The sequence below is a fragment of the Hippoglossus stenolepis genome, chromosome 6 (assembly GCF_022539355.2).
Source record: "Hippoglossus stenolepis isolate QCI-W04-F060 chromosome 6, HSTE1.2, whole genome shotgun sequence".
In the NCBI taxonomy this organism is placed as follows: Eukaryota; Metazoa; Chordata; class Actinopteri; order Pleuronectiformes; family Pleuronectidae; genus Hippoglossus; species Hippoglossus stenolepis.
In genome coordinates, this window is record NC_061488.1 from 15190979 (window position 1) to 15334183 (window position 143205).

The window sequence follows — 143205 nt, forward strand, 5'->3', positions numbered from 1 at the left end:
AAAAAGTAACTAAAAGTACAAAAGTAACTTAAAAGTACAAAAGTAACTAAAAAGTTACTAAAAGTACAAAAGTAACTAAAAGTACGAAAGTAGCTAAAAAGTAACTAAAAGTACAAAAGTAACTAAAAAGTAACTAAAAGTACAAAAGTAACTAAAAAGTAACTAAAAGTACAAAAGTAACTAACAAGGAACAAAAAGTACAAAGTAACTAAAAGTACAAAAGTAACTAAAAGTACAATAACTAAAAATAACTAAAAGTAAATAAAAGTAACTAAAAGTACGAAAGTAACTACAAAGTAACTAAAAAGTAACTAAAAGTACGAAAGTAACTAAAAGTACGAAAGTAACTAAAAGTACAAAAGTAACTTAAAAGTACGAAAGTAACTAAAAAGTAACTAAAAAGTAACTAAAAGTCAAAGTAACTGAAAAGTAACTAAAAGTACGAAAGTAACTAAAAGTAACTAAAAGTACAAAAGTAACTAAAAGTACAAAAGTAACTAAAAGTACAAAGTAACTAAAACTACAAAAGTAACTAAAAGTTACTAAAAGTACAAAAGTAACTAAAAGTACAAAGTAACTAAAAAGTAACTAAAAGTACAAAAGTAACTAAAAGTAACTAAAAGTACAAAGTAACTAAAAGTAACTAAAAGTACGAAAGTAACTAAAAGTAACTAAAAGTACAAAAGTAACTAAAAGTACAAAAGTAACTTAAAAGTACAAAAGTAACTAAAAGTTACTAAAAGTACAAAAGTAACTAAAAGTAAAGTAACTAAAAGTAACTAAAAGTACAAAAGTAAAAAGTAACTAAAAGTACAAAAGTAACTAACAAGTAACAAAAGTACAAAGTAACTTAAAAGTACAAAAGTAACTAAAAGTACAAAAGTAACTAAAAGTACAAAGTAACTTAAAAGTAACTAAAAGTACGAAAGTAACTAAAAGCAACTAAAAAGTAGAAAAGTAACAAAATGTAACGAAAAGTAACGAAGTCAAAAGAAACTAAAATAGTAACTAAAAGTACGAAAGTAACTAAAAGTAACTAAAAGTAAAGTAACTAAAAGTACAAAAGTAACTAAAAGTACAAAAGCTTAAAAGTACAAAAGTAACTAAAAGTAAAGTAACTAAAAAGTAACTAAAAGTACCAAAGTAACTAAAAGTAACTAAAAGTACAAAAGTAACTAAAAGTAACAAAAGTACAAAGTAACTTAAAAGTACAAAAGTAACTAAAAGTACAAAAGTAACTAAAAGTACAAAAGTAACTAAAAGTACAAAAGTAACTAAAAGTAACTAAAAGTATAAAGTAACTAAAAGTATCAAAAGTAACTAAAAAACTGAAAGTAACTAAAAGCAGTAACTAAAAAAGTAAGTAACTAAAAGTAACGAAAGTAACAAAAGTAACGAAAAGTTACTAAAAGAAACGGAAAGTAATAAAGGTAACTAAAAATATAAAGTAATAAAAGTAAAAAGTAACGAGTAACTAAGTAATGTAAAGAACGACGAACAAAGTAACTAAAAAAAGTAACTAACAGTAGCGGAAAGTAACTAAGTAAGTAAATAACGGAGAGTAACTAAAAGTAACTAAAAGTACAAAGTAACTAAAAAGTAACTAAAAGTACAAAAGTAACTAAAAGTTAACTACAAGTACAAAAGTAACTAAAAGTACAAAAGTAACTAAAAGTACAAAAGTAACTTAAAAGTAACTAAAAGTACGAAAGTAACTAAAAGCAACTAAGTAACGTAACGAAAAGTAACAAAAAGTAACGAAAAGTAACGAAAGTCACTAAAAAGTAACTAAAAGTACGAAAGTAACTAAAAGTACGAAAGTAACTAAAAAGTAACTAAAAGTAACTAAAAAGTAACTAAAAGTACAAAAGTAACTAAAAGCAACTAAAAGTACAAAAGTAACTTAAAGTACGAAAGTAACTAAAAGTAACTAAAAGTACAAAAGTAACTAAAAGTACAAAAGTAACTTAAAAGTACAAAAGTAACTAAAAAGTTACTAAAAGTACAAAAGTAACTAAAAGTACGAAAGTAACTAAAAAGTAACTAAAAGTACAAAAGTAACTAAAAAGTAACTAAAAGTACAAAAGTAACTAACAAGTAACAAAAAGTACAAAGTAACTTAAAAGTACAAAAGTAACTAAAAGTACAAAAGTAACTAAAAAGTAACTAAAAGTACAAAAGTAACTAAAAGTAACTAAAAGTACGAAAGTAACTACAAGTAACCAAAACGTAACTAAAAGTACGAAGTAACTAAAAGTACGAAGTAACTAAAAGTACAAAAGTAACTTAAAAGTAACTAAAAGTACGAAAGTAACTAAAAGCAACTAATAATAACAAAAGTAAAAATAACGAAAAGTAACGAAAGTCACTAAAAGTAACTAAAAGTAAGTAGTAACTAAAAGTACGAAAGTAACTAAAAGTAACTAAAAGTAAAAAGTAACTAAAAGTACAAAAGTAACTAAAAGTACAAAAGTAACTAAAAGTACAAAAGTAACTAAAAGTACGAAAGTAACTAAAAAGTAACTAAAAGTACAAAAGTAACTAAAAAGTAACTAAAAGTACAAAAGTAACTAACAAGTAACAAAAAGTACAAAGTAACTTAAAAGTACAAAAGTAACTAAAAGTACAAAAGTAACTAAAAGTACAAAAGTAACTAAAAGTACAAAAGTAACTAAAAAGTAACTAAAAGTACGAAAGTAACTACAAAGTAACTAAAAAGTAACTAAAAGTACGAAAGTAACTAAAAGTACGAAAGTAACTAAAAGTACGAAAGTAACTAAAAGTAACGAAAAGTAACGAAAGTAACGAAAAGTTACTAAAAGAAACGGAAAGTAACTAAAGGTAACTAAAAGTAACGTAATCACGTAACGAAAAGTAACTAAAAGTAACTAAAAGTAACGGAAAGTAACTAAGTAATGTAATGTAACGTCACGTAACGTCACGTCACGTAACTGAAAGTAACTAAAAGTAACGGAAAGTAACTAACAGTAACGGAAAGTAATTCAAGTAACGAACGGAAAGTAACGGAGAGTAACTAAAAGTAACTAAAAGTACAAAGTAACTAAAAAGTAACTAAAAGTACAAAAGTAACTAAAAGTTAACTACAAGTACAAAAGTAACTAAAAGTACAAAAGTAACTAAAAGTACAAAAGTAACTTAAAAGTAACTAAAAGTACGAAAGTAACTAAAAGCAACTAAGTAACGTAACGAAAAGTAACAAAAAGTAACGAAAAGTAACGAAAGTCACTAAAAAGTAACTAAAAGTACTTAACTAAAGTAACTAAAAGTAACTAAAAGTAACTAAAAGTAACTAAAAGTAAAAAGTAACTAAAAGCAACTAAAAGTACAAAAGTAACTTAAAAGTACTAAAGTAACTAAAAGTAACTAAAAGTACAAAAGTAACTAAAAGTACAAAAGTAACTTAAAAGTAAATAACTAAAAGTTACTAAAAGTACAAAAGTAACTAAAAGTACGAAAGTAACTAAAAGTAACTAAAAGTACAAAAGTAACTAAAAAGTAACTAAAAGTACAAAAGTAACTAACAAGTAACAAAAGTACAAAGTAACTAAAAGTACAAAAGTAACTAAAAGTACAAAAGTAACTAAAAAGTAACTAAAAGTAAAAAAGTAACTAAAAAGTAACTAAAAGTACTAAAGTAACTACAAAGTAACTAAAAAGTAACTAAAAGTACCAAAGTAACTAAAAGTACGAAGTAACTAAAAGTACAAAGTAACTAAAAGTAACGAAAAGTAACGAAGTAACTAAAAGTTACTAAAAGAACGAAAGTAACTAAAGGTAACTAAAACACGTAAAGTAACTAAAAGTAACGAAGTAATAAGTAATGTAATGTAACGTCATTAACTGAAAGTAACGGAAAGTAACTAAAAGTAACGGAAAGTAACTAACAGTAACGGAAAGTAACTAAGTAACGTAACTAACGTCATGTAACGTAACGAAAAGTAACACGAACGTAACGGAAAGTAACGGAGAGTAACTAAAAAGTAACTAAAAGTACAAAGTAACTAAAAAGTAACTAAAAGTACAAAAGTAACTAAAAGTTAACTACAAGTACAAAAGTAACTAAAAGTACAAAAGTAACTAAAAGTACAAAAGTAACTTAAAAGTAACTAAAAGTACGAAAGTAACTAAAAGCAACTAAGTAACGTAACGAAAAGTAACAAAAAGTAACGAAAAGTAACGAAAGTCACTAAAAGTAACTAAAAGTACAAAAGTAACTTAAAAGTACGAAAGTAACTAAAAAGTAACTAAAAGTACAAAAGTAACTAAAAGTACGAAAGTAACTAAAAGTACAAAAGTAACTAAAAAGTAACTAAAAGTACAAAAGTAACTAAAAGTACAAAAGTAACTAAAAAGTAACTAAAAGTACAAAAATAACTAACAAGTAACAAAAAGTACAAAGTAACTTAAAAGTACAAAAGTAACTAAAAGTACAAAAGTAACTAAAAGTAACTAAAAGTACGAAAGTAACTACAAAGTAACTAAAAGTACAAAAGTAACTAAAAGTACAAAAGTAACTAAAAGTACAAAAGTAACTAAAAGTAACTGAAAGTACAAAAGTAACTAAAAGTACGAAAGTAACTAAAAGTACTAAAGTAACTAAAAGTACGAAAGTAACTAAAAGTAACTAAAAGTACGAAAGTAACTAAAGTATGAAAGTAACTAAAAGTACAAAGTAACTAAAAGTACAAAAGTAACTAAAAGTACAAAAGTAACTAAAAGTACGAAAGTAACTAAAAGTACAAAGTAACTAAAAGTACAAAGTAACTAAAAAGTAACTAAAAGTACGAAAGTAACTAAAAGTATGAAAGTAACTAAAAGTACGAAAGTAACTAAAAGTAACGAAAAGTAACGAAAGTAACGAAAAGTTACTAAAAGAAACGGAAAGTAACTAAAGGTAACTAAAAGTAACGTAACGTCACGTAACGAAAAGTAACTAAAAGTAACTAAAAGTAACGGAAAGTAACTAAGTAATGTAATGTAACGTCATGACACGTAACTGAAAGTAACGGAAAGTAACTAAAAGTAACGGAAAGTAACTAACAGTAACGGAAAGTAACTAAGTAACGTAACTAACGTCATGTAACGTTAGTAACGGAAAGTAACGGAGAGTAACTAAAAAGTAACTAAAAGTACAAAGTAACTAAAAAGTAACTAAAAGTACAAAAGTAACTAAAAGTACTCAAAAGTAACTAAAAGTACAAAAGTAACTAAAAGTACAAAAGTAACTAAAAGTTAACTACAAGTACAAAAGTAACTAAAGTACAAAAGTAACTAAAAAGTAACTAAAAGTAACTAAAAGTACGAAAGTAACGAAAAGTAATGTAATGGCAGATTTTGCATTTGTGTAATGTTTAATAGAAGAACAGATATGTATTTAGAAGAAGTAGATAACAAATGTGTTTCTGTGACTTACAAAAGTTGCAGAGGGGACTATAAGTGTTTATGGCCCCCACATGTGTGTCTTAGCAAATGCTTCACTGCAGGGGTGTTACTTAGTGTGTCTGATAGAGATGGGTGAGGGGAACTCTGCATTGTATACAGGACTGGGGTCTTTTGATGTTGTAAATCTAGATAGGGGATCTCGGAGACAGATTGTCTCATACCAGAAGGCACACCAGGGGTCTGGGACGGAGATCTGAGACAGGAACTCTGCCCAACCTGGTCAGACATCAAGAGACTGAAGAATACCTTTTGGCTCCTCGCAGGGAGGGGCTTCTGATTGTATAAGTGAAGTGATTCTCCTGTGCTCTGTGCTCATTCTATACACGTCACACTAGGTGGCTGTGTGGGGTGAGCCCACCTGCAGGTGTTTTAGTTGAACTTTCCGAGAGACAATGTTATGTGTGTATTATTATACAATAGAGTATCATTATTAAACAGAAACTGCCACCACAGTAACGAAAGTAACAAAAAGTAACAAAGTAACGAAAAGTAACCAAAAGTAACGAAAAGTAACTAAAAGTAACGGAAAGTAACTAAAAGTAACGGAAAGTAACTAAAAGCAACTAAGTAACGTAATGTAACGTCACGTAACGTCACGTAACGTAACGAAAAGTAACAAAAGTCACTAAAAAGTAACTAAAAGTACGAAAGTAACTAAAAGTACGAAAGTAACTAAAAGTACGAAAGTAACTAAAAAGTAACTAAAAAGTAACTAAAAGTACAAAAGTAACTAAAAAGTAACTAAAAGTACAAAAGTAACTTAAAAGTACAAAGTAACTAAAAGTAACTAAAGTAGTAACTAAAAGTAACAGTAACTAAAGAACATTAACGAAAAAGTAACGAAAAGTACGAGAGTAACTAAAAAGTAACTAAAAGTACAAAGTAACTAAAAGTAACTAAAAGTACAAAAGTAACTCAAAAGTAACTAAAAGTACAAAAGTAACAAGTAACTAAAGTAACTAAAGTACAAAGTAACTAACTAAGTAACTAAAAAGTAACTAAAAGTACGAAAGTAACTAAAAGTACGAAAGTAACTAAAAGTAACGAAAAGTAACGAAAGTTACGTAAGTACGAAAGTAACGTAACGTAGGTGGCGCTATGACCCTGAACTAATATTAATATATGGATGTGTTCAGGTCACGATTGTGATCATAGTAAGGAACTTACTGTAGAACTCGCTTTGTTTCGTAAGGCATGACTAAGGTGCACCTCCTCCACGGAGGCTTAAATATGTCCGAGCCAAATGTTGAAAACCAGGGACGCAGAATTTCAAAAAGGGAACTAGGCAAATTAACTAGATTTACAAAGAGTAGATTTACAAAGTACTTCCTGTTTCATGGCGAATCAGTAGGTGGCGCTATGACACTGAGGAAATATTGACACATAGAGCTGTTCAGGCTTGGTCTCTGATCATGAGACATCAGTTTGGCGGTGATAGGACAATGCACACTGGACTTATGACAACATCGTCTCCTTTGGCGAAGGATGAACCTTCGCCGCACCTCAATGTTTACACGGTTTGAGGAAATGTCACAATTCGGACCATGATCCAATGACTTGTAAAGCAGCCAGGAGCAGTTCATCAAAGTAAAAACATGTCACTTCCTGTAGCCAGCAGGTGGCGCTGTGATTTTAAGTCAAGATTTCTGTGTAGATGTCACCAGGCCGGGACTCTTGTCTTACATTTTCTAGTTTGGAACTCGATTGGTACAAATATGTCAGAGATACAGAACCTCATGTTTTGATGGCGTGTAATCAGACTTTGATGCCACGCCACGGTCACACCGTGTGACGAAAAATCGATCTTTGAGTTAGTTTTTATCTCCATCTTGTTTAAATGACACTCATCTCAATATGAAGTTGATCTGATGAAAGCCCTACGACAAGTTCGTCAAAGTAAAAATGTGAAAAATGGCCAAAATGGCCACTAAAGTCAAAATGGCGGGCTTCCTATTTGGTCTAGCATATCTATCCAAGAGACTTATTTGTTTGTTATGAGAAGACACATGTCCCTAATGGTTTTTTGTACATGTCCGCAACTTGTGGTGCCGGGGCTGCCCTTTAGGGGGCGCTAGTCAGTTATTTTGCCACGCCCATTCCTTAAAACCATATGAATGTCTGCAGGGGGGGGCTGTTGCTACACAAATGTAGTTTGAGGGAGATAGACCCATGAACACGGAAGTTACAGCAATTTCGTGTGTCACAGTGAGTCGATGAACTTTAACGCCACGCCATTAATATGGCGTTTGACGAAAAGTCACAGTAATCTTATGCCTACATTATCAATGTCTTGAGACCCTTTTGGCATAGGTTTGACATGGCTGCGGTCAGTAGATGAGGAGGAATACTTCCTAAGACATGCAAAAGACATTTCCTGTTGCCACCAGGGGGCGCTGTGTTTTTAAGTCATGATTTCTGTGTAGATGTCATCAGGCCGGGACTTTTGTCTTACATGTCTAGTTTGGACTCGATTCGACCAAATATGTCCGAGATACAGAACCTCGTGTTTTGATGGCGTGTAATCAAACTTTGACGCCACGCCACGGTCACGCCGTGTGACGAAAAATCGATCTTTGAGGTAGTTTTCATCTCCATTTTGTTGTGATGACACGCATCTCCATATGAAGTTGATCTGATGAAAGCCCTGGGACAAGTACATCAAAGTAAAAATGTGGAAAATGGTCAGTATGGCCACTAAAGTCAAAATGGCGGGCTTCCTGTTGCTTTTTTCCCATTGCACCTCTGACCTTTTTTGTTTGTCTTGTCATGATACACCTGGGCTACGATTTTTGTGAAGATCGGTGAAAGCTAACTGAGGGGCTTTTCCTTAGATGGCGCTGTTGAGCCATTTTTCCACGCTCATTTCCAATTACTCCAGAATACAATTACTTTTTGGGGCTTTGAATTCCCTGCAAACTTTGGTAACAATTTGAGCATGTCTAGGCCCTGAAAAAGCCCCAAAAGGGAAATACAAATCCTTCAAAATACAATAGGGCCTCCCACCGTTCGGTGCTCGGGCCCTAATGACAAAACAAAAACTTGATGCATGTGAACAGCGTTGGGAAGCCAGGCTGTCCCCATACACTTTCAGTATCAAGCATATCACAAGCATAACACAACAGGTGATGACATGTTTAGCCGCATGTTGTCTTTTATCCGCTGGCTGTCGAGGTGGTGTCCTGTAAACGGTGTGGGCTTTGTAGATAATTGGCAAACTTTTTGGAGGAAACCTGGTCATGTTTGGAGAGACGGCGTTCATCCCACTTGGGATGGAGCATCTCTCTTATCTAGGAATATTACCCAGTCTATTAAATGACAACCCAGAGTTGGGACCAGGACGCAGAGCTGCAGTGCTACACACTTCTCTGCGCTCCCTCTGGATCAGTCACACAACCACAAACCCATAGAGATTGTGTCTGTCCACCGTCCCATTACATTATTTAAATCAAACAATAACAGAGGGAGAATTCCACACAAAAATCTAATACAAATTAACACAACCTCTGCAACAACTCAGGAAACAAAGACTTTTAAATGTGGTCTGTTAAACATAAGATCATTATCATCAAAGGCTATTTTAGTTAATGAACTAGTCTCAGATCATAAAATAGATTTATTGTCCCTCACTGAGACGTGGCTGCATCCTGATGAATATGTCAGTCTAAATGAATCTACTCCCCCCAGTCATGTAAATACACACGTTCCCAGAGAATTTGGGGGAGGAGGTGGAGTTGCTGCTATTTTTAACTCCAGTCTATTAATTAATCCTAAACCTAAACTAAGCTACAACTCATTTGAATGTCTTGTTCTTAGTCTTCCACGCCAATCCAAGAAACACCAACAGCCCAAAAAATATTTGCTGTAGTTTACCGTGCTCCTGGGGCTTATACTGAATTTTTAACAGAATTCCCTGAGTTTTTATCAAACCTAGTCCTAAAGACCGATAAAATTATTATTGTTGGTGACTTTAATATTCATGTTGACAATAATAAAGATAGCCTTAGCATAGCATTTATTTCGATATTAGACTCAATTGGTTTCAGTCAGTGTGTACACCAACCTACTCATTGTTGTAACCACACACTTGACCTTATATTATCAAACGGTGTCAAAATTGAACATCTAACGGTACTTCCGCGCAATCCAATTCTATCAGACCATAATTTAATAACCTTCGATTTTTCACTATCAGAATATATGCCACTAATAATAAACTCATTTTCTAGATGTTTAGTGCTGATAGTGCTGTAGCTACATTTAAGGAAATAATTCCAATTACATTTAAACCCGTACTATCCGTCGATATAAACAACAAATTCATTAAAAACCCTAGCTCCACTGAGATTGACCATCTCGTCGATAGCTCTGTAGACTCATTACGATTAACATTAGACTCAATAGCGCCTCTAAAAAAGAAACATATAAAACATAGTAAATTAGCTCCGTGGTATAATTCCAAGACACAGGAGTTAAAACAAGTATCAAGAAAACTAGAAAGGAAGTGGCGCTCCAGCAACCGTGTTGAAAATCTCCTAGACTGGAAGAATAGTGTTAAAGCATATAAGAAGGCCCTCCACAAAGCAAGAGCCGCCTACTATTCGAAACTAATAGAAGAGAATAAAAACAACCCCAGGTTTCTCTTCAGCACTGTAGCCAGGCTGACAGAGAGTCACATCTCCACCGAACCCAGTATTCCTCGATCCCTAAATAGCAATATCTTTATGAATTTCTTTAATGATAAAATTCTAACTATTACAAATCAAATCAAACATCTCCTGCCCTCAATTGGCACTAATACCCCATCAAGAACAGAAAACTCAGAAACGGCTAAGAATCCTACCAATTATTTAGACAGCTTCTCTCTGATCACCCTTGATCAGCTGACCAAATTAATCTCATGTTCTAAACCAACAACTTGTATCTCAGACCCCATTCCTACAAAATTACTTAAAGAAATTCTGCCCCTAATTGACAGTTCATTACTGAACACAATACATCTGTCATTATCATCAGGATATGTACCACAGTCTTTTAAAATAGCTGTAATCAAACCCCTTCTCAAAAAACCCACCCTAGACCCAGAGGTTTTAGCCTTAAACTCATTAAACTCAGATAAGAATCTACAATAGAATTTAAAATTCTCCTCCTCACCTTCAAGGCCCTTAATAATATGGCACCATTATATCTTAAAGAGCTGTTAGTACCTTATCAACCCACTAGAGCACTGCGCTCCCAGAATTCAGGCTTACTTGTCGTCCCTAAAGTCTCTAAAAGTAGAGTAGGAGCCAGAGCTTTCAGCTATCAAGCTCCTCTCCTGTGGAATCATCTCCCACTTTCAGTTCGGGAGGCAGACACCATCTGTATGTTTAAGAGTAGGCTTAAAACCTTCCTTTTTGATAAAGCTTATAGTTAGAGCTGGTCCAGGCTTGTCTTAGACCCGCTCTTAGTTATGCTGCTATAGGTCTAGAAGGTCGGGGGACACATGACACACGGAGCTTCTCTTTCCAGCTTCTCCTTCCTCTTCTCAATCGTTATCACATCAAAGTAATTCATATCCCATCAATACATGTTACTGACTTGACTTCCTCCCCGGAGTCCCTTTGCCTTATCGTCCGCAGATCCAGGGCCGCGGCTGTGGCCACATCATGGATTAGGATCTGTGGATCACGTATCAGAGGTTGTAATGGTGGATCCAGTATGGCGGATTCTGCATCGTGCTGGCTGATCGTGATAATAAAGGCAGATCCTTTATCGTGTTGGCATCAGATAATGGTGGTGGACCACGACCGAGGTGGCAGCTGATGATGGATCCTAATGGCGGCAGTGGACAATGACTGTGGACTATAGTGGCATCCGATCTTGATGGTGGATCATGATCTTGCTGGCTGCTGACCATAGACTATGATTGCAGCAGGACTGCTCGATACATAGTATTTCTCCTCAGACACTTGACCATTAATGACATTAATCCACCAATTCACTGACCTTCAGTTATACTTCAAAATGTTTACCCTTATAAATGCTGCTAAAACCTTTATCTTGATGTTCTCCTTTACACTTGACATCCATTGCACTTCTGTCCGTCCTGGGAGAGGGATCCCTCACATGTGGCTCTCTCTGAGGTTTCTACGTTCTTTTTATCCTGTTAAAAGGGTTTTTTAGTAGTTTTTCCTTACTCTTGTTGAGGGTTAAGGGCAGAGGATGTCACACCATGTTAAAGCCCTATGAGACAAATTGTGATTTGTGAATATGGGCTATACAAATAAAATTTGATTGATTGATTGATGATTAAGTTGCCTTAAGTAAAGACCCTTTTTATAGGTCAGTGAGCCATATGATGATCTTTTGGCAGATGCTGAGGGAACGAGGGAGGTTGGATGTTTTCCGCTGCAAGGTTCAATGCCTCCAGTTAGAGGACTCAGGCTGTGACCACAGGGGCTCCACGGGACAAGCAGCTGCCTCCGAACAGTGTGGCAACAAAGGCAGCTGCCTCCAAAAAGTGTGGCATCAAAGGCAGCTGCCTCCAAACAGTAATTCACTCAGAGAAGCAGAGCAGCTTTGTAATTATGTGGTTTGTGACAGTTTGTTGACTCCACAGTCTCGGTTGTCTTCGTCGTGTCTGTTGCTCCAGAATAAAGTATGGAGTCTCCCAGTGTAACCTCAGTGGTCCTGCTGGCCTGCGGCTCCTTCAACCCCATCACCAACATGCACCTGAGGATGTTTGAACTGGCTCGAGATCATCTGGAAGACACAGGTACATTCAAATAACGATAAGATCTTCTGAAGGAAATATTAGTGTTACTTTCTCTTTCACTTCTAAAAAGATCAAGTCCTGCAGATAGCGTGAGTTTTAACTGCTATTTACTACATCCTGTGGAAGTACATTACATACTCTCAATCAAGTTTGCACTATTTCTCAGAAATCAGTTCGGTTCACACACACACCCTCCCTTGTGTCTCAGGTCAGTACAAGGTGGTGAGTGGCCTCATCTCTCCTGTGGGCGATGGCTATAAGAAGAAGGGTTTGATTGAGGCCTCCCACCGTCTGGAAATGGCCAGATTGGCCACAGAGAACTCAGACTGGATCACTGTAGATTCCTGGGAGAGCTTGCAGCCTGAGTGGGTGGAGACGGTTGAAGTGATTCGGTAAGTTGACGATTCTTATCTCTTGTTAGTGGCAGTGGCTGTGCTAGCTGCAGGCAGCACTATTTGTGTTTTTCTCTTGTGTTGTTATTATAACTAGACTACAATAAGGTAATCTGCCAATGAGTGTAAGGAACTATCTGTCAGATCTTTCTGTGTCCTTGATCAGAGTTTGTTTGCTTGGGGTTTTCTATTTTTGCCTCTAATTCCTCTTTGTCAGTGATGACACAACAAATTAAATTTTAATGTGGAATGATAATAAGCTGGTCCAGTGCCATTTAAGAACTGAGTGAAATGTTTACATATATATATATATACAGAAATGAGAATCTCATATGTATGGGTTGTATAATTAATTTGTTAGCACAGGGACGTGCACAGAAATTTTGGGGGCAGGGGCTCAAGTGAGAAAAAGGGCACTTCTCATAATTATTTATTTAAAAAAACTTACTAAACAATTTATGTTTTTACCCTCACACTCACGCAATTGTTATGTACTCAACGGTTCACACAGAGACAATGGTCTTCTTTGGTATACACTACGTTTATCACAAGAGCAGACAACAACAAAAGAAACAAAGATGCATATTGTTGTATTTCAATGTATCACATCCACAGTGGACCCGCTGATAAAAGGACAGGGTCTCTAGCCCCCTATGATGTCTATGTATGCATGTTTATGTTAATGCATAATAATGTATGTATGGATATTGGATATGATTTGGGGTGAAGAAAAGGTGACACTTGGTTGTGTTCTTTTGCCGTTTCCACTTCTTGAAAACGTCACTGCATAAAAAAGTTCGACCTGTAAGACACCTTCTATAATTTGTGCTTTTCAGTTGCCTTTAGTCTCACAGGTTGTGACTTCCTGCTGTAAAGAATGAACTTCATGAGGGAAATAAATGGACATGGACTTGTGGACATAATAATCATTACCATGAATCATTTGATACTGTACCTTGCAGTCCAAACAAGAAATCAGTGTTTAATCTTAGTCGTAATTTCATATTAATTATGTCAGGTGTTCATTTTAAATGGTCACTTGTCTAAAATATGTATTTTTATAAATAAAACTTATTGAAAGTTGTAATCAAAGGAAAATGATAAGCTAAACTTAAACAATGTAGCTTAAAGGTTCAGTGTGTAAAATTTAGTGGTGAAGTTTCATGTTGCAGCTGAATCCCTCACCTCACCCTCCCATGTCAAACATGAAAGAGAACCTGTGGAAGCTTTCAGTTGTCATAGAACTCAAGGTGTTTAGTTTTTATAGTCTGGGCTACTGTAAAAAACATGGCGGCCTCCGCAGAGAGGACCCTCTCCTGGTGTAAATACAAAGTATTTAAATATAAAGGGTTTAGATGAAACACACTAGTGAAAACATCACTAGGATTATTTTATTATCAATTTCTGCCAATAGATCCCTTTCACCTAAATCTTACTCACTGAACCTTTAAATATATAATAAAACAATATTTACGTGATAAATCTTGAAAATCTTTTGTTTCTTGCTGTATTCACTCAGGCATTACTATGAGAAACTGCTCGAGACACAGCAGAAATGCGACGAGACGGACACCTATGAAGCTTCATCCCCTCAGAACAGGAGCGGTAGGTCACGTGTGGCTATGTAAAGAATGGTATAATGTAAATGTTGTTCTTTTTTTCACTCCTACCTTTTTTAATTCGTGATTTCAGACAGGTAACAAGTCACGTTCTGAATGGTTCACTGTATTCAGTTTAACTTAATAACAGGAGACAATGGTTTGAGTGTATGGATACTTCTTTTTCCCCCTTTGTTAAGAAAAGCTACATTCATATATAGTTTTCTGATAAGCTGTTTTCTCTGCTCTCAGACGGCCCTCAGCTGATGTTGCTGTGTGGGGCTGACTTCCTGGAGTCCTTTGGGGTCCCCAATCTGTGGAAGCAGGAGGACATCGATGAGATCGTGGGTGGCTATGGTTTGGTCTGCATCACTCGCACTGGCTACGACCCGCACAAGTTCGTCCACAAGTCGGACGTGCTGTGGAAGCATCGCAGAAACATCCACTTGGTCCACGAGTGGGTGACCAACGACATCTCCGCCACTCACATGCGTCGGGCTCTTCGTCGAGGTCAGAGCAGCGGGAACCTGCTGCCAGACACCGTGGTGAGCTACATTCAACAGATCGACCTCTACAGTGCAGAGAGCGAGCAGAAAAACGCTGATGTGGTTCTTGCACCGCTTCAGAGAAACTCGGGGCATCCTCAAGCTGAGGCATTTACTGCTGCAGCTGCAAAAACAGAAGTGTGAGCTGTTCACACTGACGGCTGTAGGTTTACTGTCAACTGAAACCATATCAGTTTATTTATGCTTCCACCAGGGCCTACTCTACACAGTAGTCTATTCTTATGTTGCACTGAACTCTGCATCTCCTCCGTACTTTCTCCAGAGGAGATGGATTTGTGAACAAAAATGTCAGAGTGAGATGTCCGCAGTACTTTCTCTGCCTGACCTCCTAGTATTAATTAAGTCCGTAGAAATCCAGGAGAAGTCGATGTGTGAACACAGCAGGGGATCCTCTGCTGGATGTGAAAGGCAAACTGCGTCTCTACCATGTTTCAGTTTACTTCTCAACACATCAAACAAATTATTACTTGGTGCTGAAGATCTAAAAATGAAGGTGGGATTTCTAGTCACTGTAAATAAAATAAACCTCTTTCTTTTCCACCTCGCAAGCTTTTCATTGCTGTTAAGATACTTTTTTCACTCCCAACATCCTCAGTGAAGGAATTGCCAAATCGACACCTTTTGGTTTTTGATTAAGATGATTCTCATCACGACAGTTAACTCAACTTTCAGGGTAATCATCAATAGCTGAATTTGCAAATTGCAACTGACTGTAAAAGACTGACTGTGAGAGCTGTGTTTAAATGAAACAATACCTGATTACATCACATTAGTATCAGAATTGGTGCCTAATTAATTTGCCTTTTATTGTTGCAATAACGGTATTAGATAAGATCAAAAACCTGAATATTAAAAGGTCCAATGCAAAGTAATCGGGGTTAAGACTGTGGCTGAATCTCAGTCCAACACGAGTCATGTTTTGATGTCTCTGTCAGGTGCTGATGACAGAACCTTTGCACATGCGGCGTCTTGGCTGGAAACAACCCGGACTAGTTTTTGTGAGTAACATCCCCGAACAGGAGTACCTGCTTTGGGGCAGGTTGCCGCATAATGTCCCTATGTCACCTGGGAGCACAGTAGTGGTGGAGCCTACTTCTTCTAAGTGTATCCCTCGAGGCATCATGGTTAGCAGAGTGGTCACACCTTTGTTGCTGTATTCACTCAGGCATCACTATGAGAAATTGCTCGAACTGCAGAACTGCGATGAGACGGACACAGTCAAATACACCAAAAAGAGACTTGTTATGAATATGATATCTCCGCCACTCAAGACGTGCACCTGGCGCTTCGTCGAGGTCAGAGCATCAGGTACCTGCTGCCAGACGGCATGGTGAGCTACATTCAACAGAACGGCCTCTACAGTACAGAGAGCGAGCAGAAAAACGCTGATGTGGTTCTTGTGTTACAGCAAAAGAAACATAAGGAAATGATAGGCATTTGCTATCTCGACGACCTCCTGGTCTTTGCCCTATCAGAGCAAAAAGTCCTCAATAGGTTGGAGGTTGTTTTTCAGAGCCTGACACAACCTGAAGTTGAGCCCAAAGAAATGCACCTGTTACGGAGGTCTGTGAAATTCATCGGGCACGTTATTGACAGTGATGGGCTAGCTGTTGACCCAGAAAAAGTGGAAGTCCTCGCCAGAATGTCAAAGAGGGACTTATTGGGGGATGATGGCTGCACACCTTCACTTCAGAGAGTAAAGTCATTCCTTGGGATGACCGATACCGAGCTGCTCCTCAATTCTGCTGATAGTGGAAGCAAAGGACAAAGAGAGGAAGCATTACCCCTGATAGACTCACCTGGTTCCAGTGGGATTTTCGAGTCATGCATGAATGATACTCACCTTGACCCTTTAGCAAGCGTTCCTGACCAAGATGAAACAGGGCCCTGTAACATCATTTTACCCATAACAGTGACTAGTCAGATATCAACACAAGTTCCAGAGCTTGAGAGACATATGGTCAGAACACGCACAGGCAAGGTTGTTAGGGCAGTTATTCGACTAAAAGAAAACCTCTCCCAAGGAGTATTGTAAAAGGGTTTATTAGAAAGTCTCAGTCTTTACTGAATTTGTTCTAAACGGAGCCAAAGAAATATAGTCCAAAGAACTGTGTTATGCTTTTATTCAGTACATGTATTTCTTTGAATTGGCTCAGGCAATGTTCACATTTGCGGGATTGAGTGGCAAGATTTTATGTGGTGTAAAATATATCATACCAACTAGGAGAAGCAGAAGCCTGATCAACTTCTGTTTTCTCTGAACTTATTTCGTAAATAGCTTTATATGCCGTGTTAGGGAATTAGATTCCAGAGGATATCGTGGAATGAGTGAATGTGAACATTTTGCTCCTCGTTATTGCTTTATTTGTACAGCAAAACCTTCAGTACATTCAGGATTTTGGGGAAATTAAGGAGTGGTGAATGTAACAGATAGAAGAAGTGATAGGAAATAACTTCTGTAATTTGTATTTCTTTTGGTTAGTGTTCTTTTATAATATGTATTAATTTCACCAAAATCCCTCACCAGCTTTACTGTTTCCATATTTATTTTTCTTGGTATTGGGATTATTGTAATAGTTTGCATTTTTGTGCTCTTATTACTTAATGAAATTTCGAGCTCTTATTTTGAAGATTAGCGGATGGTCCGCGTTATTTACTGTCCCCCCTCAGACTGCGCTGTATTTGACTTCGACAGGTATGTGTTCAAGACAGAGATATTGTAAAGTGACATTGTTAAGTTTGATTATTGATTTGATAGCAAAAATCACCATAATATTGTTTGGTGAGGTGACTGTGTAGTTTTCTTTGGCCACCGGAAGTGCCTCTACGAGCTGCCGCTGCTACGATTTGAGCTTGAACTTACTGAGCTAATGTTCCCTGGCTACACGTGAAGCTAATGTGCCTTTAGGTTTACAGCTCATATTTAAATGACAGTTTTTATCGTTTTAAGTTTTTGTGATTCACTCAGAGAAGCAGAGCTGTTTTGCACATGTGTGGCTTGTGACAGTTTGTTGACTCCACTGTTGTCTTCGTCGTGTCTGTTGCTCCAGAATAAAGTATGGAGTCTCCCAGTGTAACCTCAGTGGTCCTGCTGGCCTGCGGCTCCTTCAACCCCATCACCAACATGCACCTGAGGTTGTTTGAGCTGGCTCGAGATCATCTGGAAGACACAGGTACATTCAAATGACAGTTAGATCTTCTAAAGGAAATATTATATAAGTGTTACTTTCTCTTTCACTTCTAAAAAGACCAAGTCCTGCAGATAGCGTGAGTTTTAACTGCTATTTACTACATCCTGTGAAAGTACATGACATACTCTCCATCCAGTTTGCACTTTTCCTCAGAAATCAGTTGTGTAGGTTTTGCGTAATCCTGCTGACAAATAAACCAACGAACAAACCAACGAACAGACAAGGGTGAACTCATAACCTCCTTGACGGAGTTGATTAATTGAAGTTAATTGAAAGATCACTTTGAAGAAATTCAACAGCACGACTCTGTTAATCTGGACAAACCACAGACCCTTTAAAATGGTTCCTGTTAATTAATCAAATATGTTTAGAGACATGTTTCTATGAGTTAACCGCATCTACTGTGCTGTTGCTTTTAATCGAGTGTTCACACACACTCCCTCCCTTGTGTCTCAGGTCAGTACAAGGTGGTGAGTGGCCTCATCTCTCCTGTGGGCGATGGCTATAAGAAGAAGGGTTTGATTGAGGCCTCCCACCGTCGGGAAATGGCCAGATTGGCCACAGAGAACTCAGACTGGATCACCGTAGATTCCTGGGAGAGCTTGCAGCCTGAGTGGGTGGAGACGGTTGCGGTGATTCGGTAAGTTGACCATTCTTTTTCTCTTGTTAGTGGCAGTGGCTGTGCTTGCTGCAGGCAGCACTACTAGTGTTTTTCTCTTGTGTTGTTATTACAACTAGACTACACCAAGGTAATCTGCCAATAAGTGTAAGGAACTATCTGTCAGATCTTTCTGTGTCCTTGATCAGAGTTTGTTTGCGGTTTTCTATTTCTGCCTCACATGTATGGGTTATATAATTCATTTATCAACGTGTAATAATGTATGTATGGCTTTTTGATATGCCTGGGGTGAAGAAAAGGTGACACTTGTGGTTGTGTTCTTTTGTCGTTTCCAATTCTTCAAAACTTCACTGCATAGAAAAGTTACAGTAATGAAGACGACACCTTCTATAATTTGTGCTTTTCAGTTGCCTTTAGTCTCATAGGGTGTGGCTTCCTGCTGTAAATAATTAGCTTCATCAGGGAAATAAAAGACATGGACTGGTGGACATAATCATGAACATGAATCATCTGATACTGTGCCTTGCAGTCCAAACAAGAAATGTGGGTTTGGTCTTAGTCATAATTTTATATTAATCATGTCAGAAATTCGTCACTTGTCATAAAAACTCAAAAGGTGTTTAGTTTGGGCTACTGTAAAAAAAACATGTCGGCCTCCGCAGAGAGGACCCGCTCCTCAAGGGTAAAGAAGACAACAATTTGTACAATTTAGATGAAACACACTAGTGAAAACATCACTAGGATTATTTTAAAATCAATAGATCCCTTTCACCCAAATTACACACTGAACCTTAAACAAATAATGAAACCATTTTTAGGTGATAAATCTAGAAAAATCTGATGTTTTGTTTGATGCTGTATTTACTCAGGCATCACAATGAGAAACTGCTCGAGACACAGCAGAACTGCGATGAGATGGACACAGTCAAATACACCAAAAAGAGACGAATAGAGAATCGTTATGAAGCTTCATCTCATCAGAAAAGGAGAGGTAAGTCACGTGAGGCTATGTAAAGCATGGTTTAATGTTAATGTTGTTCTTTCTGTCCTATTTTACGCTTCTGCCTTTTTCAATTGTACACGGATAAGAAGTCAAATTCTTAATGTCTCTCTTTATCTCCTCATGATCTCACTATCTGTGTTTATTTGTATTTGCTTCTATTATTTAATGCCCTCTTTCCCCTTTAATCTCTACTTTCTTCTTTTTTCCCCTTTGTTAAGAAAAGCTACATACAGATATTTTCTGATAAGCTTTTTTCTCTGCTCTCAGACGGCCCTAAGGTGATGTTGCTGTGTGGGGCTGACGTCCTGGAGTCCTTTGGGGTCCCCAATCTGTGGAAGCAGGAGGACATCGATGAGATCGTGGGTGGCTACGGTTTGGTCTGCATCACTCGCACTGGCAACGACCCGCACAAGTTCATCAACAAGTCGGACGTGCTGTGGAAGCATCGCAGAAACATCCACTTGGTCCACGAGTGGGTGACCAACGACATCTCCGCCACTCACATGCGTCGGGCGCTTCGTCGACGTCAGAGCGTCAGGTACCTGCTGCCAGACGCTGTGGTGAGCTACATTCAACAGAACGACCTCTACAGTGCAGAGAGCGAGCAGAAAAACGCTGATGTGGTTCTTGCACCGCTTCAGAGATACTTGGAGGCGTCCTCGAGCTGAGGCATTTACTGCTGCAGCTGCTAAAACAGAAGTGTGAGCTGTTTACACCGACGGCTGTAGGTTTACTGTCAACTGAAAACCAGTACCTACCACCAGTGCCTACTCTACACAGTAGTCTATTCTTATGCTACACGTGTGTTTTTTAGAGGATTTTTCACTGATTTCTCTGAAGTAGGGCTGCACGATATATCGCGATATCAACGTGTGCGATAGACATATTGCAAAAGACGGCAAAAACTGCGATAAATCATGATCCATGCGCCACGCAGTCACGCTCTGCTTATTTATTGCAAGTCATATCGTCATCGCGATATTAAACAACGTTATCGCATGTTTTCCTAATATTGTGCAGCCCTACTCTGAAGCTGCTTTAAGACATGCACTGAACTCCCCATCTCCTCCGTACTTTCTCCAGAGGAGATGCATGTGTGAACACAAAATGTCCGAGTGAGACGCTCCGCAGTGCTTTCTCTGCTTGACCTGCTAGTATAAAGTCCGTCGAAATCCAGGAGAAGTCGATGTATGAATGATGTGTGAATGATATGTGAACCCTAACCCCACAGCAGGGGGTCCTGTACTGGATGTAAAAGGCAAACAACAGGTAAAGTCCGTAGCCAATTCTCTGGATTTTACCTGGAGGTCATGTCTGAAAAAGGCTTGAGTGAAGTGATTTGGACTTTGAGATCATGTTAATGTCATATAAATCTGCTGTGTCGTTAGTGACATTTGGATTCACAATTTTGAGTTTTTTAAAATATGGCAAAGATCTAAACAAATGTGAGCCTTTTTACTTTCCCTTCCATGTTTCAGTTTACTCTTCTCAACACATTAATCAAATTTTGTACTTGGTGCTGAAGATCTAAAAATGAAGGTGTGATTTGTATTCACTGCAAATGAAATAAACCTCTTTCTTTTCCACCTCGCAAGCTTTTCATTGCTGTTAAGATACTTTTTTCACTCCCAACATCCTCAGTGAAGGAATTGCCAAATCGACACCTTTTGGTTTTTGATTAAGATGCTTCTCATCACGACAGTTAACTCAACTTTCAGGGTAATCATCAAGAGCTGAATTAGCAAATTGCAACTGACTATGAAAGACTCACTGTGAGAGCTGTGTTTAAATGAAACGATACCTGATTACATCACATTAGTATCAGAATTGGTGCCTAATTAATATACCTTTTAATGTTGCAATAATGGTATTAGATAAGATCAAAAACCTGAATATTAAAAGGTCCAATGCAAAGTAACCGGGGTTAAAGTCATGTTTTGATGTCTTTGTCAGGTGCTGATGACAGAATCCGTGCACATGTGGCGTCTTGTCTGGAAAACAACCCAGACTAGTTTTTGCAAATAACATTGTGAGCAGTCGACCTGTTTGCTGCTCGGTGCAAGATAAAATATCTTGTGTGTTTGACAATGTGTTTGATTTCCTGTCAAAATGGAGACGTATCAAAACATTCCCCACACGAGGAAGTAACTTCAGTAATTTCATTCCATTTCATTTCTTTGTACCTTGTATGCGGATGTTTGTCATGTTCTGTCAGGTCATCTTCATAAAAACTGCAGGTGTTTGACCATGATTTGCATTGAAGCCACAAGACAAGAAAGTTAAATAGATTTTTTTTTTTATGAATAAACTGATAATATAATAAGAAATAAAAGTAAGGATAAAAAAACCTGTGTGGTGTAAGAAAATAGTAAATATTAGATTTAATAAAATGCTGTGGCAAACAGGAAAGTCCTCAGCATTGATTTCGAAGAACTGCGAGTTGCACCGGCAGTTCTCCTGACTCTGGGTACAGGAAGCAGACCTGTCCCACATGAACTGAGGGTTCTGGATGGTTCATAACAGTAGATCAGTATAGACCAGAAATGTATTTAGGCCCTAAACTAAACCGTTCAGTGCTTTTTTAGGTCAACTAAGTTTGTGGGCATGTGTGTTCAATCAATCTGTAACCTTATGTATTATTTCAGGGAGCTGCCCAGTGGAACCAGTCGGACACGTCTGTCTTCAGCACTCCCTGGCACTGGTGTGAGTCCCGCCCTCATCCTCACATGAGCGAATGAGATTTTAGGACACTCCTGACTTTATTCCTGCAGGTCTCTCACAAAAGAGAATTGTCTCAGCCTGTTTTCAGAAGAAGTTTGATCATCACATTGTATTCACACGCACATCTCAGGAGGAATAAAAGAGATCAACAAAATGCCTACCAGCCTCTGTGGCACATGGGACACTATCAGCAATGTCAACTTTGAGGGTTACATGATTGCACTGGGTAAGACCTGAAATAATCTTATTTTATTTAAACCTTATTCTCTGTATTGAAAGACTTGAGATATTTGCATTTCAATCTGTAAAAGTCTAATTGTGCTGTGAAATGCATGCAGGTACAACATTACACAAGATTAAATACAGCCCTGGGTGTGAGAGGCATTGCTACTCTGGGAAAAACATGTTTGGCTGTGTTGTTGTATCAGTGCTATTTATGAGGGAGAAAAAATTGTGTTGTTGCCTTTGGGTGAGTTTGTTAAGGAAGATTTGTTAATTTAGTCAAAACACCACTTTACTATTTCAGGCATCAGCCCTTGCTTAAGAAAGATAGCTCTGAAGCTGAAGCTGAGGAAGGTGATTGAGCAGCAGGGAGACCAGTTCATCATCAAAACGCTCTCCCCCCTCAAATCCTACACCCTCTCCTTCCGAGTGGGCCAGGAGTTAGAGGAGTTCACCCAAGGACTGGACAACAGACACATCAAGGTGAGGATGGATGGGCAAAATGATTGCAAATGTTTTGCAGATCATGCAGTGTGTTTTAACTTTCATTTCTGGGCTGCTGAACCTGCTCTGTGTTGTGGTTTAATCTCTGTCTCGCTCTGTGCAGTCACTGGTGACATGGGAGGGGAATAAACTGGTGTGTGAACAATCCGGAGAGAAGAAGAACCGCGGCTGGACTCACTGGATTGAAGACAACAAGCTACATCTGGTAAGAATATGAACACAGGCAATTCTATATATTACACAAATCTAAATACTGAATAACTTACTCACATTTATATTTCTTGTACATTATGGCATTGCATTAATTCTATATTTCTGTGACCCTTTGCCCACAGGAGTTGTACTGTGAAGGAGAAGTTTGCAAGCAGGTTTTTAAGAAGAATGTGTCGGAGTGAAGAAGACAGAGAGTTGTATTAGGTGATGAATGACATTGTGTGTCAGATCCACTGACCTACAACAAAAGAAATGTTTTAAAAGTTCAGGTTGTGGTATTTTCTCTGTAACGAGACATCAGCGCTTAGTTCAGGCAGAATATAACCTGTCAGGGTGTGGATGTACACCAGTAGATGGCATCCATGCATTACTTTAGTCAGACTACATAGGTCTGTAGCTTGCTGGTGCTGGCCTCAGGTAATATATATAAAGAATGAAGAGCAGCAAGCATGTTTATTGTGCCTTTCAGCTGGCTGAAAAAGAAGCCTTTATAACCAGCCTCTGAAACTTATTGTTCCTCAGAAATCTCGTTTGTACAAATTATAATAGATACATTTTCTTTGCAGTGGCTTTTTGCTCTTATTCTGGCATTTGGTTGAGCTATATGTAAAATCTAAATCTCGGGTTCATGCAAATACTCAATGTACAGCAAAAGTGAGGTGCACTATGTGTGGAATGAAGTTTTGCTTTGGAATTCTGTGAAATAAAAATGGTTTTGAAAATAATCTGAAGTTTATTTTTTTCATTTTCTTATCTCATTACTATTATTATTATCATTGATCCCAGACAGGAAGTGAGTGGCCTCCCATGGAGTCCAATAAAACCAATTGATGGTTCATTCACACTATCAGTTTAATGAATAACAACAGGATGTGTTGTTGCTTTCTTAGAAAAACATGTTTATATATAACACTAAGTGTATCTGTGCCACACAATGAATCCTCACACACCTCCCCCTGTGTGCTCTTAAGTCACGTGACGCACTGTAGAACCAAAATGGCTGCTGTTGTATTTTGACGTATAATAGACAGCTACTTTTCTTTTTGTTACACTCTGCCTAGAAAACCAGCAAACGAGAGACTTTCTGGAGGAGCCGCGTCTCGCCGACCACCGCTAACTTCAGTCCTCGTTTCTATCTTGAAGACAATCAAGACTGACACGTATTCGTTGAACGACTTCGACTATGCATATTTAGTCCCAACACAGGCTAGCTAGCTGGCTCTGGCTGGCACACAGTGAGGCAGTTGAAAGTGAAATAGCTAGCTAACTTAGCTGCGATGGAGGAACTGAGCGCAGATGAGGTAAGGTGACAATGAGAGGAAAAAAATAACAATCAACAATTCAAAGCACATGCCTCGTTTACAACCGTAATAATTTACACTAAGATTTACAAAGTCCTTTCTTCTGACTTCCAGACGAATTGTGCTGCTACTAGCCGATATGCTATTAAGAGCTAGCTCAGTCTAAATTGGGAAAAAAAAAATAGCATCCGCGATAAATAAAATGGCACATTTATTTCAACAGCAGCTTTAACCAGTGTGTGTGAGCTGACCGAACGTGTACCGTGTTTATTTACCAGACACCGATCATTGTAGAGAGTGAACAGACTTGGACGTGAACGTTTGTGTCACGGTTGCTAGTAGGCTAATTTCAATTTAGCCGGAGAAGCACAATGCTAACTAGCTAACGTGATACTAGAGGATTTTCAGAAGCTGACCCGTGAGTAACACCGGCTTTATGTAACTCAATTCACCTCTAACCACACACGCATTAGATTGTTTAATCCATCGTGTTTCTTTTTCTCGTTGTATTTTAACAGGTTATGTTATATTTGTGTTTGGCTGCTCGGTTGCTTTCGGTTGATCCTCTTGCGGTAAGCTAGCTGACAGCTGCTAACGTTGTTTTGCTAACAGTCAAAAATTAGCCCGTGAGACGACTCAGCATAAAAAAAACACCGGGCCACCATTGTGCAATGAACTGTGGGCCGACTTCTGCGGTCCCCGAGCGGCTCATCTTGAACCACCTACGTTTCTGTTAAAACTCTTTTCTCTGGGAAACCGTTAACACGTATTTAACCTCCTGGTCAGATTTGTGAAGCTCCTCAGCTGAGTTGTGACGAACACTGGTCACATTTGACATTGTTCGTAATGTAGGTTATGTTGAATCTGTTTCATAAGTACTGTCTTTGATTTTAACACTGTCTAACTCTGAAATGTTTTATTAAAACCGACCAGCTCTTTATGATGCCTTTTGTCTGGGGATAATATAATCAAATCAAATATAACAATCAAATAAAATGAAATCATCACCCATTTCTTATTTTGCCACGGTTAACCGTGCCAATCATTTATCCCTGATATAAATAAATATTGACTAATAATTCAATATTCCATTTTTTTTTATTATAAAACTTTGACTGAATACATAAATTCCTTTGGTGTATTTGTTTCAGATTCGCAGAAGGCGGCTGGTGCGACTGGCAGGCGGACAGACGTCACAGCCCGGCACCCCTCTCAGCACACCCCTGACATCCCCACAGAGAGAGACTCCACCTGGACCCCTCCATGGACCCTCAGGTGTCGCACCCCAGCCCCTGCCACCAGCTGCCTCCCAATCATTGGGGCTGAATGTCCACAGTGGTACCCCTGCCACATCCCCTATGGGCACCTCTGGTGAGAACTGAATAATATCTACATGTTTTTCGGGGATGTATTTGTCCTTAATTGCTGTTATCGCAGGCTATACTTTAATTTCACAAATTTAGGTTTGAAGTTGACATCAGATCAGGATTCAGGCAGCTTAGCCTGGTTGTCACCACAGAGTTTTAAACGTTAGCTTCTTGTGTGATCTGTGGTCTAACCTTATCATTCTACACTAATTGTCTTGAAAGACATTGTCTCTGAGGCTTTACAGATAAACATCTCTGTTTGATCCAGACTGTACACAATACTGAAAAGGACCTTTTATATTTATGACACTAATATTTTACCAGAAAGAACCAGATGCACATCTTGACTCTGATGAAAACAGAAGCAGGTTGTTGTGATCACAGTGTCCCTGTCTGGTACCAGGTGTAGGCCCTGCTGTACAGAGTGAGAATTGTTGCCTCTGCCTGTGGGATGCTCTAGAAAATGCACTTGCCATGTATGGATGCAGTGCCAGTTTCATGTCATTGTATTCATAATGGGCTGGTGTTGTTATACAAAAGTACATTTTTAAGGCCACTGCTACTTTTCAGAATTTATTCAAATTTGTGATCTCCTTCATTGCAGTTATTCGAGCCTTCGGCACAAATCAATGTGTTTGTTATGAATACTCTATTTGACACAACACAAGGGTACACAGTGTTTATCTGAGTTAACAGTTGGTAATGATATGATTGTCGTGCAACCAGGAGAGAGTTGTTAATTCCATCCCTTCGTCCACAGTAAGATCCTGGGTGTTAATCAGCTTTCTCTCTACGTGTTTGCAGTAATGAGGGCTTATAATGGTATGACACACCACGTTGATCTTAAAAACACCAATCTGAGCCAGTGAGACTAAATTAGGCTTTTTCCATAAACACCAACCCTTGCATCAAATATATAGCTTTAAATTGTTGCTTAATCTGGTCTGAGGTTTATATAGTGTTATAGTAAATGGTCTGCTTTCTTTAATAACAAACCAATAATTACAATTACAGTTAAGATTTATATAAAACACACGGTACAAAAACTAATTAAAAGTCATCATAGAAGGATGAATATAATAAGCCATGATGGAGTAAAACCCAATGCAGAATGAGAAAAAAACTAAATGTGATTCTATTTTTAGGGGAGACCTAAACTAAGATACTACCTGCATGAACCTTTTTTCTCTTTTTGAAATAACAGAAAAGCAAACAAACTACAAATTTTAAACCAGGCACACAATATAACTCGATAAGAAAATCACCTATGTAATCAAGACTTATGTCAAAAATATTATGATGCATTTTTTATCCTTTTTTGTGCTTCAGAGGTGCTCAGTTGTGGTGTGTTGCTTTTGCAGGGGTGGCGTATGGTAGTCAGAGCAGCGAGGGCGTCAGCTCCCTCTCCAGCTCCCCTTCCAACAGCCTTGAGACTCAGTCCCAGAGTTTGTCCCGATCGCAGAGCATGGACATCGACACTGCCTCCTGTGAAAAGAGGTAAGCTATGTGAACTGTAAAAACAAAAGAAAGGTTGCTTCCATAATGTAGAACAGAGGTTTTGTTCAACTTTAATTATATCAGATTCTAATAGTGACAGATTTTCATCCTTCAACCCAAAAAAGAATTAATTATGATGAATAAATTATATAATTAGCAGAAGTTTGTTATGATATAAAATTATAACTGTCTTTCGTTTTTGAAGTTTCAGTTTCATTATTCTTTTTTTTAAATTTTTTTTTATCAATTATTAAAAGGAATATCGATTTTCATATCAAGGCCACAAGATTTACAAGATCTGGTGAATCTGATTTTTGTAAAGAAGATGATAAGTGGATCATTGAGGTTTGAGTGTTAGTATGGTCTGATTAGGGTTGAAGAGACTTGATGAGCAATGCATCCCTCTTTTCTTTCTTCCAGCATGTCCCAGGTGGATGTGGACTCAGGGATAGAGAACATGGAGGTGGAGGACAGCGATCGCAGGGAGAAGAGGAACTTGACAGATAAGGTAAACAGCAGCGTACTCAAACAGGAGTGTTTTATCTTGAATTAATTGGCTGACTTGACTTTGATCAAGCCCATCTTCAGATCAAGTCAGTTTTTAAATGAGTAAACACTACAGCAGTCTTTCAGTATATACAGGAACGTGATAGGCGACTTTCCACCGATGCTATTTATTTCCACTCCCTCTACCATACCTGTGACTTGTTAGACCAGGGAGATCAAGAGATAATGACTATAATGACAATCAAAGTTATGCAAATTCTGACATTTAGGCTGCAAATGGCTCTGGGGTGTGATCAAACCATTACTGTTGTCTCTATTCCATCTTGCTAGGAAACCTCTGCAAACTCTGATGTCTCCGAAGAACAGGCTCTGCAGCTCATTTGTAAGATCCTCCGCGTATCGTGGAAGGAACAGGATAGAGATGTCATCTTTCTCCCTTCACTGGCTACAGAGTTCCACCAGAACCCTAAAGATGGTATGTTACTGAGCAGCATCTTTATCTCTTAAACCGTAACAAGCTGAATGACGGTGTAAAAATTGGAAATTTTATTTAACTGCATTTGGTAACTTGACTGTTTTATGATTTTTTTTTTTCTTCTTCTTTCTGTAGCATACTCTGACTTCAAAGACCTCATCGGCCAGATCCTGATGGAAGTCTTAATGATGTCCACCCAGTCACGTATCCACAACCCCTTTGCGAGCTTGACCGCCACCTCTCAGCCAATTGCAGCAGCCAAATCTCCTGACCACCGACTGACGCTGGTGCAGCCCTCCAGCCTCGGTGGCAGTCCCATGGGCCCCAGTGCAGGATCCTTTGGTGCCAGCTCTCTGTCCAGGCAAGTACCTTGACTCAGTACTATGAGCCGTGAAGACTCCCAGAGACAAATCAAGACTGTGGATTGGTTGTCATCTGCACTCGTTGGTTTACAGTTTGATGCCGCCATATGTGTGCTTTCCTGATTTTCCTGATTTTGCCTGGGTCATTTCTGTTTTTCAAGACATTGGTGTCTGATTATTTTTTGCTAATGATCATCTTATCAATGTTGTCCACAGTCTGTATGGGTGTGGTAGTCCTCACCCAATGGCTTTGGATGTAGCCAAGAGGACTTCTCCGTCTCTTCCCACCCCTACTACACCCTCTACACCTTCTACACCCTCTACCCCCTCTACCCCACAATTCATTGTTCCCCACATTCCACCTGTTACTGCTACTCCGAGACACTCCCTCAACCCTCCATCTGCCCCCCTGCCTATCTCCCAACGCTATCGGCCCTACTCTGTCACCTCTTCCGGGGGGGCTCCTTCCCCATCCAGCTGGGGACACAGAGGAGTTGGTTTCTTTGAACCCTCTCCGAGCCCCGCTGGGCCCTCTGTTCCTCCCAACACCCCAGTTCCTGTGCCACCACTCAGCCCCCAGTCCCTCTCCCTGAGCTCCCCTGGGGCTCACAACCTGCCCTCCTCCACACCCCCTACCACGGTGCCCCCTTCTCCCAGATCGAACGCTCGCCAAACTGCCTTTGGTTCCAGGATCCCACCATCTAGGTATCTCATCTGCCATCTGTGTGTGAGTTTGTAGTGCACAAGCAAGCAAACTAAAACCTTAACTTCTTGTGAAACGCTATGAGGCTTTCAACTAAATATTTTTTGTTGCAAATAATGCTGCTTATAATACGTTTCATGTAGGCAGTTTTCATCAACTCAAGCTCATAATAATCCTTTCGCAGAAACATTTAAATAACTTGTTTTAAAAGCCAAAGAACAACTTGATATTTTTGCATTTTTGTTTTTAGTCACAAGTTAAGAGAAATAGAGAATTCTAGTAGCAATAATTAAAAAAAAAAAATCAACAGTATGTTGTTTATTACAAATTGTGATTTAATGTCTGGGTAATTCAAAATACACACACATAATCAATCTTATCAAACTCAATTACATTAGCTGATTAAAAAATGCTAATATATGGGGTGTTCAGGCAATTATCAGGCATTCCAGTTAATTTTTAAGATACAATGGAGTCCAAAAGACTGACCACTTTACCTTTCACGTGAATGGGGAAAGTGATCCTCAATGTATATAATTTAAAAAGTTCTAACCCTAATATTAGATATAATTAAACATGTTTAAAAGCTCCTGCTTTACGCTTCTTGGCATCGGCTTACTCAAGAGAAGTTGTGTGAGAGGTAGTGACACTCAGCTCAGTTATTAGTTGAAAGAATGGTCTGACAGTACATAAAAGTTGCAGGCAAAATGGCATTAATGAATATTTAAAAAAACAGCACAAGTAATGTTTTTTAAGCAAGCATGCAGCCTTCCAGCGTCCTTTTCGTAGTGATCCCTTCTTCCCTGTCCTCTCTTTCTAGCCACTGTGTTACCATAACACATTTCTCCATGTTTTTTTACGTCCCTTCTGTCTCCTCATACTTGCACAACAATCCTCTTCTCTTCCATTCTTTCCCCTCACTCCTCCTGTCCTCGTCACATCAGCCCCTTGTCGTTCCTGTTCTTTGCCCTGTCTGACATGTCTCAGGACAGCAGTGATGAAGAGTCTGAGGAGGAGGAGGATTTTGCGCGGGTTCAGTTTGGGTCCAGGTACACCGCTGCACGGTGTGTTCATGTGTGAATGCTTGCTCAGTGGTGGGCCCCCGGAGGCTTTACGACTAACGGTGCACAAACAAACCAGGGAAGAGTGGTGAGCGTTAAACTGATGGAGGCCTAGCTATCTTTGAGATTGCTTCACTTGTTTTGTCTTCAGAGGTTTAGTCATAAGATCCAGTCACTATATAACTTTTAAAGTATGATATGATCATAAGTAATAAACTTAGTCTCAGCCGATATAGATCCAAGTAGTAAATATGCTGCTACAGAACCGAGATAATGTTTGAGATATTATACTATATTTAATTATACCATTTTTGGCCTATTTATTTTATATTTATCGGTATAGCCTTATGAAATACATTTTTATCTGTATGAAAATCCTCAGTACACTTCCATGTACAAGACAAGATAAATGACTCTTAACCCAGAAAACTTTTAGGGGGAAATTTCAATATCATTTACCCCATACACAATGTGACTGTTATGTATGTGACAAGGAGACTAGAATTATGTGTATATGAGTTTTATGCACGATTAAATTAGAAATGGTACTTATTTTCTGCTCCATGGCATTTCTACTTCCGCTTAGTCAAATTGTCGAGCAAACTCCAAGCTTTAGTTCAACTTGCATCTCATCTTTCTTCAGGAAAAAAGGACACGAAAAAAAGAGCATTGCTATTTCAGGTTTTTAACAATAATCTGTTGTGCTTATTTTATATTTGAGCATCAGGAACTGTTGTAACCCAGAGAGAAATGTATTGCTGCCCTCAAGTCAGTGCTTTGAAGCAGCTCACATGCAGGTTTTGCAGTTACAGCTGACCACTAACAGCAATTTAAACTCACATCACCACTGTTGTTAAATGTGCTGAATCATAATATTGGCTTCAAAGACTTGAATATTATTGTTATTTTATTTAAATTCTTTTCCCAAGTTCCCAGTACTGAGATTGTGAAATGCTGTCACTAATGCCTTCATAGTTTGTTTCTTTCAGGAGCCTTGAGAATGGGTTTGTGCTTGTTAACCATACAGCCATGATAATGTTTGATGCTAAAGGTACATCTCTCTGTGCTGTGCTGTTTTCTTGTACTGAAAGAGCCCCTCTCTGTCCTTGTTTCTGTGTTTGCCGTCCTGTTTATAGTCTTGGTGCATGTGGAGGGGGGATGTCCTGCGACTCAGCCAGCGACCGCTTCACCATTGAAGCATGCAAAGAGACGGAGATGCTGAACTACCTCATTGAGCGTTTTGACAGTGTTGGCATGGAGGAGAGGAAAGCTCCCAAGGTAGCTCACTGTCTGCAAGACAAATAAATGTCTCAACCAGGTTGTGTTTAGAAAATTGATGCCAAAAAAAGATAAAGAAGAGAGTTTTGTAGAGATTCTATTCAAGAATTAAGATGTGTATTCATTTTTAGCACAATAACCCTTGTGATAGTAAAAACTGATATTTGAGGTTCTTTTACGCTTATTCACTATGTCTGAGAACAGGGGAACATTTTGTACTTCGGAGACTAGCTGCAGGCCAGTTGGTCTGGAAATGAGCGGAGGTTTTGCTCATCAAAGAGTGCTGTGATTCAACAGAGTCTGCGAGAGTTTCTTTGACATTGTCAGCATACATTTTTATCACACCTCTAACAGTTTCTCTCCTCTCTTCCCCGCTTTTCCCTCAGATCTGCAGCCAACCAAATGTCAGCCAGCTTCTCAGTAACATTCGCTCTCAGTGTATTTCTCACGTTGCCCTGGTCCTGCAAGGCACCTTGACCCAGCCTCGGTGAGCAAAGCCGGCAGCATAGTGTGAATGTTTTGGCTGTTTTCTTATCCGTCTTTATATTTTTGTACATTATGTCCCTTTTTTCTTTTCTGAGTCTCCATAGCAACTACTCTTTCACCTTGCCTCCAGACAGATTATTTATTTATTTATTTATTTATTTATTTATTGTCACCACTCTGCTTCTGTTTGTTTTCTGCATGCAGAAGCCCTCTCCAGCCGTCTCTGCTGGTACCTTATATGCTGTGTCGGAACCTTCCTTACGGTTTTATTCAGGAGCTGGCACGCATTACCCACCCGGAGGAAGGAGTGTTCAGACAGGTGGGGAGCACGTCAATCCATTTTTTTTGTACATGTGTTAATACTAATTCGCCACCAGCAGTGTATAATGATGTGCTGCACATATAAGCACTGTATGAATGTGTGTGAATGGGTGGATGGCAAAACTGTACTGAAAATTGCTTTGAGTGGTCTTCAAGACTAAAAAAGGGCTGATAAATACAGACATTTACCTTTTTTAGGTCATTGACTCAAACAGCTTCACGGTGATGAAGAAATTGCTATAATTCAGGCAAATGTGCAGTCATCCTCAAGCTGATAGATAGCTGGAAATGCAGTTTCCAAAGTTGACACAGCACTAATAAAACATGACATGTTTACTATCGTTCTGTATCTTTATTTTTCAGATCTTCATTCCTATCCTCCATGGGCTGGCTCTTGCAGTTAAAGAATGTTCTTTTGACAGTGACAACTTTAAATTCCCGCTCATGGTAAGGAGATGTTTTGTCCTCGTCTGATCTACACTGAAGTACCAGACAGGAGATGAGAGTTAATGTAGAGATACAGGGGATGTACAGTACAGCTTGGTTTATTGAGGCTCTGGCACCCTGTCAAATAACCTCCCTACTCAGTAGATGGACAGCTCCAGATGTAGGGTACATGTACACGTGTGCGCTCATCCTTAAATACACATTTAATGGTGTTCCCATTATGCTGCTTCTCCTCTTGGATGGGTATTCCCAGGGTTTTCTTTACAATCTTATCTAGAAATTCCGAGCAAAGATTTAGCTTTTTCTTAACATCTATGTAAGCATACCAAATAATTGGATACCAAAATCTCATTTGGGACATCTGTGATTTTGGTGGACTTAAGTTTATTAAATTATTGTAATTTGAGCATTGTATACTATGTTTTGTTAGTCAGAGAAATGTCTTTTATGACAAAGTAACTAAAACAGAAAATCATTAACTGATCCCAAACTTACTGTTGTAAATGCTGTGATTGTGTCTTGCAAAAAACCTCATGCATTGTTTTATGGTCATACAAATAAACCATGTTACCGGATTGATCTGTACACAAAACATGACTATGAAGAAAATTGTAAATGTAGATTTGCATTGTGTTTTGTTTTTACAGGCATTAGCTGAACTTTGTGAAATTAAGTTTGGAAAGACTCACCCAGTGTGCAGTTTGGTAAGATACTCAAGTATTACTAAAGTTTAATTATGACATATAAGGAGAGAAGTTCCTCCTGTGGATTATGAAGCAACATGGTGTTTTAACTTCATTGTTGCGGAACAAGCGATGCCCCACTTATCCACGAACACATACATATGAATTCAGCAGGTTATTATAAAGATCAGTTCTACGTGTGAGTGATTAGGAGCAGAGTTGCTTGTTGACCAGTGTCCAGTGACAGTGTCCAGTGACTCCTGTGGAGGCGGAATAAAATAATTGTACATTAATTGTAATCGAGGTAAAAGTTTGAAATAATCGTGATTTAAAGTCATATTGCCAGACCTACGTTTAATTGTTCATCACTGTGTCCCCCATAGATTATTTAGGCTTTTTCTAGTTCTCTAATTCTAGTTCTCTAATTCTCTAATTCCAGTCTCTTTTCATGAGACTGGAATTTTATTTTGAGTCTGGCTGTTGTCTTTGTTGTCTGTACCTTCCTCATACCAACATACCCAGCTTTCATCAGCACATAAAAATATGTTGTGCTTATTTTTGTCATGATGGACTTCTTTCTGCTCCACAGATGCATGGCAAAACAAAAAAATGAAAAGGACTGGGACATTTAGCTTCTAGGGACTTAAGCTGAGTGAGCACAAAGGAATAGATTGTTCAGTTCATTGTATTCCATGGTTGTCAGCTTAAGCTTCTGGTGATGGGTCGTTACTCGCTCCACTAGACAATTAAATGTGGTAAATGTTTGTGACTTGACAACACAAAAACCCTGTGGACCCATATGTAATATGGGTCCATCCTGGCTCGTCTGTGCAGGTAACGTCGCTGCCTCTATGGTGTCCCAAACCTCTGAGCCCTGGTTCTGGCCGAGAGATCCAGAGACTGTCTTACCTGGGAGCCTCCTTCAGCCTCTCTGTGTTCGCTGAGGATGATGTGAGTTGCAAAATGAACAGTATGCTCATTCCTTAAGCTCCTGCCGAAAGCTGTTTCTGAGAATGGACACTGGCGAGACATCAAAATTTTAAAGTAAAATTGAGTTTTGATGATTTGTAATGTCCATGTTTTCCTTTAGACCAAAGTAGGAGACAAATATTTCTCGGGCCCAGCCATCACCATAGAGAACACACGAGTTGTCAGCCAGTCATTGCAGCACTACCTGGAGTCAGCAAGGGTGAGTCTCCACTTAAATGTTTTAAATAAACATTGTACCCATTGTATCAGTAAAGAATAATGTGTTAAAGTTGTGTGTCCTCATTTTTTTTTTTTTTAGGGTGACCTGTTCAAAGTTCTTCATAACATCCTACTAAATGGAGAGACGCGCGAGTTAGCTCTTAATTACATGGCAGCTTTAGTCAATTACAATGTGAAGAAAGCTCAGATGCAGGTGAGTAATTAATATACATTTTGTGTATCCTCATCACACGTAACACATTAAGAAATACAGTAGTATGAAAACAGATTCACTTTTATACCATGGCATATTTTTTTCACATAACTTGTTTAATTGTAAAAACACATAAAACTAGATGGTCAAAAATCTAATTCAAGTTTTTAGAGAGTGTGTTTTAGTATTTAGCAAAAGCTCTGGTATTGTTTTGGCTAAATATCAGCCACCTGATTTTCCTAAAACTAGCAAAAGAGTCAAGATAGCAGACCAACTGTAATGTAAATGTTAAATCTACAGAACCTAATGGATCACTTTGTTGACAAAAAAAGTAAAACATTTTGTCATTTGTCTTTCAATCAGGTTGTATCAACATCTTTTGAACATTCCATTCTTTTTCCTCTCAGACCGATGACAAGCTGGTGTCTACAGACGGCTTCATGCTGAACTTCTTATGGGTGCTGCAACAGCTGAGCATGAAGATCAAGCTGGAGACGGTGGACCCTTATTACATTTTCCACCCACGCTGTCGCCTTGTTGTCAGCTCAGAGGAAACGCGTCTAAAGGCCACTATGGAGGAGCTGAAAAGCTGGCTGACTGAATTGCGTAAGCTTGACATGAAAAAACATAGATATGTGTTTGTGAAAGGTCTAGGTAACATAATGTTTTTTTTTTAAATGTTATTTTCTTAAAGTATGAAGCGAGTGAGTAATTATTATGCTTTGCTGTTTCAGTAATACAAGTTGAATAAATGGTATTTGCCATTTTGCAAAATCTGTTAATTGCACACGTAGGAGCCATTTTGCATATTTATCAGTTCTCTGTGATTCATTCACATGCCAGATTTTTGACATGATTTTTTTTCATAAGCAAGCCAAATAATCTCAGATGAATCATGCTTGTGTTAGTGTTGCTGCATTCCCTCATCTTCAAAATAACAGCAGCAACACATTCCGTACTGTAAGCAGTTCATGTGACACGCTACGATTGAAACTATTAAATAAAATCCTTGGAAACATTATCTAATGTGACCTAGATTACACTAACTTGTGTTTGTAATGGTAGTAAAGCTGATAAAGATCTGGCAGGCTGCCTCTGACTGATGCTGTTATGTGCTTCTTTATTGGAAATAATGAATAATATTTGTTCACACAAACAGACGACGACCCCAACAAGTTCTCAGAACCCAAGTTCCCCACAGAGTGTTTCTTCTTGACACTGCACGCCCACCATTTGTCTATCCTGCCTGGCTGCAGGCGCTACATCCGCAGGTTGCGAGCTATCCGTGAACTAAACAGGTACACACGCACATATGAACACACACACATTCATATTTTAAGCATTCTTATCGTCGTTAATATTGCTGTCTTTACCCTTTTAGGACTGTAGAGGAGCTGAAGAACAGTGAAAACCAATGGAAAGATTCTCCCCTGGCCAGTCGACACAGAGAGATGCTCAAGCGCTGTAAAACCCAGCTCAAAGTAAGTTTCCCATTCTTGTGGATGCACCCACTTCCCTTCATTTATTGATCAGACCTTGTAGAGTGATTTAAAGGGAGAGACAAATTCTCATCTCTCAGTTCACTGTACCTTGCACTATCCTAAAATGCTGAAACTTGCAGGATTCTATAGCAGAGCATATTTACAGAGACTTGATCCTCATCATGTGTGACTCTCTCCTGTCAGAAACTGGTGCGAGCCAAAGCTTGTGCTGACGTGGGCCTTCTGGATGAGAACCTGCTCCGCAGATGTCTGCAGTTCTACAGCACAGTTATTCAGCTCATTCTCCGCATGGTGGACCCTGCCTATCCAAAGTGAGCCACCAGACCACTGACTATGTTTCTCATTGGTGTGATATTGATTCAAATGGAACTGATGTGGCCCCATACAGAGGGATTTGTTCTTCTACAGTCTTTGCTGTCTGTCATGCTGTGTTTCAGTTCACGGTAATTTTTAAATTGGTATTCATATTTATTTCTTCATCCCTTGCAGCATTAACCTGCCACTGAACCCTGAGATTCCCAAAAGCTTTGCTGCTCTCCCCGAGTTCTACATTGAAGATGTGGCTGAGTTTCTGCTTTTTGTTGTGCAGTAAGTTCTGATCGTCGCTCACAGTAATTGTCATCAGCAGTGAACTGATACTTGCAAAAATCTGCATCCACACAGAAGACACCAGGATTGATTTGATAGACATTTTTGGCTTGTTTAATCCCTTATTCCACTTTACCCTCCTCCTTTGTTCCAGGTATTCTCCCCAGGTTTTATATGAGCCATGTGTCCAGGACATTGTCACCTTCTTGGTGGTGTTCATCTGCAGCCAGAACTACATCAGGAACCCCTACCTTATCGCCAAGTTGGTGGAGGTGCTGTTCGTCACCAACCCTGCTGTACAGCCCCGTACTCAGCGATTTTCCGAAATGATGGAGAACCACCCATTGTCCATCAAACAGCTGGTCCCTGCCCTCATGAAGTTCTACACAGGTGAGTGCTATGTATACTGTAGTCCGTAAGAATGATAAAGTTTTTAGTTGTTATCCAGCTGAGCCATACATATTTTTATTGTCATTTTCACCACAACCCTGTCTCCTCTGGTCAGATGTTGAGCATACCGGCGCCACCAGCGAGTTCTATGATAAGTTCACTATACGGTACCATATCAGCACGATCTTCAAGAGTCTCTGGCAGAACATTGCCCACCATGGCACTTTCATGGAGGAGTTCAAGTGAGTGTGCTTTTCGTAAAATGTTCTGATCCAGGAAAAACTATTTATTTCAGGTCAAATTGTTTTCTAATTTGAATTTCATCTTCTCTTGTTCCTACTCCCCTCTAGCTCTGGAAAGCAGTTTGTGCGCTACATCAACATGCTGATAAACGACACCACCTTCTTGTTAGACGAGAGCCTTGAGTCCCTGAAGCGTATCCACGAAGTTCAAGAAGAGATGAAAAATAAGGAGCAGTGGGAGCAGCTACCGAGGGTCAGTTCTGAAGTGGTTATGACCTGAATATTAACATGGTCACTATTTATAAGTTTGTATGAGATTATATTACTTGATCATAATAATTACCCTTGATATGACCTGAATGCTGCATTAACCTGTAATAGAAGGTGACAAAAACTAAACCAGCTAAGAAAAAATTGTTACAAAGGTTACTGGGATATTTTGAGCTGGAACATATTTTCACCTTAACTCGCCACATTTGTATTTGTGCTGAGATGTGAATCTAGTGGACAGCCGTGGAAGAAATAGTTTTCAAAGTGTTTTCCTGCCAACCTTCAGGAGCAGCAGCAGAGCCGCCAGTCCCAGCTGACTCAGGATGAGCGGGTGTCTCGCTCCTATCTGGCCTTGGCCACAGAGACGGTTGAAATGTTCCACATCCTCACCAAGCAGGTCCAGAAGCCTTTCCTCAGGCCTGTGAGTGTCGCTGCCCCCACTGGACATTTTGTAAAATGGTCACAATTGCAATTAATGTATTCTAGGCTATAAGATGAGAAATGCGTTGTCAACTATATAATAACGGCAAATGCTACATTATCTGCCTGGATCCTGACACAGATGAACTATTCTAAACAGTGGCTTCTTATGCATATAGGAGCTTGGGCCTCGTTTAGCTGCCATGCTGAACTTTAACCTCCAGCAACTCTGTGGGCCAAAGTGTCGGGACCTGAAGGTGGAGAACCCTGAGAAATACGGCTTTGAGCCCAAGAAGCTCTTAGACCAGCTGACCGATATCTACCTGCAGCTGGACTGTGCCCGTTTTGCTAAAGCAATTGCAGACGACCAGGTTGGTACTGATGAAGTTTATGTATACAGTTTATCACATAAATACAGTGTTTCAAAGAGTGATAAAGTATGTGAATGCCATTGTGTTATTTTAATGAAAATCTGCAAGATTGGCACTTTAATGTGTTTATGTAAGAAGTTCAAATCATTCACTGTAACTTACTAAGTGGTACTGTGTCCATTTGATAGAACCAAGTTCCTTTGTTGTTTGTTTCTGTGCAGCGGTCGTACAGCCGTGAGCTCTTTGAAGAGGTGATCTCAAAGATGAGGAAGGCTGGAATCAAGTCATCCATCGCCATTGAAAAATTCAAGCTGCTGTCTGATAAGGTGGAGGAAATAGTCGCCAGGAACTCCCAGTCTGAGATGGACTACAGTGATGCACCTGACGAGTTCAAAGGTGTGTATATGTGTGTGTTTGTCCAAAGTTTTTTAAAAGCATTATACTATACCTTCAACATTTAAATCCATTTATCCAGAAAAGGTAAATTGGCTGAGGAAATGCTCTTCTTTGTTAATTTCCCACTTTTCTATATACTTTACTATCAATCCTATGTAATTAGGAAATCCATAGGCCTGCTTAATAAATATATATATATATTAGTAATAAGTACAGAAGGAATGGCTATAATACACCACATAAACCATCAGATAAGCTATTTTTTTATCACAGCATCATCTTTAAAATTAAATTTGTAATGTTAGAATTAAATAATAAAGGTTTTGTGTTGACTTTAGCCTCATCTAGCAAGTCACTGACTGTTTGACCCCAAGCAGATAAAGTCAGTTGCTGAGAAATCCTGTGACCTCAGGTCAGTCGGTGCAGACGGACATTGAAATGTGTGAAAATGCCAGACATTTGCGGGGGATTTTATAGCTCATAGAGGTCATATAGACGGCTTAGAGCGGGGGCTATCGTATAACCACAGACTTAATATAATCTAGTCCGAGAACGTGGCCCACATACCTCCTTTGATTCCTAGATACGCCAGCCAACCCACCACAGTTGATAGGAGTGTGCCGTACAGGAGGCTTGTGTATCGACTTTCTATGTGGTTAAAAACTCCCACGGCAGGTTTTATTTTTGTAACGCACAAGTCCTACTGTAACAACCCTGTGACATTTCAATAAAGGGCACACCGTGTTGAATACTCTCAATGGATATTTATTGGATGTTTTGTTAACTGGTGTTTTGCTAGGTCCACTGTCATATAAAACTGAATTTTTGTGGTTGTGCATGTCACTGGCTCACATTCATGTCTTTGATGATGAAGACATGCCTCACATGCTTGTCATTGAATTTGTTTGTTTTTTCCTTTCAAAATAGGTGATCAAACCCAGAAAGTAGATCAGCGAACAGAAAACCCCTCTATTTAGATCAATGCACATCATTTGAATACTAAGCTCAAAAAACGAGGCACAATCTGTCAATTAGGTTCTCAACTTTATAATGCCTTTTTAACAAGAAAAAGCTAAATGAGATATAAATCACTCTGATAGATGCCACTTGTGTTGCAAGTAAAACAATTTCTGTGCAGCACAGATTGATTAAACCAGGACAGTTGATGATTGTTTTAGGACTGTTTTTGTCTTTTATTCTCTGTAACATGATCATGTGACTGTGTATTAACAGACCCCCTGATGGACACACTGATGACTGACCCTGTGATTCTACCTTCGGGGAACATCATGGATCGATCCATCATCCTACGCCACCTGCTCAACTCCCCAACCGATCCCTTCAACAGGCAGCCGCTCACAGAGAGCATGTTGGAGTCAGGTAAACCTACAATCCACAATGCCGTTTCCTCACTAATTACATATAAAAATGTTCTATTCTGTTGATTGTGAACATTAGTTGTTAGCTGCTCCTCACAGTCTGTTGTTAACTCCACAGTCCCAGAGCTGAAGGAGAGGATCCACACCTGGATGAGAGAGAAACAAGGTGGACGGCCCTTTTGAGGACCGCACGCCACCAACGGCTGAAACGTTCTAACCATCATCAAGGGATCGTCCAAAACGCCTGAATTCAGTCTCACTACTACCAATGACAACTAAAAAACATTATGAATGGAAAAAAGGAGACCTGATTTAAGTTTTTTTTATTTGCATTTACCCTTTTTGTCTCAAAACCATTATTATGGTTCTAAAAATAAAACATAATAAAGTTAAGACTTTTACGTTTTTTTTCTCATGAGTTTGTGTATATATATATCAAAATATATACATATATTTAACAAGAGTTAGTTAATGCATTTTAATGCTGCGAGAATTAAGTTTCCACCAACAGGTTTACTAGGGAGGTGCATACATCCACTTCACTGATCATTTTCCTTTAATGTTCTCATTTTGTTTTGTAATACTGTGTACATCGGCTTCATTAAAGACTTAGAATTATTTGGGGCAGGTGGGAGGGCGATACATTTGGGAGAGTGAGGGGAGGGGGGGGGGTTCTGATGAAATTGCTAGCTCCCTTTGAGTTTTATCTATGAAGACTGTGACAATTAATGAATTTGAGTCCACAAAATGTATGCTGGTGTCCCAGAGCTAACACGCACAGTTTGTGCTTTTAGATGAAGTTCAGAACTGGGATATCCAATAAGGATTTAGCTAAACATAAACTAATCCTAAATGTTAGCTTCCTTTTGAGTACAGTAAGAAGATGAGCAGTGGTTTACCAAGATACAGTATGTTCAGTTGTTCCTTTTAGTCACAATTCCTCCCTGCTGACTTTACTTGAGTGAATTTACTTTGTGTGTGTGCATGGCCTCACGTCCAGATCCTCAGAAGCGCCTCGTGGACAAATGACCCTCTCTTAAGTGAAGTGAATGGATCATGAGCGAATGTAGCATGAACACCACAACCACCATCGTAGGAGCACACCATCAAATGTCTGGTCTTCAGAGCCACTGACATCTCACCTCAACATGGTCTCTTCAAAATGGCACTGTACCTAACTTGACCTTGCTGACCTTAACTGTACAGGAAATGATTTCCTTTAACCACAAACCTGTTTTGGAAGCTAGGATTTTGAACTGAAATAAATGATGATGCACATTATGTCTCAACTCGTCACTGTTTTTTTCCCCTCAGAATGAACTGTTGAACTGTTACAGTTCTGTTACATATCAATAAGTTGACTGGATAAAGAGTTGTTTGTCTCTACTCTCAGCCTCCCTCCAGATACCGGTCTAATTTATAAGTAAAACACAGTTGCACTGTTTTACAAGTTAGAAGAATTAAAAGGGAAACAATTGGAAGATCACACAGCATTAGAGCACAACACACAAAAATAAACTAATTTATCAGATAAAAGAATAAAAACAAGGTTAAATAAAACATTACAATATGATCAAAATAGTCGGTAAGATCTGAACAAGGAGAAAATACATGTATAAAAACGTCTTTAAGAGAGATTTAAAAGAGGCTAAGTAGTTTGCCAGACAGATCTCCTTGGTCACCTCTGGTCCTTTGCCAGAACATAATCATACATTTTACATTATTAAACATTAACATTCACTAAGAAAGTGAATTATATCGAGAGAAAAAAAGTACAAGGAAATATATTTTCTGATGTGGTTTTTAATGTATGTGTTTCAAAATAAATCATCTTGCACATCTGCAGGTCAAATAGGCCTTATGGCACTTCACATTAATGCAGAACAGGAATGTATAAATTGTGATGGTAATGAAACGCAGGCCGGTATCAGCAGCTATTTATTTATTTTATTTATTTATTTTGCTGAGAGGAGACATGGTCGCTAGGCGGCGCTCTTCGCGGTGACCCTGCGTGTTGCGGTGACAGCCGTGCTGGGTGGGTAGAAATCCTGCAGTGTGACGTCACGTTCGTAAAAAAAAAAGCAGAAGACAAGAAGAGGCCCCGCCCCCCCTCTTCTCCCTGCCCAATCTGAGGATTACTATTGGCTCTACGTCGCGTTAGTCACCGACGTCTCTCCGCTCATTGGCTCGCCGGCCTGTCGGTCAGAGGTCGGCGAGAGCAAGTTGACGTAATCTCTTTAAATCAAGTCGATCTATCAGTTCTCTTCTTCTCCTCCTGTGCAGAGAGACGCCCGCCGGGTTTTTTATTTATACACATTATCTGAACGGGGAAAGAAACTCGTCGAGGTCGCAATCTCAGCTCCATCCGGCGGAAGACACCGCTAGAATGGGTGTTTTTCATCCAAGTGGACTTTCTATCAGTTTTGGCAGATTTTGATATAAAAACACTCGCACACTCTCATCACCATCGACGCCCCGCTAGCTACCGTTACTTCTCACTGCTCAGCTGCTGCTGGTGTCGCGGCGATCAACCTCAGACGTGAGTAAAGTTCTATTCCTGAATCTGTTGTCTCGGTTGTTGTGGACCAGCTCGTCTCTGCAGATGAATTCCAGGCGTTTGTTATTAGCAGGTGAGGCAGTGTGTGTTAGCTAATGGTCACCGAGACGTGCGCTTGGACCGCTGCATACTCCCGGTTGTGCTCACAGTTAAATATTCCTATTTAATTGACAAAGTGTTAAATGCTAGTTGTTTACAGTATTTTGTAAATGGCTGGACAGGGAAACACAGGAGCTTCCGTCTCGTAACGTTAGATCGAAACTGAAGCCATCCATTCAACATGGCTAAACGCTAGCTTACAGTAAAAAAAACTGCATAGTAGCGGTTGAAATGTATGAAATACTGCATCCATTAGGATTCAAAGCAAACTATTGCCCCCTCTCACGTACCGGGAACAATGTGTCGAAGTGTGTGCTGCTCAAACAATCATGACAACTCCTCCCTGCACTGTTCCACAACATCATCATGCAGCGGCGGAGGATTAGCCTACTTCCCCCCGAACATGGGCGAATTTAATGTTTTCTTTAAACATGAAGGTTTAAAGCTCTTTGTGTGCGCAGGATGGATGGACACTGCTGGATGCAGCGCACAGGCCCAGCTCAGGAACCCGCTGTAGCCCACACCAAACAGGAGGAGATAGAATTTCATGGGCGTATGCTTCAGCCAGTATGGCTGACTGCAAGGACGTGGAAAACAGCAGATATTTGCCCTGTGTATTCGCTTAAATTGACTGTCGACATATTGCAAACTTATTTCAATAGAAAATATCAATTATGCTCCCTCTGCATGCAAATCGATTAATGCTGTATTCACATTTTAATTGGCAAAAGCGTATTTCGCACCTACCGTGGAGTTGAATGCATCAAACGCCGCCTTTAGGTAACTGTTGAATGTTTGATCAGCTGCTGTTTACAAAATATGAAAGCTCTTCACTGGCTTTGGTCGGCCATATTTGTTGTGGACTGTTACTGGAAATGAAGAGGCGGTGGACTCTGATGGTGTTTGATTTACATCCTCTGTTCCATTCCTTTTTATTTTTTTTAATATTTTCTATAAAAATCAATGCAAACATCTCTTTTTCTGTGTTTCCTATAGGAGGGATATATAAGGATTCTTATTGGGAGCCGGTCCTAAGCTGCAATCATGTCTGGGGCGTCTGTAAAAGTCGCCGTTCGAGTTCGGCCCTTCAACTCCAGGGAGATGGGCAAGGATTCAAAATGTATAATTCAGATGCAAGGCAACACCACAAGTAAGTAGTCCACTGGCATCCACACAATGATACTGTTTCTTAAATTTAAATTTATGGGGCGGCCTCTCTGCAAAGGGAGGCTTGGTATACCGCACATGCACCCACGTGGTCTTCCTTCAGGGGTCTTAGCAGTGAACAGTAGAATGAGCAAACTGAATAGTGGACGGTTGGGGACAAACAGCTTGAAAGAGAAGAAAAGGCTTACAGGGTGGAATTCCTCCTCCTTTGAATGGGCCTGCATACCCAAGGAGTCTCTGTCTGTGTGTGAGAAACGCTGAGTTGGTTCATACTGGGAGACCTGGGGGTTTGTCACACACACACTCTGGTCTGCAAACCCCCAATTTATCAAGGCTTGGTCACACAGTTGATACGCATGTTGCTTTGTAGTTTTGTTATCTCTTAGTGAACACAAACAGTTTGTGAAGAGATTGTAGAAACATTTGCAGTATTACGACCTGTAGTGAATCATTTACACAGTGCGCTGCTTTTTTTATTTTATTGTCACTTCCAGAGGAAATGTGTGTTAGATAAAAATGATGTAAATATTGCATTTCCCTCAGATTTGTTTCATTATTGACAATATAGTGGTCGGAGTGATAAGATGATGTCGTGTAGATATCCTTAAAATATAAAATTGATCATAGAAAGATGAATGTACTGAAGTAAACTAGAGACTGAGATCAGATTTTTGTTATATAGGTTTGGGGTTATAATATATGTACATGCAAAGTACGTTTCGAGTTTGATGGTGTAAATCTGTGATGATCCCCTGCTGTTCTGTTGGTATTGTGGAATCTGTGAAGGGGCATAAAAAGCTGAATGTGGTGTCTATTATTGTCGTTCCGCCTGCTCACATGTGACTGAGTCATCAGGTACTGGGAAGTGCTAGCTGCCTTCGTACTCTTTCCTGTGCAGTATGTCCCATTTCCCCTCACGGCTATATTGGCATTGGAAGTATTTAATGACTTTAACAAGACAGCATGTGACAGAAGAAACCAGTTCTTCCAGCAGGCTCTCTTATTTGGCCTGACTTTTGACTGTCTGTCTTATTGGGCTTGTTAGACTAAGCCTTTATGAATCTTCCATAAGATCAAGTGTCCCAACCAGTTATGGCTCACTTGTCCTTTATCTCTCGTACTCTACCAAAGAGAAGCTTTGTGTCAAATCCCCCAGTACGCTTCCTCCATATCCCTGGGTTTTCATTATGTCAATGTCATTCAGAGGTGCTGGAGGGTGACTCGTGGTTTGTAGCAGAACTGCAGTGGAATATGCAGTGTTTTGGGGAGGTTAGTGAGTGTGTGAGCAAGGGGAGAGGAGAAGGCTGCAGTACTGCTTACTCTACATCCTATCACATGGGCAGATTGCAGAGCAGAAAGGGGGGCTGGCAGACGGCCATACTCCTTCCCTTCATCAGTACTTCATTGCAGATGGTATGCTGGGAATGCTGTCTTATTAGGACGCTGAGAGCTTCAATGGAGCCAGTGCGTACAGTAGTTGAGGTTATCTGACATGCAATGTGAAAATGTACTTAGTAGCCATGCTATTCCAGATACCCTCACACTTAGCGTGTATCACTATTTACAAAAGTCACATGTAACTTACATTTGTTGTCTAAACAAGGGAACAGTGGTACGTTTGAGAGGCCTTATTTAATGGATGGCCACACTTAATTATGATTTTTATGATTACAGCAAGTAATGATATAATTATTTAATATTTACATTTTATATCATTTCTCAAGTAATGTGCACATAACCTTTTATTTTACGTTGTTTAGCTTCTGTTGCACAGTGATTGTTAAGGTTTTTTTTCATGACTAATGTTGGTTTTCCTTATTCTGTTAGGAGTAATATCAAACCACATTGTCCAAAACAGATGAATTTGGTTATGTTAGCCCCTGTCTAATACATTTTTATGACTATCACAACTTTGTGTGATAATTTGTTTAGTATGTCATACTTTGCCACAACACAGTTTCAACATGTTGCTGCAATCACAATAAATTCAAACCCTTTACAGTGTCTGCAATACATGTGTATGTCTGTTATATTAGGGAGTATGTAGTGATGACTAGCAAATAAACTGGACAAAGCTGCCTGACAGAAAAGAGATGTTTAGTGGAATTGCTTGGTCAGCTTGGAGATGTTTGGCAGATGTGCGGATAAAGCCGTGGCACTCCCCTTATTGTGGTGACTCGCTCAAGGGTATATGTGTCTGTCTGTGTGTCAACAGCACAGAGAAAGAGAGAGCTTGGGGGCAAGGGCAGGGTATGTTGTCTCTCTCTCTCTCTCTCCCTCGCTCTCTCCCCTTTTCACTATGCATGGAAGGTTGTCAAGGATAGGGCGCAGGCACAGGGGTAGCAAATTGATTATCCAGTGTGCAGGAAATGTGTCTAAGGCCTCTACGGGCAGGCTGGAAACAAGTAAAGGCCTCTTTCACTGGAAGCTCTTAAACATACCAGAGCTAATGAAATAATAAAGGGGGTGACGCGATAGACTGTTGCATCAGTTAGCGTTGGGGCTCCAAATGTTGAAAAGCTCCAGGACGCCCGGAGCCTGACTTCATCAGAGCCCCTGATGTGTTCTCCACATCGATCTCTCGTTGTGTAACCCATGTGTTATGTTCCCCGTCAGCCAGTGAGCAGCCACTCACGTATGGCCGAAGATGGTTGATAGATCTCACACAGTGCGTAAGGAGACTCTGTTATATTTGAGCAATACCACACCCAAAAAGGCCAACCTGCCTACAGCTCGAGTATTTCCTACATGATCTATGCGCTATCCAAGTGCTGGATGTTACACAACCCTAAGCTAGGAGTAAATGTATTGATAAATTGTTAGAACAAACAGAAGGTCGCCATGTTAATGAAACCTTCACCCTTCAGATACAATTCTGCTGAGTCTCGTCTCAGTTCAGGCTGAGTGGATGTGACCTTACAAACATCCTACAGGGGGAATTAGCTGAGCTCCAGTGTCAGTTACACATGAGAGAAAGGCCATCACCACAGCATAAACGACAATGAGCCCATCTCGTATGAATGAATTGTGGTCAATGCGGGGAGAGCTGGCAGCACAAGTGGGGAGCGAGATGGGGTTGGATGAAGGATGGTCATACCACCGCTGAACCCTGCAGACAGGACCGATTGACCTGATTAGTACCAGTAATCCGCTGGTTTGCCTCAGGTTGCCACGCCCTGCTGCCATAATCCCTGTGACCCTTGTAGGTGTACACACATACCTATATGCAACCGCTCAGGGTGTTGCATTTCTCGTTGCCTCATGCTGAGATTGTTATGGAATGACACATATTTTCCGACTAGCAATACGTACACAGAGTCACACATTCCTGACTGACCTCTGAATGAGGAGGGAGGACAGGCAGATGCATGTGTCTGTTCTCAGCTCGTGCTGCGTCACAGGACTTCTGGGCCAGAGGCGCAAATCCATGTTGTGTAGCACAGACCGTTTTCAGAACAACTAACAAGCAGTATAACAGAAAGTGACTTGCATTGTCTTACAAAATTATATTGACAGCTGGGAGCTCTGCATGTATTTTTCACAATAATAACCAGGATGTATAATTATGGGTGTGGGAAAGAATACCAAAGATCGGTCTCTTGTCATATCTCTCTAATTTAATTTTTGTCGCCGTCTTCTTTTGTGGGTAGTCATGGCAACAGCATTGGTTTTCTTATGCTCCAAAAACATTTTGAATGAATAATAAAAGTGACTCATAACTTCTGTATACTTTTCCTTTTCATATCACAAGCTCTAGTTACACTAGCTGCACTCATGATGCTCTTTCTTAAATTTCTGCCCTAATAAAGATTTGGCTCTCAGTGATTTAAGTTTTGACGTGATCTAGATGTTGTTATTGAAACTGAATAATAGAATATTACAAGGGTAGGATGCTCTTGTAGACCAAATCAAGTTGTATGTGTGGATAGATACTGACCTGTTTCCCACAATATTTAGGTTTTTAAGGATTACTAGATGCTCTTATCAGAGCATCATAATTATTGAATTGTTCTTTGAATGAGACAGGCATAATGTCTACATTAAGATGAAATTCTGCTCATGCAATTCGTTTTATATTTGACAGTTAAAACCAAACGTCATCACCACAGTTTGTATCGCCAAAGTGGCCTTTCTTAGCTTGGCATCACCAGACTAATTCCCATTAGCAAAGGGCTGTCAAGCCTCTCAGTTAATTTTAAATTTCTATCGTCAGCTATGGACCAAAGTGCATCTGAAAAAAAGTTGGATAGACCCTTAACAAATCAGAGCAAGGAAAGGTGTGACGTAGTGCAGAGCATCATGAAAATATAAACAGAGTAGAGAAGAATTTGTGTGCAGAGAAGAAACAGTCCCCTCCACAATATTTGAACGCCATCTTGGTATTTAATGAATTTGCTTCAGCTGCACTTTTCTGTCAGTCATTGTATCAAACCCACATTTATGATAAATGGTAGTGAGAGTGTTTTGAAATGATTAATTAACCACAACATGGCAGCATGGCCGTGCACGTCAGGGATGGGCTGAATGCTGGAATGTTCTAAACTGAGGTTTCAGCTTTGTTGCTGATCAAGCTTCTTGCGGTTGTTTTGCTCCATAACTTCATCACCACATACTCAGTTTTTCCCATTTTAGTTTGAGCCCATATTTAAACAGTAGAGTCTTGATGCCTCTTTGATTTAGCATGTTGTTGAAGTCTATAGAAACCTACTTTTTACACATTTCAAACATCAGACATGGAGGAGGACTTCATAGTTGGCGGAGTGATGTTACCCTCAGGCTGTAACACTAGTGACATTATTGGCCCCTGCCAACTTCAGAGGGCCTGAGGATCAGCTCCAGATGTCCTAAAATGAAAGTTGTCGTTATTAATGAAAAGCAGTACATATAGAATTACAAGCAGTTTTCTTTGATTGGGTTTGATGCATTTTTATGCTCCTATAAAATAGTGTCCTGTTAGATCTGTGGCCCATGTAGTGCCTTTGCAAAGGGTCTTTACATAACATACTTGCTAAAGTGATGATTATGCAGTTGCCTTTCAGTGCTCATTTCATTAAATGTCTTCCCATAGATGAGCTTTGCAAAATTTCACCCATTGTTTTTGGCCCCTTCTGCGATCCAACCTGTGATGGGTCTAAGTGGAAACTGTTTGAGTCATCTGCAGAAAGGGATATTGGAGGAGAGGAGACGATCTGAGCTGAGTCGTGAGGGGGAGGGGGCATGTGAACGCTGCCACAGCAGCAGAGACAGTGAAAGTCGTGCATGAGAAACATTCACATGCAAGACAGCGTGAGGTGGCAACCACATACACTCTCAGATTTTAGTCATAATGATTGTGGCTGAGAAATGCATGCTTTTAAGATAAAAAAAAGAAAAGCTATAATTCCTGTGTCTGTCAATTCAACGTCATTATCTTGCATTTTGTGTCTCCACAAAAGCCATATCCTTTCATATTAAAATAATGCACACCAATGGTATGATATAATTTTGTTATTTTAAACACTGTCTCAATTGTTTCAGGATTTTTTTTGAGGTTTAAATGTCGATATTGTTAAATAAAGAGATTATTTCAAGGGAATCTTAAATGGCAACAATCCAAATATCATGCCCAAATTAAATATCTTGTTCTGCAGCATGGACCCTTCTGAAAAACGGCCTGATATTGATGCTGTTAGGGAGCCGTTCCTATAGAGGGCTCCGCTCGATTGGATGCTGGGCTGCAGACCAAACAAATCCATTAATGTTTGTAACTGCCAGAGATAAGAGGCAAACCAGCCTCCCTCCCTCACGTAACAAGGTGGAACAATACAATTAATCTGGTGAAATGCAGTTTAGACAAATACTGAAATCCTGGTTGGTCAGAGGCATCCAAACAGCTGAAAGGGTTAAAGAGATTGTCTATAGAACAAAATGAGCACTACCTGATTTTTGAGAATAGAGGACAGGGAATTGAGTACGTGTGTGTGTCTGTGTATTCCTCAAGTATGCTTGATGTTGACAAATACTATCAAAATAACAACATAAATAAATAATATTGAGCTGATGGTTTGTATATAAAGATGGATGACACATCTCTCCAAAAATGAAGCCAAATATCCTGTGCACTTGAACATAAATCAGTGTGTTATGAACAACTTACAATTACAGAAACCATCTTCGATAAATTGACGTCCACATGGACTATTCCGTTTGGAACATAGAGGAGGCATGGTTTGTAACCTATACTGTAGCCAGCCACCAGGGGGGCAATCGAGACGCTTTGGCTTCACTTTTAGAAAACGGCTGAAAAGCAGATAATGGTGTATTTGTTTTAAAGTTGTGGCAGTCCTGGCTCGCTCCTCGTACCTACTCTTTGGTTTGTTGCCTGAGTCGGGTGAAATGGCTGGACCTTCCCACATTCTGGAGAGTGAATGTGTTTCCTTAGTGTTTGTGCCCTCACCGACACAGCTCTCTTTCTAGACGCCATTGTTTGGTTTCCTCCCACAGTCTGAGCGCTGAATTCAGAGACGAACTGGAATGCTTTTGCAGTCTAGGCACGGGGAGCTTGGTGGTGGGCATGATTTCACTTGCAGTGTATTCTTTTTGAGAGTTAAACTGATAAGGCAAGAGGCTTCTGGATTCATCTGCCTCTCAAAAATGGAATTGTCTCGTGCCACTGTTTGAATACTGTGCAGAAAACTAAAATCAGTAGTACACACACATACACATTGATACATACAGACAACCGCACACATGGGTACTCAGAATTTCATGCGTCATGTTTGTTCTCCACAGAGAAAACACTGGATAAAAGGTGTTAGTCATCTGACATTTGCTAGAGGCATCAGTCAGTGCTCATCCTTAATGTTTTCTGGCTTCACAGAACATGTCAAATGAGTGATGCAGCATGTTTTGATCCTTTTTTGTTATTTTAAAGACACGGGTGAAACAAAAAGATGTACGATTTTCACAGATCCATGTGCCAGAGTTGATGTCATGGTGCTTACATAAAGCCACAAAGCATTTAAAGCGAGACCTCAGTCTCTGAGCAGAGGCTAGTTGAGGAAATCCAGGTCACTGCTCTGTAAAATGGGCGCCTTTTGTGAGCAGTGAATGTAAGGGGCTCTGTATTTCCCTTGTACAGCTCGGTCTGCACTGTTGTCAACACTCAGGCCATTCAGCCTAGATCATATGATGCTGTTTTGAGAGAAATATCAGACAGTGTTTAATCAGGATTCAAGGTTTTAAACTAATTTGGAACAGTTTCGAAAAGAACAGATGAATAATTTAATGCAAATAGCTAGTTTCCTTATCATTGCTTTCACATAAATAAATGAATTAAATATTAAGTAAATGTAAACATGGGAAGCAATGGCTAATATTTGGAAAACTTTTTAGAACTAGGCATGAATTATAAAGTCATAGATTGTTTAAATCAGCATCTCTCTTGTGGCAGAGAAGTTGTACTACTATGGCATATTATTTGTGTGAATATATTAATTTATTTAAATAATTTATTATAATAATTTATTATTACTATTACCCATAATGTTGATAACCAAATTGGACCTGAGAATAAAAATGTATTCCACATTGTAATATAAAATATTTAGACATAAGAAATGCATTGTCATTGTTTCTTGAATCACATGCAGAGCCAGGTTGCTAAAGTTCATTGTTAAAAGTTTAACTTGAGAAAGTTTGAAATATAAATTTTGTTCGTATATACGCTAGTGCTATTTTTAACTGGAAAATGGCAGACTCATCTAAAATTGTGGACGTATTGCTTTAGCTTTCCATGACACAGGATGTGTTGGGAAAGACCTTTGACCTTGGACGCAGCACCTGCAAAGAGGAGAATATCCTCCTTAGACCTGACTCATGAGAAGCATTTCACCTCTATGAGCTGTGACAACAGCTGAAAACTCGACCCTGTATCATCTTTTTTATTATTTTAGCATTGAGGTGCAAACAACAAATATGTTCATTTGACAAGTTGGTAGACACGTCCAGAATTTGGTTCGACACATGGGACATTACACTTGCATGCATGGCATGTAATTTGTATATTTATCTCACCTCTGATTTTATGCCAGTTCTATGTGCCTTGTGGGTTTAACCATCCATGTCATGCCCCTGAGAGACTGCCTGACATCTCTCTCTTTGTTGTAGTTCTGTGTTTGTTCAGCTTCTGAATGGAGCCCTGCTGGCTTAGCATGTTTCCTCTGTCTGGTGGCTTCTAGAAACGTCTTTGTTATTATGGACTCAGTGAGTCTGCGTGAGCTGCTAATATCAAAGGCACTCGCTGACTTGCTAGCTATCAGTGTCTGTGGGCTTGGAGCAATGTATGGTTTGGCTTTGAGTTTGGCGGAAAGGTTTGGGCGGCTGAAATCTGTCCATTCCTTCCTGTCACTGACAGTCTGTCGGCATGTGAAGCACTAGCCGCCATCTGCTGCTGTATAAATAGACAGTAGGCAGAGCTGGAACAGCTGGCACATAGGCCAGGACTGCACCCTGGCCCACTGCTTTTTCGCTAGACGGGAACCAAAACACATCATTTTAATGTATCACTTTCTTTCTTTAATTTTGCGTGTAAAAGTTCAAGGGTTTTCGGAATTCTGAACAAACCATTGATTTTCCGGGTAGAAGACAAATTAAGAGTACGAAATGTATTGTGGATGCATGCATGTGGTGGTTCTGATTTAAATCTGATTACTGCAAGTAAATATGGGCGTTGTTTTGCAGTGCATGTATCATATATTCTGATTTACTGCTCAAACTGGATTTCTTTCAATAAGCTGATTTCTTGGTTTTCAATCTGCTATTTGTTTTTAATGCACAGTTTACATTGAGCTTACTGGAGTCACTTTCTAACAAAAAGTTTAAAGTTCTTTTGTGTTTAAATAAAGCTATTGTACACTGTTTCTAAAGTGTGTGTCGGGGGGGGACGCAGTGTGAAAAGCGGCATTGTGATAGAGGGGACTGGGCACATGAAGCCTTGTCATAACAGATTACCTAATGTGTTTTGCAGGGTCTGTTGTCAACTGCAATACCCTGCATTCAGTGCATTGTACTGGTGTCTTCCTGCTTTTTTCCCCCTCTGCTCTTGCAGTAGAAAGAGAAAAATTACGTGTTCAGCCTTCTGAGTAGAAACTGAGAATTCATTAGGACAAACTTAGTGCCTTCCCCTACAGTTTCCGTAATTGCTCTGACTTAGGAGACCATCTGATGATATTAAAACACAGGCTGTTAACATTAACAGAAAGTTAGTTGTAATTTGTCTTAGTCTGTGACGATGAAATGGATTCTGGTGTGAAAGGTCGCGTCTCCTGGCTAGACAAACCCATCTACCCGCCCTGAAGGTTTCAATATTTTTTGGGCAGCAGGAGGAGTATTGAATTGCTGTGTGGATTTTTATTTTAAATTATAGGCCCAGAGGCATCTCCCTGACCAGACGTGAAAGTGCACTCTATCCAAGGGTCTAATCAAGATACCACATGGTGGTTTCTGTTTTGGATATGTTGTATGTCCTGTGTTGTGGCTGCGACGAGCTCAGCTGTTTGTCAAATGTGCACAGCAGTGCTCAGACACTACTTTTAGCCTGCAGCTTTGAGCTTCATCCAATGACAACTCTGTCACCTGTGCTGCAGCCCTGGCAACCAAGCCATCACACTCTCTCTGCTGAAGACACTGGATACAGCATGCAGAGCGTTTCTCTGGCCACCCCAGCATGTGCCCCATCCACTCGTTTCTGCTCCCTATCTGAGACTGAACAACCATGTTAGCGTTGATGTGGCATTAATGCGGAAACCATCGGATAATTTCAGCAACTGCTTTGCCTCACCATGCATGCACAAACTGTGACACAGGTGTGCAGTTGTATGGAGATACTCAGCAGTAGAGCTGCAATGGTGTCAGTTTCTCCCTTGACAATGTGATAGCATAAAGCTAAACAACGGTTAGGCAACATTTAAATACTGTATGTATTTAACCTATTATACCTGTATAATACAACACATTTGATAATTATTCTTTCTTTGATAATAAGGTAAATTATAACCTCTTTAAATGTATCGTGACTAATGTAAGACAGCATGTGGCTACTGCCTTTAGAAAGGAATCTGATATCGTATAGTCCCATAATTTCATATGAAATGAGAAAGATGCACATCGTTGGAGCTGTTTGTTACTGTTTGTGCACGTTGAGTAGAAGATGGCAGCCCTGTGAGGGAATAAATGCAATAGTAATCTTCAGAAATCAGCTGTTACATCACACTGCTGCCAATATACATACAGACCCTGGGGAAAGCCATTAAAATTCCTCAGTCTGGCTGAAAGAAGCAAACATGGGTAATTATGATTCTATAGTTTCTCTGAGTGCCTCGGTAGTTCATCCACTTGTTCCCCTTTGCATTTCATGCATGTATATATTTAGGCTCTTCACGGCCTTCCGGCAATCACGGACAGGCATCGATCAGTGTTGATCAGGTTCTTAGCGATTTACTGGAAGGGAGAGGATGCTCAGCCATTTTACACTCTGCTTCCCAGCTTGTCTCAGGTGAACGGGGGCTAGTTTGTAGGCCCCATCTGGTGCTCCGAGACCTCCTAACATCCTAATTACTGAGAGTTCTCTTTGCTTTCCTGACCGGATTATAGGCCCCATGTTGAACGCTGGAGTACAAAATGTCTGCCGGTTATAACCAGCTGAGTGATGTTATTTAGATAGAAGGATGTGGTTAGATAACCAGTTAGTTAAAACTGGAGAGCTCCTGTGGAGTGTCACTATAGTCCTATATTCTGAAGAACAGGAAGTGAAAAGACAAAGCTGGATCATGTTGTAAAAACAAACATTTGCATTTTTGTGTGTGCTGGTGATGATACTATAATAACACAGTACAGTATGTTGCTCTATTGCTGATAATGTTTTTTTTAAAGATAATATTTGGTGCTTTTGCATTTATTAGATTAATGAAGGTGAAAACACAGCCAGCAAAGGGAGAAAAACATCCTCAGCTTTGTAATATGCAGGGAATAAATGCATATCTTCTGTCACACCTTGATTGTTTTTTAAATGACAAAGTGTTTGTCTTTTGTGCTTCATGACAATATTCAATTTACAACGTATTGAAAAGGTTTTTTGTCGAGTAAAAGTCGTTTCTGTTATTGCCTGTGGAGTCTGACATGATAAGTAGCTTAATGTCTTAGTTACAAATCCTAAAGCTTTTCACACTGTGCCTTAATGTGTATTAAAGCATTTTTAAAGGATTTGAATCCTGAAATTACTCGTTGATAAATAGTTTATATATCCACAGTAATGGGGGATGCTTGAGGCAGGAGAGAACAGAACGCAGTGTGCCGCATCTTCCCCTCCTGTGCCAAGTTGAGGTTGTTATGGCAACCACAATCTGTCCCTATACCTGTTACCATGGTTGAGAAAGACGGAGTGATGACGTTGTTTATTAGGCAGCAGAATGCGTCTGCCATTTTACGTGCAGGATGTGACTCTGGTCTGGTGGGAATAATTACTATAAATGGAAAACAGAGGAATTCCTCATTGACACCTGTGTGGGTGAGACTAATAATACCTGTGCTTCAGTGTTCAAATGAAGTGCTTCTTTATTTACATATTTTCATATCAGGGTTCTTCTCTATGGCAATATAGCAGGATTTATTTATAAAAGGTGCTGGTTCTTAAGTTGAAAGGAAATTTTGTGTGTTAGTTTATGCATCGTTGCCTTTACACCTTTTATAGACTCTTACGATCCGCTGAAAGGATGACATGGGTGAAGCAGCTGTCTGTTATGAGAGCAATCGAGTGGGCATGTGAATGAGACGATCGTGCCACGTCGTGAGCATGATTCACCTTTAGTAGTTTAGCAGTCTCCCACTTGCTGCCACCATGTAGTCGATGTTTCTAGATACACCATCACATCCCACCCCCGTCTCTGACGACAGCCCTCGACCAAACAGGGGAAATGGACAGACTCTGAGATTAGAAAGCTTACATCCTGTCTTGCCTGCACACAGCTGTGATTCCCAGTAAAGCCAGTTTGTCACGGTCAGTCCGCTGACCCGTCTGAATCCCTCACATGTGGCACTGTCTCATCATCTTTCTGTTTTTATTGCTAAGTTGCCTGATTGACAGTGAATCAGAGCTTAGGCTGCCCCTTCATTAATAGCCACAGTAGATTATTCCTGGAAAGGAGAATAGAGGGTCAGTGGTAACGTAAATCCCCCTTCATTTCTTCATGCCCTGGCTCCAATTTCCCTTTGGAGGCAGGTCAAAGGTGAAATTGGGCTTTATATAGCCACCTGTCTTGCTGTATCTTCTTCCAGTGCCCATTATGGAAGCTGCTGCTCCGCATGTGCACCTCAACCTGTTATAGGTCTGTTTGTATGAAGGGATCCAAAAAATGCATTGTTTTAACCTGTTCTAGGTTGTCGCTAACCGTGTTTCATTACAATGAGAGTTGGTATAATCATCACATATTTAGCATGAAGCAGCTCGTGCTCTGCTGTCTGAGGACACGCTGTGCTTTTCTTTCAGCATGTGACCCATGGAGGGCGATATGCAATCCCTGTCTCTCCACATCTCCTGCATTATTGATAAGTGTGCTGAAATCCTCTGAACGCACAAGGCACTCAGCCTGGGACATCTTGATGCAAAAGCCACTCAAGCACCCTCATGTGGAGCAGGCAGACCTGGCTTTAATTTGCCCATTAGCAGAGCACAGAATTAGCATGAAACAAAGCTAATGGCCGCTTTGTGTCTGACCCTTGAGATTTGCTAGAAGTGAAAATGCTCTATATACAGATTGTATTGTTCTTGCTTAAAATGCAGATGCACAGTTTTACTTTGGCCCTGCCTTTCCTTTCTGTTGTTACACTGTTTGGATTGTCGCTATGCCCTTGAGCGTGCCCCCATTACTTTTAGTCTCTCAAACCAATTTTTTTTAGCTAACTCTTGATCTAACTCTCCCCATTTGCCCTGGAACAAAGCAGCTTTGGTCAATAATAGCTTGGTTAAGGATGGATTATACTAGAAATATCTACAAATATCCTAGAGAGAATTATCATTCTCATCCTCCTCTCTCATACATCACATATCCAGTGCATGGTGTGGAAAACTTCAACACTAGTCCCAGGCTACCAGCAAGTATTGTTGACAGGCATGACATGCCAGACATGGCTGCAGATTCTTGCTCATTAAGAAATGTCTGTGTGGCCTTAGGGAATGGTGAAGAAATATTGTGTCATCATCCCTATTGCAGATAAACGGGGGAAGGTGATGTATTAGTATGAGGCTACTGTGTTACTCCTCAAACTCCCCTTTCTTTGTCATTTGTGTGTTGTCAGCGCTCATGATGAATTAGACACTGGATAAAGATGCTGTGTTTGGTAAAACTTGACACAGCAGTTGCAGTTCCCCCCCCAAAAAAGCAAATGGCTCATAGTCCACCACTGGTTCATGTGACCCTTAGTTCCAAACATATAACTGTTGTTGCTCTGATTGAGGAACTAAAATGTGTTATTTAGGACTAGAAGAAATACATGAATGGGAGTTTTGTTGGCTGTTATTGACCTTTCATCAAGTAACTAGGCTATGAGTAATAAAAGCAAATTGTCAAGAAAGAGAAAGGGAATTTGCAAAAAATAAAAGGATAACAATGTCAGCTGCTGTGAGCTTTATAAAGCAATCACAAGCCAGGAGACAAACTTCAGTTTCAGTGACTCGTTTGTTTAAAGATGCTATAATCCAGACTGACAGCACTGATGCTACTTTTGGTAGATAGTTAATTGTGGTGGAAGGAAAACTTGTAGATGACTTACAATAAATAAATTAAAACTGAGGATGATTTTAATATGAAACTACAAGAACAACTACAAGAGTAATTGTTAGATGTTATCAACCTCATTACTAATTTTGTTCCGCCTCCACAGCTATTCTCAACCCCAAAGCCCCAAAGGAACCAGCAAAGACGTTCAGTTTCGATTACTCCTACTGGTCACACACTACGGTGAGTTTGAACATCTTCTCTTTTCCACTGCCCAGTATAACAACAAATGAGAGTGTGTCAGTTTGAAATACCATGAATTTATTCTGTAAGTAACCTCTCTGTCTTTCATACAGCCCGAAGACCCCAGCTTTGCGTCACAGAACCTTGTGTTCAACGATATTGGCAAAGAAATGCTGCAGCACGCTTTTGAGGGCTACAATGTTTGCATCTTTGCTTATGGCCAGACAGGATCTGGCAAATCCTACACAATGATGGGCAAGCAGGAGGAGGGCCAGGAAGGAATCATTCCCATGGTTTGTTCTACAACACATCTTTTTGATTTACTGAATCGCATCAAAGAGATTAAGACACTCACTTTGCACACAGTATTTTAGGTACTATTTAAAGTAGCCTTCTCTCTTGTAGTCTGTAGTGTTTATTAGTCTTGTTCACTTAGATGATTGAACGTTTAACACAACCCCTGAGTCAAAGTCTCAGTCACTTTTTATAAAGCACACATAACAGTCTACCAGTTAACCAAACAAAATGTTAAAACTGAACCTCCACTTATATGTATACTTTATACTTATCGATTAATTAATTAGAATTAATTACAAAATCTGATCTGTACAGATCTTGTTTTTGTTTATATGGTCCGCAGATCTCCTCCCTAATGTTCCTGCCTCTCACCTCTCCACTTGCTCTTAATTTGCACTAACCTGTCTTCTTTTGTGCCTCCCAGCTCTGTGAAGATCTATTTGATAAAATCAATGACGGCAGCAACAAAGAAGAGCTCTCTTACTCAGTGGAGGTGAGTCTCAGACTGTTTTACCACCTGTAATCTCCTTTAGTCGAGCCACTGCATCGGATTAAACCACTGGTAGAGCTCAGACATCAATCAAATTTTGGCTGAAGGGTCAAAGGTGCTGAGTTTCCTCAACACGTTTTTTTCAGACTATCTTGTTTATTCATGTGCATGGGATTCTATTGTAGATATGCTGTTAGAATAAGAACAAGTGAGAAATGTCCTGCTATTGTATTATTTTATGGTATTCGGCCTTGTGTCACTGCTTTGTATCGTTGCCATGGTGCACCTGAATAGATATTTTTGAAACTTTTTTAAAAACCTTTTCTAGGTCAGTTACATGGAGATCTACTGTGAACGGGTACGAGACTTGCTCAATCCCAAAAACAAAGGGAACCTACGAGTGCGAGAACACCCTCTACTTGGCCCCTACGTGGAGGACCTGTCCAAGCTGGCCGTCACCTCCTACACAGACATCGCTGACCTGATGGATGCAGGCAACAAGGCCAGGTGATTTTTTGGGAATAATAATAATAAAGTCAGTTATCATTTTGATTTAGTTCCGTTGATCGTCCCTGTTGATAAAGATATTCGTAGTTTTATAGAGGACTCCCAGAATCTTCCCTATATTGTTCAAATTTAAATAAAACAGCATGTCAAGCTCGACCTGGATGACTGAGATTTGAATTTTAGGTAGTGAGCATTTCTCAGTGAAATATGTGTAAAAGCTTGAGTGCATGTAATTTATACATGCGTCTGTCTGTGCGTAAGTCACGAGAGCTCCTGTGGGGAGGAGTCAACCCTGCCTTAATCTTCCTGTGCTGAGTCAGAAGGCTTATTTCTAGAACATGGCATGTAAAGCCCGTATCTCCCCTGTGACTATTCTGCAGAGCGAGCTTTGTGCATTTGAGTTTGGTGTCCTCACAGTATTATCCACCTCCGCCACACAAAGTAATCCCATAGACTCAATTCACCCTAATAGGCGTCAAATCCAGGGATGATAACTCCAGTAATAGCCAAGACTACGAATTTAGCGTTAATAATTCTGAATAATTATAAAAGGGGAAAATAGCTCAGTTTGTTACATCCTCATGCATTTTTTATTTCCCTAACTAACTGTGGTCATATGTTCTAATCTGCAGAACTGTGGCCGCCACCAACATGAATGAAACCAGCAGCAGGTCCCACGCTGTTTTCACCATCGTCTTCACACAGAAGAAACACGACAGTGTGACAGACCTCTCCACAGAAAAGGTCAGAGGAAACTAGAGAGACAGACACCTTCTGATTCTTAAATTTATATTGTGAACTCTTCACAAGCAACCATGTTTATAACTTAAGACTCTGATCCCACACTGTTGGCAGGTTATTTTTCTCACAGCTTATTTTTCAGTTTGCTTCTTTGATGTTGGCTAAGATTTCTCCTGTGGTTCACTAAGTCGTGGTGATTGGAGAAGGAAAGAAGAGAGCTATTTTAGATTGGACTTTTGGCATTTCCTTTGACTGCAGAGAGACAAAGACCACTGTGTTATTGTACACACAATGCCCATTGTATTTAGCCACACTATCCGATTTTTACTGCCTGGCTGCATCTCACTTGACAGTAACATTTAGAATGGTTTTCACTTCCTTTCAGATATTTTTGTTTGGTATTTCGTGCAGTCATCGTATCAGTAATATTCTCTGAGGTCCCCTCTCAGTTTGTTATAATTCAAATGTGCATTATTTATAAGCATCTAAAATACATTCACTCCCTCCAGGTCAGTAAAATTAGTCTGGTAGACTTGGCGGGTAGCGAACGAGCAGATTCCACTGGAGCTACAGGCACCAGGCTAAAGGTAAGACTGCCGTCATCACCCAGCGGTTGCATTAACAAACCGTTCACTATATTATCACCTTAAGGGCTCTTGAATAATATTTTTTCGTCTATGTTTGCAGGAGGGAGCAAACATCAACAAATCTCTCACCACGTTAGGGAAGGTAATCTCTGCCTTGGCTGAAGTGGTGAGTATTTTATTTCTATTTCTATTTGTTTCTTTCACCTCATCCTCCTCTTCCTCCTATCTCTACCCTCTACAACCTGACCCTGTCCTCTCATGGAGTTTGTTTATCAGCCTGGCATGCTGTAATGTCTGCTCCTCTGTTTTCTCTTCTCTTGCCCTTGTAAATGCTTGCTTACGCAGGATAACTCTACCAGCAAGGTAAACCGTTTGACAGCTCAACCACTAACCTCGTCTACCTCCCATGAGGCGGATTTGACAGCCTTTTGCTATGAACAATGTTGAAGTTACCACGCATTTTCTTGCATTACCATTATATCACCTTAAGTGCTGTGCGTTTTGGCACCATGCACAGTAAAACCCTTGCACAATAGCAAAAGCGCGTCAAACGGGCCTGTATTCATTTTACCAGTTCACTTGTCTGTTACATGAGGGATTTGTCATATAGTTCAGTCTTTATTACCATCCCTAATATTCAATTTCTAGATAGAAAGCCTTACATCCATTGTCAGTATTTTTTTTCTATCAGCCAAATGAATGTTTTGTTTACTGCAGAGCAAGAAGAAGAAGAAGAGTGACTTCATCCCTTACAGAGACTCTGTTCTGACATGGCTGCTGAGGGAGAATCTGGGTATGATGACTAATATCAGCTGATAAACATAATTTACTTGTGACAAATTATATAATTTTTGTTAGTACGTTCCCTGGACAACAAGAATTTTTTTTTTACCATCTGTATCCCATGATAGGCAATAAGGGCAAGAAAGGATTACTGGAGCTAGTGTACGTTACTCCTAGCCTATTTAAGAAGAACACTGTCAGCAGACTGTATTTTAATCAAACTAGAAGAGCACACTCTTCTCTTTAGCTCTGACATGTGGAGAAGAGGTGTCCAGGGTATCTTCAATCTTAGCTGGCACATGTGGTTCATAGCAGTGAAGTCTAATGAGAGTGAAGTCTTACATTAGTGGAATTAGTTCTCAGCATTCACTTTGCTTACGTAGTGTTTTATTTCATGCTTAGCATTTTAAATTTACAGTGCAATGGAAAACATGTTGTGTTTGCAACAAACGGATCTATTAGAGAAAAATGGCTTTACACACATTGTCATATAGTTGACCTATCTGCTGAATCTTTGTTATTAGGTGGAAACTCCAGAACAGCTATGGTAGCCGCCCTCAGTCCTGCAGATATCAACTATGACGAAACTCTCAGCACACTCCGGTAAAGCTCCCGATTCAGGACATGCTGTAGATACAGTTAAAGAATTCGAAGTAATAATTTGCATTCCCGTTTACTTAGATTTTTCAAGCTAAACAAGTTTATTTTGAATTTTAGCTATGCCGACCGAGCCAAGAACATCAAGTGCAATGCCATCATCAATGAGGATCCCAACAATAAGCTGGTGCGCGATCTGAAGGATGAAGTGACTCGACTGAAGGAGCTGCTCCGCGCCCAGGGCCTGGGAGACATCCTGGACAGTGAGTTTTATTCTGCCACATCTAGACATTACCTGCAGCCACGCGCCACCTACCCTTTCTCTCAGGCCCACCACGAGTCGGTGACATTTTCTGTCTTCATCACTGTCTAATAGCTTTCAGCCATGCAGCTTTGTCTCGATTGCTATGCAAATCTAAAAACACTGACATTTTGTACTATGTGTCATAAGTAATAAAAACATTTAAGGTCGTTTACTACACATAAGCACTTGTAAATAATTTAATTAAAATGTATACAGTCATATTTGGCTGATTTTGACTGATGACACATGGTAATTTAAAGCTACATTAAAATAGCACACTTCATTTGCCGTACACAAGAGTAATGGCTCATAGTGTAGTCCATTAGAGACATAATATACCCATTAATAATGTCTAATATCTGGGATTGATTAATAACTTGCCCATAAGCGACTGCCTGTTAGATCACGCCAAATGATGTGGCACTAAACAAGTCGTTCCATGGCATTTTCTTCCCATCCTTGTTATCATTCTCATCAAGCCTTCTCTAAGAAATGTCTGTAACCGTTTCCTCTCATTCTACTGGTGCTGACTTCTGACCCTTCTCATCTTTTCCTGCTTCCCCTCAGTTGATCCTATGGGGGATGATTGCCCGGGAAGTGGAATCAAATGTGTGTATATGTGTGCTAGTCATGCATTGTCTATCACTAATTGCTCTATTAAACAATAGCTAACATTGCCTATGCCCCCCCATAACCTGTATATTAGATCTGCTACAAGCTTTGCATGTAAGTGCTTACAACGCAAAAGCTTTATAGAAGGAATCTCAGAAATGCAAGGCTCCTCCTGTAGGTGTGCTGAGCTGGCAGTGGTTAGCATGCAACTAGGCTAGCATGCTTTGCGCTTGTGTTTCTGTTCCTTACAGAATGATGGGGGTGAGGCAGCTATTTGCAGCCTCAAGTCCATGTTACTCTTGATCTAGACCCTTTAAAAAATATTACCTCTAGACTTGCTTGTCTGTCTTTCCCACCCCCAACACATCCGCATAATTTTCTCACTATGTCAGCCCTTTGACGCACTATCTCAAGCTTCGTCTCATGTTATCGATCTTTCTGCTTTTTTTGTTTTCTCTTCTGCTACTAATCGTCCACTACAGGTGACATTGCTCAAAGCTTAAGAATGGCACTTCTCAGTTCTCATACTGAGGCTCTGAGCTACCGATGGAAAGGTGTATGATTTTTGAATTTCTAAGTAGCTACACAGGAGGTGTAGTTATTCAGAATAGACTAGCTTGATGTGTTGCAATAGTAAGCATTGAATAGTTAGTTTGCAACCTCTGCTCTGTATTCTCAAATATCCCTAACACATCTTCCCTCTCACCCTTTACTGCTAATGTTCTGTACTCAATGTGCAGAGTGAGAGCATACATTTTGCTCCTCGTGTCCCTTTTATATGGTAGTTAAGTTGATTAACTCAATACTTGGGTATCGTTACGTTCCTTAATTTTCTGGAATATTAAAAAAGCTCATATTTCCATTGTCAGCTTTCTACATTCTAACATCCAAAATGTCAGCACCTCCCAAATCATTTAAACTCTGTGTTTATTGGCCATTTGCTTTATTTTTGCTTCTTGGAGTGCACAGTCTGAGTTACCTCAAAGGTCCTTGAAGCCATTATATTGACATGAGCTGCCTGACCTTTAGTGAGACTGCTGTGGGTGTGTGAGTGCATGCATGTGTGTGCGTGCGGTGAATCAAACTACTCGAATGCGGGCTGAACTTTGGCAGTGTGTGTCAACGATTCTCATCCGTCCTCCCTCTGGACCCTATTGTTGTCTCTATGTCTCTCCCATCATGTAATTGATGCACTGATAGCAGCTCTCACTCTGAGTTTTCATTCAGATTACAAGACAAATAAAAACAAAGTGACATTTTACGCCTTCATATAATCATACACAATAGAAATGTTGTGCTCTGAGTTAATTCCTCTGCACTTTAATTCTAACCCTCATCAAATAGCCTCATGAAACCTCTCTAATGGAGTACAAGCTGATATGTAATGCATTGTCTCTGGAAGCTGGAAGAGTTGGAGAAAGCTGTTGAAAACAACCCGGAGTGAGAACTGCTGCTGTCTGTAGCTGACCATTGTGCTGGGTGTTTGTCTTAACTGTTTGACCTATAAAATGTGTGTCTTACATTGGTCTCTCCCCCCCTCTGTCCTTTCTTTTTTCCCAACTCTTCTCTCTCTCTTCCTATTTGGTATTTGGTTTCCTTCATTTTATGTGGTTTATTCCCCCCTATCATTTCCACCTCTTTCTTTGTTCTTCTCCTTCTCTCTCTCTCTCTCTCTTGCTGTTGGCTCAGACCTGAAAGACATTCAGAACAATAAGAATAGATACTTGGTAGCTTCAGAGAATCAACGACCTGGCCATTTCTCCACAGCCCCTATTGGTTCCCTGACAGCCTCTCCATCCTCTGGCTCACTGTGCAGCCAGGGGGGCCTGCAGTCGGTCACCAGCATCCAGGAGCGCATCATGTCCACACCTGGAGGAGAGGAAGCCATTGAAAGACTGAAGGTAAACTAGGCCTGTGTATATCTTCAGCAATCTTCAAGTTACACGTATATGTGTCTAGTTAGGAGAGAAGAGTCGTCCCACAGTTATCTGCCCACTCTGCAAAAACTTAAGTTTCCTACCAGTGAATAAAAAACAGTAGAGTTCTCCGTTTTTTTTCTTTTTCCTATGTCCTCTGTAGATTGGGACTGTAACAGTAAAAGGAGAATATTTCCAAAATTGTGAAATATTTGAATAGATTGACGCTGCTGTAGCCATGGTAACAGTGGCGTTGGTTCTGCATTATCAATTCAAACCAAACCAGCCAGTAGATACTTTACCTGAAATACAAATGAGGTGTTTCAGGCTCTTCAGTCTTCCTTTGCAGCAGAGTTTGGCATTTAAAACAATCAGATCTTTTATATACATAAAAAGGCTATATGACACAGGAATAGAATTAACCCCAAAGTGACATTAAAATGCTCATATATTTTAATGTCAAAAAGGTTTTTTTAGTCCACACAAAGCATTTAAGGACAACACATTTTGCCTTTAAGTCCTCATGTGGCCTCAGAGCTTAATGCCTCTCACACATGCAGTACAGCTCTCACTCTGCTGATAAGAAAGCACATAGGATTGTACCAACCGGCCATGAGGAGCTGCAGTTTCCATGGCAACCATGGTGCCCAGTCTGTCTGTCATCCAGTGACGTCAAGCACCAACGCAGATACGGAGGAAATTTGACCAAAATAGATCCAGTCACGTTGGCTTTATAAAGTGAGGCACATAATATTCACAGTCCAAAGGTGTTTCAGCCGTGTCCAGAAGGTTACCTTTATAGGTATAAAAACAGTGCTGTCAGTAATACACAACATAACAATTCACTGTTATGCTAAGCAATGAACATAACTATACACTGCATTATTAAAAAATATTACAGAATGTCAATATCTGGATAATATCCAATACCTCACTGCTTTTCAAAGATGAAGAACTGGTGTAGGGAGTGTACAATGGCTATATTGAAAAAATGACAATTTAAATTCTATTGTTTTTACCCAGTCTCAGTTTACATGTGTCCAATGAAACTGTTTGTGAGTGCATGTGTGTTTGTGTCAGTGCGAGAGAGAAAGAACAGCTGTGTGTGTGTGTGTGTGTGTGTGTGTGTGTGTGTGTGTGTGTGTGTGTGTGTGTGTGTGTGTGTGTGTGTGTGTGTGTGTGTGTGTGTGTGTGTGTGTGTGTGTGTGTGTGTGTGTGTGTGTGTGTGTGTGTGTGTGTGTGTGTGTGTGTGTGTGTGCACAAGTGCGCAATGTTACCTTTCCCTAAAGTTACGGGACTATCATACAGAAGCTACACAATTTGTTTATAGTAATCAACCGCTTATAGTGATCATTTATCATTTTGGCCCAGGACAAATGTGTCACCATGGGATGGTTTCACCCTGATCTAAAGGTTTCTAAATCTGAAGAACCAAGACCGGGTGGCTTCTAATACACTGCTCATAACTATAAGTATCATTTTATTCTGCCTGTGTTTACTCACACTCTGCCTCTTGTGCTTAGGAATCGGAGAAGATCATTGCCGAGCTCAATGAAACCTGGGAAGAGAAACTGAGAAAGACTGAGGCGATCCGCATGGAGAGGTCAGTATTGGCTGGCAATGTCTGTTTATTACCATCTCCATCTCTTGAGGAGGGAGATGTGCGTACTACATGTGCCTCCACCCCTCCTTAAAACTAATCTGTCAGTGTTGGACAACCCCGCAATAGCCCTGTCCGTCTTTTCACACCTCAGTGCCGTCCGTCTAATTTTCTTCACCTATATGTCTCGTTTCCTCCAGTCATTCTGTCCATTTCCTTTTCACTTCCCTGCTGTCACACTCCGCTGCACAATCACCCTTCTAACATCCTGTCTGCCCCTTTATCCACTCATCTGTAGTTGAAGACATCAACCATGTTACTGTCTGTCCACCAAGTCTCTATGGTGCCATTCTCTGTACCACCAATCCCTTTCTTTTATGTTAAACAACATGACTTCTCCACCTCTTTCTCTTATCAACACAAATGTCTTTGCTGGAAACAAATCTACAGAGTCAGAATAAATGCAACATGCTGTGTAAAGACGTTTAATTTGAATGATTATTCCTGAGTTAACAGATGTTTTGTCCTCACTACAGGGAGGCCTTGCTTGCAGAGATGGGTGTGGCAATCCGCGAAGATGGAGGCACTCTGGGCGTATTCTCTCCTAAAAAGGTAGAACAGGCACAAGACGCAAGCACAGACATTGACGTCAAATTTCCCATGGGTTGTGGTGATGCACACCCTTCCACCATCACCTCCTGACTTTTTTTCCCATGTTATCTTTTTTTTCCATGAGAGCCCTCCCTGTTCAGTCACAGTTTTTTTTCTCATCTGTTCTCTTTATCATTCTGTCTGTATTTCCACTCTTTGTCATTTGCTTCCTTCACATACTCAGCTTAGCCATGAAACGCCATTTGAAGAGCAGTTTGATTGTTTTCCCACTAAGAAGGTTTGTTTAATCAGCAGATAAAGCACCTTTCCTGCATTAGATGTAGCCCCATACATGACAGTTAATATTTAGTAGTGATTTAAAAAGTTAATTTATGTCCATGGTCTGGATCTGCTGTTTTTAAAATGTTGGTCACTGTTCCTACTCTCCAGTATCTTCCAGTAGAGGCAGCAGCCTAAATACCAGTAGACTTAGCATGTACTTGTCTGTGAAGCGATAATTGTGCCAGAGACAGAGAGACAGAGAGATCTGTTATCTTTTAATCACCAGCTGTCACTAGATCAGCTTTGGTTTCAGAAGATTCCTCTCTTTGAAATTAATCCTTCTTTTGGCATGCTTTCACCCCCCACCTTTAATTGTTGCGTGTTCTTTCTTTTTGTCCACACTCATTTGTCATCCTTTTTTCTTCTCTTGTTTCACTCACTGCCGCTCCATGGGTTAGCAATTTGTTGAGAAACCTTGTGATCTCTATGCAGACTTTAGCGGGGTGTTTTCCCCTAAAAAGGTTGGTGTTCGGAGGAGTAGCTGCTAGCATTGTTTGTTAGCTCTGTGATGTATCATAGTCTAGAGGTGTCAGTGTGATAATCTTTGTCTATGCTCATGTAGGAGATCATGTATCACAGATCCTGGTTATCAGCAATGTTAAATATGAAACTATTCCCTTCTTAACACTTCTAATGCTGTACTGCTGAATATTGATGAAAGAAGAGAAATCCTACAGATGTGTTTGTGCTGAACTGTCGACCTCTCGTGTGTAGACTCCACATCTGGTTAACCTGAACGAGGATCCTCTGATGTCAGAGTGTCTGCTCTACTACATCAAAGATGGAATTACAAGGTAACTAAAACTTGATTTATGACACTGAGATGTTGCAAAGGATTTGGAAAGGTTTGAAATTCCTCCCAGGCAGGACTCTCTGAAAAACCACACTCTATTTACATTTTTTTCTCTTTTGATGTTTAGCAAGAACAACTTTTAGACCCTTACAAGACTTAGTCTGTCACTTATCACATTTTTTTTTCACTTTCTAAAGTTACTTTCCTTCCCTCTTTGTCCTTTTGGCCTCCTCTACAGACTATTCCCCTTGAGTATTGTGTTACAATTGCACCCCAGGGGGACGACAGTGGATGACAGAATCACAGATGAAGTGTCTGTAGTATAGTGTAGTGCTTTAGAAGTGCTGCCCTCTCATAAGTAATGGTTTTAAGATTCCATTTATGCTTTGGCACCAAGTTTTTTTGTCAAATGGCTGCCAATAGAATGAGAGAACAGTGTTTACTCTCTCAAAATGGCCTCTTTGGTTGTTTCAGGGTGGGTAAGGCCGACACTGAGAGACGACAGGACATTGTTTTGAGTGGTGCTCATATCAAGGAAGAGCACTGCATCTTCCGCAGCGAGAGGAATGCCAATGGAAATGGTGAGGCACTATATTATGACTTTGCATGCTTGGGTTTTCTTCAGCATTTATATAGATTGAACATCTGGATTCTTGTGAATAAAGTTGAGCTGATAACAAACAGGAGATCATTGAAATTATAATTAAAAGAGAGGTATTTATACCCATAAAAACCTGCAAAAACAAATCTATGCTTTCTTAGCAGATGAAATGTATGCATATTCTGTTGCTAATGAAAACGTATTCCCTAACTGCTAGTAGTCACAACATTCAAAGTATTAGATGTTTGTCTTTCACCATATAAAAAGATGATTTCAGAATGAGTCACTAATGATTTGTTGATATGTTTTTGTTGAAGTTATCGTCATGCTGGTACCCTGTGAGGGATCGGAAACCTACGTCAACGGCAAGCGTGTTGTAGATGCAATCCAGCTTCGTTCAGGTACAGATCCTATTTTAGAAACACAGATGTAATGAATCTATAGATTTTATATTTGTATTATGTCTGTGGACTGAGGTAAAGGAGATTATTGCTTTCCAAATAACCCTAGAAGACAATTCATAGTGTTTTTCCTTTGGGCTTGGACACGCCTTTGGATGTTCTACTTTAAATAAAAAATATGGTAAAAACAAAGATCCGAGCTGTTTGCTGTTGCTTGTAATATCTTGGTTAACTTCATTCTCTCCACGTTTGCCCCGTCTTCTTCCAGGTAACCGTATCATTATGGGAAAGAACCATGTGTTCCGGTTCAACCACCCAGAACAGGCCAGAGCTGAGAGGGAGAAGACACCATCTGCTGAAACCCCAGTGGAGCCTGTGGATTGGACCTTTGCTCAGAGAGAACTTCTCGAAAAGCAGGGCATCGACATGAAGCAGGAAATGGAGAAAAGGTATGAAATCCATTGGTTTAATCTCAATGAATTTCTAATGGTGTCGTGATTTAGAGTGTACAGTGTATCATTAATTGTGCAATCATGTCAATATATTTCACCCATTTGTGTAGGCTCACTGAGATGGAGATCTTGTACAAGAAGGAGAAGGAAGAGGCAGACCAACTTCTGGAGCAACAGCGACTGGTGAGTTCAAATAAGCTGGTATTTAATCAAACGCACTTTGTGAGTAGTATTCAGATTTCTGTAATCTTCAATGTTAGAGGTTGCTGACAAGTTAGTAGTTACTACAGTGTGTCTAATAGATGTTAAGCCATAGTCTTGATGATTTTTCATGTCAGCTATAAAGTAACATAAAGCAGCTTCACAAGTGGAATTCAAAGTTAAAGCATGGCTTGTTGTGTCTTTTACAATTGGAAAGCTAATTTTTGGTTTTTGTATGATAGTTTCACTTGGTCCATTTAAATCTGACTAGTACTAATTCTCACTCTGACACTTGACACATGAGATGTGTGTATGTGTGAGAATCACACCTTTACTCCTCACGCATGTCTGTTCTCCTTGCATGGAAGTTTTTCTGGTTTGAGACAGATGAGCTTTTACCTGCCTTCTTAAGTTGAAATCCTTTGTCTGTAGCAATTTTATCGAGCAAGAATTAGCTTGTAAATCTTTCCCCTCTCCAAATCCCAGTTTCCCCTTTTCCTGTGTTTTCTATAGAGGATCTGAATCTTGCAAAACAGCAACTTGCAGCTTCAAAAGTTTATTTGATACTATGATTAAGAATTCATTGAGAACTGACTGAATATTGGTCAGTATTGAAACACACACCCATGTCTTTTATAAATTGATGCTGCTTTTGCACGGTTCATGTTAATAGCATGTGTTCTTAACTCTCTAAGTACTGGTTCTGGACTAAGTTGCAGTGTTTGCCGTTGAGCTGAAGTGGCTGTTGATTTGCTTGGATTAGATTTCTACTCTAGTTTTCTTGCTCTGTTTATGAGTTCCGTCTCTTCAATGCAGTTGCTGACATGTACAATGCATTGTGATAACAATTCCTGCTGTAGTTTTTTGACAGATAGTGACAATGTGGTTTCTCATTGACTTCTTTGGCTACCACTCTTTGCCAGCCTTACCTGGCACCTTGTAGCACACTGAGGTTACAGCTCAACAACAGAGTTATGACAGCTCATAGTTGAAAAAGCGAATCTTAGACCTTTTATACTCTGGTGGTATTATGTGCAGAACTACAGGTTCAGTCTCCCCAGCAACGTAACGTTCAATTCTAGCCCCAGATACACTATCATTCCCAAGACCTGAATCATCTGTACATACTGGTTGTGATCTGTAATGTGCTCTGTCTACAAAAACAAAATGAGAAACTGCATTTTTTTCCAACTAACATCTTTCTTGTAGTGGATTAACACTTACCCTCACTTCTGCCTCTGCTCTCTCTACTGGCTTTCTGATCAACTGCAAGAACACTGTCTTCTAACTCACCGCTAATACTAAAGCCACTCAAACCGTCTGGACTAAAGGGGGAAAGCTCAAAAAACCCATCTACTTGCATGCCACTGTAGCATGTTTTGGGATCCAGCTTTCAAACCAAAAAATAAAAGAAGAGGAATATCAAAAAACAATACAGAAGTGCTCCAATCAGCTACTGTCCTCTATTGATATTTTCTTTCTAATCATGATAGAAATGCTTAATCTTTACTTTTAATATAAATATGCGACATTGGGAACAAACATTTTAAAGGTTACATGCCTATTGTTTTAACGTTTAATACATCACTTCATATCCATATTACCACTTTACTGGAGAAAATAAGAGAAAGGCAAACTGGCAAGAAAGTCAATGGAAGCCACTGTTTGTTGTATTTGTTTGTTTTTCCAACTTTATTTTGAACATAATTCTGAAAATTAAACTGCATGTTGGCATACATCTTGTATACAATGTATGCAAAATTATTTATTTTATTATTACAGTGTAATAGTCATCTTCCTAAACCTGAAAATTCTGAATGTCTCCCTAAACTCAAGCTTAGCTCAAGCTCTTAGACTTGAGTCACAGTTAAAATTCCCATGTTGCATATTTATATCTTTTTATTCATTCTTTTTTCAAGCCATCCTTTCATCTTCTCTTTGATTTCCCATTGTAATTTCTCTTTTTTTGGGAACCATTTGGTTTTTGTCCTGTTTTGTTTTCTTAAGGATGGAGACTCTGATAGTGGGGATGACTCAGATAAGAGGTCTTGTGAGGAGAGCTGGAGACTGATCACTTCCTTGAGGGAAAAGCTGCCCCCCAGCAAGCTGCAGTCTATCGTGAGAAAGTGTGGATTACCCAGCAGCGGGAAGATAAGAGAGCACGTTAAAATGTACCAGATTCCACAGCGGCGCCGCATCACCAAGGACTCCAAGTGGGTGACCATCTCTGACCTGAAGATCCAGGCGGTCAAAGAAATCTGCTATGAAGTAGCGCTCAATGATTTCCGCCAAACACGGCAAGAAATCGAGGCTCTGGCTATTGTAAAGATGAAGGAGCTTTGTGCTAGCTACACTAAGAAGGACCCTAACGAGCGGGACTCGTGGAGGGCAGTGGCTCGGGATGTTTGGGACACTGTCGGAGTTGGTGATGAGCGCATTGAGGACGTCATCACCAATGGGACTCGAGCAGGAGGGGCCGTTATGGATGAACTAAAAGTGCACATTGATAAACTTGAGGACATCTTGCACGAGGTGAAGAAACAGAATAACGTGAAGGACGAGGAGATCCGTGCTCTCAGGAACAAGATGGTCAAAATGGAAAAGGTCCTTCCGCTCATTACCCCAGAGGGACAGGAAAAGCCTCCCAGCGTAGCCGCCTCTACTTGCGCAGCCAGAACACCAAGCCCAATTGAGGGAAAACCTCCAGTGCCAGAAAAGCCTGATGTGGAGGAAGCAGATTGGCAAATGGGCCAAAGTACAGGAGATGACTCAACCCTAAAGCGAGGCCACATGCGCTGGATGCGTCAAGAGCAGTTACGCCTAAAGAGCCTTCAGCAACAAGAGATCTCCAAGCAGCTCCGCCGGCAAACCGGACCACATCGCTTTATACCACCAGAGGACCGCAAGCTGCGCTTCCCCTTCAGAAGTAACCCTAAGCACCGCAACTCATGGAGCCCCGGTACTCACATCATTATCACAGATCAGCAGGTCATTGAGCTAAAGGTGCCCAAAGAAGCTGTAGAGGAAGAGGAAGGAGAAACCCAGGTGGTAGAAGGAGCACAATCTAGAGAAAAGATGGCTGCTTCAGTTGTCCAAGTCACTCCTCCATTGCCTAGTCCATCAGTCCAGTACAGGAGCAAAGACTTGGAGCAAGGTTTAAGCCAGGGTCAGAGACATAACTATAGGAACAACCAACATCAGCAGCCCCATGAACGAGGCCGCAGCAACTCTTTTAATCACCGCCAGCGGCCCTCGGGCTCCATGGAGTCACTGCAGCAGCCTGAAAGCAACAGGAGGCACAGCCAGGTGTTCTACCAGCCCCGCCACCACCAGAACCACCCAGCACATCCCCAGCCACACCATCAGCAGCAGCCGTTCCACTACAATAGCATGATGTATACAGATGGTAGCTTCGGTGGCTACCAGCAGTACCATCACACTGACCATGCTAACCATCCAATCAGCTTCCAGGCCCCTCCTCGAATGCGCAGACAGATGTCTGTCCCCGATCTAAAAGCCAGCAGAGAGACAACAGTCTGAGTAAATGAGGAACCAGTTTCAAATACTTTTAGTAGGCAAACACATTACAGATCACAACAGCTCAGAGTCATGTGAACAGCTGAAACTGACTGTGACCTTTGCACTTGATCAGCGTGTTATTGGTTGATCCAAAAATATTGTATGTATTATAAAGACATTTTATCATCTTTACCATAATATATGCCGTTTTACCAGTTTTTGCTGCATCGTGTTGCGCCATCATCACTAGCATTAGGAGAACTGTCATAAGGAACTGAAGCCAATAGATAATAAGGGGACTTTTTTTCAAGAAGAGACCTGTCATCCCACCTCGTTTATTTTTCAGCATGTGTGACATTTCATCAATCATGCTTTGATTTGCCAAAATTGTCTTCATGGTTGAATTTCTGAGTTTACATTTTGTCATTTTAGTATTGATTGGTCATGAATGTTTTCAGCCATTACCGTATGAACACATTTACGTGTTTCAACTTCATCAAGACGTTGTTGTTATTGCAGCCCAAATTACAAATGAAAACAAATAGTTATTTACGACTGAAGTAGTGGTCAAAGAAAGTGCTTTTCAAAAAGTGCCTTTTCACGCTCTAACTATATTAACCCTGCTGTACATTTACAGTTCAGTATTTTCTTTACCTTCATTTTTAATCTACCGCCTATGCACAAGGTTTTAGCTCAATTCTGTAATGTAAACTTTATATCTTACTTAACCCAAACGTACTTAACTTTTTAGTAATAACATTCTGCCTTATTCAAATTCTTAGTAAGCAGCTTGATTGCTTGATCCCAAACTGCTTTCTTCTTTCTTCTCAAATTTATTTTGAATATGTAACTGCCACATTAATTGTCTTACAGTATTTTGCACTTCCTCAAGTCACGAATAGGCTGTATAATCAGTAAATGAATACACTACTTTTAATGTTGAGCAATAAATTACTTTATTAAGTATTTTTAACAACCCTTACACACTACTCACATTTTATATTATTACCTATTCCTCTCCAGGATGTTATCATGAATAATCCAATGTTTGATTGAATCCTGGTTTTTAGACACTTTCAAATTTAAGAACCTCCATGCTGAACTGATGGGAGAAAGACCTAACTATAAGTCAAGAAACATACAGTTATATGTTTGGAAAACTTCTCTGTAAGCAGTCCAGAATATTTAGAATTGTTTCCCCTTCTCTTCCTGTAAAAACAGACCGTGAGCTGATTTTATATTTCATGCTGTATAAAAATTACATTTTGGGTTCCTGGTTGACTGAGTAAGAAAAGAGTTCACCGTGTTTTGGATGAATGTCCTGCAGAGTGTTGCCATGGTTCCCAAAGACTCGCCTTGAAAATGTTGGAGGAAGGACAAAGACTTGAAGTATTTGCATAATGTTATTCGGGACAAATATCCATGTCAAATGAAATATTGTTGTTTTCACTGCATCACATGCAGCTCACTCATGTAACCTAGATGGATCTATGGTTTATGAAATCAGTTGTCCATGTTAGGTTTGTTTTTTTTAGTTAATTTGAATGAGCAGCAAGTCGGCTTGCCAATCTGTCTTTTCCTTGCTGCAGTTTTAGCTTTAAGAGAACCCGTTAATTTTAACATTTCACTACCAGATGGCCTTCGCATCATTTTAGAGAAGCAGTGACACTCGGCAGCGTGGAATAACTTTTTGAGGACAAAATGTTCAACTTGGGTTCGGAATGATGGAATTCTTTTCTGTTCATCTCTCCGATGCAGTTGCTGACATGAAGATGTCGTTTAAGTTTTGGACAGTATATATTCTGCCTTATTTTGCTGTAACAAAAACCAAATGATTTGATGACATATGTAAGTCTAGTTTCTCCACACTACACCTCATGTTTTCATGACTATCTTTGCATGCAATCGCTTCCATTTCTCCAGCTCTGATAAATGCTCCATTAAAGAATGTTATTTAATGTATGCACTGTTGCTGACAGTGACCAGGTAAGCTGGAAGGAATACAACACCACACGGACAATGTACCTGAAACTGTTCTTGTGAAATATACATATATATACAGGTTGTCTGTGTTAGGTCTCCGTTTTAAGTGTCTGAGTGTTGTGCGTCTTCTTTTTGAATCTGCAGTATCCAGTGCCTCATTGTGGCTGTGTACCACCAAGTTGTGTTGCTTCCTTAATCGAGCACTTTGTGCGAACATACAGTACAGATTGGAACAGTATTGTTCACAGGTTTTAAAAGAGAAATATACTGAATCGCTGTGATTTATTTTTCAAGTATGAGTGAAATAAAATGCTCCAAGTGCAGTTATCGGTTATGGGTGCTGCTTGTTTTTTGTTTCCAATAAACCAGTGAAGGGACAGAATCAGCGCTCTAAATGTGTGTACAACATCTTAGGCTAGGTTTGATGAAAATATTTAAATTAATATTTTTTTTTTCTTTTTACTCTATAAGTTGCAAAAGCCTTATTATTAGTCATCTCTTATTACTTTATTGTTGTAATTTAACACTACATCATGGCAATGTTGCAAATATAGTAGAGGAATAAATGCTAGATTTCTTGGCCTTTGCCTTATTGCACTGAAATATCACATTGAATTTTGCCTTTGCCAACTGGCATCATTTACTTATTTAAGAATTATAATGTTTTGGAAGCACTATATTCATATGGTTCATTATACTATCCAGGCAGATACATGCAGTGAAACTGTCTTTCCAAGGATTGCATGAATGGAGAGTTTTCAGAGTTTTAGCTTATCGGGAGGCTTCAGCAGGGTGGAGGTTAATGACAAATGAAAAGGCTGCATTGTCTTCCCAGAAGACACTGAACAAACAGGATGAGGTCATCGGGACCACAGCTTGTCCTCCTCTCTGATGAGGATGGCGCCCCTCATTGGATTACAGTTGACTCAGCTTCTAGCAGCACCTCCTCTCCACTCCAGCCCTTTCAATCAGAATAAAAGTTGTTTACATGATGGAGGTTTTGTTTCCAGGACATTGTGTTCTCATTGCCGCAAAAAAAATCTCCAGCTTAAGTTAGCCGCTATTTTTAAGTATCTAGAGGTTTGAAAAGGTACGATAAGGAAAAGACGTTTAAAATAATTACGCTCATCTCACTTCACAGTTGATATGATTGTGAACCTGTTTTCACTCTGTGTAGTTAATACTTCAAGCCCCATGTATCCATGTGTCATTTAGACCACTAACAGTCATCAGTTCACAGTACTAGAAATAAGTACCATTGTAGAATTCCAAAATAGAGAATAATCTACACTGAATAGCTCTGATGACTCGATGACATCACCTATTATTGCGGTTGATGGACAGTCGTCCATGTTCTCTTTCCTCTTCCCTGTGTGTTGGTGTTCAGGTTTACGAGAGCAAATTGCAAGAGCTTCAGAAACAGGTGGAGACTCGTTCCCTCGTCGCTGAGACACCGGATGAAGAGGAGCTGGAGGAGGAGGAGGAAGAGGAAGGTGCGTCCTGTAAATCTTCAGTTCTCCAGATTCTGTTTTCCATATTGCATCATGTATATATAAAAATACACTGTTTGTTTTCTTCTGCAATTTCTGGACAGAGCCTAAACTATTTGGATGTGCGTATAGTATTTTCAGTCTCATAATCAAAAGAACATAATATCAACCTCACTCAGATCAACTAAAATGTGTTATTATTGCCATACTAATTACCCATTCAATGTAATCTGCCAAACTATTTCATAATTCATGTGTGCTCTAATTCTTTTCAAAGAAAACATGCTTCTAATTTAATATAAAGCGTTCAACTTCAAGTATAAGGGGCCCTACTTGTAGTTTTTCATGTTTTAGCTCATCGGTTACAAACCCATTGTTACCAAAGGTATTGTCAACAAATTTCCAGTGCAAAAGTATCTGTATTACCGATTCTCCAGCTGCCTCTTCGTTTCCACCCTCTTCAGCAGTTTAAAATAGGTTAATCCACCACAGTGAACATTTTGTCTCCTTGAGTGACTGACTCATCGTTATTAAGGAGGGACAAATTAACCTTCTATCTGTGTCTGACCTGAAAATATAGTCTTCATACGCTTAGTCATCCCACCACGTCTAAGAAGTTCAATGTTTACTCTTAATAGGACTATTCTCTGCAATATAGTGACAGTTTGTATTGTTGTATTTAGATGATGGCTTTATAGAAGAAACACTTTTTGTCACAGTTTATCTTGTGGATTAGAATTTGTTTTCATCCATTGCTTGTCACAAAGAAATGTTTTATGGGCATTTACATAGTTGTGTGTGTGTGTGTGTGTGTGTGTGTGTGTGTGTGTGTGTGTGTGTGTGTGTGTGTGTGTGTGTGTGTGTGTGTGTGTGTGTGTGTGTGTGTGTGTGTGTGTGTGTGTGTGTGTGTGTGTGTGTGTGTGTGTGTGTGTGTGTGTGTGTGTGTGTCGTGGCAACATTAACCCTCTATCTTTTCTCCCTGCAGTGCCGTGGACTCAGCATGAGTTTGAGCTGGCACAATGGGCTTTTAGGAAGTGGAGGTATCATCAGTTCACCTCCCTCCGTGATCAACTGTGGGGAAATGCTGTCTACCTGAAGGAGGCCAACGCCATCAGTGTGGAGCTAAAGAAGAAAGTAAGTACATTTCAGTTCATAAGTGGCATGCTGTAGTTCAGCACTGGTTAAATAGGGGATTACTTACTTTGAGAGTAATATGTATACATTAGAATTTTAACGTTGTTTAGTGAAAAACCTAATATGACCCTCTGATGTTAAAACTAAAGGTGAATGTCAAGCCTTTGTAAAGTATGACGTAAAACCAGTAACCCTAAATGTCATAGAAAGCCAAGCTGTGTTCCAATAATGTGTTCACCAGGCAGCCTTATCTACGGAAGTGAGTCAGCCTCATATCCATTATGCCTCAGGTTCTGGAACGTTCAACTGTGACGCAAGATGCCAGTGACGCATAATCTGCTGACCATATTCCTAATTAAAAACCCAAACAGAGACGCCACAAGTTATCACATTTCTATTCAGACCAGTGTGATTTGAATAAGTGAACATTCATCATTAAATGTAATATATGTTGCACAAGCATAAGCCAAACCGTTACGTCACACTCGTGGTGAGTGAGGTGTTGATTCACTGCCACATAAAGAAATTGAACTGAAATGCTCCTCTGCTATGGTCAGTCTTCCCCAGCAGGAAACCAGTGTGATTTATGTTCAGTCCTGGGATCAACATGATTGATACTGGAGATGGATCATCTGTCACAAGACACTGTCAGATTCTTTTTATTTCTCTTTAGGTTTCTTGTGTCTGTTATTTATGGTCAGTGTTGTTAAGTGGGTTAGCATTTTGCCTCCAGAGGGAGCTGGGAAGCGAGAGGCCACAAAATGGAGGGTGGTTAATGGTTTGTTTGACCTTTCAACCTTGATATATCTGCAGTAAAATGTAACCATACATGTCTCTTCTGTCTTTTAACTGAAAAAAAAATGCAGGTGCACCTGTTCTGTAGTCTCTCATAACCTGACCTGCACATCTCCACCGCACTGTATTGGTGTTGGAGAATGGTCTGTCTGCAGCTGTTATAATGCTGCTATAGGAGGCAAAAACTCTCTAGCTTGCTTGTATTACTTTAAACCAACAACAATCGTCTAGGATGGTGTTAAACCCATGATGCTGCGACGGTGTCCCTGCAAAACAGTGTCAGGGGGATCTTGTTTTGGAGGAACGTTTGCATGCGAGAATCCAAATCCTTGCCCCAAAGGGGTAAAAGATGTTTGATTGTACGATCTAAATCTTGTTCAAAAATTTCCATTTTTAGTTTGTAGGTTTCTGGCTCAGAGGTTGTTGTTGTTTCCCACAGCAAAGGGGAATTTGAAAACAGTAACTTACTGTTAGGTGAAGAGGAGAAGAGTGAGAATCATAGCCGATGGCGTTGTACCTACCGTATAAATATCCAATAAATCAGACTACAGTTTCTAAGTTTAAAATCAGGATGGATTCTCATACTTGTTTTGTTGTTGAGGTTGTTGCTTTCCTTGATTTGACTCGATGTCTTCTAAACTGTCTTTTTATTCCTCTCATCTCTCCACGTTCTCCAGGTCCAGTTCCAGTTCGTCTTGCTGACAGACACTCTGTACTCGCCGCTGCCCCCTGAGCTCCTGCCTCCAGAACCGGAGAAAGAACGCGACTCCAGGCCGTTCCCCCGCACCGTGGTGGCTGTAGAGGTTCAGGACCTTAAGAACGGAGCCACGCACTACTGGTCCCTTGATAAACTCAAGTAATCACCGAACCTTCAACTAGTCCTGAATTGTATTGGAAACTCTCAAGGGCAGCATTTCTTTAGATATGCATCAGACATTGGCCCATCAAAGATATGTCAGTTCAGACGTATATGTTGTTTGAGATGGGCTAACATAAAAACTCTTTTTACAGATCATAGCATAGAAAAAGATGTTAAGGGTAACCTAGAAATGGTGCTGTCATTGTTCGTCCAAAAAAGAGCACAATCTCCTCCAATAAATAGTGTATATAGCATTAGTAGTCTCTGGGCAAGATAATTAGAATCAATAAAACAAAAGCAAACAATCGTCATCAAACCACAAATGGATCAAAACTTGTAAAAGCCTATACAGAATTAAAAAAAGATACAGATTTATCGATTTCAGAATTCTTTACCCTTTAAAATAAGGAAGGAAAATCTGCCTTCGGTCAGGCTTCAACAAAAGATAGAAAAAATGAGGAGTCTCACATCTGTACGTCAAGAAGCTTTCATTTCCCTCCAGCCATTATGTGAGCTGTATATTGGCTCTCTGCCTCTCATTAATATTGACAGCACTCTGTCATCGTTTGCAGACAGAGGCTGGAGCAGATGAGAGAGATGTATGACCGCGCTGGTGAAATGGCCTCCACTCCCCAGGAAGACGGCGAGGGCTCCATGTCAGGAAATGACCCCTTCTATGATCGTTTCCACTGGTTTAAACTGGTGGGAAGGTATGTGATGCAACAAACACAAACACAGCACTCACTGCACATGTTACAGTATCACTGGATATCTTGTTTGAAAGCTGTTTATTGGGCTTGTTGTTGCAGGTTTGAGTTCTAAGTCAGTTTTTGAGGCTAAATAATTCGATATGACTCAGGCAGCTTTTGTGATCCATTTATTTTAAATGGATACAAACATTTTCTTTCATTTCATTTTTCATTTTTGTGGTCAAATTATGTTGATGTGCAGATTCATTTTCTTTCATTAGTCACTGAGACCACGTGTTTTGGTATCTTGTTTCGTCATATTGTTCTGTTGCTGTTTTGTTTTTTTGTCATGTGTATGATTTGATGTTGTAATTTTTATGCTTTTTATTTCATGTCATTTATGATGTATTGTCTGTGAAGATTCATATATTCATTTTATTTGACATCACATTTTTAAGTTGTCTGCTTTTTTTTTTTATAATTTACATTATTTTCATTCATCATTTATATCCTTTTGTTCTGTGTGTTGTCATTATCATGTTGATTCCCTTCCCCTTCACACAAAAGCTTGTCAACAAGATAGTGTTTTTGGGTCATATGGAAATTTTGTGGCATTTTGTATTTTATCCTGTCGCAGCCAGAATACATTAGATTTATACTTTCATCCTTTTAAATTCTTTTGAAGTGACGTTTCCTTTTGATTATAAAATAGTCATGTTTCTATAAACTGCTGTGGCACCATCCAGCTCATTTAAAACCTGTAACTTTTGCCAAAGCTCGAAAGTTGTATTGTTAGAAAATTTGCAAATTGAGTGATCCAAAGCCAAGTTTATCTTTCGTTATGTGTTTATGTAATTAGTGGTAGTAAACTGTGAGTCATGGTGCCATTTGTGAAAAACAATGCTATTTACACCAAAGTGAAACGTCACATCTGTACATAATGAGCTGCAGTCGCCTGTTTAACTCTTCTGTTGCTGCATTGGTACCTTTCCTTGATTCCTGCTACTGTTCCAAAACTACCACCCCCTCCCCCAGCTCCCCCATCTTCCACGGCTGCGTCAACGAGCGCCTGGCCGACCGCACGCCCTCTCCCACCTTCTCCACCACTGACTCCGAGATCACAGAGATGGCGGATGAGCGCCAGAGCGAGATGTCTGACCTGATCGATGACGAGGCGTTCGTGGACGACACCAGCTCAGATGCGGGCACCGAGGAGGGCTCGGACATCTTCAGCGACGGCCAGGACCCCTTCTACGACCGCTCCCCCTGGTTCATCCTGGTGGGAAGGTTGGTGACTGGCTGTGGCATTTCCCATACACGAGCGGGGACAGGAGATCGGGTGGATGTTGGATTGGTTTAGTGTCGTTAATCTCAATTCTCAGATGTAAAGTGAAACAAATGGGGAAAATTAAAGAGTGTAGGTGATAAAACACAAAATCATGCAAATATAGCATAATTACTGTTTTATAGAATGAAGATGAATTCATGTACTGGACATGTCTGAAGATGTGGAAAAAGATGGATACACTGAGGTTGCACAAACAACAGCGTTCAGTAGAGTGAGACGTGAAAGCAGTAGTTTATATGCAGGCTACAAGACATCATTATTTAACATATGATTTTAGTAGCTGGAAAATGTGAGCCCTGAAAAATGTGAGCTAGTACCGTTAGCATATCACTAATTATCGATCAGTAAATCCCTCCCTGGTGAAGCACTAATTTCAGAATCAGATCATGTCGTGTATTCAGAGCAGCTTAGCAGAGATGAAGTGGAGCAGTTTTGAATTTAATGTGATTAGTCATACTTGTGTGCTCACAGGCCTGCTTTTTATGAGTTGCATTTCATTTAGACTCCAGTCTCTAAAATAATGAAAAGCCACCATCCGTCACATTTCTCCACCTCCTCCCCACGTGATGTCTCAGTCCCTGCCACCATCACAGCTCTGAGTGGATTAACTCCCACCTATGTGAAGTTACATGTATCTGCTGTTTATGTTCATTAGCTGTCTGCCTTTTTTTTTTTCTTATCCTTTCAGCCTCGTTTGATTTGTGTTTTTGTTTTATTTATTTCATTGTGGTTGAATACTTTGTTTAATAACCTTTTGTTTTAACATTGCTCTTTGAATGTATTGTAGGTAATATTAACTCAGATGTAGTTGCCAATCTCATAATCCTACTTACTTGTATTTGTTTTAATTTGATGTCAAGTATGAGGTAAATAATTTGCTTCAGCAGCATTTGAAATCACAGCATGCGTACGCTGTTAGGCGGCTGACGTCTCAACGCTGTAAACATCCCAAGAAAGACTGTGTGCTGATCTCAGAACAGGACGACAGATTCATGCGGGCTTCAAGCCAGCCAGACTCTGCAACGGTCGTAGCTCAGCGTCACCCTGACTGCGTCACAGTGACTTCAGAGATTTTTACAGATTGATATCTCTCCTCCGCCTTGGCCTTGAGTCTCCCAGCGCAGGGAGGGAGAGAGAGGGAGGTAGAGTGGGGTAGGGTGGGGGTTGGTGGATGGATGGAGGGTCACCAGGGGTGCAGCAGGACAAATCAAATCCCGCAAAACAAAATGTCAGGGAGTGTGTGAGTGAGAGACTTACACTGCCATAACACAACACAATAAAGCACTCTTTTACAGCCTCTACTGCTGCATCCAGTGCGATGTGTCATCACCCCTGTCACGCAGTCTCAAAATAAAGTGGATGGTTTAACCTGCTGCTGATTTCAGTGCCCTGAAGCATGTAGGATTTTATGTTCAGTTTTCTGTCCTCATTTATTTTCTGCGTGTCCTTTTAACATAATTGTCACTAATATTTTACTGTAGGTTTTTGTAGTCATTAACATGTGCTTAACTGGGGAATATGTTAATGCACATTATATGATGTGGTAATGCATATTCAGAAAACTGTCTCTATGCGACTGCAGATGTTCTTCAATAAGTGGATGTGTCTAATTTGCTTTTAGTAAATTAAAAGTAACGGATGACATGGCAGTTATATCAGCAAAAAAACCTGTGTCATAGTGACGTTTCCTGCAGCAGTTGTTCCCCTCTGCACCAGAATCAGCTTTTCACGTCTCTGCCTTTTTGTTTTTATCCTCAGAGCTTTCGTGTACCTGAGCAACCTGCTCTACCCTGTGCCACTAGTTCACCGTGTTGCCATAGTAACAGAGAAGGGTGCGGTGCGTGGTTTCCTGCGCGTGGGGGTCCAGGCTATAGCTGGTAAGTAATTAATGAGTCTGTAATGAGCCAGAGAGGATTAGGATCTTTATGCAGAGGTTTTATCCTTCAAATTGATGATGATATTTCCCGATTGTGTCATTGACAACCTGAGAGCAGCCGGTGGTTTAGCTTAAAACCTGTCTCTTTATTCTGGTTTTTATTAAGTATGGTTTTATAGACATTAACACATAAATTGTATTCAGTTTTATCCGACCGTTACCAAATTTTTGGTAAGTGGTTCTATCACATTTTATTAAATTGAACTTCTTCCCTTTATTTGACTTTTTTTTAATCATTATTATAGTGTTAGTTGTACTTTAAAATCTATTTCATGGTATGTCATTGCCACTGTTTTTATTTGTTTTGTTTATTTTTCAATTATTCTTGGCTCATCAGTCAATTGTGAAGGACTTTGAACTACACTAACCTGTATGAAAGGTGCTTTAAAAGGCAAATCCTTCTGAAGGAGACCGTTTATGTTGGTGACTTTACAAACCCTCAGACAAATAACTAGTTACATTTGTGCTTTAAGATAATGTGACGTTTATTTGTATCACAATCTTTTTTTATGTCGAAGTTCAAATATCTTCTACTCAAACCAAATATCTTGATGAATACATCATATGGTTGTAACTTTTATTTTGATATCGGTGGGAAAATAATTTGAAAGGCTCTCCAGGCCACCAACCAGAAAACTCCCTCAGATTCTCGGTGTATTCCGCTTGGTGCGCTCCGGTTGCAGGCAGCCATGTCTGTGATCAATCCTGACAAGAGGATGCTTTGTCTCTTTGTAGCTGACGAGGAGGCTCCAGACTACGGGTCAGGAGTTAGACAGTCAGGAACCGCCAAGATTTCTTTTGATGATGAGTACTTCAAAAAGGTAAGCCCCGAGTCAAATCAAAGGAGTCTCAAACTAGAGAAAACACTTTTTTTTTGTGTGTGTGTTTGTATAATATTTGGATTAAAGTCAGCAGAAAAGCAGCTGATTGAAGTCTGCAGATGAAGTGTTCCTTGAGTTTTACATTGTTTCATCATTTCTTATTTATTTTCCAAAAGGGAACTCAAGAAATAGATAATATAGTTTTGGACAAATAAAATAGTGATGCACTCTCTCTCTCTCTACCAGCTGCTTGTCTTGCTTCTTCAACTCTTGTGTCTCCTTTTTCATCCAATCAGAACGACTTTACCTCCACGGTTATGACTCACTCCGGCTTGTCGCTAGAAGAGCTGCGGTTTGTGGAGGGTCAGGGTCAGAGTTCAGAGATCATCACCCCCTCAGAGGAGCTCAACAGGATCAACGACATGGGTACGGCTGCTAGACCTTCACCTCTCTGCTCATAAATTTCAACACCTCTCTCTGCCCCAAAGGGAAACATGTGGGCAGATGGTCCTGTTGAATGCAGAGGAGGACTTAAAATGTTTAGTTATGGAAATGAGACTGATGCAGGTTTTCTTGCTCTGTAAAGGAATGTGTACAAAGGCTGTTGAAGGACTGAACAGCAGGATCTGCTCTACAAATCACAAGCTTGATAATGTGCAGAAACCAATCTGATTGTATTGTGCGCAACTTGAAATTGATTTGCAGATTGAAAAGCACAATCCCAGATGCAGTTGCTGATCATTTCCCTTTGTGGCTTTTTTTTGTCAGACCTCAAGCTGGAAAACCTTTCAGAGACCAAGCTGAATCTCAGTGACAGTGAGGTGGGCCAGCTGGAGGTGGGCAGCATCTTTACCTTCCGTGTCACCGTCCTCCAGGCCAGTGGCATCCTGCCTGAGTATGCCGACATCTTCTGCCAATTCAAGTGAGTTCACGGTAGTTTGGTTTCTGGTAACTTAAAACTTTGTATGAAATATTAGCAGTTGTATTTGCCCTATGCAGAGTAGAAATGCAATAGTGACATATATTAGAATTGTAACAGATTATCACTTCACAAAATGCTAAATCAAGGGACAAATTCATGACACGGTAAATAGAAATATTAGCATATAGCATAATATCACATCAAAACAGATTTGGCACGAAATGTTATAACTGTAGGTCTGAAAATCAAAAAGACAATTGATATAGTTACATCCAAGAAGGTTATATTTTCACCCCGGTCCATTTTTTATAAGCAAATTTACACAATAACAGCTGAAGGATGTGGGATGAGTCAGGGTAGAACCAATTAAATGTTGGTGCGGCTCCGGATCAGTGGGGCAGATCCAGGAATTTTTTCACTTTCTTTAACATTTTGAAATAGGGCATTTTTCAACAGATTAAATTTAAGCGGACTGTGGGGCCTTGGCAAAGGTATGCGCTGTACTTACTGTCGTTCTAGTTGATATAGTTTTATCTGTGAAGTGCTTTTTTTCAAAACTGTTCACATTGTCAATAATGAATAAATGAATGATGATAGCAAAAGTTTTGGTTTGAGTTAACTCCCACTGGTTGATGCATTTAGTTGATTTTGTTGTCGTTTACTTTGTTATTGATTTTTTTGTAAACGCCATTAATCTTGTTGACAAATAAGTGTCACATGCTGAAGCTCGTTTATATTTATCTCCTGCAGTTTCCTGCATCGTCATGATGAGGCTTTTTCCACTGAGCCCCTAAAGAACAGTGGCAAAGGAGCTCCTCTGGGCTTTTATCACGTCCAGAATGTGAGTGCACACACACACACACACACACACACACACACACACACACACACACACACACACACACACACACACACACACACACACACACACACACACACACACACACACACCCCTACATATATATATATATATATATATATACACACACACACACCCCTACCTTAACAACCTAATGTTAATTAATATTGACCACGCCTTGTTTTTGCCCTGTTGGAGCAGATTTCAGTGGAGGTCACAGAGTCCTTTATCGAGTACATCAAGACCAAGCCCATTGTGTTTGAAGTGTTTGGTCACTACCAGCAGCACCCACTGCATCTGCACGGTCAGGACCTGATCAGGTGGGTGCGGTTTAAAAAAACTTAAAAAAGCATTTCCTCTTATTGAATTTATAGTACGATACGAGATTTTCTATATTTTCGTAACGTTAAAATTTGTTTCGTTTTGTAATTGCAGTCCTCCAACACCATCAAGGAAATACTATCCTATTCCCATGCCTCTGTCTAGACCAGGTAAGGCTCTTAAAGTCGTCCCACCATACTACTCAAACAGGAATATCTTCTGCACCTGTCACCATCATTTCAAGCATGTTTCTTTCTGTTCGTTATGGTTGTATAAGCATGCCTCATTTTTCCTTCCCCTTTTCTTTCACTTTTTGCTTCCTTTGGATTTTTTTTTTGTCTCGTATTTAATCATATTCTCCCACCGTTCATAATCCTCTTACCCACCTCCGCCCTCCCTCCTGCACATCAACTTTTTCCCACGTCCTCTCCAATCTTTCTCACCATTCTCACAATGTGCCGCTTTGCAAACCCAGACCATACCCGTAAGATAGAGTTAATCCGCTACTTGATGAGCGGCTATGTCAACGGCACGGTGCTGGACACACTGTCCCTGCACGCCAACGCCCTGGCCTCCTCTGCTGTGGCCAGTCTGGAGGATGAGGCCGACCAACTCTCTCACTTCCCCTTCCTCTCAATGCTGAACGACCCGGTGCTAATCGTGCCCAGGCACCATGGTTGGTAGAGTGGCCAGTGTAGTAGTTTACTGACCGGGCATTAGATGCACCCGGGTTGTAGTGATTAGACTAGTGCTGTGCTTTGCTCTCGTTGTGCTGTGTGACTGCATGCAGTGGCTCGATAAGGCTCTGCAGTGGTGATGTGTGCTGCACCTTGCTGCAGGTCTATTCACTGTAGGTCAGATCAGCTCAGTCCAACCCCCCCCGTCCCTTACAAACTGGCCCGAACTGACACCTTGAGGTAAATCTGCTGCATGAGCTGAATCTTAAGCCCTAAAATGAGTATTTATCATAATCACAGAAGATCACTGACATGGCCTTCACAGCATTAATCAGGCTCCAGAGGCTTTAGCCTTTATAGGTTCAGTTTTCATGTGGAGTATTATTCATTTTTAGCCACACTGAATGCAGATGAATGTAGTTGTGTGTCTGAGAGATTAGCCAGGAACATAATCCTGATGTGTTAGACACCAAGGTGTTGTCAGTGGTGCTGTAATTTTTCATTTAGCCCCTTATAACGTTTTAGTAAGTTTAACTCTTCGTTTTGAATATGTTTTATTGTTGCCATTTTTCTGTGGCCTGGGAAATTCAGTATTAATAGATTTTATAAGTAACACCTCCTTTAGAAATCGGCATCGTATGTGTGTGTGTTTACCAAATGACTCAGTATCATTGTGTGTTCACCTCTCATATCCAGCCTCCATTTAACAATCCAATTCATGTAGTTTAAATATAACATCAAACTATATTGTTTTCATCCATCCCCTTTGAATTTCAGGTAAATCCCAGTTTGTCATATTGAGCTTGTGTGCTTGTGTTTCAGTTCCAGCCACCAAGTTGAACACCATCACCAAGTCCAACCTGGGCCAGTGCGTCAGCAAGTACGACCTGCTGGTGTGGTTTGAGATCAGCGAGCTGGAGCCCACTGGAGAGTGAGTGTCATGCATGTTATATCCACACACAACAATTACTATATAGTTTAATGCAGTTTGGGCTTTGATCCAGTATAGTTCACTTTTATTGTAGTATTTTGACAAACTGGATGTAGTTCATCATTTGTTGGTTGAAGTGTCCAGGCTCAGTGTGACCTCCACACTTCCACAGGTACATCCCAGCTGTTGTGGATCACAGTGGAGGACTGCCCTGCCACGGTACCTACCTACTGCACCAGGTACCAGGCACAAGATCCACACTTTTCCTACCAGTCAAACTATATACACTAATCACTAGTTATATAAAGTCAGTAATGCGTTTTGCACTGGTTCGGATTTCAAATCAAAGGGGATATCTCTTAACTTTTTTATAAACCAGTAAAAGATTATACTACTGAATAAGTTACATTTAGAAGTAGCTGTGTCTACTGTCATTCTAAGCTGCTGTCGTCTTTGCTGCAGGGGATCCAGCGGAGGATCACGGTTACACTCATCCATGAGAAGGGTAGCGAGCTCCACTGGAAGGACGTCCGTGAGCTGGTCGTGGGTGAGCAGTCTTCCCACAGAGACACAGAGAAAACGGTTTCCTCACTGCTGAAGCACATGAGACTGTCACAGCAGAGGAGGAGACGATGTTTCTGTGTGATTTCTTCCTCAGTCACGCAGAATCAGTAGATTACCTGACAATATTAAACTATAAACTACCTTTAATTGTCAAGAAGGAAATTGCACTGAAGATACTTTGCAGTTTCTTCGGTTGTGATTTCAGTCTGAGGAGTTGGATCATTTAGTCGTTATTACTGTGATCTGGAGCTGATGGACCAAATAATTACACCTCACATTTTCAACTCTGAGCTGCTGACGTTCTTGTCCAGAGAGACTCATGAGGGAGCAGCCATGTGTTCAGAGTCCTGTGTCTGGACACTGTGACAGTACGGCTGTTAATGGACAAACTGACAGTTTAAGTACTTCTTCTAAGTAGTGAAGAAGTTTCTCCATCAGTCATACTCCATCTAAACACGTCTTTAGAGCTGTTGTGGTGACGTGTGCTGTGTTTCTCTGTGTCACACCAGGTCGCATCAGGACCAAGACTGAGGTGGACGACAGCGCTGCCGACGCTGTCCTGTCCCTGAACATCATTTCTGCCAAGAACATCAAGTCATCACACAACTCCAACAGGTAGCTGAAACGCTCACACACTCCCAGGACGACTGTATGTAATAAACAGCATAAATTCACTGAGCGACTGTAGAGATTTATTGGTACAACAGTTGTTTTGTTGCTGATAATGTGCGTATATTCTGATGGATTCTCAACACAGTTCCTTAAGGTTGACTGAGGATAAAGTGTTTTTTAAATCATCTGCAGCAGATACTCCTGTAATGTAGTTATTGCCACATACTGCAGTTCATATCTAACAGTCGCAGTTTAATAAATCGTTTCCTACGATATATTCTAGCTCCATTGATATATTATCGTCTTCATATTCGCTGAAGGCACATTGGAATCATAGCATGACCATTTCCATTTCCATTGCTGTTTAATTTTCCTGTTAATTTGCTCCATTGTCTCTGTGGCCTGACTCTTTGTGCTTCTCTTTTTTTTTTCTGTCTGTGCACTCTCTTTTTCCTCCTGCTGCGTCTGGACTCATGATTGTACTCAGGCTTTCTATTGATAAGGATATTGATAGGTACCAGTGAGCAGAGAACATACGGTTCTTTCTTTGAAAGAACCGTATGCTTCTTGTTTAGTCCTTTAGATCCATAGAAATAAGTCCTCCAACCGTTTGTGTTGTAAGTTGACGTGATGCGTTAGATCGGCCTTTTAATACCATCAATTTTCAGTGTCTGAAAAGAAATCCCATTCGAAAATGTTTCATGGATAAGTAAAGGCCATCCATATGCAACTACACCTCCTATTTAGTATTGTGATTGTCAATTCGACACCCGATGCTGATGTTATGTGGTCCCCAGATTCCAAATGAATGCTTTGGTCTCAGCTGTTATTCACTGCATGAGTCTTAATTCAATAACTACAAAGGCCAATGAGGCACCAACTGGGCAGTGGTTGCTCTCTATGGGTAAGAGCGCCCCCTGCTGCCACAGACAGGAACTGTCTGCCTCAATCCCTCATCTAATAAAGCAGGTAGACAGATCTATTTAAAAATGTGATGATAGCAGAAAGTGATGGTCCTCACATTGATGCTGTAAGGTTTATTATTTCTATCATATCATAAACAACATGACACCCAGAACATGTAAAGCCTGTATTCTGCATGCCACTGGCTCGCATATGGCTCTCTGCACTCTTGGCACATTCCTGACACGCTGTTAACTAAAGGGACTCCTGCTCACGTTGTTTCTATTGTCAGGGTGTCACCTCAGTGTGGTTCCTCACATCCTGTCGTCACTTGGGATGAGTGTGAGGGACACGTCAGTCACTGTTCACTGTCAGGAGTTTACATTCGCATCATAAGTGACAGAATGACATCTGACTCACTCTGTGTTGAATTTGTAAAAGTACACTTTGGCTCCTCTCAATCACTGCTGCTGTATCCACACAGATCCTATTAACCTTGTAAAGCACTGACTTTACAGAGGATAAGTGTTATTGATAAGCGCAATTCTCTTTAATTTTGCTACTACTGAGCATTTTTGGGATTTTCCCCTTCAGGACTTTCTACCGCTTCGAGGCTGTGTGGGACAGCTCCCTGCACAACTCCCTCCTGCTAAACCGAGTCACTCCTTATGGAGAGAAGATCTTCATGACCCTGTCTGCGTATCTGGAGGTCAGTCACTTCTCCTGCAATGATGTGTCTTTATGATTTAGCTCTCTGGCTAACATACTCACTCTGTCTCCACTCCACAGCTTGACCACTGCATCCAGCCTGCTATCATAACCAAAGACATCTGCATGGTCTTCTACTCCCGAGACGCAAAGATCTCCCCTCCACGTTCCCTGAGGAACCTCTTTGGGAGCGGTTACTCCAAATCTCCTGACTGGTAAGAAACCCTAGTGTGGCCATTTCTACCCAATGTATAATAGTTCTGCCATATCATGTGAGAACACAGTTTACTGACAAAACATCCTCTGCTTCATCACAGCAACCGAGTCACTGGCATCTACGAGCTGAGCTTGTGCAAGATGTCTGACACTGGAAGTCCAGGTGAGCCCAGACCAACAATCAATACATTCTAAAGGGTTATTTTTCATTATAATTTCTCTGCGGACTCTGTCCTAATATGAGCTTTTGTCCTGAGTAGGGATGCAACGGAGGAGGAGGAAGATCCTGGACACGTCAGTGGCTTATGTGCGTGGAGAGGAGAACCTGGCCGGCTGGAGGCCCAGAGGTGACAGTCTCATCGTGGAGCACCAATGGGAGCTGGAAAAAATGGAGCAGCTGCACGAGGTAGGTCCTTAAACATTGAATTTAACTGTAATCAATTCAAAGTAGAGAAACATAGGGTTGGCTTTCCTACTCTAGACCTATACTTAGTTTTCTTTTAAACAAAATCTTCTTTCAGTGTAAGTTTAACTTGTACCTGACCCCCTGCTCCTGCTATTCACTCAGGTGGAGAAGACCCGTCACCTGCTCCTCCTGAGGGAGAAGCTGGGAGAGGCTCCTCCAGTGGGCAACACTCCCACCGCCAAGTCCCTGAGCGAGTCGCTCTCCCCGAGCATGAGCTCCGGCACCCTGTCCACCTCAACCTCCATCTCCTCACAGATCTCCAGCACCACCTTTGAAAGCGCCATCACGCCCAGCGAGAGCAGCGGCTACGACTCCGCCGACATAGAGAGCCTGGTGGATCGTGAGAAGGAGCTGGCCACCAAGGTAAGAACAGATTCTGTATCATGAGATATGACAATTTTACTCTTTGCTGCTCATTAACCAACGGGCCTGTCTGTCTCGTCTTTGTTGTGTTGCAGTGCCTGCGCCTCCTGACACACACTTACAACAGTGAATACAACCAGGTGGTCAACAGTATCAGCGACTGCAAGGTGAGAGATCACAGAAAGAAATTTTAAATATATTAAAAAAAGTATTTTACCTGTATTTGTGTAGCTCAGTTTTATTTGAGCATCAACCTTTCCAAAAATAGTGTGCATTTCTTCTCCAGCTGTCGGACATCTCACCAATGGGACGTGATCCGTCAGTGACCAGCTTCAGCAGCGCCACCCTCACCCCCTCCTCCACCTGCCCCTCTCTGTCTGACTCCCGCTGTGGCTCCTTAGACCAGAAGTAAAACTTTGATTTGATTGATCAAATCCAAAGGTGCTATTGGCAGGTTGTTAGCGAGGTGTTAACTTGGTGTATTTTGTTCATAAGGACACCAGAGAACAGCTCCCGTGCCTCCAGTCCCTCCTGCTCAGACTATGAAAACTTCCCGATGGTTCCCACACTGGAGTCCTCGTACTTAGCACGGGCTGGAAAGAACGAGTTCCTCAACTTGGAGCCTGATATTGAAGAAATGAGGCCAGGGTGAGTGCTGCCACCTTTGGTCTTCACCTGAAGCATGTGTCTGCAGTGACGCCATTTTAAGTGTCATTATGAGATGAATCTCGCAGCCCAAACATAGACAGAAAATCGTGTCATCTAATCCAGGAAGAAATTACTGGTGAACATGGATGATTTCTGCTGGAAGCAAATCAGATTGATCTAATTCTTCTGCTCAAAAAACGAATCTTATTTTTTACTGATCTCCTTTGTTCCCAGGTCTGTTGTGTCCAAGAAGGGATTCCTGAGCTTCATGGAGCCTCGCTCCAACTCATGGGTGAAGCACTTTGTGGTTGTGCGCCGACCCTACGTCTTCATCTACAACAGCGACAAAGACCCGGTGGAGCGGGGCGTCCTCAACCTCTCAACAGCACAGGTGGAATACAGTGAGGACCAGCAGGCCATGCTCAAGGTACAGTTTCAAGAAATCTAATAGGAGCAAAACATTTTACTGGTTTATCGGCACAGCAACGTGCAAGTCTTTACCAGAAATGTGAAAAAACAAGAGCTGAACAGCAAGATTAAAACTCCTTCATGCACTTTATTTGATCGAAACCCTTAAGAAGTGCAAAATTGCAAATATATTTCTTTTCCTTTTCAGACTCCAAACACGTTTGCCGTGTGCACAAAACACAGAGGAATCCTGCTGCAGGCCAACAACGAGAAAGACATGAACGACTGGCTCTACGCTTTTAATCCTCTGCTAGCAGGGACGATAAGGTAAACACACGCTCTCCTCACACTGCACTTAACAAGAAGCAGCTCTACGTCCTTCAGAAGTTACGTTCTGATCATGAAATCCTGTCGTTTCCACAGATCTAAACTGTCGAGGAGGCGCAGCGGCCTGATCAAGAACTGAAGTGAGTCGACTGGCACACAGGAAACCACGGCTACCGTTCTTTCTGAACAGCCTTTGAACATACCAAGTGTTAACACTTATTAATCATTGTGATTCTTGACGGTTTTCTCTTGTAAGTAGACTTGTGGCTTAAGTCTCCTTTCATGCGACTAAACGTTTCAGTTGCAGAGGAATTTGCCTCCTCTCGCCCTCCAACAATCCTCTGCCAACTCCTCTCAATTTCTCTCCTCCCTTTACCTCCTCCTCAGCTTTTCCGTGTTTTTTGGTTTCGATGACGATGTTCGGGTCTGATTTTTGTTCCGCTTTGTTGTCATTCCCCCAACTCCCTAACTAGTAGCATGTTGTAATAGTCTACTTGTGTGTGCACGATTCTTCAGAAAATGCTCTTTCTGGCCACAACTTTTCAGTTTGCCAATCATCTGTAAAAAAAAAAAACTAATCGTCTCTATCAGTGTTATTTGTCTCCCTAGAAGAGTTTTGTTCCTTTTTTTCATTAATATGCCCACATGATAACTGCAGCAGTCCTCAGGGGATGGACAGGTTCGCTCCAAAAAAGTGATATCAGATGATTACAATTAAAACCATGAAGGGAAAATATAGAAGTATCTCCTAATGAAGTATCAGTTCACGCTCTGCTACTGAAGGCAGGGCGACTTTTAAGAACCATTGCTGCTAATGAATTCATAGGATTTCTTTTCCTCCTCTTTATGAGATCTGCACCAGGTCTCTTCCTAAACTAGTCTCCAGCTTCCCCCTGTACTGCCTCCTAAACAGCCATCAGAATCTAAATGTGGAAGAAAACCTGTCAAGGACTCTGTGAAACATGAGGGCTGCACCGGATTTCCACCGTCATCCATGTGATGTTTAGATCCCACTCCTCCAGTCTGTGTACATACACCCCTCGTCCGTGACTAATTATTTACAATCATGCATTTGTGTCGACATCAGAAATACACGCATTCAAATTGAATTTGTATCTCCACAGTGGAAACACGACGACGGATTGTTCAAACAGGAGTAGATATTAGTCCCTGTCCCTTTTCTTTGCGATTTCATCTAAAATGAACACAGGGTTTTCCAGGGGAGGATGAGGAGTAAGAGGAGGAAGAAGATGAGCAGTGCTCTGAAGAGAGAATATCATTTGTACATACAGTCTGTTCTGGGATCAGCACAGTAGTTAACTCTCATTTAGGACATTCCTCTCAGCTCCCCGAGCTCCAGGCAGTTTTTCTTACACTGTTTAGCCTCAGACCTCAAGAGAGTCTCAACATTTTATTTCACCTTCACAAACATGTGACGCCGAAGACAAAACCAAAACGCGATGAAGCGGTGGGAAGAAGTGAGAAGGAGAGTGAAGTTGCGGTGCTTTAGCCTTGACCACAGTGGTTAGTGGACGAAGCTGCGAGCGTACAGCCTGCAGGACAGATAACGATCCAGTCGACCCCATGACTCCCCTCACTGTCACCCCAGTGTCGGCTGAATCCTCTGTAGGGTCAAGTACTTACTGTTCAGAGCCACCGCAGCTCATCACATGTTTATTTTCTATTTGTGTTCTTAAATTGAAACCTCTTAACACATCTAACCTTCACTGGGTTGACATTCCATTATTTTTGTTTATTATTAACATTTTTTTTCTATTATGCTTTTAACCATTCCATAGCGGTGTTTTATATGAAATGTTACAGAGGGCATTTATTTCTTAATTTTTAACCAAGGATCATGTTTGTTGAACCTTATTTTGCACATTAACACGTATCTATAGCAAGAAGAGGGCAGATCCCGCGTGTTGAGACCAGAGTATCAGGAACACTGAGAAGAGCACATATCAAGGCTACACTGGATAGCTGCTTTCCAAAGGGTTTACTAGACAGAAATGAAAGAAGAGATGTTAAAGGGACGACATTGACTCAAAGGTTTTATTTCTGATATTCTTTATGAAAATATTTGCTCTGTACATCGTCGCACAGATGATACGTTATGAAATTTTTGGTGCCTCTGTCTCAACAAACGCTTGAAGAGTGATGGGTACATGGGCGTTGATAAACTCCGGCCAGCCAACCGGTAGTTTGCCGTCTGTATCGTATGAAAGGAACATGGCCAAATGTATTGAAACAGAGGAACCTGTTGCCTGTTACAAGTTTTAGGGGAATTATCAGTGATGCAGCTGATGTAAAAAGACTGAAAACATTCACCTCAGAAATGGAAAGCTGCCGTCAGGTCAGACAACCTGCTGGTCAGAAAAACTAAATCCTGTTGGACTGTTTCTGAGAAAGTATTTTCTGTCTGTTTAAGAACCCACATAAAGAAATCGGACTCAGAAACGTTCTGTTCTCCAATCAGAATGCAACGCACCTCACGTTAACCTCCGGACCCTCAATGTTTGTGATGCATATCGAGGTGAAAACATGTCGGAGCAAACATTTTCACTTTCATTCACAGAGGTATATTATTTTGGGATTGTGTATTTATTGTTTGCAATGTACATATTAGTTTGCAGCTCTTTGCACATATGAATAAAAACTGATCAAACAGAGTCTGCACGGTTTAGTTAACTCAGAATGAACCAGAGGATGATGTTGTGGCAGCCTCTTCCAGCCTGAAGTGGGGGAGAGTTGAATGTACTTTTTTCTCCATCTTTTAAAGAAAAGAAAAAAAAAAAGAGAACTAAGATGTAACTCGCTGCGTCCCCGTCAGCGGGGCCGAGTTACATTAGTGCTTCCTCTTGATTAGAAAGTGGTTTGAGTGAAAGTCTGAGTTTTGATTTGAAGAATATTTACTCACTGCTCACGCTAGCCAGCCGCCTGAATCCTAACAAAGATAAAAGTTGGTTTTTATCTCATTTTTATGTTTTTCTAATATCAGGGAATATAATACAAAGGTAGCTGTAGTGACATCTAAAATGACAGTATACTATTGTGTGTGCTGGTGTCTTTCTCCACCTCAACACTTTTTATTTTCCGTTGATGCCTTTCAAACAAAACTAGCCATGATATATATTTTTTTTTCCATCTTCCCCTCTGACAATTAATATCAGTTAAATAACTGCGTTCCCTTTGGCTTTGTTCACTACAAGAAGACGAGAAAAAACAAACACCAACAAACAGTGACGTCAACACTGTACATTATTTGTCAGACCGGTTTCATTTTCATACTTATTTTGTAAATATCTGTGTTGTATGGAGCTTGAATTAAAATGTAAATATGTTGACTGTATTTGTAATAATTATAATCCATTCGCTGTATAGCATAGATGTGTCATGCAGATATCCTAATTCTGTGTATGGTAACCTAACACCATTGAACTGTTTTGTGAATGAGGCAACAATAAAAGTGCAAACTGTGCATTAGCAGAACGCTGCCTGTTGGTCCTCTCTCCTCTTTGAGCTCCCAAGCTTTCACGTGTTCGTCAACATCGACCTGATACTGAAGCTCAGTTCTGTCACAAATGTTTGCAATGAGAAAATAAAACTACAATCAAACTTAACTATAACATATCAAGTCAAAATTATGAGACAGTAAATTGTAATGTTGATATCAAAACTTTTAGTTTAAAAAATGTTTAGCTTGATGATGAGAAACTTCCTTACTCTAATATTACAGCTCCAGTTTCATTTAGAAAGTCACCAACATTTATCTCATAATTAGGAATCAGACCTTGCTTTCTTTTTATTTTGACAGAAAATCTTTTTGAACTTAGTAAGTAAAAGTTTGGGATCTTAGTATCTCAAAATTTAATTTTACAAGTTTAATTTTTATTTGCATCATACCTAACTTTACGTAAATTCTTCTTTCCTGGCAGAAATTAGATTCAGAGGTGAAACCCAGAGTTCAGTCTGTTGGCCATAGTGTAATATCTGACTTAATAAAATGTTTACATAGAGTTTATGAATAGTGTGAAGCCTCATACTGTATAGAAATAAGACTAGGACTCTCAGTATGAATTGAATATCACTAATAGAAAAGATTATTTGGTATTGGGCTTTTTAATGCATCTAGTCAATTAAAAAAACTTCACAATGCATAAATAAGCACTAAAAACTATTTGTGAATATCTTGTGTATATATGTGTAATATGTTATACTTGTGTATAATATATGTGTAATATGTTATACTTGTAAGATTATTAATAAGGGGCTAAAGTTAGCTGCTGGTTTGTCTGTCCTGATTGACCTCAGATCTGTGTGAGGTAATGGAAATAAAAGCAGATCTGTTGAGTATTACCTTTCAGCACAAAACCGAAATAACCTGAGCCTTAGGGCTGTTGTCCACTTTGCCTGCATGTCTTTCAATCCATCTTCAACCATTAGAATGGACGTTTTTTCTATATTATAGTACCCTGGGTGTAATTCTATAGTTGCGTATTTAAACAGTTTAAAAAGAAAGTCTTAATCGTCTTAATTAATAAACATCTACTTTACTAACCCCATGCATGGACATTTTTTAAACAAAATTCTGGTTAAGATATACAACTGAACATTTCAATGGTGGATCTTAAATTCTTTATTGTGGCTAAACTATTAGTCTAAAAAAATATTTTTTTTTAATTAAAGAAAGTTTAATATTCAGAAATACAATTATCTGAGTAATTGAGTTATCAATTGACAGAACATTTAGTTTTTGACTATTTAGATAATGTATATTAATCCTTTTAGTAAGTTTTCAGTGAAACAAATATTCTGATCCCAGCCTCTAAGATGAGAGCGTTGGCTGCTTCTTCTCTGTCGCATGTCATTAGAGACATAAGAGACATCAGATGTGCTTCTGCTAATGCTAAATATTCTTTGTTGTTTAATAAACTTAACAATTAAACACAAAAATAATCAGCAGATCAACAGCTGTAGTTGGCAGCCCTGGTTATACATATATTTTAAAAGTAAAATATTGATCTGAAAAGTAATTGGTGGATATATTGTTATTGTCAAATATTTTATATATATTTATAATATTGCTCATTGTGCTGTAGTAGTTGCACAGAGCAGCAGAAATGAAGTACAGAAAGTACAGGTAGCTCAGAATCATGCTACAGTACAGAACTAGAGTAAATACACTTTCCTGATAACACCTTTATCAAACGTATCGATTATTAAAGTTCTGAAATAGCAACTGTTCAAATGTGGGTGTGCGCTGACATATTACGAGTGACAGCCGAAGCGACCAATGGGAGGACAGAGACCTCTGCTCAGGTTTCTGGGCCAATCACAGCTCGCGCCAAGCATCGCTTCAGTTGACCGAACGTCCTGTGATTGGTGGATCCTCCCCGGTGGGCGTGTCGGCCTGTGTCCTCGCCCCCGTCAGAGAAGGAGGAAGTGAGCAGCTGAGGTGGACCAGCGCGTGAGCTCCACTGTCATTCGGACACTTTGACGAACTTCACGGAGACTTTACCCGCAGAGCAACATGGCTGAGTAAGGACTGTGTGTTTCTCTCCGCTGGGGGGGAGCTGCAGGGGCTGCAGGGGCTGGAGCTCATCTTCTAGCTTCGATAACCGCGGAGTTTATCGTCTTTATTTTATTTTACCGAGTAGTTGTTAGCTTGTTAGCTAGCCGAGCAGCTTCAGTGCTCAGTAGAAATGAATGTGACGTGAATTGTAACGTGACGTTTTAACGAGGAACAGATTTCTTTTCCTCGCTGTAAAAATACATTAGATATAAACATTACTATGAGTTTCAATGGTTTCCTAACCTGGGGAGAGTTGTTGGTCAGTCGATAGTCTGAGACCTGATGCTCATCACAGCCTGTCAGTGAATCTGGTTTCCATGTCTCTTGTGTTCACAGAGCTGACATCGCACTGATCGGTCTGGCTGTCATGGGCCAGAACATCATCATGAACATGAACGATCACGGCTTTGTGGTAAGATGATGACTTCGTGTGTTTATTACAGTTACTACACTCAAGTTACTCCCGTACAGATGTACTTTGCTGAAGTATTTCCATTCCATGCCACCTCTGCTGCTGTGCATGTCAGAGGGAAGTACTGTACTTTTGAATCCACTGCATCTATTGGACAGTTATAGTATAGTATAGTAACTAGATGCTGGTTAAGGTCAAATTATCCAAATATTCTCAGTTCTATTGCAAAGTCCAAGAATTTAAGTGAATTGGTTCTTTATTTTCTTTTCTCGTCTTTTCATTGATCAGCTCACAACCTCTCAGATTGATCAGTACAATGTTATATAACTTGTTAGGACATGTATGGTGGCGCATTAGTAATAACAATTAAAGGATTTTAGTACTTTTTCCATTATGGTTTATTCCCACAACCTCTGCCAGTCAGGCTTATTCCACTCTCTGCTTTTATTTCACTCGGTATTCATCACCAAACCTGTCGTACAGGTCTGTGCCTACAACCGAACCGTGTCCAAGGTGCACGACTTCCTGAAGAACGAGGCCAAAGGCTCCAAGGTGATCGGAGCCGAGTCTCTGGAGGACATGGTGTCCAAGCTGAAGACGCCCAGGAGGATCATCCTGCTGGTCAAGGCAGGACAGGCTGTGGATGACTTTATCGACAAACTGGTCAGTAGTTTGTGTTAAAATTTGTTTTTATTTCGTCATGCTGAGTTCAAATGATTTACTTTAAGCTACATTTGATCATCTTCAGGTTCCTCTTCTCGAGGCAGGCGATATCATCATCGACGGTGGCAACTCTGAATACACGGACACTACAGTAAGCAGATGTCGATCACTGCATTTCAGAAAATGTTGATAACTAACAGAAGATATGCTCATATTATTTGATTTTGTCTGTCATACAGCGGCGGTGTAAGAGTCTGAAAGAGAAGGACTTGCTGTTTGTCGGTAGTGGAGTCAGTGGTGGAGAGGAAGGGGCACGTTATGGACCCTCCCTCATGCCAGGAGGACATAAAGAGGCCTGGTCAGTCATCACAAACTCTGTCTTAAAGTTTAAAACATATTAAACATGACAAAACATCCATTATTCAGCCATTTCTGTGTGTAGGTTAATCAATTTTAACACTAACCTCTGCTTTTGTTTTAAGGCCACACATAAAAGACATCTTCCAGAGCATCGCTGCCAAGGTTGGAACAGGGGAGCCTTGTTGTGACTGGGTGAGTGGAAAAGTGCATAATGCTTGTTACTAACTAGAGTTGTAAGAATGTGGAGCAGCTATTTCCATGTGGTCAACTCACAAAAACAGTTCTGACTGGCTTGCTTCTGCAGGTTGGAGATGACGGTGCAGGTCATTTTGTGAAAATGGTCCATAATGGCATCGAGTACGGTGACATGCAGCTGATTTGTGAGGCCTATCATCTGATGAAGGATGTTCTGGGTATGAACCATGATGAGATGGCAGAGGTGAGTTTGTTATCGCTGTACGATGTAACCTTCACAATGTATCAGCTGTGTAAAATCAATTGTTCAATAAAAAACGGTGGAATTGATTCCATAATTTTTTCACACGGTCTTAGGCTTTCAACAGCTGGAACAAGACAGAGTTGGACTCCTTCCTGATCGAGATCACGGCCAACATCCTCAAATACAGGGACACTGATGGCACACCTCTGCTGCCCAAGATCCGCGACAGTGCCGGGCAGAAAGGAACAGGGAAGTGGACGGCCATTTCCGCCCTGGAATACGGCACACCTGTCACTCTGATCGGTAAGAGGACAAAAAGGAGATTGTTGACAAGGAAGTATCTGGTTTCCTTCTGCTGCTTTCAGTAAACCGGGTTAGTCATGATGACCTGGCAAAAAGGTATTACGTCACTGTTGGGTTAAGGTTTCAACACAGCGTTATATTACTAAAGGACAGTGGGGTAGATGATGGGCTAATATTCTGTTTTGTCTGTTAGTTACCACACACATACTGTGATTAGTGAGCCTCTTCCAGCGAACAGGATCGATATGCGACGCCTCTAAGAAGATTGAAAGCTTTTTTAGTGGTCTGCTCATCTCAGGTGACATAAGGGGGATTTGGCTTTGCTCTTTGCTCTGACTGTTTGACATTCTGTGTCACAAGCAGCCGTGGAGGTCAGGGTGCAAGATTAATAATCCTCAACCATCGGCTCAGCTCTGCAGAGTCCCTCTAAACAGACACCTGTTAGAGTGCAAATGAGGAGTTAGAAGATATTGATGACAGACTTTCTGTAAAAGTCTGCAAATGTAAAAATGTTGCAGGAGCTCACTTTTCATTAAAACTAACATTAACTCTTCTTCAGATTTGATGTTTTCAAATAGTTTGCTCAATCCCTGTCAGTGCAGGAGATCCTCTTGTGATAATAGTGACAGGCAGGACAAAAGGCTTCATTGTGTGTAATCGGAGTCAGTGTGGTGCAGTGTGAGCTCCCGGTACCGTCTGCACGCGGGGATCTGTGCCTTTCACAGGGGATAACATTCCTCACCAGGATGGTTCACTGGACACATTTTCTCTTGATCCCTCTCTCTCTCTCTCTCTCTCTCTCTGTCTCTGATTTCCAGTGGGTTGCATCACGTAGCTGCTCAGTTTTAGCAAGTCATGCTTACTCAACACTTTTCCCCTCACTGACAGTGGCACTGCTTTTTCATTTTTAATGTGGCACCTGGCAAGCCTTGCTTTTACAACAGAATTATCACTGCAGATCTTTGGCCATTGTGTTTTTAAACATTGTGATTCTGCAGTGTGACTGGGGAATGGAATAGTTTAGTATGTTTCTATTTAATAATATGTTATGAGATGTTTCAGAAAATTGAAATTAGTGTTTACAGACTCATATTTCTGTATTGAGAGCGCTCCCTGTTTTTGTTATGCAGACAGCTAACCTTGTTGTCCCTCTCTGCCTCCCTCCTCCTCCTCCTTTCTTTCTTGTGTCTCAGGGGAGGCTGTCTTTGCCAGATGCCTGTCCTCTCTAAAGGATGAGAGAGTGGAGGCCAGCAGCAGACTCTCAGGCCCGCAGGGGGTCAAATTCAGCGGCGACAAGAAGGCCTTCCTGGAAGACATCAGAAAGGTACTTCACACAGTATAATAAACGTGGAATAGTGAAAACATTCTCTAGTGAAAGAGAGCATAATGGACTGAAAGTGCTTTTCTAGTCTAATCGACCGCTCACACCCACCTCCTGAGCCACAGCCGCTCAAATATTACACTAGTATAGTTATGGTGACAGACATACATACAGACATAAGAGTATGGTAATATTACTGAGGTACCACGGCAAACTTGGAAAACAGTTGTCCACTGTCACAGTCAGTGAGCAGTTTACAAGGCATCCAATGCAGATTTGCAAGATTTATTTGCTCAAGTATATGAATATACATTAGTATATTCATATATGATGTCATAATCCTAAACAAATGTCAGTGTATCAGAACAAACTGATTTATTTTTCTCCCTCCAGGCTCTTTACGCTTCCAAGATCATATCCTACGCACAGGGCTTCATGCTGCTGCGGCAGGCAGCCAAAGAGTTTGGCTGGACCCTGAACTACGGTGGGATCGCTCTGATGTGGAGAGGAGGCTGCATCATCCGAAGGTGCAATTTATCTCATTGTGTCCTCATATCAGTGGTCGGCCCAACTGCTGCCTTGTGCAAACAACAATTACAACAGGGATCTTTCAGATGGTGGTGAAAACTGTGGTTAGGCAGCGTGAGAGAGAACTAGTTGAGAAAGCAAGAAGACTGAAATGGAGATTTTTTCTTGATAAAATTCACTTTGGATTAATTGTTGGACAAGCGTAGGTGATGAGGATTAAGTCTTCATCATTAGGTGCCATAAAGGAGGTAATTAACTCTTTGTCACTGAGATGTGTTGTAATGCTAGTGTGAGGAATGTAGATGAAAGAAATGAGAACAATGAGGAAATTGTGGTTGTGACACTGGTTTGCTTTGTGTAAGATTGAAAAGACATTGTGTAAACCTGAATCAAGTACAATACGTGAGAAACAGGTTTTCAAAGGGTATCCATTTAGAACAGATGTACATTTTAACACAGCATAAGAATTAAAGAGTTGATCTCTCTGTGGACTTAACACTTCTCTCTCTCCCTCCTCTTCCCACCAGTGTCTTCCTGGGTAAAATCAAAGAGGCGTTTGACAGGGATGCCGAGCTGCAGAATCTGCTGCTGGACAACTTCTTCAAAGACGCTGTGAAGGAGTGTCAGGTATGAGGAAGGAGGAAGTGGCCAAAAAGGCAACCTGCAATCGCCACATTGACAAAGATGCACAGAAAAAACGATTTCCTCCTTTGAGTAAAGAAAGGAGTGAAGCAAGAATAACACCCAGTGACTTAACTTCCAGCTGTGTGCAATGCAGTGTCAGAGAGTTTAGATTGTATTGTTGAGGAAAGGACACAGTCAACTTAGTTCTATTTTTAATCTCAACTTTATTATATAGAGACAAAAAAGGACCTGGGGACAGTATGAGTCGACTTGAAGAAACCAAAATCTAGAGATGACTTCAAACACTACAACCTGCATTTTGCTCCACTAGTTAAGAAGCAACTGAGGACAAAGAGCAATATTTAGTCCTTGTTGTTTCCATGTTGCGATTTACTTTGTCCATCTTATTGAAATACTAAATGTTCTCCCGCAGTGATGCTTCATGTTATCAGAGCCGATAGTTAGTCCACTCAGATCCTCCTGTTATCAGTCGTACTGTCATACAGACCTGAAACTCACATCAGACTCTACTCTAGACTTTATACTGAAACCAATGTACAACAGGCTCATGTTGGGTGTCTGTTACTTACCTTGTTAAATTCTCCCACTCATGACCAGATGCACCAAATTAAATCAGCTTTATTTTATTTTTACAAGGGCTGGGCAATTAACCCAAAATGTATCCAAACCGACATTTATTTATTGTTCAATGACAGTGTGAACAGCACCTATCACATGGAATATGATCTTTCAAATCAGATTCGCATTCTAATTAGCCATGTGACCTGTATTGAAATTCAATGCGACTTCTACGTTACTCTACATCAACATTCCTCGTAATTTTGAGCAGGTGAAGGGTCGGGTTTGAAATAATCGTGATATTGATTTGAAGTCAAGAATCGCCCCGCCTTAATTTTTACTTTATTTTCCCAGGAAGGTCCCGCTGAGATACAATATTTCTTTTCAATAACCCCAGAGAGTTCTACTCAAGAAGCAAGAAAGTAAAAAAGTTTCAAATATGAATACAAGCAGGGACAAATAACACACACGAAACAAAAAAACACTAACACAGCATACAGATTAAAAACACAGAGCATAATCATATAGGAATCCGTGGCTAAAATTAACTATGGAAAATAAAAAGGACATTCTATAAGTAATGACATTGTTCTATGAAAACTGATTTTAAATGATTTTGAACACGCCAAGGGAGCCCTGTATAAAAATATCTTTAATCATTTTTCATAGATCATGAAAGTATTAACTGGTGTAATCATTTTGTTTAGGAGTCGTGGCGCAGAACGGTCAGCACTGGCGTCCAGCACGGTATCCCCATGCCCTGCTTCACCACCGCTCTGTCCTTCTATGATGGTTACAGACACGAGATGCTGCCAGCAAACCTCCTCCAGGTGAGACGACAGAGGGAGCTGAGGTCCACTGACCATATGGCCAAGTGTGGAGCTCCATCAGATTAGAAAGACCACGTGTAGCTTGTGTGTGTGTGTGTGTGTTGGGCTTTAAGACCCTGACAGTGTAATGTGTTTGTTTCCTTATTTCTCAGTCATTTTGATGTTTATCAGAGATTGTTTACACTGTTTTTTTTCCTTTAGGCCCAGAGGGATTACTTTGGAGCTCACACGTATGAGCTGCTGTCAAAACCCGGCTGTTTCATCCACACTAACTGGACGGGTCACGGTGGAAACGTCTCCTCTTCCTCCTACAATGCTTAAGGACCCCACTCGCATCACTCAAAAACACACAGAAGACTGAAGTCACCTGTGGGAGAAGACGACATGTTACACATTCCGATTTTATAAAAACCAAGCCTGAATATTCAAGAACTCATCACCCAACTATCACCTTCATCCAACTTTTTACTCCCTCAACAACATGTTGCAGTTTTATTTATGAAGAGATGAAATCATAGGTTGTGTGTGTCGTAAACTCTGTCACTGTGTGTGTAGCAACTCAGTCACAAGGGGGACCTTACTCTGAGGCTGATGTTCAGCATATTGTCATGTTGGGCCTAGGGTTCACCGTGCTAACACTGGATTAAGGTGAACCGTTGCACTGTACTGTATTAGGCTAAATAAAGATTTCAATCCCTTTATTATTAGCTCCTTACTCTCTGGTTTCTGTAAACAGGATTGGGATGTGGCAACAAGTGACATAAGCTGCCTGATGTATAAACAGGGTACCCAGTTCAAAGGACCTGTCACTGTCAGACTGATGTCGAGTACAGTGAATATTTATATGAAAATATAATACAAAACCCATACTGTCCATACTGCCACTCTGGCTACATCATCTCAAAAACCTATTTTCACTCATTTAAGCTTTAACATATTTCTACCTACAACAAAATAAACAGAAATTGTGACTCAGGAGGGGTCATGTGCCAGATTTTTATAAATGTAAGTACACTCAGCATTCAGTTTATAAGGAACACAGCTAGAGCTAATGTTGCCTGATACAGTCCTGCACTGAATGTGTCAATGTTCAGTTATTGATGAAACTATGTTGATTAAGTTTGAATTCCACCGTATGATCATTTGGAGGTCTGTAGTTTGAGGTGCTGTCACAATCCATTGCATTATGTTGAAAGGAAATGTCCAAATTCAAACATGAGCTTGTTAAATAGCAGATAGACCTCATTATAATACAACATACAAAGTATTAACATACCACACTTCAAATCAACACCTCTGTAATGTTTTGTAGTTAGCAGTGTCCAAACTCAGTTATAAGTTGTAAAAAACATTACAGCTAAAAGTACAAAAGTAACTAAAAGTACAAAAGTAACGAAAAGTACAAAAGTAACTAAAAAGTTACTAAAAGTAACAGACCGTCTGTCTGTCCGGATTTATTTATTTTTTGGGACGGACAGACGGACAGATTTTATTTTTTAAATTTTTTTCGTCCGTCTGTCCGTATTTGAAATACTTTTTTAACTAAAAGTACAAAAGTAACTAAAAGTACAAAAGTAACTAAAAGTACAAAGTAACTAAAAAGTAACTAAAAGTACAAAAGTAACTAAAAGTAAAAAGTAACTAAAAGTACTAAAAAAGTAACTAAAAGTACAGACCAAAAGTAACTAAAAGTACAAAGTAACTAAAAAGTAACTTAAAAGTAAAAGTACAGTATAAGTAAAAAGTAACTAAAAAAAGTAACTAGGCACAAGTAATAGCACAGTAACTAAAAAGTAACTAAAAGCAACTCTAATAGCAAAGTATCAAAAAGTAATTAAGTAAAAAGTAACTAAAAGTACAAAAGTAACTAAACAAGTAACTAAAAGCAAAGTAACTAAAAGTGCAAAGTAACTAAAAAGACAGTAACTAAAAAGTAACTAAAAGTACAAAAGTAATAAGCACAGCACCAAAAAGTAACCAAAAGTACAAAGTATCTAAAAGCACCAAAGTAATCAGTAAAAAGCAACAGTACAAAGTAACTAGGTAACTAAAAGTAGCAAATTAAAAAGTAACTAAAAGTATCTAAAAGTACAAAAGTAACTAAAAGTAGACAAGTACAAAGTAACTAAAAGTACAAAAGTAACTGAGACCAAAAGTACAAAAGTAATAAAAAGTAACTAAAAGTACAAAGTAACTAAAAGTAATAAAAGTAACTCAAAGTACAGACTAAGTACAAAGTAACTAAGGCAATAAGTATATACAGAACTAAAAGTACAAAAGTAACTACAAGGCCAGTGCAACTGAAAGTACAAAGGAACTAAAACACAAAGTAACTAAAAGTACCAGTGACACAAGAGTTGAACTAGATGTAAAGTAAAGTGCACTAAAAAGTACAGTAATTGTGTAACAAGTGAACTATGCAAAGCACAAAAAGAACCAGTAGCAATTAAAAGCAAAGTAACTAGTGCTAAAGTACTAAAAGCACAAAAGTAACTAAAAAGCAACAGTAATAAAGTGCAAGTAACTAGACAGACATAAAGTAACTAAAGCACAAAGTAACTAAAAGTAACTGAAAGCACAGTAACTGAGTACCAGTATTAGAAAGTAGCTAAAAGTACTAACTAAAAAGTAAGTAAAGTACAGTAAGTGTATTCAGTAAAGTAATGTAACTAAAAGTAGAAGTAACTAGGGCAAAAGTAATTGTGGTATCAGTAAAGTAACTAAGTACAAGTAGTGGTGAATAAGCATGCACTAAAGTGCAATATGCATAAAAGTAACCAGTGCATAGTAACTAAAAGCAGTACAGGTAACTAAGAAGTACACAAGTACTTTTGTACTTTTAGTTACTTTTGTAATTTTCTGTTACTTTTTAGTTACTTTTGTACTTTTAGTTACTTTTAGTTACTTTGTACTTTTAGTTACTTTGTAATTTTCTTTACTTTAGTTACTTTTGTTACTTTGTACTTTTAGTTACCTTTGTACTTTTCATTACTTTTAGTTACTTTGTACTTTTAGTTACTTTGTATCTTTTAGTTACTTTTAGTTACTTTGTACTTTTAGTTACTTTTGTAATTTTAGTTACTTTTACATTTTTGTACTTTTAGTTACTTTTAGTTACTTTGTACTTTAGTTACTTTTGTACTTTTAGTTACTTTTTAGTTACTTTGTACTTTCTTATTTACTTGTAATTTTTAGTTACTTCTTTAGTTACTTGTACTTTTCACTTTTAGTTACTTTTGTACTTTTAGTTACTTTTAGTTACTTTGTAATTTTTAGTTACTTTATTTTTGTTACTTTTTAGTTACTTTTGTACTTTTAGTTACTTCTTTGTACTTTAGTTACTTTTTAGTTACTTTGTAATTTTTATTTTTAATACTTTTTCTTTATTACTTTTAGTTATTTTGTACTTTTAGTTACTTTTAGTTACTTTGTACTTTTAGTTATTTTTAGTTACTTTGTACTTTTCTACTTTTTTAGTTACTTGTATTCTATTTTACTTAGTTACTTTTGTACTTTCTGCATTTTTAGTTACTTTGTACTTTAGTTACTTTTAGTTACTTGTACTTTTAGTTACTTTGTACTTTAGTTACTTTTTAGTTACTTTTGTACTTTCACATTTTCTTTAGTTACTTTTGTAATTTTTAGTTACTTTTTAGTTACTTTTGTACTTTTAGTTACTTTTTAGTTACTTTGTACTTTTATACTTTGTTACTTTAGTTCTTTGTTACTTGTAATTTTTAGTTACTTTTGTACTTTTATACTTTTTTAGTTACTTTGTACTTTTAGTTACTTTTGTAGTTACTTTGTACTTAGTTACTTTGTAATTTTTAGTTACTTTTAGTTACTTTTGTAATTTCTTACTTTTAGTTACTTTTGTACTTTTAGTTACTTTTAGTTACTTTATAATTTTTAGTTACTTTTTAGTTACTTTGTACTTTTTGTTACTTTTAGTTACTTTGTACTTTTAGTTACTTTTGTACTTTTTAGTTACTTTTGTACTTTATACTTTTAGTTACTTTTGTACTTTAGTTACTTTTAGTTACTTTTGTACTTTTAGTTACTTTGTACTTTTCACTTTTTGATTTTTGTACTTTTTAGTTACTTTGTACTTTTAGTTACTTTTTAGTTACTTTGTACTTTTTGTTACTTTTAGTTACTTTTGTACTTTCTGTTACTTTTAGTTACTTTTGTACTTCTTTTAGTTACTTTTGTAATTTTTAGTTACTTTTAGTTACTTTTGTACTTTTAGTTACTTTTGTACTTTTAGTTACTTTTTAGTTACTTTGTACTTTTAGTTACTTTGTACTTTTAGTTATTCTTTTAGTTACTTTTGTAATTTTTAGTTACTTTTGTACTTTCTTACTTTTTAGTTACTTTGTACTTTTCATACTTTTTAGTTACTTTGTACTTTTAGTTACTTTTGTAATTTTCACTTTTTAGTTACTTTGTACTTTTAGTTACTTTTGTACTTTCATACTTTTAGTTACTTTTGTACTTTTAGTTACTTTTGTACTTTCAGTTACTTTTAGTTACTTTTGTACTTTTAGTTACTTTGTACTTTATACTTTTAGTTACTTTGTACTTTTAGTTACTTTTAGACTTTGTACTTTTAGTTACTTTGTACTTTTAGTTACTTTTGTACTTTTTAGTTACTTTTAGTTACTTTTGTACTTTTAGTTACTTTTGTACTTTTAATTTAATAATCTTCAATTACAAGTTACTTTTGTACTTTTAGTTACTTTTTAGTTACTTTTGTACTTTTAGTTACTTTTGTAATTTTTGTTACTTTTAGTTACTTTGTACTTTTAGTTACTTTTGTAATTTTGTTACTTTTTATAGTTACTTTGTACTTTTAGTTACTTTTAGTTACTTTTGTACTTTTAGTTACTTTTATTAGTTAATTTCTTTAGTTACTTTTGTATTTTAATTACTTTGATTTAAACTGTCTGTCACTACCTAGAAAATAAAATCACTCTGTCCTTCTAATTACAAAAGTTACTTTTGTAACTTTTAGTTACTTTTAGTTACTTTGTACTTTTAGTTACTTTTGTACTTTTGTTATTTTTAGTTACTTTTGTACTTTTAGTTACTTTGTACTTTTCGTTACTTTAGTTACTTTGTACTTTTAGTTACTTTGTACTTTTAGTTACTTTTAGTTACTTTTGTACTTTTATTATTAGTTACTTTTGTACTTTAGTTACTTTTTAGTTACTTTGTACTTTTTAGTTACTTTGTACTTTTAGTTACTTTTGTACTTTTAGTTACTTTTGTACTTTTTTAGTTACTTTAGTTACTTTTGTACTTTTGTTACTTTTAGTTACTTTTGTACTTTTAGTTACTTTGTACTTTTAGTTACTTTGTACTTGGTACTTTTTTGTTACTTTTGTATTTTAGTTACTTTTTAGTTACTTTTGTACTTTTAGTTACTTTTGTAATTTTTGTCATTTTAGTTACTTTTGTATCTTCTTGTACTTTTAGTTACTTTTGTACTTTTTAGTTACTTTGTACTTTTAGTTACTTTTAGTTACTTGTACTTGTTACTTTTTAGTTACTTTGTACTTTTAGTTACTTTTAGTTACTTTGTACTTTTAGTTACTTTGTACTTTTTGTTACTTTTAGTTACTTTGTACTTTCTGTTACTTAGTTACTTTGTACTTTAGTTACTTTGTAATTTTTACTTAGTTACTTTGTACTTTTTGTACTTTTAGTTACTTTGTATACTTTTAGTTACTTTTGTTCTTTTAGTTACTTTTGTACTTTCATTACTTTTAGTTACTTTTATACTTTTAGTTACTTTGTACTTCATACTTTTAGTTACTTTGTATTTTTAGTTACTTTTGTACTTTGTTACTTTTAGTTACTTTTGTACTTTTAGTTACTTTTGTATTTTATTTTTAATTCGTAATTATGTTACTTTTGTACTTTTTAGTTACTTTTTAGTTACTTTGTACTTTTAGTTACTTTTGTACTTTTTGCTACTTTTAGTTACTTTGTACTTTTAGTTACTTTGTACTTTAACTTTAGTTACTTTTGTACTTTTAGTTACTTTTTAGTTACCTTTTGTACTTTTAGTTACTTTTAGTTACTTTTTACTTTTAGTTACTTTTGTATTTTAATTTTTGATTTATTCTGTCCTCTAATACTTCCGTCAATTAAAGTTACTTTTGTACTTTTAGTTACTTTTTAGTTACTTTTGTACTTTTAGTTACTTTTGTTCTTAGTTACTTTTTACTTTTGTACTTTTAGTTACTCTTGTACTTTTCATTACTTTTAGTTACTTTTGTACTTTTAGTTACTTTTGTACTTTTAGTTACTTTTTAGTTACTTTAGTACTTTTCATACTTTTAGTTACTTTTGTACTTTTAGTTACTTTTAGTTACTTTGTACTTTATATTTTTGTACTTTCAGAATCTTTTAGTTACTTTGTACTTTTAGTTACTTTTGTACTTTTAGTTACTTTTAGTTACTTTGTACTTTCACATTTTAGTTACTTTTGTACTTTTAGTTACTTTGTACTTTTAGTTACTTTGTACTCGTTACTTTTAGTTACTTTTGTACTTTTAGTTACTTTTAGTTACTTTGTACTTTTTAGTTACTTTTGTACTTTTAGTTACATTTTAGTTACTTTTGTACTTTTCGTTACTTTTAGTTACTTTTGTACTTTTAGTTACTTCTTTTGTTACTTTTTATTACTTTGTACTTTTAGTTACTTTTTACTTTTACTTTTTAGTTACTTTTGTACTTTTAGTTACTTTTGTACTTTTAGTTACTTTTTAGTTACTTTTGTACTTTTAGTTACTTTTGAGTTACTTTTGTACTTTTAGTTACTTTTGTACTTTTAGTTACTTTTGTATTTTAATTTTATTTTAAAAATAAAATAAAAATAAAAATAAAATCTCTCCGTCTGTCCGTCCCAAAAAAAAAATACGGACAGACGGGAAAAAAAAAGAAATTGTTCCAGAACGCAACGATCGCATGTCACAAAAAGTAACGCCACGCCACTTTATGTTTCGCTATGTTACTTTATGTAAGACAACACCACGCACTTTATGTTTCACACGTCACGCCACGTTACTTTATTTTTCACATACACGCCTTGTTACGCCCACGTTACTTTATGTTTCAGCTACCATGCCTCATCGCTACGCCACGCCCACGTCTGCTGATGCTACGCCACGCCACGCCACGCCGCTTTATTTTTTCGCCACGCCACGCCTCGCCACGCCACGCCACTTTATTTTTCAGCACGTCACGTTCGCTTGAGCGAACGAGACATAACGAGATGACGCGAACTAAAATAAAGTAACGCCACGCCACGCCACGCCACGTCACTTTATTTTTCGTCACGTCACGTCTCGTCACGTCACGTCACTTTATTTTTCGTTACGTCACGTCTCGCTAGGTTGTTATTATGTTACGCCACGCCACGCCACGCCACGTTACTTTATTTTTCGCTACGCCACATCTCAGCATGCTACGCCTCGCTACGCCACGCCACATGCTACTTTATTTTCGCTACGCCACGTCACGCCTCGCCACGCCACTTTATTTTTCGCTATGCCACGCCCTCGTACGCCACGCCTCGCTACGCCACGCCTCGTTACGCTGCACGCCTCGCTACGCCACGCCTCGCTACGCCACGCCTTGCTACGCCGCCGCCCGTTACGTCGCGCACGTTCCGCCGCGCCATGCCCGTTACGCCACGCCTCGTTACGCCACGCCTCGCACGCCACGCCTCGCCACGCCTCATGCTACGCCACGTTACGCCACGCCACTTTATTTTTCGCTACGCCACGCCTCGCTACGCCACGCCTCGCCACGCCACGCCTCGCTACGCCACGCCTACGCCGCGCCTGCTACGCCACGCCTCGCTACGCTACGCCACGTTACGTCTCGTTACTTTATTTTTCGTTACGTCACGTCTCGTTACTTTATGTTTCCCTGCCTCGCCACGCGTCACGCCACGTCTACACATGCCGTACGCCTCGTTACGTCACGTCACGTCAGGTTACTTTATTTTTCGTCACGTCTCGTTACGCCACGCCACGCCACGCTACTTTATTTTTCGCCACGCCACGCCACGCCTCCACGCCACGCCACTTTATTTTTCGCTAACGCCACGCCTCGTTCGCCACGCTCTCTACGCTACGCCACGCATGCTACGCCTCGCATTTTATGTTTCGTTACGCCACGCCCCACGCCGCCACGCTACGCCTCGCACACGCATTACTTTATTTTTCGCCACGCCTCGCATGCCACGCCTTACGCCACGCCCTGCTACGGCCACGCCACATTACTTTATTTTCCGTCACGTCTCGTCACGTCGCGTCACGTCACGTTACTTTGTTTCGTTACGTCACGTCTCGTTACGTCACGTTACTTTATTTTTCGTTACGCCACGTCTGGTTACGTTAAGTAACTACAAGTAACTACAAGTAACTAAAAGTAACGTAACGTAACGTCACGTCACGTCACATCACGTAACGAAACTACAAGGAACTGATGCCCTACGACAAGTACATCAAAGTAAAAATGTGGAAAATGGCCAATATGGCCACTAAAGCCAAAATGGCGGGGTTCCTGTTTCTTTTTTCCAATTGCACCTTTGACTTTTTTGTTTGTCTGGTCATGATACACCTGGGCTACGATTTTTGTGAAGATCGGTGAAAGCTAACTGAGGGGCTTTTCCTTAGATGGCGCTGTTGAGCCATTTTTCCACGCCCATTTCAAATTACTCCAGAATACAATTACTTTTTGGGGTTTTGAATTCCCTGCAAACTTTGGTAACAATTTGAGCATGTCTAGGCCCTGAAAAAGCCCCAAAAGGGAAATACAAATCCTTCGAAATACAATAGGGCCTCCCACCGTTCGGTGCTCGGGCCCTAATTAAACCAGTTTGTATTTGAGTGGAAACTGCAGCCAGGGATGTGGCAGCAAATGTTTCCAGAGACAACAGAAGTGCAGTTTGGGTTCATGGGTCAGTACCTTGGTAAAACGCTGACAGAGCATCTTGTAAGAACATCTTCTGAAAGACTCTCATCCTGTGAACAGTGGGAGAATAAAGCAGTAAACAATTAAAGCAGGTGTGAAAATGTTTGAAGTCTGTGACTGTGTTACAGTGATTGTAACCTCTGACCATCCACTGCTACAGATACAGAGATCAGATGACAGAAGATAGGCTGCAGAAGTTTTCTATTATCATGCTTTGATTTAAATAAAACTGATGAGAACCTCATCAATGTGCATTACACAGCACAAAATAAAAATAACTGTTAATAATTCTTTATCTTTTTGTTTTAACCCAATGTTAGTTTTTAAGTTGGACTGGCTGTGAGTTGGATTCAGAAGCTGTTAATTCTTCGTTTAGATTATTAGTTTTCCTAAATTGGTGTGAAAACAAATCTCAGTGAGGACAGACAAAACACTCCCATAACCTTTTTCTAACCAAGTTTACATCTACATTAAAGGCGAGTTTGGAGCCTTTTTCTTTTCGTGGAAGAGTTTTTCAAACTCCAACATGGCACAACAGCACCATCCACAGGCCGAACATTACATCTACACCAAGTAACCAGCCTACACAGTGCAGGACCAAATCAAAATGAAATCACCTGACTGAAAACATGGACAATAAGATCTTATATTAATCTACATTCAGAGACGACAGAAGATTAAAAACTCAACTTTTATTTTACACTGCAATACTAAAATCTTTCAATATACAAAGTGAGTTTTTTGCTGGCATGTTCAGTCAGTTGTTTAAGTCCCTTTGGAAATCAGTCAGCTCGTACATTTCAACCACTTTACAATCAAGGTAAACAAAAAGAACAAGAACACTTATTTCAGAATTATCTAAACTTTTTTTTTTTTTTTTTAACCACATTGAAAACAAACCTACAGGTTAACACTTCAGCGAGCCATCACCCACTTCTAATGGAGGACAAAGAATCAAGTATTTACTGACAGAAATGCATGGTGTTAGATTTAAGGCAGACTTTGGGTTCCACAAGATTGGAAAAAGAACAAGTATGATCGCTGTCAAACTGCAGGTGAGACATTTGCCTGTTTGATCCAATTTATTTTAGACATGTTAAAAAATAAAAAAAACGAGCGAACACATCAGTAGACATCAGAATCCAAGTAAATAATTCAGATAAGGCATTACATGCTTTAGCAGGAGTAGGACGGAATGAATAGCTTTTCTCATCCTACCCCTCGTCTTCTTTTTTTGGAGGTATACACAAATACCTCAGCCCAATTGAGTACGGTCCACTGAATTTCATTTAGGGATGGTCCGAGGTTTCTTGATAGTGAGGTGAAGCTGATCCTTCTCAGGAGTTGGACAGTCGAGCAGCTATTCCATTGATGGTTTGCACCGGGCCCACCCACCAATGTCTTCAGCTTCTCCACAACTGACTCCAACGAAAACCTGCGCTGTCCGTGTCCGAGGTCCCTATACATGTGAATTAAAGTGTCGGCAGTTTAATTCATGTCAGTCAAAAATAAGTCACTGTGAAGAGGGTATAATACCTAATCAAATTCAGTTTTATTTCAGACTTCCCTTTGATTCACAAAACATAGAAAAATGCATTCGTAACCACTTCAAACACAAACTTCCAGTGGGAACTTGTCAAACATTCACCACATCAGCCTCCGAGTTCACTTTCAAACACCGACACACTTTCAGAGTTCACCCCCCCACACAGACCCACACGGGCACAAAGTCACATTTTCACACAGAGAGGGTGGTTAACAAGGAGAAAATAAAACACACAACCAGACACAGCATTCACTGCAAATCAGACAGGAAGAGAAAGCCGAGAAAGGATACAAAAAAATCATTGCACTTGACATTTCAATCTGATTTAGAGAAACATGGTTGATAGAAAACGATGACATAACAGCAGACCGTAGGAATCTCAAGATGCAATAATGTCCTTGTGATGAAGTTTAGGAACACACTCGTACTTGCTTCTTCCTCTCACACTCGCACAGGATCTTCTCATGTCTCGCAGGCATTTGTTTAGAAGAAAAAAAAATAAAATTCACAAACAGTCCTTCTCACACTTGCTTTCTTTCATTTTGCTCTCCCTTTCGCTCTCTCTCACTCGGTCCAACACCAATCCCACTCATTGATCTTGAAAAGAGACAAGTGCAGACAATGTTTCTATATCCATAAAAAAGGGGAGAGGAGAAAAAGAACACCCACCGTCTAATACAGTATATGCAGGGTGAAGCTGTGTTCTTTGATGACAAAGCATTTACACATTGGAGGAGGGGAACTGATACTGAGATCTGTCGAACATTGCTGCCAATGAGGCGCTTCCTCCCGGGAAATTGGGAAAGAGTTGGTGAACTGCAGAAGAGATTTTCATGAAGGCGTTTCCAAAAGACGTCAAACAAAATACAAACAAAAATATGCAATCAACTGCTTACACACATAGAATCATATCAAGCCCATTTTACAAGGGGCTGAGGAGCACTTAAAATACTCGTGCATGTTTAAATATTTATCTTGCATGCACATCATCTCTGCGGAACATTTTCTCGAAAACAACAAAGGTGGTGTGGCAGTTTCATCTAACAAACTAAAATGTTCTCCCATTCAGTTCACGACAACATAAGTCACATGCAAATCTTCTCTTTACCCAAGTAAAAAGGCAGTGTAATTTTAAATAACTAGAAAAAAAGATAGAAGCAGCCCCCCCCCTCCCCCCTAGGTATACTTACCAGATTAGTCTAATAGCAACAAAAAACCCAACTAGAAGCTATCTACATTCCCCAACTAGAAGACTTAGACTCCATAGACGTGCCAAAGCCAGAGCTGAAGCCGCTGTTGGAGGCGGTGTTAGTTCCTGCAGCCCAGCCGAGGCTAGCCGAGCTGGGGCTGCTGTAACTGGTGCTGGCAGAGCTATAGGTCTGGTCTCGGGTTGTAGTGGCTGTGCCTGCCGTTGTGGTCAGACCCTGCTGGTTAGCCAGCATGCCCATCATTCCCCAACTGCTCTGTAGAGCTGCCTGAGCAGCGGCCACCATTGCAGGGTTAAGACCGAGAGCCCCAAAGTTAACCCCACTGCTACCGCTGCCTAGCCCACCACGATTACTGCCATAGCCCTGACTGAACCCACCAGCCCCAAACCGCCCACGATCCATCATTTGCCTACTGTTGTTGTGTTTGGGCTCAGCATTAGAGATGTGCACGCTGATGCCCTTGATGATCAAGTCCTCGCCACACAGGGCTTGGGCGACCTGGGAAATAAATGAAGAGTAGATTACTACTGCTGTCATTATGGCACTGATATCACATGCATTTTATTATATACCTCAAACTTTATCTGATGCTGTTAACACTTTATCCTAATGTTACCTTCATATTCACTACTTCCTCGCAGCTTATGTCTATAATATAATAACATCATCATCTTGTGATTATGACACCTACTAATATCTAAATCTGCCATCTATGATGGATCTCACCTGGTCGTCAGCAAATGTGACGAATGCAAAAGCCCGGAAAGGTTTGGGGATGAAGACATCAGTGACTTCACCGTACTGCATGAAGTACTGCCTCAGGTCATCAGTTGACATGTCCTCTGTGCAGCGGCCAACAAAGATTTTACGGCTTCGCATCGGCTCATCAGGACTTGCCTGAGAGGGACAGTCAAAAGGAAAATTCTACATGCGTTTTAAATCATGCTGCCGATGAATTCAATCATATTTTTCAAATATCTGTCACGATCATTAAGCATGACTAAATGTTTATGTCAAATTAGGAGGAAGATGCAAAAACTGAACTATTATTAAATTTGATTCATTTGAATCTCCGTAAAAGTTAATGAATATTCATTCAACAAAAATAATTAACTTTATCATGTAAGGCTCAACAAAAATGTTACTGCATAATTCCACATGACCAGTCTTAACTAACCCTTGACCTAAAGAAATTGTTCCATGAGATATAGCTATGAACGATTATTCTGTGCTACGGAAACTCTGGTCAACTTACCCTTGAGTTAGGAAGTTTGCAATCACACCACCTTCCATCAATCATATGTCTCTGAGCAATGACTTTGGTTTGTGTCTCGTATTCAGTGAATCGGACAAATCCAAATCCTTTTGAGTTGCCAGTTTTTGCATCTCTCTTGACCTGCAGAGAACACAGAGGAATGTCAGTTTGTTACCAATTCACACCAAACCACAAATGTAAAGACATTTTCTTAAAGGTCCAGTGTGTAACATTAAGGTGAAAGGGACCTTTTGGCAGAAATTGAATATAAAATAATCCCAGTGATGTTCTTACAAGTGTGTAAACACTTAAACTGTTTTCTTTACCCTAGAATTGGAGCGAGTCCTCTCTACAGAGGCTATCATGTTTGTTTTAGTAGCCCAGACTGGACAAACTTAACACTTGAGGTGAGGGGTATTCAGCTGCAACAAGCAACTTCACTACTAGATGTCACTTATTCCTACTCATTGAACCTTTAATACACTTCAGCCAAGTGAGACTTCTCTACCTGCACCATGATGACCTCCCCAAAAGTAGTGAAATAGTCTTTCAAGTCTTGTTCTGATGTTTTCCACGGTAGTCCGAGGACAATGAGATCTGATGTCTTCTGAAAGCCCCTCTTGACTTTCACAGCTGAGGCAGCATCTATTTCATCCATCTTCCTTTTGTTATCTATGGAGAATAGACGGACACAAATTTCATTAGTGTAAAATACAGATGTCCCTGAAAAGAGGTCTAAGGTCAAACCTAAAGTATATGAGCTCCTGGCCATTTGGTGGTTTAGTGAGGGACAGCAACATACACTAAACGACCAGAAGAATGTGGAGCCCATATGATGGAGTAATTTATTCAAAGGGTCAATAATATGCCTCCATAACAAGCTCCACTCTCCTTAGAGGGCTTTCCACTGGACATGTGGAAGCTGGATGCAGGAATATCTTCCAATTCATCTAGAAATGCAATGAAGTTTGGTGATGAGGCCTGCAGCCGTTTCTCCGGCTCATCCCAAAGGTGTTGTGTGGAGTTGAGGTCAGGGCTCTGTGCACGAGCATCTGGTCATCGCACACCAAACTCAGGAAATTATTTATTGATGAACTGGCTTTGTTCAGTAGGGTGCTCTCAAGTTGGAAAATAGAATGAGGCTTCTACAAAGAGGTGGAAGTAAATTGTCTAAAACAGTAATCAAAACACTATAGCAGTTACATTTTGTTTCACTGGACTCAAAGACAAACTAAAACAAGCTAGAACAGATGTAGTGGAGGAGATACAAACCATGTGTCAGCCTCCAAAACGATAAATTAAAACAATACATCTAGCCATTGTAACCTTCATAGTATAAGGATGTAGGGACGGTCGTTATATTGGACTGGTCTGACTGTACCAAATAAACTGGAATGGTTGTGGTGGATCATTATACACTGTAGCACCACTGGAAATGAAAGTACAATCATGTACACCAGCATCCGTCTCACCTTTGGGATAATTGACGACGTAGACCAGACTCCCCCAGTCGTTCTCAGGTGCATGCAGGACCCCCTCCACGAGCCGGACCCCCCTCATGCACTGGGACTCCGGGTTCCTGTAGCGCAGCCCGCACGCCCCTGGAAACTGAGCCGCCACCGACGACAGCAATACGGTCCCGTCGTCCTCCGAGGGGATCTCCATCGGCTCCTCGTTCTCCTCCTCCGCCACACGGATGTACAGCTCCGACATGATCTCTGCGTCCGGCAGGAATCCGCTGATGGAGCGCGGCTAACACCGTGATGATGCACGCGTTTTGAAAACGTCGATGCTCGATCAAGTGAACCTGCTAACTGTGTGAGCTGAGATACCGGAGCAGCCACAACACACACACACAGACAGACAAACTGTGTGCGACACACACCCGCAGCAACACTTAACAGTCCGCGGTCATCAGAGATGGATGTTTTCTTTCACTCACACCCGTTACGCACAAACAAGTTAGCCCGGCCGAGCTAACAAGCTAGCAAACTCAAGTTAGCTTAAAAAATGAATGAGCATCGGGTTTAGCGCCGTCTCAACGAATACACAAGTCCGCCTCCTGTTTACGAGCGTGTGGCCGGATACTGGACCAAAACAAAAACATCCACACGTTCGCTTTATTCGAAATGTGAGCGCCGAACCGTCAGAGCAACGGCTAACCTCTGTAACCTCAAAGCTAGCTAACAAAATGGCCGCTCGACATGCTGCTCACCTTGTAGAGATGACATCATCCAGTTGGGAGGGCACACTGTGGACTTCTGTAGGGGGTTCGAAATAAAAATGAAAACCCTTTAGGTCAAAGTTTGACTCAATATCACATGTTGTTGTTTAGATATTTGATCAACTTTGCCTGAACGCTCTTTGGTGAATGTTATTTATCTTGTCGTGTTGCATAATTTACAACAGGCAACGTTTGAAGTTGCGGTTTTACCCTTTGAGTTGTAACAGAGAAGATTCATCTTGAAAACCCAAACAAAAGGTGCGCACTTACAAATCGTTTCAAACAACATTTTAAATCATGAATCCTGCAACATGAGATGTTTTCTTCTTTATTTTATGGGTTTAATTTATGTATCTATGTTTGTCCACAATAAATCTCTATCTCTCAGGTTCCTAACTGATTTAACTTTGTAATAAACATGTTGTATCCGTGCAATTTCAATATCTCTATGTTCAATACTGTTTTACTGTTTATATTATGGTATGTGTATTCCCTTATTGCAGGTGTAACCCGGTACATTTCCCCATAGTGGGTCTTTTCTTTTCTTATCTTTTCTTTATTTGCAAACATATTCCCCTCAATGACTAAGCTATAAACTATACAATTTGTCTTAATCTGAAATCATTTTTTCATATTCTATTATATAAAATTGAGTCTACCGTGAGATCAGAAAGCAACAGTCAACTATTAATGCCACCAGTCATTTATTATATTATAAATTATTTCAATTTTGATGCAGCTCTCATTGTTTCCAATGACCAAACATGTCAGGATAAAGGTTTGAGTGTCTCAATAAATGAAATAAGAAATACAAAATACAAAATATTTGTATTGATAAAACAATGCTGTAGAATAAATTTAAGATATATATATATTAGTGTGGCTAATGCATGGGGAAGATAATAAAAAAGAAAAGAATTGCAGCACATTTCATGGGGTGACAAACCTGATGAAGGCCATGTTTTCATTTTTCCAAAGCAAGAGTGCCTTGATTTATTCTCTCTTTTTTTGTTATCAAAGTGTATCACCCCTGTGCCAAAGAGAACCTTGTGGTACTTTTTTACATATATATATATTTCCAACCAGTTTTTTTTTTTGCCTTTTTAAAAAACACATGTACTGTATTTGATGTAATGGGGCAGCCATTAATAAAACACTGGTGTTTGAATATCTTTCTAAGTGTAAACATATCAATGGAGATCTGGCACAAATTATTTCTAGGTTTTAATTGTTATTTACTCGATAACAGTGTGAACATTATAATCAGTAATCATTTTTTTGTCTCAGAGCCAACTCAACTTTACAAAGTAGTACGATGATTTCATCGACTTATTTTATAACAAAAGGACACAGACTATCAATACTATTATTCTATGTACTGACTCACTGTGAAGTTGATTTGGCTCCTCCCCTTCTCCCTTTCACCTAAATGTTACACATTGAACCTTTAACACCTGTTTTTCACACATGCTGAATACAGTCGTCATTATTTGTGACTTCTTTGTCACTTCCCTTTAACATGCCAGAGTAAACACACCTGCGTTTTCTTCCTTCCTCCTCAGTGACAGCACCCCCCCCTGCACCTTACCTACAAATAGTCCAGGGTCAGACAGTCCTCTCACGTTTTCTTCTGCAGAGTTGTCATGGATCGGATACGACTCTGCATCTCTCTTAGAACCATGTGAGTGAGAGATTTATCTTATCTTATTTGACTTTATTCATCATTTTCTAAACTATAAGCTCAATTCTACTCTTTACTTTAGTCTTTTGCAGTGTTTTATCTTGAGGGGTGTGATGTGCATTCAGAAAAGAGAATGGGTTGGATCCCCAACAGCCAAATTAACAGGTAAACCTTTAAAACTCCAAATGTTCACGGTGCTGCTTTCACATGTTATCTGAGAAAATGGGCCTTTTTTTCCCAGAGGGGGATGTTGCATGTTTTTCTGAATACATGGAGATGTGGATTCACGGAGCGAGAATCGAAGGGTTGGCGGTCTGGCTCTCTGGGGCCTTACGGATTCAAGGTAAATTGTTTCTGATGCAGCACGTGGCAGAATATTGATAAAAATGTCCCATAAGATGATTTGCCTCAGAATCACTCTTTTCTTTCTGTAAGTCAACCTTGCATCTCTGGATCAGCTTAACCTCCAGCTGTCGGCCTGCGGATACTCACTGCACAAAGACCCTGACAAGAACTTTATATTCAGAGTCAGCTACACAGGGTGTTTTGTCCAGCAGCAGGTATGACACTTTATCTAATCCAGACTCTATATATACAGACAGCAACGTGTGACCTTTGACCTTAGTGGTGACAAACGTCTGATTGTACTGTGACTGTCCAGCGTGGCTTCCATGTGCTTACACTGAATTTGGTGAAGAGGATAAATCGGTTCGGAGGCAGACATCACGGTTTCATCATGACGTGCCCTGTGGTTTCTGTACTGCCCAACAGAGAGACAATCCAGTGTGACCCAGAGAATATTCAGGTAAATGTTCACTGGGGTTCATCACACATGGGACGATGCCTTTAATCTGGTATTTTGCCACATTTCAGTCAAGTATTTCCACTTTCTTCTTCTGATAAGATTGATGTGTTTCTTCAGGTTATTAGACCAATTCCCCATGACAACTGGAATAATGAGGTATGGTGATTAATTGCAGTCGTATAAATGTTTGTAGATATGGGTTATAATGGTGGATGAGAGTGAGACAAGAATAAATGTCTCTTGTCATCGTGTCTGCCCGTTTGGTTTTTGCGTCACAGTTGCAGTGGGCTCTGTCGTTGAGCGATCACCTCATTGTGGCGATGGAGGACGCCAGCCTGATCCAGATGAACATCGTCACGAATGGATCAGATATTATTGTCCAAGGCAGGAGGAGGGAGATCCTGAGTCCTGTGATGGTGAGGAAGCTCCCACACTATACTGCCTCCCAGTGGACTTTGGCAACCCTGCACATGAACAATGATATCTGTCTTTTTGATGAACACAGGTGATGGAAAATGAAGGGGAGTTCTTGGCCTTGAAGCTGGTCAGTGGTCAGTATGCCTACAGTATGGAGGCTATGTGTCCAACAGGTGGGTAACAAGCTGACAATCAGACCTGGAAGTTGTTTTTCTTTGCATCATCATTGTGGCTTTAACATGTTGTTAAACATAGTTAGTGTTGAAGTACTTTGATCTTTTGCTTGGATAAAAACACAACTAAGCTGTGATGGGATGTAATGAGGTACATTTACTTTGGTACTGTACCTACATTTTTCATGTATCTGTACTTTATTTTCAGTTACTTTTAACCTTTACTCCTCCACATTTTTACAAGGCATTCTAGTTAATGCTGTACTTTTTCTGGAGTACATTTTTGTTTATTTATTTGTACTTTTACTTTACCACATTTAAACTCTCACAATTAAAAGTTAATTGTTCTCAAGGTATCCAAGTAAACCATAAAGTATGTTGGCACTCTCAATCCATTTTTGCACCATTCCAGTTTGCACTACTTTCAACCTATCCACTGTGTGCCTCATGACTTCATACTATGTTGTACTATGTACTATGTTTTGAATACTTAATATCCTGCATACTTATATGTTCTGTCTACTTATATGTTACACTGGGATCAGAGAGAAACAGCATTCCAATGTCTATGTCCTGTACATATGGCAGAATTGACAATTGACTTTTGACTTTGACTAACATTACTCATTTTACAGAACAAATAGGTTCAGTCAATCATTCATTATTCCATTATTAGATCCGTTATTTCCCTTCAAACAGGTCAGGAGATAAAGAGCAATCCAACAAAATGTTGTGTTCTCTTTTGGACATTTAAATGTTACATATTACCTCAATGAAAGATAATTAAATATTTGAGTGTAGAGGTGGCCCAAGTAGAAGTAGAAGCCACTTGTTTAATTAAAATAGTATTTCATTAGTTAGTCATCAGTTGATTACTAATGTAAACTCTTAATCTAGAAAGTAGCTCTTAACCACATCTATAAAATAGGCACAGTACAGTAAAAGCTACAATATCTATTTCTAAAATGTTATGAAATAGAAGTCTAAAGTAGCATACTGTAAAATGAAAATTCTCAAAATTGTACTCAAGTACGGTAATTGAGTAAATGTACTCAGTTACTTTCCACCACTGATCCCAGTAACACAGTTTATCCCTGATGTTGATTCTAGTGACCACCTCCACAGCAGAAGAGACTGTGCTGCACATTTTCAAACGACGCCTGGGCCTGACCAAGCGGGGCAGCACCCACACCGAGGAACTGACTGTCAGTGACGTGTCAGTGAACCAGATGGAGAATTTCACTGTGCACGAGACGAGTGAATTTGTGTCACTGATCATCCCGACAACCCAAATACTGCAAACCAAGGTTGGTGCTGAAACAACAGTTGGAACTCTGATGTCTGAGTTAATCCGTTTGTGTGTCTGATAGTTGGGTCAATGTCTGACACGTCTGTTCCCGTAAGGATTCATTTCATGTTCTAACATCTCAACCCGGTTTGTTTTACAGACCTGCACAGACAGCAAACAACTCCTGCAGTCTTTCTACAGGGTGGATGTTGTGCTCACCTTCAAAGAGACAAATCACAAAATGCACTGGACCATGGAGAACACACTGCCATGCACAGGTGAGTGTTCTGCTGATGAGCACAGTAAAACTAAAGTGGTGATTAATTATTGGATGATATTTTGACCACTAGCCATCGCGAGGCTTTTTACTGTTGTCACACCAGGCACTTAATTTTGTTTGTCTCTCAGTCAGTCACTTAATCTTTCAACTTTAGCACCCTTCACACAGCTTGAAGTAAGATAGAGGTAAATATAAAAGTGATATATATGGTGACAAAATAAAAATGATTACAATAAACAACAAGATGAGACAAAAAAGAGACGTGTTGAGTCTAAAGACATGAGGGTTTGATCCTTTTTAGATTTATGTCCAGTGTGTTTTCTATTATTACACATAAAAGTCTCCTGATCAACTAATATCACAGTAGCTGTCCTCTGGTTTTATTTCTGCAGTAAATTTAGGTGTGGATCAAGGAATCTTTGTGTGATTGTGGCGATTTTCCTTGTTTTCTCAGAGAGTTAGGTTAGGTTAGGTTATTTTATTTGTACCCGTAGGTAGATTAGTTTTGCAGCAAAAAAGAGGAGGCATCCATTCAAACACAATTCAAAATTATAACACACTGACAGAAGACAAGCCAACAAAATCCATGACAAAAAGTGCTAAAATTCTTCGCTATCAATAGAAGTATCTCATTGATCTTGATGGAAAAAACTCAGGCGTGTTTAGGGGGCTGTTATTTATGAGTGTGGGCGAATTGGTGTAGATTTGGTGAACTTAAATTTGGAGTTATCATTTAGTGGTAGTTTGGAAATCAGTCGCAGTGATACTAAACCAAATCTCTATTTGAACCTGAACTTTCATTACCTGCGATACCATTGTTGAGGTTACTTGCAAATACAGTCACAATTCTTTAAGTTGAAAGTTGTAAACTCGTCTAGTATTTGTGTCTAAACTATTTGTGATGTCACAAAATCACAGTCATGCTTACGAACTAAATTCAGCAAGTGATCATCAGAACAGCCTGGTAGTGTCAAACTTTGCACTCACTATATATCACTGTGGACAGAGCAGCTCAAATATTCAAGAGAAGTAACAATAAGAAAAACAGTTTTGAGCAAAATGCCTGCTTTGATTAGCCAGAGTTCAGGTTGATTATTATTAAAACAGGAATGCAGTATTTTATGGAGTTACTGCAGAGATGATGATGATGATGATTAAAATGATGATGGTTATTATTATTACAATTATTTGGATGTTGATTAATTTCACCTTTACTAAAATGACCTCATACCTTCACAGCTGGACCTGCTGCATCACACATCACATCCTCTCCTGCTCCAAACAGCACAGTCCTGCCCACACTCAACTTTATTGACACGAGTCTAAGCACCGAGCGAGCGTTGCTGCACCGAGCGGCCGTCCCCACAGACACAGGCCCAAACAAGACAGCTCCACTCCAAGAGACCACGATGGAAACTTCCACAATCCGTTCACTTCACACACAGACAGAGGGCGGCGGGTTTAATTCCCACATTGAAGAGGTGACAAAGAGTCAAAGTGGGAATTCATCTTCAGGGTCTTATGAGGACGTCGTCACTCCCGGTCATGCAAATGTCACAGACCTGTCTGTCCACACACATGGACACTTCAACTCAACCAGAGGAAACCAAGACCAGCGACAGCAGAAGAAACTGAAGTGGATTTGGTGAAACACTTTCAAAATAAATGTTTCAACTGACAGTGCATTACCCAGGCTATAAGCAAATGACTGGATTTATATACCCTCTCGCTTTAAGGCCTTTTGATTGACTCCTTTTGTTTGGATTGTCCCTGGTGTCTGTTTGCTGTCTTGACGGGGACTCTGTGGTCAGTCAGCGCTGTGCAGGTTGATTATACAAGCAGAAATAAAGCCAGACCTCTGCCAACCGTTGCCCGAGGGCCGACATTATCCAGACGCGGACGAGGCAGGCGTTAAATAAACATGTCTCTATCCGAGCAGCACAGCAGGTTGACGTAGAGAAGAGCCAGCAGTTGTTACAGCTGATGATGCCACCTTTCCACAGACGCCTCGTGCTATAGAGACTCAAGAAGAACAAACGGAGACAGTGTCTTCTAGCCAAAGATGAATCTTACACTTTCAGACGTTTTACATTTCTTAGGATGAACTTGATGCTTCACATTTTTTCTCTAGAGAAAAACAAATCATGTCTCTGATCGTCTCAGCTGCAGTGGTCCTGCTTCTTGTATCTGTGCTGCAGTATAGTGTGTCACCAGGAGAGGGCACTGTTGAATGTGTTTTCGGTCCCTCTGATAGCAGCACGCCTGCAGCTGCTCTTTTCCAAATTTACCAGGTTTAAATGTTTTTGCAGAACTTACATTCAATATTTTTTTCTGCGTTAGCTATTCAGCTGTATTTCAATTATAAAATACTTCTGATACATGTAAAAATGTAGTTGAAGTGGGACGTTGCTTTAATATTTTTTTTTGCCAGTGTAGCATTTTAATCACTTTAAATATTAAGACCCTAAATGCATAATGTGTGAAAATTAAATGTGTGGAGGTGATTCTGAAGATGTTTCACTTCTGTCCCCCCTTTGTTTTCACCTTTGTTATTGTGACCTCTTGGTATGCACCGAAGCGCCTGTAAATGATAACAGTGCAGTGTTACGCAGTTACATGCATCATATACAATGGGCTGTGGGGCAGAAAATCTAAACTTCCTTGTGCCTTTGGTCCCCATCTGCTCGGTGAACTTATGAGCAGGAAATGGAATAAGTGGTGCAAAAAGCACGCCAGCCTCCCTGCTCCTTTCATGTGGCCTTTCTCGGCCATTACCCTATCTGTAGCGACTGTTAACTGTCTTTACAAAGTTACAAATCCCTTTCATGTTCCACTGTTTCTTTTTGTTTTAATTTCAGTCAGAGCATATGGTTTGCACATCTGGGAGATGCTAAGCATGGTGGCACCCCCCACACACACACACTCACACACATACAGACACACACACACTGCTTCTGTGAAGTGATCCATATATGGTCTTCATTGTTATTGCTCATAATCACTCATCATTATTATAAACAAGTCCCATCTTGATTGGCCCCTTTGAGGTGGCTGTGCGAAGATGCCCAATAAAGTGAACTTTCCGAATTTCAAACAAACTCCAGTCCTTTGGAGAAAAGTGAGAACTTCTGCGAGTTGAATCCAGGAGATATGAAACATCACAGACATCTTTCTTCCCGGAGAAATCTTCGCAGCAGCTGAATTCGCCACCTGTGACTAATCCCATTCTCCTTCCACGACCAATTATGCGTGTGGGTGTCATCACTTTTTGAGACAATGAACACTCTGTGGAGACGTTTGCAATAAGTTCTCGAGTTCAGGCACCTTCCATTAAGCTGCAAAAATGACATATTTCGAGGTAAGTGCATGTGTGTTGCCAGACTTCACAGCCTGCGCCATGTAACCACAAACAAACAGTCCGATCGGGAAATTTGATAAGTGTATCACATCCCAGCCCAGTTGAAAATAACCACATTTGATCCCGCGTAATAGAAAGAGAGTGTCATTAACTGACTGGCAATTTAATGACACCCAAACGAAGTCCAAATTACTATTGTGGACAACTTTGGGTCATTAAACGCCACTTCAGCATCCTCCGCTCTCTGGCTCCCGGCAGCTCTCGGGCAGACACGGTTTCATGCCACTGGAGAGACGCGAGGAGGAAGAGGGGGAGGAAGGCTTTGTGTGGCTTTGAGTGGTTTGCTGGGCCTCTTCATCTCGCTTGGCGGGTAATTACAGAATCATGGGTCAACCACGCATGTAACCACGGTTACGTTGCACAGTAGCAGATGTGCTCATGACATTATCCAGCACCAGAGCAAAAGGTAAATAAAAACAGATGCAGCTGGTTGCTAGGAACCTTTGCCAAAGTTGCGTATGCCCCTAATTGTTCCCATGTGGGCCTGCTGAGTCGGAGTAGTAAAAGGGGCGGGTATGCCCTGTTTAAGAAATGCCCATGTTTCTCCACAGGAGAAATTTATGAATGGGACAGTGAGCCTGTGATGGTGGTTGTGGTGATATGTGTTTATATGTGTGTTAATGTGTGTCTGGCATTCAGTGGAGTGGCGATATCAGCAGAACAAGTACAAGTCCACCCATTTTCTCACTGTGTTTCTTCTCCCCTCTGAGCAGAGGACTCACTACTGGTCTTCCAGGCCTCCTCTGAGCTTCCAGATTCCTCACACTGGTCTTGATGCTCTCTTTGTCACACCGTGGCTAGATGTGTGTGCGTGACAAGGCACAATGTCAGGGAGGTCCCTGGTTGGACAAGTGCCAGGGCTGCTGCTGCAGGCCAGATGAAAAATTGAGGAAGGGGCTTGATTTCGGTGATATCCTGTCTTTGCTCTGCATCTGATTACTGTACACGGCCTGCACAGGGGCTGGGACGCAGTGAGGCGTGGGATTGTGTGTGTGTGCAGGGTTGCAGGTGTATTTGTTACAGGGTCAATGCAGTAGCGACACAGAGGCCACAGTACAAAGAGGCCTCAGGGTGGACTTGATGCTCCTGATTTAGGGGCCTGTTCTGATAACTTAACAAACAATTTGATGTTTTCCTTCACGTTGGTTCGAGGTGCAATGTGGTCTATCCCTTTTTACACTGCATGCACATACACACACACACACACACGTACACACGTACACACACACACACACTTGCACGTCGCATGCTATGAAGCTCGCTGCCAACTGCACGTGCCTCCTCTCCCTCTCTCATTAACCGCAACTGTCAGATCCTCCAGATGAGGAGCAATTAAACCAGATAATAAACACTCGCCATCAATTCCTGTTTGTTGATGTTGTTTTTGTTGTTGTTGTTGATGTCGACGAGCTGGGGGCTCCTCTCCTGCCACCTCAGTGCTAACTAGTACTTGAGTAACAAGCGGGAGCAGCGAGGGAAGAGTCCTCCTTAACACCGAGAAGGCCTCTACCTACTGCATGTATGGCTGATAATAAAAACGGCACGGTGACTGTTAACAATTAGATCCTAATCAGACACAGCTTACAGCGGCTGCTCTTTTTATACCCGGGCTTCACAGAAAAGGCAAACAAAGCGCGGCAAACTGTCAAGATAAAACACTACTTGGGATTGGTCATGTCTTAGGGCTTCTTAAAGGGCAGTAATCTCGCCGTGCGCTGCTTCCTGAGACGACGTGCCATAAAGACTCCTGTGTTTGCTCTTGTATTGGAGTGATAAGGCCGCTGCTCATCACGCCTCGCTTCTGATGAGGCTCGCTCCCCCCCGGCGATGAGAAGGGGGGGACAGAGCGGGCGGCGGCCATGGAGGTGAAGCTGGCAATGACAGACATTTTTTTTTCTGAATGAAAGAGTTAAACTTGAAGCTTTTAATTTGAAGAACGCCCTGAGTTCCTTTATTGTGTTAATTTTGTATGATCAGAAAAGTTGATGTTTGACCTCGGATCCGTTCTAATGAGTTGAACTTCAGCTGAACTCGAAGGTGCATGTCCACTCGTGATTGTTTAGCCGGGGGAAAAAATAGTGCCCGGGATGGTTTTCCACTTAAATTTGAAGGCTGGACAAAGCATTCTTAGGAATTTTAAAACAATACCCTTTCTTTCAAAGGCTATAAAAACATGTATACAGCTGTACAAGAGGTTTCCTGATCCAAAGGCAAAATATGGTGTCAGATATTCCTATTACCAATCAGGATGGCGTGGCCTGGAAAATAATATACAAGATGAAACTCTGGGCTGTTCAGAAAAAGCAGAAAAAAACTGATCCGATTTCCCTTTCTCCATGGAAAAGTGGACGTGGCAGCTTATTTTGAAACCATATTTCCCTGAAAAACACTCTGAAAACTAAACAAAATTGACAGCGTTGGATTTATTGTCTTCTGCTCTTTTGTCTTCGGCGGCCACTGTTTCTGCCTTTGCCATGGAAACGGCTGGGTTATTTATCTTTACAGCCCTTTTACAATAACGTCCCTTTCCTGACCAAACAACAGAGGAAATATCAGGTCAAGCCTCTTCCCCCCTCTAATGATCAGGTCAATTCGGCCTCTGTGTTTCAGACGGCTCGTGCTCTTTCGCACGTGTGGCCACACACAGCCGGGCTATTGATGAGAAACATACAGTTTGTGATTAACGTTTCCGTCTTCTTAGCGTGGGCGCATGCTCTCATTGTTTTTAGACTTTTGTTCTTCAATGTTAAAAGAAAAGGGAGGGGTGAAGGTTTTCTATTTATGTTCTGTACGTCTGAATGTGACACTAGATGGAGACAGAGAAAAGTGACGCCCTGCTGGTTGCATTTCAGGCGTCGGGTCTGAGGATACAGTTCACAGTGTTTGAAACAGAAATCACACTCATAAATATCACTAAAGATATTGTCTGTGTTATTATTTTTTTGTAAATCTGCTTGCTTTTACATGTTTTTTTTTTTGTCCACTAAAGTTAAATTAGAAAACTGGTTTTTCTTGTGCAGGATTTGCAAAATGTAATAATTTTTACCCTCTTGAACGCTGTATTTTTCCTCTTCACAGGCTAAATCTAATAATCATCTTTTCCCAAATAAAATGTGCACTGTGCATTCATCTGCAAACATCTTGCAAAATCCTTGTGACCCGCGAATACTCCTGTGTACTCTAGCTGTCAGGCGCTGTCCCCTCACTTAGCACGGGGGAGACGAGCAATAGCTCCTTTTAAGGATCTGTTCTCGTGGAAGTACACGCAGAATACTTCCCTCAATCCACATTTAAACAGCACCAATAACAGAAGAAAGTGACAATCTGGATGAGGGGGAATAGGCATGGAAGCATGAGGTGTGTGGAAAGTGCATGTCACAATTAAATTACTTAATGGGCCAAAGTCCCACGATAGATCACATGTAATTTACATCAAGAGTCACTGTAATAAAGACTTTCTAAAACTTACATTGAAATTCAATTAGAGTGTTGAATGCATAACCAAAGCCGTGAAAAATGAACTCATTGGGGGTCCCTTTTCATTACTGCCCTGAGGCAAAAGAGACCATTAATTTAATACATTCCATGTTTTTTCACATGAGCATTTTTAAGTTACTGCACATTTCCGTCCTAATGTATCTAATACAAAGAGAGAGCCTGCCAAAGACTGCATTATACAAGCAGCAAAGAACCCTCTCACCCCCTCTCCAGTTGTTACCTTGAGTAGGGAGACCACTTTCAATCAGTCAAGCTTGAAAAACGACCCGGCCTTAAAACAAAAAACAGAACAACAAAAGAAGAAATTATGATATTGTTTTATTGATTCATGGGCGCGGTGAATATTCCTGTAGGGCAGGTGCCGCCCCATGCAACAGAGGTGCAAACCATGGCGCTGACATTGACCGTAAACAGTTAAGCAGCACGTCTTAATTAAGATACTAGTGTTTTTTTCTCCGAACAGCGGATCTGCACCCTTCAGTCAACCACAAAGCCAGAACAAAACAGAGAGCCCCTCTCAGATGTTCCACCCTTTAGAGGAGTGCTAATTAAAAGACTATTTCATTAACTGTTCCAGCTTGGTAAATATAAGTTTACTAGGGGTCAATAGACTTTACAACACATAATGATTTGGAATATAATTACTGTGTAAAGGGAGCCATGAAAAATACCTTCAAATTGAGGCAAAGTTGTTTGGCGGTGCAGCGACGAACCTCTTTGTCTGTCTTGGTTAACAGAGTTCAGAGGGCAGGTCATGTTCGCCGCTGTCGACTTGATGCACCAACAGTTTATCTACCTCCTTTGCACCTTTATATAGTGCACACGGCTGCCGGTCGGTGAGCGGGTGGAGAGAGACGCAATAAAACTCAGGCTCTCCCACTTTTCTTGTTGCAAATAAAGAAGGTGCGGTGATTACAAAGCCAGCTCATCATGTCTATAACTCTGTTCTGCTGCAAAGAGAATTTGCAGAAAATGCTCTGATTATTTTTGAATCACATTTGTCTTTCCTCACATCGCAGGTGTGAAAAGGTCATGCATTTTTTCCAGCACTTTTTTAAAGCGCTTGTTTTCGTGCAGACGGAGAAAAAACACCGAGCAGATTTCCACATGTGCAGATGAGTTTGAATCGTGCACATTATCGTCTTGACTCCTGACTCTTCTCCCTTTCTCCTATTGTCTTTCCACTTCTGTACACACAGGCTGCTAATGAAATCAGCCTATAGAACAATGCCTCATACCGTCAACAATCCCCTTAATGAGTGGAAGCAAACCGCAGTGCTGCGTGTGAAAAGTCATAAACATCTTTTTTTCTCCCTTTAAGGTAAAAGATGCGAGCGACACCGAAGCAAGTCTGGACGAGTTCTTGTGAAGCAGGAAAAGAGGAAAAGAAAAAAAAACATGTATTATTCATGGAAAAACTGTGAATGTTAGTGCTTCTTTTCCTTGTTTCAGCACGCATTTTTCCAGTTGTCTTGTGATGCTAAATTTTTAACGTTTTTTCCCCGCATTGCATCGATGCTGCATATAATTAGTGGCTTTACAGCAAAATCACATCTGACACCACTGTGTTCACAAATTAGAATACTTCAGATAGAGAAAATTCATCGGGGAGAGCGGGGCTGCGCGGAGTATGAGAGCAGTCTAAATATTATATGCACTGCCCCGGAAAAGTGACAAAATCATTTGAATTAACAGAAAAGATGCGAAGGCTAATTGAAAACTCCTGATTTATTTATATACGTTTAGAAAGCTCATCATGTTTCAAGAGCAGGATGTGCCCCTCCACAAACACGACACTATCCTGTGCAGAAAAAGAGCAGGAAATGCTGAAGTGCATATTTGATTTATTTATTTTCACCCAGACGGATACTCAGAGCTTTATACAGATTTTGCCATTTGGAGGTTGAAATAATGGATGGGGTGCTCATCCATTTTTAATTCCTCCATGTTGTGTGAAGGGTAAACATGCTGTTTGAGATGTCTTTTCTCTGCTGAACTGTGTTTTCTCATTATGAGACTGTGCATAGGGAGTGAAAACTAGTCACGAAAGTGCTCAAAGTGAACTGCAACAAGTCATCGTGGGTGCCTTTCCAATAATGCCTATTCCCAAAAGCCGCTCATTTCTGGAGAGCAGGGGGGGGAAAAAAACTGCTTCCAAAGGTGCTTCCTGTCACATTATATATATGTTTACAAATTCAATGATGGTTGTGATTTTCCTTTAATTAATTTGTAGTGTTCAGTGATCTAAGGACAGGGATCTTTTCCGACAGAGCATCCGCCCGTGGGATTCTTTATTCGACGAGTAATATAGTGCAACAGCTCTCGGTTTGGACCCAGACACCAACCCACAGATCCACTGATAATTTGGAATCATTTTTAATAAGTCGTAATTACACAGAGGGTCTGATTGTGCGCTGCAGCCCTTGAAAATGAAATATGTTACATTGGGGCCTGATGGTAAAGGATATTGCTTGCCGTTCATACATAATTGAGCGATCTTGAATGTCAAACCAGTGGGAGAAAATGCAACAGAAGCAACAGTACACCTCACCACAAAACTACACAGCATCCTCTCCACTCGGAGCCAGCCAGCAGAGAGGAACATGTGTTATGTGGTGTACCGATGTGCCCGAAGGAGGTGTACATTGACAGGTTCTGTACTCGAGAGCGCTTTCCCAAACTGCTGCCTTAAGTAACTACTGTTTTTTTTCCTGCATTGATTTTAAACCGAAGAAAGCCTCTTTTGTTTTTCACCACCAAACCGTGTCTCGTTATGTGATCAGCCCTGAAAGGACGATAACGTTCACTGAAAAAAATTGTGTTTTTATGTATCTAAATGAAAAAAGGGCGTAAGTTTAGATGAGGAGAGATGTAACTGCTTCCCTCATTTCGTGTCCGTCGCCTTTTTCTTCCGGTCTCTCTGACGCAGGGGGTTTGGCGGGAGGAAGAGCCTCGCCTGTAAACAGATAACCTGACTTTGTTAGTAAATGAAATACACAGGAGCTCGGAGATGGAAGCTTTTTATTTCCTCTTCCTCCTCCAAGATAAATGACTCGCTGTCTCCCGAGCAAAGAGCCATCTTTATATTTTTGACGTTTTCGTGTTTAATGTGTTGTTTATTTTATATGGCCCCCTTCTTTATGCTCCGCCTTTTTGCATTTTCTTTTAAGGCTCAAATGCGGTTATTGATGCCCTGCCTCCAGTACATTATGCATTATTTGTTAGTAAGTACCTTTTTTGCATATTGACGGTAACAAGAAAATGCATGTATGGAAAATCTAATATAAATTGACTTATATGTATAGGCTTCAACTCTGCTCACTAAGCTCTTCTGCAAATAATATATAGTTCCTTTTGCGTCTAATCCAGAAGAGGAGTGTTAAAGACTGGGAGCTCGAAGGGGGAGAGAAAAAAAACACGCAGACCTTCAGCTTTTAAAGACTTTATCTTATAATACAGGAATGACAGATTGTGCCTCTTTCTAAGGCTTTTATGCTTTGTTTCAAGAGGAGGGGGGGAGAGAGATGCATGCAGAGACGAAGGGTGATATTGATAAGGATGGAAGGTGCAGAGGAGTGTACTCCAGTGTAATGCAGCTTTATGATGCCCTTTTTCATTTAGCATGAATGGTTTTTATGATTCCATTTCTTGGGTGAACAGGGATGAAAGAGGACTGAGGGGTTGAAACAGACAGAGGACACATAGGGACCAATGACAAACATTTCACCGTCGCACACACACACACACACATACACACCTTTAATTCAAAATCTCTCAATTATAGAATATCAATTATACAATATCACTTATTCGCCTGAATAAGAGGCAGAAAACGTGAATGAGAATTTGGCTGCGAACTGAATGTTTCCCCTGGCTGATAATAAGCTGCTACAGCTGCTCTGAAAATATTCTTCCCTCATTAACAATTAGCACTTTTTAGCTACACAGTTATTGCCTTATTATCAGATTTTATTTTTCTAGGATCTGTGCAAAACTAGATAAAAGCCATTTTCTTGTCAAACCCATTTAACATACTGAGCTCAGTTCCACACTTTATTTAACACTGTTTTTTCTTCTCCGAGATATTTTTCTCTAAATGTTTTCCGCTGCTGATAGTGACACAACCTTCAGCGCTTTTTAATGGATCCTAACAGCGTTTGAACGAGCACTATTAAGTGAATTCACATGTGTTTCCAGTCCCTCAATAAATCACCTTCTTCCTGTGTGTAAATGCCACAAAAACAAAAGATGCAATCTCGGTGTGTATCCCAGCCACACACACCTGAGCTACAAAACATCTGCCAACCTGCATCCTCTACATATTTTCACATACTGTTACAGGAAGTTCATTATTTTGATGTCTTTTCTTCAACTCATGACCAATTCTTGAACCCAATTCACGATATTCTCTTGACTTAAGGACCCACATCAGTGTGAAAGGGACATTGTGTTGACTTAATTTGAACAAGATAAACGCATATAAACCTCTAAATGCAATAAAATCTATTGGAATCATTTCCCAGTGGGGGTGGAATAAGTATTTAGACCCATTTTTTAAGTAAAAGTAACAATAACAAAGTGTGAAAATAGTCTATTACAAGTATAAATGAGAAATTCTGAAAAAAAAAAAAAGTAATTTGTTTGTTTTGGTTTTAGGACTCATTAATATACTCAAACTACCTGGTAAGTTGGACATGTTTTCAGTGTTTGCATGATGTCACATTACAAAGTCACTCAAGAAGAAAATGACAATACAGTACCTCAAAGAACACAGTTGTACTTGAACAAAATGACTTAGAATGAGTGATTCACTGATGTTCTTTGAAGGAAACATGAATTTGAAGTTGTCATATGAGAAGAGGAATAGCCTCAATGTTTCAAACGTATTTCTTTACAAACCTCACTTCTCTTTCCATTTTTTTCCTGATTTTGTTGGACATCTGTCAAATTCTACATCAGATAACACCAAAGGTTTCTCTTATGTCTCCTCTGGAGTTACAGAAGGCAGTGAGACAGAGAGTGTATTAGAGTTTCCGTTTCCTCGACACATGTTTGCCAGCACTATGTGTCAGCTCAGAGATAAGTTTCAAAAAAAAGAAAAAAAGGGCATGGACTTTTTATGAGCTGCACTTTTGCTGCAGGTCACATGTTTCTGATGCTTCGTCATTTGTGTCTGTAATGAATGTGAATTATTCCACAAATTGGTTTTTAGATTAGGAATTTTCTCTTATATTCAAAACTATTGAAATGTTATTTGTATTTCTCAGTAAAGGCTAGAGAAACAAAAGAAAATATAAATTAATGTATATATATAAATATATATTCTTAAAAGCAAGCCTTGCACACCCCTGGCAGTGAGTTGAAGCAGAACAGCTGATATAAGGAAATTATAATGATGAAGATGCACTTGGCATCTGATAAGCTCATACAGATCCTCTAACTCTGGATGCGAGTGGACCTCAATGCTGAGACAGAGACCTGGAAAAGGTTTGTAAAACATATCAGAGGAATACTTCGGACGGACGACTTCCTTGATCCTTATTTACTCATCTCCGCTCTGTGATCCTGATACCGATACTCGTGTTTAAAGCGTCCACTTCCCAGGAACAGGGGCATCATTTTTCCGCCTCTCAATAGGGTTTTGTGGTTTTATCCTCCGTGTGTACGGCACATAAAGGCTTTATAAGGGTGCTTACAGACAGACTGGAGTAGAATCAGGCTTTTTGAATCTGTTTAAATGATTTTAAAGGCGGGGCTGAAGGCTATGATTCTCTGATTTATTGCTTCCCCCTCTTAGTTCAGATTGATGTTTTGCTTTTTCATGCCTTCCTGCTTTTATGGCATCATCTTGTGTCCAGAGATGTGGCTCCTCCAATAAAGAGCCTTTTAACTTCACTCACATTTCTATAAAAAAAAACAATGGGATGAGGAATTGTTTTAAAAACGTGCGCAAATTCATCGCATTTTTAAAAGTATTCCTCCACGTGTGCTCGAGGCAAATGTGACGCCAATGAGAAACTTTGTCATTCCTGCGTTCTCACTAACAAAAGACAATATAAAAAACAAAACAACATAGATGTTTTATTACTGGCAGTATATTTATAATTCTCCTTGAGGCTTTCAGCGACAGACAGCCAATCACAGGTTATTTCATGCCGCTCTATTAAGACTCATGCGATGAGAAAATCCTCTGAACCACGGCGTCCTCGTGTCATAAGTGTCACATTGGGCTGTTGTCTAAACAAAGACGTGGCCTGGAAACAAGACGGAGTTAGGGGGACAGGTTGGGCACAACGAGAGACATCCATTTTAATTAAATGTTACACAGTCCCACTCGCAGGCCTTAATACAAGTCGGCTTACTGCAAAGATCTCATTTAGGACAAACAAGATGACTGCATCTTTCTCTAACTATCACCCACAGCCGAGGAGCGGCCCGTGATACTGGCCTGTAAAATGACTGATGTTTGTAAAAAGCGACATTTCTGCCTAGTAAGCACTTCTACAGGGACGCTCCTGAGTTTTTATGTGCGGGTTCATAAACTCCCAGACTAATGCACCCTGACACTCTGTTTTGATATCATTACAGCATTATACTCATCCTTTTTTGAGTGAAAAAATGCAAGTACTTAGAAAGTCGAAATTCATAAATAAATTTATGTCAAACTGCACTTAATATTGATTTTGTTAGTGTACAGATTCAATAATAAGGTACCGAGTGCATGAATATTTAAATATAATCTTCATTTCTGCATCTCCTAATGGCCTTTTCTCCTCTACACTCAATTTAAACACAATTTGGAAACTATAATGTATTGAAAATGACTGGAATTCAACAATAAATCATTGCTGGGATACTATGGGCCTTTTATAAGATAGTCCAATATTAGTCCCCTGGGGAAACCGCACAATTAGATCTCTGTTTTTTAAACTTAGCAATTATCATTCCGACTATCGTTTCGCCAGAAAGTGTTGTCTCCTCTTTTCCAATTTCCATGCAGAAATGCATGGAAGCCTAAATGGACTGTCGGCTAACCAGAGACGTCAAAGGTCAAGTAGACGGCCGGTGAAGTAGAATCTGAGCGCACCACAGGGCGTGCAAATGATCCCCACACGACGTTACTTTGTTTTCACTGTTTGCTGGAAACTCAGCAACCTGCATAAAGTCAGTTATTGTTAACAGCTAATGGATAAAAGTAAGAGAAGAAGAGTGATGCGTCGTTCGAGGCAGCAGTCCAAGCTGGCGTAAATGAATGAACAAAACCCTCTAATAGGCATGTGGAGCCACAGTGTGCGATCCATATGATGGCTATCAATAATTCATCCCAGGCTTTGGCCTTTTGGGAGACATTAAGGTAATATGAAGAGCAGTCGGGCCAAATGGTTTGCAAATCCTTTTTAAGCAGGATACACACAGTATCATTTACCTGATTTCTGGACAAGTAGCAACTTTATAGTGAGTCTAACTGTTTTAGATAAGCACTTGTGTTTCACTTTATTTGAAAGATTAGAATCAGGACGGCATTATCACAACAATTCAATTTTCTCACCGTGGTTACTGCTCTTTTATTGGTTTAACGGGAAAAAATATAAAAAGAGTCATTAAAGATAAGAGGAAATAAATAAAAGAATGAAAAAGTCTTTGCAGCCGCACACAGACTTAAAAGACAAAGAAAGATCTATATGGATTGAATAAAAGTCATTTATAAAGCGATTCGAGTGGGGCTCATATGGGCTTCACACTCTGCCATATAAACAGCTGCTAATAGTTTGTTGTTGGAACTTCCTCTGTGAGCGTCATCGCCCCCGGCCCATGTGGTTCTGGTTCCCTGAACACACTCTGTTGTCTTTACTCACCCTCAGAAAAAAACACCACTTCAGCATTAATAATCGGCTTTTGAGAGACATTTTGATTTGTCCCTGTCTTTCAGGAGGCCATATGGACGTGATTTGTATTAGAGACACAGGCTTCCATTCACACACAAACACACACAATGGGGTCAATTGATCTCATATGATGAAAAATGTTGGACAGAACATCTCTATGTTCTTGAATTTCTGGGTCCCACCTTGTTTTCCCTGCGTACGTACAGTGTAGATGCAAAGCAGTTTGACTCCTCGGCTCAGTGATTAGTCCACACACACACACCATATTATGTAAAGGTGGCCCGGCAGAGGCGGCTAATGGCCTCCCTGTCTCTATAAGTTATGGGTGTAGCCTTTTGTGCTGCAGGGTCGCACATAAAGGCCCCTCTTTTTAATTCACAGTCACCCATGGTCAGGCTAAATGGCTGACAGTGGAATTGGAGGCCCACAATTTTTATTATTTTTTTCCCCCCACTACACGCACACACACACACCAGCACACACGCACTGTGTTTCAAAAATGACTATTGACATTGACTAAAGAACCCATGCTGCTTTTCTCGCAATGTTTCTACAAGGTTAAAAAAATCCAACCAGACAAGTGTCTTCCTGTGGGAAATTTCCTAAAAATACATTTCAGACTATGCAACAAAGAGAGGTGCGACGGATGATGTAGCACGAGCTCATAAGAAACTGGCAGTTACAGCTCTTTTCACAACAGTCTTAGCACTAGCAGTATTTAAGCCTGTATTTCTCCATTATTTATGTCTTCATTTGCGTTCACCCGTTGAAATTAAAGACTGTGCATTAAACTTTATGATTGCTTGTGTAAATTATAGGGAGATTTAAAAGATCTCTACTGTAAATAGACTAAGAGTACGAGCAGGGTTGGGAAAAAGGAGACTTTTTAAAAATAGTTTTTTACACATAAGAAAACATGCTAATAAATAAGCTGAGTCTGGGCAGCTGAACATAAATGTGCCATGCAGTGTGGTACGACATGTACACCTGGCAGCCGCACTTAGTAATATCTCTAATTCATGCTTCATAACATAAAAGCTCGGCCTGGCAGCCTCTCATGTTAATTGTGTCTGCGCCTTACAACAAAGCTTGTTTTTGCAGCCGAACACTGATTACAAAATGTTGCAGAATCCTGATCTGTGCATTTCTGAGCAGCACTTCATTTTTTCCCTCCCTGAGTAGATTATTAAAAATTGATCATTCTTTGTAATAGCCTCATTTCTGTCGGTTTTCATATTTTAATCCTGTTTTAAGGAAAACACAATACATTAATCAAATATGACAGAACATACTCTTAATGTAATCATGCAGGCGAATATGAATTGCAAATGCCTCACCCGCCACCCCCCTGCTCCTCCACCCCAAATGTACTTCCATTAATGTTGCTAAATAAAATAATCATGACCGTTTTTAAATAGAAATCAACTACATGGAATGCGACAGAATATTTTAGAATCGGGTTTTGTGTGAAATGGGTGAAAGGCAGAGGCTTTGCAACCAAACCCGGCAGCCTAATGCTGTGAACAAGCCCGGGTGTCTTGGGACAGCGACTCAAGACAAATGCGAGATGACGCACACTTCGCCAGGCCCCATTTCCTCACTGATCGAGAGAGAACACAAGTTTTCTGTGTCAAGAACAAAGATTCTTCTCAGCTGATTCCTGACTAATGGTACATCACCGCCGGCTGCGCTGTCCTTGTTGACAAGATTGACAGGCCGAGCCCAGAGCCCTGGATGCACAAGCATGCATTGCAGATATTTCACATGCCTGCACGGAGAAATGTAAGATTAAGACATGAGGTTTAAAAAAAGACAATAAAACGCCTTCAACAACCAGAACAACTAGTGCATATCCTGAGAACTTGAAATTAGTGCTCTGATGACATCCTGCAATTAACGTGATACATTATGAAGGCGCCACTATAGATCAGAACAGGATTGCATTTATGCACTAAAATATCTCATCAGCGTTTAGGAGTTTTCCTTAAAGAGACTGGGATGGAGGATTCCAGAGACATTGGCTTGAAATGGAGAGGCACCTTTCAAAACAAGTCAATATTCAGCACAGAAGAAAGAGGTCCTAATTAGATTCATTTGCCTCTTGGATCAATGTTTTCCTAGGGATGTGAGTTATAAAGTTAGAGTGGAGCATAAATAATCAAAAACAAATAAAGATGTGTGTTTGGAGAAATATGGCTGATAGTGCTCATAAAATCTCAGCCCGGCACGCAAAAGCAGAATGAATATTTAAAGATGGGAAGGAAAGAAAATAGCTCAGGTCGAAAAAAAAAGAGGCAGTTTCTAAAAAGGTCTGACCTTGGCCGGCAGAGTGGAGGAATCCTTCAGAGGGTACCTTGGCCATACTTACTGAAAAGTAGACAATTTGTTAATGTCACGCACTTGTTGGAAATGGCAGATAAATGGATTTCAGCCATTATTTTCCAGCCTAAGTGAAGTGAAGGAGGAAACGTTGCGGAGAGGACAAACCCAGTTATGACTGATAAGTGTCTAAAAGCTAATGAAGGCTGGCTGGGCCAAGGTCAATGGCTGCTAGTGGGATGCTATGTGCTGCTCCGTTGTCCTGCCGCTTAAATATAGAGGAAATATACATTGAGCTTTTAACACCTTGAAACATAGGAGAGACTGGTATATGAAATATGGGCATGTAATGGCTTTTTAATGACGGCCTCCCAGCCCACTATTCTGGCCTGAGATTGGAAATCGGAGGTGAACCTTGATATCACTGCGCTAAGTGCTTGTAATGCACCGTAACTTCTGGCCATCCTGTTGAGTGAGACAGTTCAGGCCAGGAGATAAATGTCCCTGTGCCGGACAGGGCCTCTGCTGGCAGGAGGACACTGCACTCGCGGTGATCCCAGTCAGTGGAGTTCAAAACAGTGGCGGTGAAGTGAGCAAGCGATTAGTTGATTTACGGGCTAGAAAAGAATTTAACTTATAGATTAAAGGATACATATTTTTTTGCATCTTTGTTTTTGAATGTGTAATAATTCCTGATTAACACTGAAATATATATTAAATGATACTGAAAATTTGTCATATATATATATATAACCTT

General features: G+C 39.9%; 6 protein-coding genes across 39 annotated transcripts; 5 read left to right on the forward strand and 1 right to left on the reverse strand.

Moving 5' to 3' along the window:
* Window positions 1-11755: 11755 nt before the first annotated feature.
* nmnat1 (nicotinamide nucleotide adenylyltransferase 1) lies at window positions 11756-14911 on the forward strand. Its single transcript, XM_035160106.2, has 4 exons — window positions 11756-12217; window positions 12426-12609; window positions 14129-14214; window positions 14460-14911. The coding sequence occupies exons 1-4, from the start codon at window positions 12103-12105 to the stop codon at window positions 14894-14896; spliced, it is 822 nt and encodes a 273-aa protein (XP_035015997.1). The 5' UTR covers window positions 11756-12102; the 3' UTR covers window positions 14897-14911.
* A 2479-nt stretch (window positions 14912-17390) lies between these two features.
* LOC118110635 (nicotinamide/nicotinic acid mononucleotide adenylyltransferase 1) lies at window positions 17391-23971 on the forward strand. Its single transcript, XM_035158578.2, has 9 exons — window positions 17391-17468; window positions 17824-17946; window positions 18421-18604; window positions 19453-19574; window positions 19854-20249; window positions 22414-22533; window positions 22834-23012; window positions 23137-23238; window positions 23369-23971. Exons 2-9 carry the CDS (start codon window positions 17832-17834, stop codon window positions 23426-23428), a joined length of 1278 nt encoding a protein of 425 aa, XP_035014469.2. The 5' UTR covers window positions 17391-17468; window positions 17824-17831; the 3' UTR covers window positions 23429-23971.
* A 245-nt stretch (window positions 23972-24216) lies between these two features.
* ube4b (ubiquitination factor E4B, UFD2 homolog (S. cerevisiae)) lies at window positions 24217-41975 on the forward strand. Of its 3 annotated transcripts, XM_035158864.2 has the most exons (29): window positions 24217-24547; window positions 25699-25918; window positions 27276-27411; window positions 27832-27919; window positions 28249-28393; window positions 28529-28754; window positions 28972-29460; window positions 30403-30507; window positions 31656-31797; window positions 32184-32284; window positions 32488-32602; window positions 32968-33051; window positions 33699-33755; window positions 34569-34685; window positions 34825-34923; window positions 35023-35136; window positions 35544-35742; window positions 36296-36434; window positions 36518-36617; window positions 36822-36949; window positions 37128-37226; window positions 37381-37616; window positions 37732-37858; window positions 37967-38111; window positions 38415-38549; window positions 38728-38919; window positions 39141-39315; window positions 40549-40695; window positions 40813-41975. In XM_035158864.2, the coding sequence occupies exons 1-29, from the start codon at window positions 24524-24526 to the stop codon at window positions 40875-40877; spliced, it is 4149 nt and encodes a 1382-aa protein (XP_035014755.1). In that variant the 5' UTR covers window positions 24217-24523; the 3' UTR covers window positions 40878-41975. The 3 variants fall into 3 exon arrangements, with proteins under 3 accessions (XP_035014755.1, XP_035014756.1, XP_035014757.1); XM_035158865.2 differs by lacking the exon at window positions 30403-30507; XM_035158866.2 differs by lacking the exons at window positions 28972-29460; window positions 30403-30507 and having other exon boundaries at window positions 24218-24547.
* A 931-nt stretch (window positions 41976-42906) lies between these two features.
* On the forward strand, window positions 42907-97322 carry kif1b (kinesin family member 1B). Of its 27 annotated transcripts, XM_035159351.2 has the most exons (55): window positions 42907-43233; window positions 44347-44500; window positions 58435-58511; window positions 58625-58804; window positions 59233-59301; window positions 59627-59805; window positions 60438-60549; window positions 61056-61133; window positions 61234-61299; window positions 61479-61496; window positions 61851-61926; window positions 62441-62519; window positions 62634-62776; window positions 63385-63426; window positions 63912-63983; window positions 65197-65330; window positions 66869-66948; window positions 67482-67557; window positions 67781-67834; window positions 68277-68339; window positions 68593-68672; window positions 69146-69252; window positions 69590-69673; window positions 69942-70122; window positions 70236-70308; window positions 77216-77321; window positions 77423-77440; window positions 78304-78452; window positions 79925-80103; window positions 80679-80816; window positions 81831-82082; window positions 83902-84020; window positions 84815-84900; window positions 85197-85326; window positions 85669-85822; window positions 86573-86663; window positions 86883-87001; window positions 87117-87172; window positions 87478-87678; window positions 88502-88610; window positions 88783-88849; window positions 89073-89157; window positions 89684-89789; window positions 90274-90300; window positions 91284-91398; window positions 91479-91612; window positions 91715-91776; window positions 91874-92019; window positions 92182-92442; window positions 92538-92609; window positions 92729-92850; window positions 92938-93090; window positions 93325-93517; window positions 93707-93825; window positions 93922-97322. In XM_035159351.2, the coding sequence occupies exons 2-55, from the start codon at window positions 44395-44397 to the stop codon at window positions 93962-93964; spliced, it is 5841 nt and encodes a 1946-aa protein (XP_035015242.1). In that variant the 5' UTR covers window positions 42907-43233; window positions 44347-44394; the 3' UTR covers window positions 93965-97322. The 27 variants fall into 27 exon arrangements, with proteins under 27 accessions (XP_035015242.1, XP_047196263.1, XP_035015241.1 ...); XM_047340307.1 differs by lacking the exon at window positions 77423-77440; XM_035159350.2 differs by lacking the exon at window positions 63912-63983 and having other exon boundaries at window positions 65119-65330.
* Window positions 97323-99241: 1919 nt separating this feature from the next.
* Window positions 99242-106160, forward strand: pgd (phosphogluconate dehydrogenase). Its single transcript, XM_035159380.2, has 13 exons — window positions 99242-99366; window positions 99737-99812; window positions 100296-100475; window positions 100561-100626; window positions 100715-100833; window positions 100958-101027; window positions 101140-101274; window positions 101388-101577; window positions 102771-102901; window positions 103292-103425; window positions 103954-104053; window positions 105337-105459; window positions 105661-106160. Exons 1-13 carry the CDS (start codon window positions 99359-99361, stop codon window positions 105778-105780), a joined length of 1452 nt encoding a protein of 483 aa, XP_035015271.1. The 5' UTR covers window positions 99242-99358; the 3' UTR covers window positions 105781-106160.
* Window positions 106161-115122: 8962 nt separating this feature from the next.
* tardbpa (TAR DNA binding protein a) lies at window positions 115123-120674 on the reverse strand. 6 transcript variants are annotated; one of them, XR_004696997.2, is made up of 7 exons: window positions 119932-120673; window positions 118968-119131; window positions 118460-118600; window positions 117931-118128; window positions 117582-117702; window positions 116666-116812; window positions 115123-115909 (listed from the first exon to the last, which is right to left on the reverse strand). XR_004696997.2 is itself a non-coding variant. In XM_035158838.2 (6 exons), the coding sequence occupies exons 1-6, from the start codon at window positions 120170-120172 to the stop codon at window positions 116718-116720; spliced, it is 924 nt and encodes a 307-aa protein (XP_035014729.1). In that variant the 5' UTR covers window positions 120173-120673; the 3' UTR covers window positions 115123-116717. The 6 variants fall into 6 exon arrangements, 5 of the variants coding, with proteins under 5 accessions (XP_035014729.1, XP_035014728.1, XP_035014730.1 ...); XM_035158838.2 differs by having other exon boundaries at window positions 115123-116812; window positions 117618-117702; XM_035158837.2 differs by having other exon boundaries at window positions 115123-116812.
* Between the last annotated feature and the right edge of the window lie 22531 nt (window positions 120675-143205).

What these genes read in the sequence shown, in the direction of transcription:
- nmnat1 (XM_035160106.2), top strand. Translation starts at nt 12,103, where the DNA reads ATGGAGTCTCCCAGTGTAACCTCAGTGGTCCTGCTGGCCTGCGGCTCC. An exon ending in AGATCATCTGGAAGACACAG is followed by an intron (nt 12,218 to 12,425) that starts GTACATTCAAAT and finishes CTTGTGTCTCAG; the next exon opens with GTCAGTACAAGGTGGTGAGT. An exon ending in GAGACGGTTGAAGTGATTCG is followed by an intron (nt 12,610 to 14,128) that starts GTAAGTTGACGA and finishes GTATTCACTCAG; the next exon opens with GCATTACTATGAGAAACTGC.
- LOC118110635 (XM_035158578.2), top strand. Translation starts at nt 17,832, where the DNA reads ATGGAGTCTCCCAGTGTAACCTCAGTGGTCCTGCTGGCCTGCGGCTCC. An exon ending in TGGACAACAGACACATCAAG is followed by an intron (nt 23,013 to 23,136) that starts GTGAGGATGGAT and finishes CGCTCTGTGCAG; the next exon opens with TCACTGGTGACATGGGAGGG. An exon ending in AAGACAACAAGCTACATCTG is followed by an intron (nt 23,239 to 23,368) that starts GTAAGAATATGA and finishes CTTTGCCCACAG; the next exon opens with GAGTTGTACTGTGAAGGAGA.
- ube4b (XM_035158864.2), top strand. Translation starts at nt 24,524, where the DNA reads ATGGAGGAACTGAGCGCAGATGAG. An exon ending in TGAAGAAAGCTCAGATGCAG is followed by an intron (nt 35,137 to 35,543) that starts GTGAGTAATTAA and finishes TTTTCCTCTCAG; the next exon opens with ACCGATGACAAGCTGGTGTC. An exon ending in AAGCAATTGCAGACGACCAG is followed by an intron (nt 38,920 to 39,140) that starts GTTGGTACTGAT and finishes GTTTCTGTGCAG; the next exon opens with CGGTCGTACAGCCGTGAGCT.
- kif1b (XM_035159350.2), top strand. Translation starts at nt 44,395, where the DNA reads ATGTCTGGGGCGTCTGTAAAAGTCGCCGTTCGAGTTCGGCCCTTCAAC. An exon ending in TACTCCAAATCTCCTGACTG is followed by an intron (nt 91,613 to 91,714) that starts GTAAGAAACCCT and finishes GCTTCATCACAG; the next exon opens with CAACCGAGTCACTGGCATCT. An exon ending in GTCTGACACTGGAAGTCCAG is followed by an intron (nt 91,777 to 91,873) that starts GTGAGCCCAGAC and finishes TGTCCTGAGTAG; the next exon opens with GGATGCAACGGAGGAGGAGG.
- pgd (XM_035159380.2), top strand. An exon ending in ACCATGATGAGATGGCAGAG is followed by an intron (nt 101,275 to 101,387) that starts GTGAGTTTGTTA and finishes ACACGGTCTTAG; the next exon opens with GCTTTCAACAGCTGGAACAA. An exon ending in TCCTGGAAGACATCAGAAAG is followed by an intron (nt 102,902 to 103,291) that starts GTACTTCACACA and finishes TTCTCCCTCCAG; the next exon opens with GCTCTTTACGCTTCCAAGAT.
- tardbpa (XM_035158834.2), bottom strand. Translation starts at nt 120,172, where the DNA reads ATGTCGGAGCTGTACATCCGTGTGGCGGAGGAGGAGAACGAGGAGCCG. An exon ending in GGGAGGTCATCATGGTGCAG is followed by an intron (nt 118,601 to 118,967) that starts GTAGAGAAGTCT and finishes TGTTCTCTGCAG; the next exon opens with GTCAAGAGAGATGCAAAAAC. An exon ending in GCAAACTTCCTAACTCAAGG is followed by an intron (nt 118,129 to 118,459) that starts GTAAGTTGACCA and finishes AAACGCATGTAG; the next exon opens with AATTTTCCTTTTGACTGTCC.